The following is a 144179-nucleotide window of genomic DNA, read 5'->3' as shown; positions in this document are numbered from 1 at the left end:
GATTCTGCGAAGCACTGCTCTTGCTAGGGCCAGTGTTAGAAACACTTCCGGTTTGAGCTCACCTACACACGTTAGGGTGAAGCTGAAACAGCCTCTCAAGGCTATCAGCATAGGTAGGAAAAAAAGCGGGATATTGGAGTACATAGACATGAAGTTAAAAACTCAACTTCAGTTTCAGATTTCAAATAGATACCCAATGTTTTTCGTCGAAGAAATAGATAGAAAGGTGATATCTACACGTACGAACTTTATAATACGCTTAACCACAAATAAATGCTGGTATGATACTCAGAGACGCTTATTCTCCACCGTGGATCGCAAATATTGTGTATTCTGTGTGTATGAATTTTTTAAGGTATTTTATAACCTGGTAACTAAGAACTTTAGATCATGTCTTATTTTAATTTATATTCTTATTTTTATGAAAAATGATAATATGGAGTAAATTGAAATAAAATGAAGATGATTAATTTGAGAAATTAATCAACTAGGATGAAATGAGATGATATGGGATGAAATATAATCTCAGTAAAATGGTGGTTATTTACTGAGATTTTTTCAGTGGACTTTTTGGAGGATCCCGGGAAGCTACGTCCAGAGGCTTTCTTTCACAGATATTAATTATGAGAAATAGTTGTGTTTTGTTTTTGCAATGGAATCGAAAAAAGAAATAAATACTGTAATATTATGCAAAATTTTTGTCTAGCTCCAAATCTCTAGCTTGCTTCTCGGATTTGGTAGAAAAGATCTTGGTTTGAAATAAAGAGTGCTTTTGTAATTAGTTTATCTTTCATCGCTGTGTACATAAATTTAAATAGATCAATAAAGGTATCCTCGCACTTTTTTTTAACAAACATTAAAATATCCGTGAGTTTAGAGCTTAATTTACTAATTAGAGAGATTAATCTACTTATTTGAACTTGGTAATATAATTATAATATTATTATACCATGATATCTTGTCTAAAGGTTTCGCATTTTGATTTAAAGACAAGAATTCGCAAATCAAGAATACGATTAATAAAAAAACATATTTATAAATAGTAAGCGAAAATTCAATAAAAATATATACATAGCACGCTTTAGTAATTGAAGTGTAAGTAACATTATTTAAATTTAATCGGAACGGCGAAAACTTAAATACCAATGAAACTAATACAATGCTAAAACATACCTGTGCTAAGTATATTGTTTTTAAAATAAATTATTCTGCAAACTAGTGGTCCCGCAGTAGTCAAAATTCGACTATAATTAATTGAAATTATAAGTTCAAACATTATTACGGTTCTATTGCCAAAGACTATTATTATACTTCTATAATCACAGATTTCACCAAGACTATCCTTTAGACAGATATTAACACAGACAAACAATATTTAATCTATTCTCAATGTGACTATAGACTTTATGCAATAAGAAACGTTTGACAATAAACCAATAAACAAATAGTATGCATATGTGTGTGTGTGTGTTTGCGTCAAATACTTACATGGTAGTGTGTGTAATGTTTTCTTTATTGATTTAATGTATCTTTTAAGCATTATTTTAAAAAAATATTAGCATTCCTTCCTGCACTCCTTCTCTATATTCTCTATAAGTGTGGGAAAGTTCATACTCCTCTGTCTGCGCAATTTTCGTAAAAAGGGATACAAAGTTTTTGCTTCACGTATTAATATATAGATAAACGCGAATAATGAATTAAGCATTTGAAATGTTTTGTCTTCAAACTTGTCGTTAAATTCGCTGTCTAGAAAATATAAATGTTATAACGTGAATTACCTTAGTAATGTTGTGGGGTCGGCGGCTTGCTCGACATTGCTGTTGTCCATTAGCGACGGCAATCACTCTATTCAAACTTCGAAGAAAACGAAAAAGACGATGAATCAATATAAAGTTGACTTTTTTTTTAGTTGGTCGTAAAAGAGCATACAGTCCATCCGATGGTGTTGTTACCGTCGATCCCGAATGTCAAGAGCACCATGGGTACTAGGGTAAGCAAGCTGAAAACCGTTTTTGGACCTCGTTAAATATTTAAATCAACCAATCGTCGAGAAACAAGAACGCATGTTACGCGGTGAGCGGTTTTGTAGTTTTAAAAAAAACTTTATTTTAATATACACTGAATTTATTTATCCTTTACAAAAATCTGATGTTACACGGACAGAGTTACGATGTTATGAGCTTGAAGATTGATGACGAACTTTCTAAGTTTCAAGGAGAAAGAGAATTTATACATGAATAGTATTTACTAAACAATTAGTAAATGAGTCATTTAGACTATGAACCGTATTGGTAAACATATTTAGAATCCGTAAGGACACAATTAGTAAATGACGGAATTTTACCAATGTGAAAGGAATACAATATTAACTAATGTTCTAATTCCAAACGAATATCTGATGTAAAGTAAACAATATACATATGATTTAGTAACATGAGGAAATAAGTATGTTATATAGTAACAATGATTTAGAACTTAAGAACTAAGAGTTAGAGTACATTATGTGTTTATGAGAATTGATATATGACTTAGGTACTAGTGTGAGGGGCATAACATAACACCTCCCCCCTTAAAACAAAGGTTGAGCGTTGGTGCTCGAACTTTGAGAATTTTCTGGATTTTCTGGATTTTCGATGTCATCTTCGTCTTCGGAGATGCACGATGTAGGATGACCGATGTTGGTCATTGGAATTGAAATTTGTGTATTTCTTCTTCTTGAAGAATTATCAAAGCAATTGTTGAAAATCTGGATACATCCGCTATTTGACCTTCTTCGGGTCGCAAATGAACATGGAAAATTCTTGAAGACTTTGTATAAGATGTATGTAAGCATTGTGATTCCGATCGAGAAATAGATCCATGAAAAACTTGATTCATGTTTCTTCATGAAATTTTGTGTTTTGATTTTCTTAATTTCCTCTGAATATTTGTCAATATGGTGCTTGATTTGTTGTAATGAGTCCAACGGGATCTCATTGATTGGAATTGGAATTAGATGTGGTATTTCAACATTTTTTAATTCTTGGAAACGTTCGTCAGTTGTTATATCCGGTGTTACGATTGGATATGTGATGTTTTCATTTGATGATTTAAATGCTGTGAGCGTGCTGTAGCCAGTATGGAGCTTGCAAGATGCTGGCAGCGTTATGATTCCTGATCCATAGAGTTTGTGGTTCGACACTTCACCATTACATTGAAGTACACATTGAGTTTCTGTGCTTAATACGTAGAGCCATTTATCACTTTCTAACTGCTGAAACGTTGCTATTTCCGCAGGAAATGATGTGACAGTGCATGATTTAGGAATTGATTTTGATTTTGTTAGCAGGACTTCAAGTTCACATATTGGTCTTGAAGTAGATTCATAGACGACCATATTTTTGCATAACCGTTGTCTTGATGCGAAATTGTTGCAGTTTTCCAACGAACTTGTAGAAATATACTTTTCTTGATTTTGATTAGTGGCTAAGAATATATGCTCTGGTAGGATGGTGGAGTGATATGAGGAATTAGGATGTTGTACAGGGATTGAATAAATATGATATAATTTAAAATTATCGTTTGTAACTAAGGGAAATTCTAAGATGTATACGAGGCGATTTGAGTAAACATAAGCTGATAAGGTAGAAGAATCTAATAAGGTATGAATATTATCTAATGTTAGGGATGTGACTAAGCGTTTATTTGTTCTAACATGATTTGACAATAGAAGCTCTTCGTAGAGACGCTTGAGATAAATTATCGATGGGTGAACAGTATTTGATTTAGCAAAAAGAATACTAGTTAGACAATCGTTTATATCGTTTTCTAAGTTAGTTACTAATTCTAGAATTTGCAGGGAAATTGTGGAAATTTCTTCACTTATTTTAATATCGAATACAGTATCCTTTGTAGTGTTAATATACTCGTTTAGACGATTAATATTTTCATTGATAATTTGTTCGTCGTATGTGATTTTGAATATAGATTCATTAAAGTTTTTAATTGTAGAAGATGTGATTTGTAGTTGTTTTTGCATGAGATTCATTACATCTAATTCTCGTTTTTCTAGAGAATTAATGCATTCGTTATAATGTTCAGCATCCTGTGCGTCAGGTGTACCGATTAACCATTTCAGAACAGAGCTAAGGCCATCAAACAATTCTCGTTTGATTCGTGAATTTTTGCCTAAGTAAAGGTTTAATTCCGAAAGTCGGTTTTCGATTATAACGATTTTGTATAGAATGTTGAATAAATTTGTAAATTTTGTAAATGTGTAGGTATATAAACATTTTAGAAATCGAACAAATAATAAAACTAATATAAGGATTTGGTAAGGATTGTATAAGAGAATTTGTATTTTGGATGGCTGTAAATTGGCCTATCCTGTAAAGAAATATTTCTAACTTAAAAATACAATATGGAATATAGTAGATTATATTATAATTTTAATTATAAATTATGAATTTTGAAATATTAGAATTTAGGATGAATTATTGTTATTAGAATAAGGTCTAAGACGATTTGAGTGAACTAATTGGGTTTTTCCACCCTTTTTGATTAGGAAATTTTCATTGAAGCCAACACGAACTATTTCGTATGGGCCTTCCCATTTAGAATCTAGATTGTTAGGATTAGGAACTTTTAACATAACTTTATGACCTATTTTATAATCTGCAGAATTCTTAATTTGATTGTCATAGCGTTCTTTCGCTTTTTCTTTCATCATTTCTAGATTTTGTAAAGCAATTTCTCTAGAGACCTTTAAACGTTCGTTTAAGTCTTTTAAATAATCGCAAGCTGTGTAATCAGAGATTGGTTTTAGCGAGTAGAACGGACGAGGCTTAAAACCAAATAAAAGTTCATGAGGAGTATAACCCGTGGAAGAGTTAACTGAGGTATTATGACATAAAATAGCGAGAGGGATGATTTGATCCCAATTTTTATGACGACGATTGCAATACATGCGTATATGATCTCGAAGAGTCGCATGGAATCGTTCGAGAGCGCCATTTGTTTGAGGATGATATGCTGTATTGAATGTATGATGACATCCGAGAAATTTTGTTAATTGCTTAAGAACGTTATTGGTAAATTCGGTACCTTGGTCCGAATGAAAACGCTTTGGAACACCGAAGTGTTGGCAAAAATGTAAGATTTGTTTAGCAATAGTGACTGCTTCTTTGTCGGGAATAGGATATGCTTGAACAAATCTTGAGAGATCGTCTTGCAACGTTATGACATATTTATTATTATTATCACTAATTTCTGAGTATGAGACTAAATCCATTGATATACGCTCAAATGGTTCAGTAGATTGAGAGGTTATGACCATAGGTGCTTTAAAGGACTTACGTTGAATTTTATTTCGTTGGCAAACGACGCATGATTCTATGTATTCTTTAATGTCGTTTGTCATTCCTTTCCAGAAATATTCATCACGAATTTTTCTAGTTGTTTCTGAGACTCCACGATGTCCTGATAGAGGTTCATCGTGATAGGTTTTTAGAATATTAGGAATTTCTTCGGGCTTAGGATAACATATTTTATTTTCACAAATTATAATTTTACAATTGTATGATTCAGCGATGTATGAAGATATATAAAATTGTTCGTTGATTTCTAGTTTACACTTATTATCATTTTTATGATCTGGAACGTACAATGTATCGATTTCATGTTTTTGGAGACATGAGAGAAGAGATTTAAAATAACTTTCAGAATCCCAAGGATCGAAGTGTCTGGGTCTAGTGCATGTAAAGAATAAATTTTGATTATGATTTGAATTTAACAAATATACTTCGTATAGAGATTTTTGATTTTCTAAAAATGATTCAGTTTGTGAACATAAACTGATAGCTTCATGAAATAGATTATTTTGTGAAGGAGGTTCACATGACATAGGAATAAATATATTTTTGTGCTTAACATCTAACAATTGATCTGGAGACATTTTAGTAAAAGAAGTATTTATATTGCTACGATCTAAGGATTTGTAATATTCAAAATTTATTTGTAGATAATCGTCTTGATCATCTTCACTTAAGTCTATAACGTTAGAGTTCATAATAGCTGGACGAGACAGAGCGTCTGCATTAGTATTAATTTTTCCTGCTTTATAAACTATCTCGTACTCGTATTCTTCGAGCTTGAGACGCCATCTTACGAGACGACTGCCTGGATCTTTGATTGAAAATAACCACGTCAGAGGTTTGTGGTCTGTAACAATTTTGAATCTTCTTCCGAAGAGATAAGGTCTGAAATGTTTAACTGCCCATACTATGGCAAGCAACTCTCTTTCTATAGTTGAATAATTAGACTCGGCTTTATTTAAAGTACGTGAGGCATACGCGATTGGCAAATCTTTGCCAATATCTCCTTGTGAGAGGATAGCACCAACAGCATGTAACGATGCATCGGTAGTTAATACGAAATCTTTGTTGAAATCGGGGTATTGAAGAATTGGAGTCATTGTTAAAATTTCTTTGCATTTATCGAATGCCGACTGCTGATCTTTACTCCATATAAATGGAACATCTTTCTTGAGTAAGCTCGTTAAAGGTTTAGTGATTTTGCTAAAGTTAGGTATAAATCTACGATAGTATCCTGCGAGACCTAAGAATGATTTTATATCTTTACACGATTTAGGAATAGGAAAGTTTTTAACTGCTGAAACCTTTTCTGGATTTGGTTTCACGCCTTGATTTGTGATGATGTGACCTAGATAGGCAACTTCTTTGCGCATAAATTCACACTTGTCGGGTTGAATTTTGAGACCATATTTACGGAGTCGCTCTAAGACTTCAGTTAGTTTTTGTTCATGTTCCTGAAGACTAGAAGCAAAAACGACTATATCATCTAAGTACACGAAACAACGCTCTCCCTGCAATCCGTACAGAACGCTATCCATAGCGCGTTGGAAAGTAGCTGGAGCATTTTTGAGTCCAAAGGGCATTCTTAAAAATTCATAGTGACCATAAGGAGTACTGAATGCTGTCTTAGGAATATCCTTTTCATCAAGTTCAATTTGGTGAAAACCTGATGCTAAATCTAGGGTAGTAAAATAAATAGAATGACCTAACTTGTCTAGGATATCGGTGATGTTTGGCAAAGGGTAACTATCTCCAATAGTGATTTCGTTTAATTTCCTGTAGTCTATAACTACACGCCATTTCTGTTTACCAGAAGCGTCAGACTTTTTAGGGACAACCCAAATGGGGCTGCTCCATGGAGATGAACTAGGTTGAATAATTTTTTGGTCTAGCATTTTTTCAACTTGAGATTTTACTTCTTTTTGATGAATGAAAGGAAACCTATACGTTTTGGTATTGATCGGAATATCAGAAGTAGTAGGAATTGAATGTTTTGTATTGTTACTAAAAGACAGAGGCTCGTCTTCTAAATAAAAGATATCTGGAAATTTTGAAATAATTTTGTCTAGAGATTTTAGTTCTTCGTTATTTAGATGGTCAGTTCTCACGAGTTGACGAACTTTATCTCGTTTATCGTGGACGCCATTATTTAATGAGTTTGTAAAGTTTATTTGTGAATTAGCATTATTTGAGTTATTAATTAATGATAACGATTTAGTTTCTACTAATGGTAATGATGTAAGCGTCTTATCACGGTCGCTTGAGTTGACACAAGTTATGAGGAATCTTCCATTGGAAACTGAGATAAGTGCATTCGGTATGGTCAACTCTTTGTCTAGGGATTGTTTTTCGACGAACGCGTTACCATTACATATGTCTTTTGTAAAACAAGCGATCACCGTTTCAGATCGCTTTCCTAGAACTTGTTTACAATCCGACGGTGACTCATCTTTATCACCGAGAGTTGTTAACTTGTAATTTTTGTCTTTAAGACGCATGGTCTTAGATTGAACATAAATGGTAGCATTGAATTTGTTCATAAAATCGTTACCTAAAATACCATCTACACTGATATTTAAGTTAGCAACGTGAAATTTGAATTTTGATAGATTATCGAGGGACAGTTGTGCTGTACCAAAACTACGAATGGTAGAGTTAGTTCCAGATATTCCCACAATAGACACGATGTTCGATTCATCTAGAGGGGCTGTACCTATTTTGTTTCTATTAATAACAGAAATAGCAGCGCCTGTGTCGATAAGAAGGGTTACTGGTTGTCCTTCGATGTGAAACTTACAATAAAGTAGATTTTCTGGTGGTACATTGAATGATGATATTTTGTAAGTTTCTATGCTAGTTTGACTCTTTGAGCTAGGAGTCGGTTTTGAATGAGAATTTAAATTAACGATTTCGTTAGATTTAGGATTTGATTTAGAATTCGATTTAGTTTTTGATTTAGAGTTAGAGTTAGATTTAGATTTTGATTTAGAATTTGAATTTGATTTTGAGTTTCGTTTAGAACTCGATTTAGAATTTGATTTTGTGATTTTGTCAAGAGGTTCTGATGATTTTTGAGTTGAAAAAGCTTTAGGGTTTACAAAGGTCTCGAAGTCACTGTCTTCAGTTTGAGTCGCAACGTCACAAAGTTGTCTCCGATAGACTGCTGAACTATGTGAGTTACTGTTCTCGAACTGAGGGGTGAAAATAGCTGTTTGTTCCCGATGAACTGAATTAACAACATTATTTTCTGTGACCTGAATTTGATTTTTATAGTTTAAAGCTTTTTGCTTATTGTGTTTGTTAGATTGATTTAGAACGTCGTTAGATCTAATATTGGGCTTTAAATATTCGCGGTTTCCGAAGCATTGCCCGTGAGTTCGGCCGCCTGCGAGTTTAAATTATTAATTTTGATTGAGTTGTGATCATGTTTATTTCTTTGATTATATTGTCTCTTACGACATTCTTGAATTAAATGACCAGGCTTCTTGCAATAGTTACATGATTTTAAGGGAGTTGAAACATTATGGTTGCCAGAGTTTGGTTGTGGAGTTCGAATATGTCTGGATTGACCATAATTTTGATATCGAATAGTGCTAGGGTTTATATTAAAAAGTTTTTGTCTAGCACTGTTCATATTTCGAATTTTCTCTTCCTGTATAGCAAAATTTCCGGCGTCAGTTAGATTGTTGAAATCTCTGGTTCTAAGCATTACGCCTATGTCAGAGTTTAAGCCGTTAATAAAAACATTGAGAGCTGTTTCCTCAGCAGTAATTTTACGTCCTTCTAGGGTGTCATCGTTATATTCGATACACAGTTTTTCGATTATTTTACTTCGACAAAGATTCACGCGAAGAAAATATTCAGTAACAGTTTCTTTTGATTGTTGGAACATGGATTGTAGTTCTAACATAAGATGTCCTAACGTTTTAGTTTGAGAAAACTTTTGTATTAGGAAGCATTTTAAGTCAGACCATGTTGAAAACTGTTTGGCATGAACGTCTGATGAACTTGGCCCTGTGATTTTATTTAACGCGTATATTAAAAGTACCATCTGTTGTTGAACAGAAGCTAAACTAAACGCGGAGTCGCATGATCTGATAAATCGATACACTTGGCTAGGAGATGATGTATTGAATTCTGGTATTAATTGTAAGAGTGTAGCAATCGTAATTTCTAGAGCCATGTTTTTGTTTTCTGCGCTAAACATTTGAATGGCTTGATTTAAGAAAATATATGATTTAAGAAATAATGAAAAAAAAATCTACCAAAAGTCGCGAATTTGATTTGAGTTATGATAATTTAAGATTTAAGATGATTAAAGATTTAAGATTTGATTTAAGATTTTGTTCAATATATATGATTTAGGACAAAGATTTAGGATTGTGTAACAGATTAAGGATTAAGGATGAATTCAGAGCATATAAAAACCACTTACCACAGTACAATTAAAATTAGATTCTGCATGTGGGATCTCGTCTGTTCGGCGAAGTTATTTCAAAAGCCTTCAGCTACCGTGCTTGATTCACGTCGTCTTGCGGTCGCTGGCTGCTGCTGGGCGATGTGTGTCCCGTAGTTGCTGCTGCTGCTGTTGCTTGGCGATGTGAGTTCCGTCGCGATGCGGTGATGCACGTTAAAACTTCGTCTTGGCGATATTTCTATGCGGAATCCTACCGACTGCGCCAAATTTGTTACGCGGTGAGCGGTTTTGTAGTTTTAAAAAAAACTTTATTTTAATATACACTGAATTTATTTATCCTTTACAAAAATCTGATGTTACACGGACAGAGTTACGATGTTATGAGCTTGAAGATTGATGACGAACTTTCTAAGTTTCAAGGAGAAAGAGAATTTATACATGAATAGTATTTACTAAACAATTAGTAAATGAGTCATTTAGACTATGAACCGTATTGGTAAACATATTTAGAATCCGTAAGGACACAATTAGTAAATGACGGAATTTTACCAATGTGAAAGGAATACAATATTAACTAATGTTCTAATTCCAAACGAATATCTGATGTAAAGTAAACAATATACATATGATTTAGTAACATGAGGAAATAAGTATGTTATATAGTAACAATGATTTAGAACTTAAGAACTAAGAGTTAGAGTACATTATGTGTTTATGAGAATTGATATATGACTTAGGTACTAGTGTGAGGGGCATAACATAACACGCAGTTTGTAAATTAACAACCCGAATACTCACAAAAAACGGATTTGTTCTCTTTAAATATGAATTTCGGCGAGCCACATTTGTTTGCACAGTCCAAACTCGTGTAAGAAATTAGAATTATTCAATAACTTACTGTTTGGTTACCGTGTTGACACGACATTGTGTCGAAGTCTCAGAATCATTAAAATTTGTTACTCTGTTATTCTAATTATTTGCAAACATTACAAAACTACACGTGGAATAATTTTTTTGTGCGTAGTTTGCTCTGTGCACTAAGAAGCTACCATCATCATCCTGTCATCATCATCATAGTCGATTGCTCTTGGGAGAGCAGTCATGGTCATGTGGAATCCTTGCCTTAACAACTGTTCTCCATCATTGGCGAATTGAGGCTTGGCGCAAGTACTCGGTAAGTGGGGTTTTGGTAAGGATTTTTATTGGCTGTTAACAGCCAATATTTAAATATTGGTGAAGAATACTAGTCACTTGTGGTGGGACCTCTTGTGAGTCCGCACGGGTAGGTACCACCACCCCGCCTATTCCTGACGTGAAGCAGTAATGCGTTTCAGTTTCAAGGGTGGGGCAGCCGTTGTAACTAAACTGAGACCTTAGAACTTATATCTCAAGGTGATTGGCGCGTTTACGTTGTAGATGTCTATGGGCTCGAATAACCACTTAACATCAGGTGGGCTATGAGCTCGTCCACCCATCTATGAAATAAATTAAAAAAAACTGATTTCGATACAGTGGTTAAATGGATCCGATGAACATTTGATACACTATTTCATTGTGCCATTTGAAAACTAAACTATCCGATAATAAATCGTTAAGTATATAAAAGCTGGGAGATGTAGATTGTAGAGATACCAGAGCGGGGTCAGAGTAGCACGCGCTCAACGCGTCAGTGTAATTACAGCGGAGCGCTCCGTGCGTTAGCTACTCATTAAAACGACTAGTGATGCGCACGTGGTCGATAAAACATAACAACAGATATCAATATTTCATTGAAACGTTACGAATGAAACTATTTATAGTTATTTTTACGAATCAATCACATATTAGTGATCCGTAAAATTTTAAAATTCTGTCTTTTCAATTGAAGAATATTGACAATTGATATATGGAAATGGAGTAAAGATACCTTTTTAATACCCTACGTATTCGCTGGAAGCCTCAAAGGATATTCCAGTAACGCCAGGACGAGTAGGTGTGCTCCCGGGCTCAACCTGAGAGAATTTGCTAACACTAGCCCTAGCAAGAGCAGTGCTTCGCAGAATCTACCACCGGATCGGAATCGCGACCCACTGAGAATATCCGGCGAAAAACTCAGTAGGAAATATACCTATTATTCAAGTACAAAGGGAATGCATATTGTTATATTGTATATTTGGTAATTGAAGATGTACAATAGTGTAGCAAACGTGACTGATGGATAAGGAAAATATCAAATACCTACCGCTTCATCGCCTAACTTAGAATTAACATTGATGTTATTGGTGAATAAACTTTCATCGACATTTGATTTGAAACGATTTTACAGTAATCTTCAAATAGACAGTAGCGCGGTTGTGCGATTTTAAAATTTAAAACTAGTTACTAAAACGATGATCTATACTACAAACCTACTAATTACAGGACTAGTAATAGTTCAAAATGTAAACAAAATAATTGTTTTTGTATTTTCTTTGTGGTTAAGATTTTGAGTGGAAGATATGAAGACGAAAGTCCTAGTGAGTGTTTACAACGCTTAGCGTGGCATCAACATTCAGGTAAAGCGTTCCAGTTTGAAGAGATTTATTGTTACTTCGAACCTCATGTCTCAAAATAGGTCCACAAAACCTGTGTGCACGTCCACAAATAATAATAAAAACATCGACAATAACAACAAACAACATTAATCAACTGATTGAGCTTTGGCTAACAAGCCTACCTTTTTAACAAAGCGAGTAATTTTGACTTGTTAACGTTATTGTATGTGTTAACATGTTACATGCGTCTCTTGTGTGTTTCCTGTTACGATAATCATTTGTTAAGGTAACGCGTTGGTACAACTGTAAATCAAATTGAATTAACCTTTTTACACAGTCATTATCATCATACACTTGGAACCACCAGAGGTTTATAATTATTTACGTGACGAAGATGACTTATAAGTATTTGTAGTAGGACTTCTTCCTCCTACCCAAAACACGAACGCATCAGAACAAGGCCAAGCTCGTGCTTCTGCGGTACTCATGTTGGGTTTTTGTAACGTCAGCCTTAGCACCATCCATCCTTTTCGAGCTCTTATAACCTCCAGATATGTACACCATTTCTGGAGCAGTAACCGGGAATTTAAGGCTTGTACAAGAATGGGCTTGGGATTTTGGGCTCTTGCATTGGGCAAACTGGGATATTTAAATTATGAACATAATCCCCACTCTGGACACCAAGAACCGACGCTACGCTTTCAACATGACATAAGGTGGAAACAAAAAAGAAAGTTAGTATAGAACGCGGGGATAATGCATGGATTAGTTATGAAGTACGGTAGGAGTAGATCGAAGTAACATTTTTGTTTTCATTATAGTGAAAACTTCTTTAGGCCGCCATTATTGAAACGCGATGAAACGGAAATGCGACACTCAAAATAATTTAACATATTCATTTCTAGCGCGTGTGAATTGAACAATTACGGCCCACCTACGAATAAAGCCCACTGAGTTTCTCGCCGGATCTTCTCAGTGGGTCGCGTTTTCGATCCGGTGGTAGATTCTGCGAAGCACTGCTCTTGCTAGGGCCAGTGTTAGCAACACTCCGGTTTGAGCCCCGTGAGCTCACTTACACACGTTAGGGTGAAGCTGAAATAGCCTCTCAAGGCTATCAGCATAGGGAGGAAAAAAAAAAAAAAACGAATAAAGTCTTACGACTGGTACCAAAGCCTACGACCAAAACTTAAGTGGTGCTTCTTATTGACGTCTTAATTGCATAGTTCTAACAACTGGCATATTCGTCAAGCCGGGATGCATGACGATTTCGCAACTGAAATAGACAAATTGATGGTACCTACCCGTGTGTGCCTTATTAAACATACTACTAATACCCTAATCTCCTGGCTTTTAGTCCAGATTGTTAGCCAGAAGGTCTTTAAAGGATTCATTCACTAAGATCATCAACACTAAACATACTCGTTCATAAATTCAAACGTTATTTCTTGAAGTCCCCTAATGCAAACAAACAATTACAAAAATGGCGATCAGTAAACTAACTACAGGGTAATTCACCCTAATTACAGACAAGTTGTTGGTGAATAATTTAACAGGATCGCGTGGGAGTACACACATGACCAAACATTCGATTGTTTTCTATTGATTTGTTTCTCTTTCAATACCGTCGATGTAGATAATTCAGGTGGATGTTCTGGGTCACATGTATGAACACGAGCGATCCTAATTGCCTATCGTCATCGTCAACGAGCACTGGCTTGGTTTGGATCAGATTAAGTTTACTAAAAGTACTCCGGTGCCTCACACAGGCTAAACTTGTAAATCAGAAAAAATGAAACACGGCATAAAGAATAAGCTCATCGATGAGCTCAGTAGTGCGGGCGTCGGCTGCATGATCGATGGAGTTTCTTTTAACAATATTAGTTATGCAGACGATATGGTATTGCTGAGCCCATCTATGAGTGCACTCAGGAAACTCTTAAAAATTTGTGAGAACTATGCTGAGTCCCACGGGCTGAGGTACAATGCCAAGAAGAGTGAACTGCTAGTGTTCAAAGCGCAGAACAAAACTTACGAGAACGTACCTCCAATCTGGCTAGCGGGCGCAACGCTTACACAAGTCAAGCGCTTCAAGTACCTCGGTCACTGGGTAACAGAGGATGGTACGGATGATTGTGATATAGATAGGGAGCGTAGGGCGTTGATAGTAAGATGCAATATGCTGGCCCGCAGATTTACTGGTTGCGATAGCTATGTCAAACTTACAATTTTTAAAGCTTATTGCCAGAATTTTTACGCCAGTAGTCTGTGGACCACATACACGCGGAGAGCTTACAATGCCCTACGTGTCCAATATTATAATAATGCGTTTAAGATGATGTTGTCACTGAGGCGCTTTTGTAGTGCATCCACAATGTTTGCGACATCTCACACCGATGACTTCTTTGCAATAATGCGGAAGAGAAGTGCATCGTTATTGCGTCGAATTCGTGACAGTGGCAACAGTCTTTTGAGAATCATATCGAGCAAGATCGAGGGACTGCTGATCAATAGCCTTTGCAGTAGGCACTTGGAAGGAGAAAAAAAAAAAAAAATTGTATAAAATGTATATAATGATAGTTATGTGTTAGATTTTTTTAAGTTACTAACATAGATTATAAGTAATTATTACTAACAAAATGTTATGGTTTAAAAAAAAAAAAACTGAAATAAAGTGTTAATAATAATAATAATAATAATAAAGAGCATTTCTCGTAGTTTATATCTCATGCTTAGGTTTGTATTATATATCTATTGGTATATTAAATCACGAACATCATACTATCGTGTTTGTCATATGACAAAAAGTATCCTATGTGTGTCTTTGTGCGAAATTTCATTCGAAACGTATGCCAACAATATTCGTAGTTTATTAACATACATAACATATTTTTTTATATTTACAACATTAGTATAAATAGATGGTTGACTAGATTGACCCTAGACTGACCCTTCAAACCGAAAAGCGCTACTGTTTCACGTCAGAAATGGGCAGGCTGGTGATACTTACGCGAATGAGCTCACAAGGCGCCCTACCAGTATAAGGTACGTGCACCACTTAGAACGCCTGATGCAATTTAATTTTTTTCAATGATCTCTAAAGTCCAAAAAGTATTGTAAGAGGAGAACAATGGAAAAAGTTGCCATTATTTTACTATTTACCACTTGTGTCACTTGAATCTCCACAGATATTAACATACCTTCTGTATAGGTATGTAGCAAGTAAGGCTTTAGCGTTCGCGTTGCTATGTCCACGCGGGTCGCAGTATATTATCCACTACAACACACACGGACACACAAAAAAATACTTTTATTAATAAGTAAACACTTTTAAGGCTTAATTTAATTAAGATATTTATGTGTTGAATCAAATTAATGGGATCAAAAAAAAAAGAAATTTGGTGTTCTGTTGATCTGCTCAAAAGCTGTTCAGTATTGGAAGGTAGGTTTACCAGCGTGAATCTCTAACACCTTGGTTGCGTGTCGGTTCGCTTGTGCGAAACCTAACACCGGGTAACTCAACCCGTGCCTCCTACAATGCGCCTTTTAAATCGGCTTACATCGAGGACTACGATTGAGTGTTGGCTTACGTATGCGCGTCACGGTATCGGAGATCCGTTGCTCGTGAATGTTCGAGTTTTGCTGGAACCATTCAAGTTGTCTTCAGTATCGTGCAGTCCACACTACGCACTATTGCACTTTCTAGTTTTACTAGAAACTTTGAACGTTCTTAAGGTTTATTTTAGTTTAAATTATCATAGTTTAGCAATAGGTGCTCAACCCAAATAAACTGGCATTTATGTTATTGTTTTTTCAATTTCCAGCTGATACTGTTTAACTCTGTTAGAGCTGAGCTTATTTTCACAAATTTTGAAGAAATTACTAGAGGATGTTTTGGAAAAAAAAAGTACTTTATAAAAAAAAATGACTTTGAAAAAATACAAAAGTCAATGCTAAGTTCACAGTAAAATCATTTTATATGGTTATTTATAAATGTTATTAGCTTATTAAAAACAAAGACATGAGCGCCCCAGTACAAGTCCGTACAGGTCGATACCTAATATCTATAATCAAACTGCACAATAGTCGGTATTCCGACGCTCCACAATTTATGGGTATTAATAGAGAATCGATCTATCGACAATTAGCGCTCAAAGAGTTAAAGAATATTTTAGTGCGACGAACTCATTTTTATATATGTATATTCCAGTAAACTTTATCCATATTAAGTTGGTCGTTAATACATCTCTCGATATATAGGAGTCTTCAATTCTTCTACCGAGCTTGACGTAATACATCTGAATTGAAATGTGTGCCTCGCCTACAAATTTGTTTGATATGATCATGTTTCTCGGATGTTCTAAAACAGTACTAATATTTGTATACTCGAATTGAGATATAATTGAGTAATATAAAAAAAAAACTCATTTTATAGATACAACAAAGCATGCGCTGTGCTATTAATCCATTCAGAACATTAAGATAAAAGTCTTTTGTCCAGCTATTTCTTGCCGCCCCACGCGAGATTTCGCCTAATCATAATCGACAAGGATTTTGCGGATAAACTCCATTGTGCAGATAGATATCGCGTTTCTACGGTTCGTGTGTCAAAAAGACCGATTACTTTGTGAATTGCGCTCTCACGAGAACACAGGTGACGAACGGGTAAATTGAAAAATGGCTAATGTTGCATTGTCGGCTTGATGCGGGCGATATAGTGTTACTATTTGTCAGACTTTTTTAATTCTTTGTTAACCGGTTACATAAGGAGGTGGCTTAAAATACAATCGCTATTTTGTAGACATGAAAACGATTACTGCGCATGAGAACTCATGAGCACACTTCAATATGCACTCCTTAGAGATGTTTCATATTCAAGATAAACTTACATTTATGGTATACAAGTACCGAACTACAACATTTGGTTTACCTAGCAATATTCACCAGCTCGGAGGAAGATCTTCCCTTTATCGCTACCACCCAAACTACTATGAAAAAGCACGATAGATAAGCTCTCGCAAAAAGCTTTATCGTCCATTCACTGTAATCTAGTATACATGCCATTAATAAAAAAATATAGATTCCCATGCACTATGAATGATTTTATAAATATTAATTTGACAGCTAAATGCTCGACGTTTAATGTACCGTCTTTATTATTTTGAAATGCATTTGATGAGATTTTTTATTGTAATGTATCTTAACTAATAGCCCTTAAGACTCAAAATTCTGTGCTTTGTTGAAGTAAAAAGATGAAATATGTTTGTTATTTTTTATCGTTTTTGGCGGCTTGACTCAATTAGAGAGGCGGCTTGTATCTACGTCGTATATCGATCTGTCGAATCGAAACTCGATTTATTAATTAAATCGATAATACAAACATGGGGCCGTCATCATAACGATATCATATTTTAGAAATTGCCTTTGTTTTATTTTCCTTAAGTGGGTGTTGGCTTTTTTTTCATGTAAAAATATAATCCATGGTATTAAGCATTCAACGCGTCGCGTCGGTTGCAATTTTTTGAGTGCCTCCAAAACCCTTTGCTTTTTTTGTAATTCAAGTAAAAAATAGTAAAGAATCACTCATAGAAATACGATTACAGATAACGTTTACACAAATCCTTTACAAAGCTAATGCAGTGTTAACATAATATCCTTTTGCTTTTCACGAAAGACTAAAAAAGGCTTTGAGATTTAACATTCAATTTCTTTTAATCTTTTTCGAATGAAGTATGGAACTACTTGGAAATTTAAAAGTATTAGGTTTTTAATTGTTTTTTTTTTTATAATAAGGAAGCGAAGGGTTAGATTAAATAGTGCGTGAATATGGGAGAACGTGTGGTTTTCATCTCTTTTGATACATTTTAAATGTGAGACGTGTTGGAAGACGAGCATTCATGGACGCGTGAGTCAGCTTCGCAATTTTTGTGAGGTGACCATGAAAGTAGAAAGTTTTTCAGAGACATTCGAAGCCTCAAATGAAGTTTTATTTTAAATACAATTCCTTATATTCTACGTTTTATTTTAAATGTAACAGCTAATAAATCTATGTAAAAAGTTTTATTATTCATAGCGACACCAGCTGTCACTGATGATATTATTAAGTATATAATTTATTCAATATCGAAAACTCATTTTTATCAATTACTAGCTAACCCGGCAGACTTCCTAGTGCCTCAATCAATAAATAAAAGACTTAAGCTTTTGTATAAAATAAACTTAAAACAAACTAAAAGCATCCGTCCAACGGGGAGCATCCGTCTCATCAAAGGGAAAACGAAATTGCTATTTTTATTTAATTTAGAGCATTTTCATATTTATCTACCTTTTAAACCTTCCCTGGACTTCCACAAATAATTCAAGATCAAAATTTGCCAAATCGGTCCAGCCTTTCTCGAGTTTTAACGAGACTAACGAACAGCAATTCATTTTTATATATATAGATAGATATAAGATAAGATAAGATAGAAGATAGATTTAACATTTCCGAAAGTTGAACCTGCAAGTCCAGAGTCGCGCTGAATGTCTTGTTTATTTTTTATGGTCACCATAAGACACTCAACACGGATTTGTCCGCTTGGCTGCATCCTTTTGCACTTATTAAACATATCTCATATTAATAATAAATCAGATTAGCCGCCATCTTTATAACGAAGGGATGTATTTCAAAATGGCGTCTCAGATAGTTGCCATATACGCAACTTTATTAAAGGGTTACCAAAACTTTATTAAGTTTTTTTAAAATATATTTTGACGATAAGGCCGAAGGAGATTTATGATTTTACAGCTGCAAATAAATGGATCCTTCGTATTAACTAAAATCCATCCAGATCTACGAATAAATAATTATTTATTCGTAGATCCGGATAGTATATTTTTAAATAGAGTAGAGTACTTATGCTTTATTATACACCAATATAAAATAAACAGAAATGGAAAACATTAAATACAAAAGTACAGTGGACGGTCTTATCGCTAAGAGCGATCTCTTCTAAACAACCATCAGGTGAACAAGAAATCTCTAAAGAAATAATTCAACCGTGTTATACTTATAGTTTGTAATATGTATAATGCATAATTTATAAATATCAATAACATAATGATAATATTACTGTATACTATTTTAGACGTAACAATAAATAAACTTTTAAAATTAAGTATTTGTTTTCTTGTATTGCTCAATTTGAAAAATCAAATCGAATTTTTATACCGAGGTTCTCAAAAAGTGAAAATAATAAATCCGGCTGTTAGTTACGAGGGAGCCACCGCGGACACTATAAGCGACTGCTGCTCCCGCCGTGATATCACTTACTTATCTTCTTATATACATAGCCCTTTCATTTGAAAATTTGAAAATTTATTATACGTGCGTAAAAACATTGAAGAATTCCCCAGAGTCTGCGATTTGCACAATGTGAACACTAGGAACAAACATAGGCTTGCGTTGCCGGCGGCTCGAATTAAGAAAATAAGCAACTCTTTTAGGGGGCTGGGTGTACAACTTTTCAACAAGATCCCACTAAACGTTCAACTACTACCTGTTCATAGATTTAAGAAAACTGTTAAGGAAAGTTTGTGCAATAAGGCATATTATAAAGTTAAGGATTATTTACTAGATGGCACTACGTGGGAATGAGGCGCTCGCTCCTGGCCTTTTCATTTTTCATTATTATTATTATTTTTTTAATTGTATTTTTTTGACTTGTTTTTTCTTTTATTGTGAATATTTCTATTTATTTAAAAAAAAGAAAATATTTGAGAATAAACAAAAAAAAAAAGCCCGCTGAGTTTGTTTCGCCGGTTCTTCTCAGGACTGTGGCTTTTTTTGGAACCGGTGGTAGAGTTAACATTTTTATTTATATTTTGACATTCAACAAGTGTGTTATGCTGACATCTAAGTTGAAATAAATGATTTTGAATTTGAATTGAATTTGAATTCCTACCCCTATATAGTTCCTATCGTAAATACTCAAGGCAGGACAAGTGGCAAGGCTGTGCGTGTGAGTTTCACAACCCTGCCTATTCCTGTTATAAGGCACACATATTATGTATTAAAGATACGACTTCCGTTGTAAATATTTAAATTTTTATCTTAAAATAGGCAACGCATTTAAATTATAGTGCGTATTATAATCAGCTATCTTCATTGAAACTGTGGGCTTATATAAGCTACTGAAAATTATATTGTTAATATAATTAACTCCATAATATTACTGTGGCAGCCCTGCAAGATGCGCGAGCGCAGATGTGGTACATCTTTGTTGTATAATTTGCGTTTTCCGGCTTAGTGGGCGCGTCGAGGTGGATTACCTCGCGCCGACGACTCGACCGACTTCAGTTAAAGGGTTAAACATTGACTACGACGAAGTGTTGAACTACTGTAAATAATTGCAAACCGATTTGAACTGTACGTGCGTTAATAATAATTAATAATTAATAAAGTTCACTCATCTTGACAGTACGAAAAATAAATAAAAATCACACATTTTCCTAATTTGAATTTGGAATTTTATTCTTTAAAATTTAAATTTTTAATAATATTGTAGGAATATACGACAAAAGGAAGATCCTCCACCGAGTGGGTGATATTGTTCGGTAGACCGACGGTCCGAATGTTGTTCGGAACTTGTATATATGCAAGCCTATCTTGAAAATATCGTAAGCGAGATTCAGGCATCTGTCAAATATCTTGCGTTGTATGATGGCTACCCACCACAGTACCATAACCAGCCAGATACAAATAGTATAGCCAAAGAGATTTTATTACAAGTTCATACATACTATAATGCGAAAAGACTTTTTTCCCAACCTATTATGTAAGACATTCAGCTGTAGAGCTACGGAGGAAGTGGAATCTGTAACGTAAAACTTTAAAGAGCCCAAATATTTGAATATAAGAAAATACGGCGCGCTAAAACACCTTACCTGAAGCTGAAACAAGAATGAAGGATTGCGCGTGGTCGTAAAGCAACACTCATCGCCCAAGATAAGTGTATTCGAACCAGCAATGTAACGTGTAGATAGCTGATATTTTTGTATTACATTGAGTGCAAAAAAATATATTGAAGAAACCAAATTTTATTTGTCTTATTTGTGAGGTTGCTGAAATAGTCAGAGCTGTCTGACCTCTCTTTATTTTAGAGAATATTTTCAACAACAGCCTGTATTGTTTTTGTGCTCATACCGAAATCCACGTCCGTCATGAATATTGCCGTCCAGCCTGAGATATGCAGGCGAACCTCAGTTGCATTGGAATTACAGTTTTATATCCTTTATGGCGGAATGCATCAATATTTCTTGACAGCAATAAATTTGGTTTTGGTACCTACCCGCTAAGGCTTACAAAGCGTTCTACCGTCGAAAAATTAAGTAACTAATACTAGGACAGTAGTTTGTGGAATCCAAGCTGATCTTTTAACCATTAGCCTAATGGTTAGCGATAGGCAGCGCCTCACGAGTGTTCTTAGCATTGTACAGATGAAATACGGGCGTTAGGGCGTTTTGTGAACTGGCACGGGTAGGTACCACCACCCTGCCTATTTCTGCCGTGAAGCAGTAAAATATTTCGGTTTGAAGAGTGGGACAGTCAGTGTAATATAAAGTGGAGACTTAGAACACGTACCTCAAGGTGGGTGGTGGCATTTACGTTGTTGATGTCTATGGGCTCCTGTAACGACTTAACCAGGTGGTCCGTGAGCTCATCCACCCATCTTAACAATATAAAATAAAAAGAATGTATGTTGGAGACGTTACATCCATATTACCACAAGAAGACACTATTAAAATTAAATTAGTATAGGAATTATGTAATACAAAAGTAAATATACTTATTTACTGGTGGTATTGTGTGTTCGTGTATGTAGGTTTTTATTGCCGTTTTAGGCAGACTGGCATACGACACACCTGACGGTGAGTGGTTACTACCGCTCGTGGACATCAGAAATTCCAGGAGCACAGCTAAGCCGCTTCCCAACAACATGGTCGATCATTTTACCTATTTCTGCCGCGACGCAGTCATGGGCTTCAGATTCAAAGGTGGCCCAGCCGTTATACTAGTATATCAAAATTGATTTTTTAGAAATCCAGATTCCAGTAACCACTTCATGTCAGGTAGGCGTGCTCACGTCCATCCATACAGAGTAATAAAAAATAATTAAACTAAAAAAGAACGATTTGACGATAGACTAATTCATCAAGCAACAGAACCTTAACAGGGGTTAGACAGTTGTTATGTGGGGACGCGCATTGTTTTCAATCAATAAATCACACGGAACACCACAAAAACGCCTTCGAATACACATACAGACCAACAATGAAGCTCAGGATCCTGTGTGGGAGTGGATCCCGACCAAAGCCTTCCCGATAGAGTCATCCGACACGACATCAAACGCGCCGCCTTTCTATAGCTCTGCACATATCAACAACATCAATGCACTCTATCGAAACATTCACGAAAATCTCCCCCGTATAACTCGGTGCATAAAGGCCGTTTTTGTTTGAACGTAATCTTGATATTGTACATTTAACCCTTGCGTTATTGTTGTAGAGAATTTGTCAGTCGTTGTGACGTGTTCGAGACGTCTTTTCGTTGTTTTTTAGTACATTGTTGGCACATTAGTTCGATATGTACGTTAATGTAGACACGGAACTTTGACAAAAAGCTCTATTGTATAACTTTTCGATCTTTAAAGTTCATTGTTGTTTGGTGTTGTGATTGAAGGTAGATAGTAAAGTTCAAAGGTGAATAATCTGTTCCTTAATTTAAATAAGAATTCTTTATATCTCTTTATCTTTAAATATGCCTTTTTAGTATCATCGATGGGCGCCCAACGTGCCTGGTGTGACGTAGATGTTACTCCAGAAACACAACGTTGAGATAATATCCTGGGATGATAGAACTGAGTTATCTGTCTTCCACAAAAGCTAACATTTAAGGCTAAGAAACTGTTTTATAATCTAGTAGGCTGTACAATCAATTACCTTACTTAAATTTCTGGATGCCACATTGAATCCTTTGTACATCCGAATGGTAACTTATTTGCTAAAATGTCAACGAAACCTACGTCAGAACAGACAAACATACGCACATTTTACTGGTGGTAGGACCTCTTGTGAGTCCGCACGGGTAGGTACCACCACCCTGCCTATTTCTGCCGTGAAGCAGTAATGCGTTTCGGTTTGAAGGGTGGGGCAGCTGTTGTAACTATACAGAGAGCTTAGAACTCATATCCCAAGGTGGTGGCGGCGTTTACGTCCTAGATGTCTATGGGATCCAGTAAACACTTAACACACCAGGTGGGTTGTGAGCTCTTCCACCTATCCAAGCAATAAAAAATAAAAATACTCAGAAATATTCAAAATAGTCTTATAAATAAACTGACACAAACCTTACCGAGTCTGGTCAGTGGTCACCATCGTCACAACGATGTTCGCGCCTCGCTACACCTCGGTTTATTGATATGTCATTATTTAAATGTCATTTATAATGTATACGATCGATACATGTGCAATATGTTGTTTAGTTAAACAATAACAAAGTTGTTGCTCTGCATTTTTTTTTGTCTACTGAAAGATTTGCAAACACAGTTTACTTTTATTATTAGAATTACTATAGCTATTTACTTACTTGTAAAATGTAAAGAGAAACAACATTAAAGTAATTGAATCTGAAATATTTCTTCTTTAAAAATGCCAAATGCGGCCACCATAGATAATACTATTATGTCTACAGTACAAGTTAATGCGCGGGCAATTTAAATATCATGAAGGGCCAAGAGAGTTCATAACTGTCGGGCGCCGTGATAATCTTGGTGGTGGTAACAACAGTGGTGGTAACAATGGTGTTAGCTCTGTCGTCCTTTCAGCCACAAAGTAATTATTCGTTTCAATATGAAGCCTGGTCCGTGCTTGCAAACAAATACAGACTTTAAGACTTGGCGTCGAAGTTGTATTATACTATATCCGCTATCACACCCTTGACCCCGAAACGCATGACCTATTTGCTGAAGAACCAGACAGGATGGCAATACATATCTGGTGTCATATATTTTTTTTATTGCTTATATGGTTGGACGATCTCACAGCCCACCTGACGTTAAGTGGTTACCGGAGCCCATAGACATCTACAACGTAAATGCGCCACCCGCCTTGAGATATAAGTTCTAAGGTCTCAGTATAGTTACAACGACGGCCCCGCCCTTCAAGCCGAAACGCATTACTGCATCACGGCAGAAATAAGCAGGGTGGTGGTACCTACCCGTGCGGACTCATAAGAGGTCCTACCACTAGTAATTAAGCAAATTATAAATTTGCGGCTTTGATTTTTATTTCACGATGTTATTATAATATGTTTTGTATTTGTGAATTTGGGACGATGTCCTTCACGTTCACCGAATGTTTTAAATAAAATCGTTCACCCTGTTCAAGTTACGATACATTAATGAATTAGCTGATCTGAGCTGATGCGCGCGAGTGTTACACGGAAACTCTTTTAGCTCCATACACACTCAAAGGTACCGCCCGAAAACAAACCGACGTAATCCCTCTTTGATTCACCGTCCACACTCCACTGAGCCTAATGTCATTAGAAATTCTATTTATTTTCGGTCAACGCGTTGAGGATATGTCATTGGGAGATCTTAATTGTGTAGTTTGTGATACTAATGTGATCGTATGAGCTGATCTTAGATAGAATACTGAGATAGATGATGGGAAAGTATGCTCCTTTTTTTAACAACGGCTATTGAAAATAGTTGAAACCTGACTACACTACAGGGTATTAAATATTGTTACGGGAACAAAAACTACCTTAAAATAGGCACGTTATGATTTTAAGTCCAGTTATATAATGATATAAAGTCCTTTGAAATTGTTTAAGCGTATATTTGATTTTTATTGCTCTAGTGTGCTTATTAGAGCTGTTGGATTACTCTTACTTCGAACTCAACATTAGTGGGTAAATGAAGATGATACTCTGTAATTTCATTACCTACTTGTATCCCCAGTTGCCCAATGCACCACGTTAATATCTGCTGGGCAGTCGGGAGGAACGGGAAGCAAGGTCTCGCAAACGTCTCCTTAATCCAAGAGTTTCGCAGCAACCAGCGATTACCAACAGTGATACAAACTATATACTAAACTTGTTCAAACATGCTACGTTGAATTGCGTCATTGCAACTTATGTGAACTGTTGTTACATAGTCGAAATGAGCACTTTCTTCCTTTAAAACTGGATTGAATCTAATAATCTTATCTTATAACTTTAAACGAGCAATTCTTGTATAAGAAATCTGAATCTCGAAAACGATTTACATAAAATTTAGTATACAGGGGATTTCGGGGTCGATAAATCGATCTAGGTACGATAAATTTTCAGAAAATGTTTTATTCCTGTTTTCAATAATCAACTTTATCGATAATCAACTTTATGACTCTTCCCGACATCTATTGGCGAATAATAATACTATTTTTCTTAATTGAGGGCAACTAACTGCTTTAAAGACACAACAAGAGGGCGTCATCAAAAAAAAAACTGAGCAAAGGTCGGTCATAATTTAGTATAAATCTAAATTATTTAAAGAATATCTTTTACTTTTTAAATTAGTGGTTGGTAGTAAAAACAGCCTAAACAATCATAGATCACCCAACGTAGCAGCCAATTATAGATCTTTATCAAGGTTCTTACGTCTAAAAAGCATCAATTTATAGCTAAAAATAAAACCGGAGGAGACGCGGAACACCTTTGTATAAACTAAAAGCTTCCGAATGCTGCTACTACTATGACGTATGATATGGAAGTTGTATTAGCATTAGTAGATTGAGTAGCTCGGCGATCACTTATCCACCAAAGGGAAAATAAATAGTTAAGACTAGCTGACCCGGCAGACTTCGTAGTGCCTCAATCGATAAATAAAAGACCTAAGCTTTTGTATAAAATAAATATATTATTCCGTTTTTATATAATTCCGAGCATTTTCACATTTATTCATCTTTTTAACCTTCTCTGGACTTCCACGAATAATTCAAGACCAAAATTAGCCAAATCGGTCCAGCCGTTCTCGAGTTTTAGCGAGACTAACGAACAGCACTGGTGGTTTAACTGGTGGTAGGACCTCTTGTGAGTCCGCACGGGTAGGTACCACCACCCTGCCTATTTCTGCCGTGAAGCAGTAATGCGTTTCGGTTTGAAGGATGGGGCAGCCGTTGTAACTATAATTGGGACCTTAGAACTTATATCTCAAGGTGGGTGGCGCATTTACGTTGTAGATGTCTATGGGCTCCAGTAACCACTTAACACCAGGTGGGCTGTGAGCTCGTCCACTCATCTAAGCAATAAAAAAAAAAAAACAGCAATTCATATTTATATATATAGATACATTACTGCTGAAAACTTTGTTCGCTTCGTGGCCACAGTAATCAGAGCGGTTCCACTAATGAAAGTTTACTACAGTACTGCGTAACAATAAATTCATTAGCGGATAATGTCTTTGTAACGCTCGGTAGTGCGGCCTCATCTCCGCGATATCTGACTGCTGTTATACTAATAATACTTGATTGTATCTATCGTCTGACATAGAACTAAGAATAACATAGAATTACAAGAGAGTTTTTTATAGCTCTTTTTGTTTAGTCGTGCTTATTTAGTTTGCCTATTTCATAATATTAGCGTAAGAAATTTTTGATAAATGAGACAACACAATGAGATAAATAAGGAGACCTTTGTCCGTGATATCACAATCTCAACTGTATGTTAATAATGAGCATTCCACCGTCCAAAATATATACCTAGTCAGGTCATAAGTATTGTCACACAGTAAAAACTTTTCTTTTAGAATGCTGGCCACAAAAAAGTTTATTAAATTCGAATTTCGAATTGTTCATGAAAATAAAAATGTATACTTTTAGAATTATACTCATTTTTAAATATGGAGTGGACGCTTAAAGAAGACCGTGTTGCAGTTATTGCGTTGCATCGTTGCGGTTACGCGCCAATTCAAATTTTTAACATACTGAAAAATTTGAATATAACCAAAAGATTCGTTTATCGTACCATCAAACGATACGATGAAGACTCTAGTGTAGATGACAGGTCAAGAAGTGGTCGCCCTCGGTCTGTTAGGACTCCAGCAGTGATAAAAGCTGTGAAGGCGCGAATTCAAAGAAATCCCAAACGTAAGCAGAAACTGTTGGCCCTTCAGATGGGGTTAAGCAGAACCACGGTGAAAAGGGTGTTAAATGAAGACTTAGGGCTTCGGGCATATCGAAGAAAAACAGGACATCGTTTGAATGCTCGTCTAATAGACCTGAGACTGAAGAGATGCCGCGCTTTGTTGAAGCGGTGCGCGGGAAAAAAATATCGGGAATTTTTTTTTTCGGATGAAATATTTTTTACCGTAGAAGAGAGCTACAACAAACAAAATGATAAGGTGTACGCACACAGTAGTGAAGAAGCGAGCAACCGTATTCCGCGTGTCCAACGAGGTCATTTTCCATCCTTGCTCATGGTATGGTTGGGAGTTTCTTATTGGGGCTTAACAGAGGTACATTTTTGTGAGAAAGGTGTAAAAACGAATGCAGTTGTGTATCAAAATACAGTCCTGACGAACCTTGTGGAACCTGTTTCTCATACCATGTTCAATAACAGGCACTGGGTATTCCAACAAGATTCGGCGCCAGCTCATAGAGCGAAGAGCACACAAGACTGGCTGGCGGCGCGTGAAATCGACTTCATCCGGCACGAAGACTGGCCCTCCTCCAGTCCAGATTTGAATCCGTTAGATTACAAGATATGGCAACACTTGGAGGAAAAGGCGTGCTCAAAGCCTCATTCCAATTTGGAGTCACTCAAGACATCCTTGATTAAGGCAGCCGCCGATATTGACATGGACCTCGTTCGTGCTGCGATAGACGACTGGCCGCGCAGATTGAAGGCCTGTATTCAAAATCACGGAGGTCATTTTGAATAAACTTTAGTGTCATAAGAATCTATGTTTTGTTAAGTTCAGTTTGGTATATGAATGGTTACATAATGAATAAATTTGTTTCAATTATTTTACATTAAACATGTGACAGAATTTATGACCTGACTAGGTACATATACGGTTACAGAGTGCCTCTAGACAGTAATTACGCAAATAAACAAACAAATAATACGCAAAAATAAGCATACGTCTGTCACAATTACTGTTATAATGACTTCGTTATTTAACATTAGTTTTCCGCTCGAATCTTCGTTTGCGACGACGACACTTTACATAGCGTGGGTGACCCGTGCTTGCCAGTGAGATGAAATGCTTCTTCTTAGCTTATATTCTTTCTGAGTACTATTAATTTCAAACGACATCCATAGAGGATATCATTAAAATTGATTCAGTGGTTCGAGTCTGAAATCACAACGGACAGACAAAACTATTTTCAGAGTAAAATAATATTATTTACCGTGTAATTTTTATAAATGATGTTCTTCTATAAGTTAATTCCAAAAAACTTTAAATGACGATTAAACTCTAGATCATTCTTTTAATTTTGCCTATAACGTTGAAAATTGGTAGGAAATAATTTAAATGTAAAATGCATTCATTTCTCAAATCAAATCAAAAAGCTATTAAAGCTTTTAAAAAACGAAGTACACGTACACATTTTACTTACAAACAAACTTTCAAGGCAACAATAAATGCACTCTTTAAGTCGTTCCCTCTAATCTTACTTAGCTCTACGACAGGTAAGCATTTCATCGATAAACCAAATACAATAACTGACTATTATCTTTTACTTAATCGCCTCGTTTGATAATCTGCCTTATAGACTTTGTCTTTGAGCCTATAATTCCTTATCAAAAGAACATTAAAGGGTCGCACGGTCAACGAAATGTTTCCAATAATTAGTTATCATCCATCATCGAAACTTGGCCACATTAATAAAGATATTAAATGCCTTTGAATAAAAATAAAGGTGTGCCCTTCGACTGTAACTCAAGCAGATAGGGTCCGCTTTCGCTTGGCTTGTTTTCGGATGGGCGGTCAGATCAAAGACGGCGGCATCTCTGGGACATTACGGGCAAAACCAATCATGTGACAGGACACGATCGCACTCACGGAATAAACTTAAAAAATAAAACTATTTGTCTTTTTGTTGACCTTATTGAGAGACGTGACGTCGAAGAATAATATTGTTAATTAATCGGTTTTTTTACGTAGATCTCGTAGACGTGCTACGGCGCGGCGGCGTAGGCGAGATATCGGTTTGAATTTAGAACGACTCAGATTAAATTAAGTTTTCATGAATATTTTGAGGTTTCTTGTTAATTTACATATAATGCCTAATAGCTGAAATTATCAAAATTGGGTAGTTTCCCACGCGTGGCAGTGTGATGTTTGTTACAGATCTTAAATAGGTTCAATCAATGCTCTTTAATTACGCTTTACTTCATAGGGTTTGATGGGAAGGACGATCTCACCCCAACTGATGCTGTTTTTACCGGAGCTAGTAGAGTCCGTGATATCGACGCCCGCCTTAAAACATGAGATCAGTTAGGTTTGAACTGGTGTCGAAACACACAACCGCCATGCCGTAAAACAGGCAAGATGGAGGTACCTACCCGCAACCTTACAATCCATCCTATCACTTCTATAAGTTCTAAGGTCTCCGTTTTTACAGTACAACGGCTGCTCCACCCTTCAAACCGAAACGCATCGCTGCTTCACGGCAGAAATAGGCAGGGCGGTGGCACCCACCCGCGCGGACTCACAAGTCCTCTCACACATTCCTACCACCAGTAATTACCCAAATTATAATTTTAAAAATTGTAATAAATTATACGATGCTATTCTTTTACCGTGGAAGTCAATCGTGAACATTTGTTGATTACGTAATTCATTAGAAAAATTGGTACCCCCGCCTGAAATTCGAACACCGGTGCATCGTTCAACACGAATCCACTGGACGTCTTATCCCTTAGGCCACGACGACTTCACACTTGCTTCCAAACAATCGGTCGATTAGGAGCTACGGGGAAACAAATTAACAATCACACATACCAACAAAAGGATAGCGTTTTTTTGGTAGTAAAATGGCTATGTGGTTGCCGAATATCGCAGACTAACCTAACCCACACTCGTTGTTGTTGTGATAAGCGAGCCTGAAGGATTCAAGGGACAATGCTCCCCATAATTCCTGAGTGAGTAATTGTAATTGTATTGAAGATCGAGGGAAAGAGACCGCGCGGGCGCAGTCCGACAAGGTGGTTCGACCAAATCCGCACCACACTAGAGATCCCATTCCACGACGCCCTTCATGCGGCCAATGATCGGAGGCGCTGGCGGGACATTACAAGGAGCAAAATCCTGTCGACATATAATGGTCACGATCCTCAGCAGTGAGGAAACGACGCGAGGAGGAGGAATTGTACCAACAGATCGCAAACGTCAGACGACCTACCGCCACCCGTCCACTCGTCTAGTGCAATGAAAACAAGTCAAGACATGTCGTTCGGGAATTCAGAATTCAATTTGATCGATCGAGGACATAAATAAATTATTTCAAAACGATTAACATACGCGAACATACGTTTTTTTTTGTTTATTTTGTTGTGTACGCGACGTTACGAGATCGAATTGTTAACGATATTAGCCGACGACGGCCGTGATTGATTGTGTAATAGCGAACAGAGGTCGCTAAACTTTGGATAAAACTATAATTATCAATCATTAGAAAAAAGCCTTTACTCTCTTTTACGGATGAACCTCGATCGGGCTGATTCGAATAATAATAATAAAAAAATGTGGTGTCGTGAGACACCAGGTAACAATGAACTTAACTAACTTAAGTTAAATTAGAATCATTTCCCAATAAAATGTTCCTATGACTTTCAGATCAATAAATTTTAATTTTCTTCATGTTTCAGGTGAGGACAACGGACGATTATTAGCATCGTGAGCAGATGGCTTATGACCAACTTTATGGTAAAGGCTCACTGCTCAAAAACATCATCTAAGCCAGGGACACAGGCCTAGGGGACAAGTCGTCGTAGCTTAAAGGATAAGAAGTTTGGTGCATTCGTATCTAGCGACACACCGGTGTTCGAATCCCGCAGGCAAGTACCAACTTTTTTAATGAAATATGCTCTTAATAAATGTTCACGATTGACTTTCACGGTGAAGGAATACCATCGTGTAATAAAAATAAACCCGCAAAATTATAACTTGCGTAATTACTGGTGGTAGGATCTCTTGTGAATCCATACGGTTAGGTACCTCCATCCGGCTCATTTCAGCCTGGAAACAGTAATGCGTTTTGGTTTGAAGGGTGGAACAGCAATTGTAACTATACTGAGACCTTATAATAATAGTAAATAATAACAAAATAACTTTATTTGACTCCACAATCATTAGATAGAGCTTAATTAATTTAGTTTTTAATAATTATATTACTAAGTGACCAGAATAAATTTACTACTCATGCAATTTAATCTCCTTCTAATGTGGACCCCTTCAGGGTATAAGCCTTCTTCAAAGAATTCCATTTTCCTTATCTTTAGCAGTGGTTATCGAGTCTCTTCCTACTTTAAATACAAGCTCTTCCTGCCGCCGTACTTACCTTCTCATTAATAACAGATATAATTATATTGGGCCCTATCCTCACACAATAACACTTATCTCGACAATAGGCCGTAAATATCAAAAAATAATTCCAACCTCAAAAAAAAATAAACGAAAGCTTTCACACAGTAAATTTAAATACAGTCAAATCATACTATAATCTAACTTAATTAACTCGGTGCATTTGTGTTACAATAAAACTCTATTTCTATGTAAATGAACTAAGATTGTTCGCCCCTGACGCGGCCTGCTTCAAACGGATCCGATCAGTCACAATTTTGACATCTTTTGATATACACCGACATATCGCGTAGTTTCTAAACATTAGTTTTATTGTACTTTTAACTGCCAACAGAGGTAAATTTGCCTCCGTTAGTTTTAGCACAAGAAGACGTTCCCTCACGGTAATGTAAAATGCAATCGTAGCTATCTAACGTTAAGAACGCTATCTAAAGTTAACGCTGTCGTCGTCGTGGCCTAAAGGATAAGGCGTCCGGTGCATTCATGTTGAGCGATGCACCGGTGTTCGAATTCCAGGCGGGTACCAATTTTTATAATGAAATACGTACTCAACGAATGTGCACGATTGACTTTCACGGTAAAGGTGTAATAAATCGTGTAATAAAAATCAAACCCGCAAAATTATGATTTGCGTAATTACTGGTGGTAGGACCTATTGTGAGTCTGCGCAGATAGGTGGTGCCTATTTCTGCCGTGAAGAAGTAATGCGTTTCGGTTTAAAGGGTGGTGCAGCCGTTGTAACTATACTAAGATCTTAGAATCTCAATGTGGTGGCGGCATTTACGTTTTAGATGTCTATGGGCACCAGTAACCACTTAACACCAGCAGGGCTGTGAGCTCGATCGCCCATCTGAGCAATAAAAAAAAAGAACCGTTTTCAAACCATACTAAACACATTCAGGACGCAAACGCATTGAGAGGAGCTAATTCAATAGAATAATAACGCGAAGTTAAATTGGTCCTTAGATTTGCACTGTAATTGAGTACTGTACGTGCAGACCGGCGGCTACTGCACACCACAGCAGGATGTCGGGCAGGTAGGGAGCCGACGAGGTTATCAATCCGTCATACAGAGCAACATTCAGTGTGCTTAGTGCGAGTTATTTCATTCTCGATCGCACGAAAGCTAACTTAAATTTGTATGGAGTTAGAACAGCGTCCCTAGCGGCAAACGAAGGGAAATTAAAAAAGACAGAAGTTAAATAACTCGCACTAACCACACCGAATGCAATGTAGAGGAAGTTCCCGATAAAATTTGCTCAATAAATGCGACAAGTTGTGGAATAATATAATTGTAAATAGACATGCTTTAACAAAAATCGATTTAAAATAGAAAAAAAAAGATATTCCAAAACAAATTAATATACACTAAAAACAATAATCATTGAAATCGATTGGCGTGATATTGAGTTCTTCATCTATTTGTCGCGCACGTACTTATGTTATGTTTGTGTTTTATATCGAAATTTATATTAGAACTAAGTGTAATCCATTCACGTATAGAAGTTACGTAGAGTTCACAGCCCACCTGGTATTTGTCCGTCTTTTCATCAGAATACTACTGAGATACTAGTTGGTGGATGGAATACTAGTATGGTGGAGATACTAAAACCATACTTTTAGTCTCTACCATAGTTTTCTACCTTCTCTTCTTCTAAGCTAAGTATTTTCGTTTCCACATTATAAGCATATGAAAGCGAGAATCGATTTTTATATAAATTATTTAACATCATCTACTTAGACCCAAGCGGGTTATTTCAAAGCATGGTGCTACGGTTTGTAATAATTTTACAGCGGATGTGACAATTCATACGAAGACTCTCGGATCATGACACAAGATCTATTATTTTAATGGAGAAATATTTTAAAACAGCTTACACAATAACAATAAAGATAAAATTATAAAAATTAAGCCGTAAATACCAATATAAAATCTTCAACCACCTAAACATTTAAAGTCGATAAAATTCGAAAACAATAGAATTATGTACATATTTGTGTCCGTCTGTTGCGACATGTGAATGCTTATGATCGATTGCTGGGCGTCATATAGTATGCACATTTCTCTTCCACTATCATGTAGGGTGACTATGATAGAGCAGAAATCAATGTTTCATTTTTTCGAATGGATCATCGGACGCGCATAAATTGGTCTCTTACTCCTAGTACAAGATCAAGTAACTCGGTATATTTTTACAGTTTTATGACAGTATCAGTAGACATATTACTAAACACATAAGGCCACATGTTCTTAATTTCCCAATATGAGTGAACGAGGTCACATACCTGATGCTCTTGTAGCCCCCGGAGACCATAAGCCTTAGTATTTTATATGAAATACCTGAAACTGTGTGAAACTTAGTCTTATGTATGAGGAATAATGTTCAAATTCAGTGTGTAGGTGATTATCCTGCCAACCCCAAATACATTATTGATTCGTGGTTAAAATAATTGATGTATTTACGGGATTAATAGGCTATAAGCTGGACACAGATGAGGTTTACAGTATCAAATGAAATTTAAATGTAACACAAAACTAAATGTCATTACAATTATTTTGTGGTCACCTCATTAATAAAAGAATAATTTAATATAGACATACCATTAGAAAACTGATGGGGTGGTTCGATAAAACCCACCCTTAATATGAATGATAACTGCAGCTTATCTTTATTAGATCATTTTTGAAGCGGACCATCAAATTAATGATTGCTTAATTACATTTACACCTTCTGAACTTATTATATTCTATGACCGTTAATTTTATTGCTGCTTATAGTTTTTTTTTAACGTACAGATGGTCTGTGATTCGCTTGGTATTTCATCAAAACCATTAATAGTTAGTTATTCTTACTCTGATCCAATGAAATGGGATCAGTACTATTGTACTGTATTTCCATATCAGACTTTGATATTATATTATATGTGTATTTCCATATCAGACTTTGATTTGACTCCATTTTTCGGACGATCAAATACCCCCGGACATTAACTTGTCTTGGAACTGATAGACCTTTGAGGTCAGGAGAGGTCATAGGAGGTCAGGAAACAGTGCAAGAGCTACATCTATTGGGAGATATGAGATTGACATCCCGCTAGCTAACTCTCATCATCATCATCATCATAATCGGTTGCTCTTGGCAGAGCAGTCGCGGTCATGTGGAAATCTTGCTTATTAAAACCTTGACAGATGTTTTCCATAGTTTGCGAACCGAGCTAACTTTAAGAACAGCAAATAAAATCATTGGTTGAATTAAGTAATCACTCATCCTTGATTCACTTGCGTCACCCGCACATCCCACATCCAACTTAATAAATATCAATATCAATGAGCAAAAAGTTTCTGCGATGGGCCCAGCAAATAAACTCTGCCTTGCATACGACGCGTGCCTCGTGACCTCTGACAGACAGAGGTAGACAACCATACACACACATTTATTTAATCAAGAAAATTCTAGACCTCATCCAGAAAATGGATGTTACTTTGGCGTCCATCGATCTGCCGTCATATACCGTTGTACTGTTATCAATGGAATGCTTTAGTCAAATGTTTAAATTTTACTAATTAGGAAATACCATAGGCAGGAATATAGGTGTGAGGAAGGAGAAATGAGAAATCTCTTTTCTCACTTGGTCCAGTAAGGTTAGTCTTATCTACATTAATAAAAGACATCGGAACGTGTGCGAGATAGGTGTATGCTAATCATAAAAATAGTTTTGGTAGTTACTCAAAGAAACTCAATTGAGTTGATTAGGGAGTCGAATATAGATAATTCCTTGAAACGCATACCTCGCGTGATGCAGTTAATAAAAATTTCCTACGGCTAGAATGAACTTAATTTTTCGGTTTCCTGAACGCTTGTCTTTCAACTAGTAAAGACAGTATTTTATGTCTATACGTGACGGGGCTATTGTATGCATGTTTTAATCCAGAATATTTTGAACCTTAAAGATACCGTGTTTTTTTTAATTCCTCACTTTTAATGTTTCAAGATTATTTTTCAAATGTAACTAAAGGCTCATGATAGAACCAAATGTTGGTAGCCCCACGAGGGTCTGGGCGCCAATTGCAAGTAGATTATCCAATAAAGAGCTTTCTCCGCAGCTGATGACCTCGTGAACCGCATGTACTCTGGACCACAGCTGGAAGACATAATTGTTATGATTGATCCAATGATATAATTTCCCTCAGTCCGTTCCAAGGTGAACCTTGTGAGTAATTTTTAAGCGAAAAAAAACGTCCAACATTTTACGTTTTCAGCTGTTGTTATTAATTAAAATATGACATTAGAATAGCAAAACTTCAAACGTTCAGTATGAAGCTTGCAGTAAAACTATTTATTTATTGTCCAGACAAAAGGATAACAAGTCAACGATAATATTTTAATAATTCTCTAGCAGTGTTCAAAATCTTTTAACTTTTGCAATGTTAATTTTATTAATCTCATTTACGTTTACGAGATTTCGGATGAAAACTATCAATGTAAAGTTCTATGTCCCTTTCAGAGGTCAGAACTCTTCTTGGTAACTTGATCGAGGGTAGTCGGAGTGGTCTGGCTGATTTTAACATTCCATTTTTCACAATATCTGGAGATGCTACTAAGCATTTAATATCTTCCGAGTCAAAATCCGTATTTATGCGACTCTTTGATGTATTTTTACAAGTTTCGTGATATTTCGACTGAAATTTATGCGAGAACGGTATACCTTTTGATACAATAGAACATTTTGGATTATATTTTTTGACTGGCATCCTATTTTGGTCAGGATTAACACAAATTGGCGAAGGTAGTCTTTGCGGGGCGATAGGAAATTGATTTGCAATTTGATCACTAATACCTTCATTATATAAGGTTCTTCTTTGGTCTAATACTTCCTCTGATGGAAACTTTTCTTGCAAGTCTTGTTGTGAATCGATTTTATGTTCTTTATCATCTATTGTATCTCGTTCAGCTATTTGATCGTCAATAAAAGTTCTACATATTCTACCAGCACATTTATAGCTCATGTCATTCTTAAGTATCGTTCTTGGGCATCTGCGTTCTAGACATTTGAGATTATCTATTTTACTACCGGTATTTGATGTAGGATTCGTCACATCTGGACGATTACACATTTTACCAAAATTACAGCAGCAGTCGGCGTCTTTTACTACCGATGTCATCGTACTTTTATCACTGAATTGCATAATGTTATCTTTTTTTTGTAATCTAGCCGATTTCGATGGACATTTATCGCGTCTGCAATTTTCACATTTACAGTTGTAATGTTTGGCTTCATGTAAATTAGTTTGAACGTTCTCTGAGAATAAAATGTGAGGTTTACTATCTATATGGAATGGTGGAGGTTCGTCAGGCTTCGTTTCGAACGATACACGCTGCGATGTGACTGAGTATTTGGGTTCAGCATAGTTCTGAGAGCCGAGAAAATAACACGAGAAATCATTGTAACACGGCTCCTCCGGTGCATGGAATATTTCATTGATTATTCTGGCTCTGGCATTTGTATTATTCATATTTGTTATGAGACTATTATCGAATTTTATCTGTCTTTAATCAAAATTTTACTTTATAGATTTACTTCACCATGATGTTGATATTTGACAGATGAATTTGCAAACAGAGTTTTTAATTTCACAGGATATATAATTAGGCTACGGATACTATTTCATTGTTTCTTATTCTTAGTAAATAAGCTTCGTATTTTATTCCCATTTTAACAAAATATATTCTAAGAATAATTGTTAAAAAAGAGTTGAAAAACTCACAAATAATTTCCACATATTAACGTTTCGCAAAAAGTCAACATATTTTCTTCTCAGAGAATGTCAATGTAGCATAATTATAAAGTAATTCCAGGTCTATATTTCTGATTGGAAATTTAAAACCTGTTATTTTTATTTCTTCTCTTAAGCTTAAAACATTTGTTCCCTGACGCTAAGTATAACTTTCTGCAACTTAGCATGTAAGGGAAAATCGAAGGCAAGAGGACCTCTGATAGACGTTGCATTGCATCTCTCTGCACTGGAGTATCCAAAGTGGCAATAGCTTTATTGACTACCAATATCCGATAGAGGACGACTCCTTAAGAATAATAATTATTTATCCCTTTCATCAGTCAGATAAACCTTCCGAATTCTAATTCATAAGAATTGTGTCCATAGATAAGCCGAATTTTATTAATATCGTTACATTATACACAATCATATGTGAAGATGAAAGAAAAATGATCTCAAGAACGGCTTAAAGTGTTTTCAAACAATACTCGTATTGAATGCAGTTGTGGTAAACAGCTGAGGCGGAAACACCTAGTTTATCTTCCACAGCAATTTATGATTGAGTAACACATCTTACAAATTTAAATATGCGTCTCCGAAATACCGTTTCCAATGAAACCTAGAAGGAATTAGACTACAAACGGCCGCAAATACAAAGTTCGAGGCACAAGCGCAGTAACGAATTCTTTACCAAGTTACATTTGCTTTGTTTATGGAACACTCTGGGCCTTATTGTTCAGAAGATAATGACTAATAAATCGTGCTTCTGCTTGGTGCGGATATCAACCAGTTCAATGTATACAACGTCTCCCTGCCTCCCCCCGTTGGAGAGACCTAAAGGGGCCTTATTGATTCATTAGAAGGATTTTGTCGTCTGAAGTCGGCAGATGCGGTCAATTGAGAGGAGCCAAAGATCAGAGGAAGCAGCATGCGCGCGTGCCAATCCAGCTGCGTCGCATTGAGACGTTGTTAATTAAACGGTATTTGTAATTTGTCATCGAGTGTGATTGGTACACCTGTCTGTTGTGGAATTTAGAGATTATTAGCGTTTTGACTATGGCTTGTATCCTATAATATAAAACACATTTAATAGAAGCGTAAATAATACATTTAATGCCGTTGTAATTATACTTGAGACCTTAGAACTTATATCTCAAGGTGGGTGGCGCATTTACGTCGTAGATGTCTATGGGCTCCAAGAACCACTTAGCACCAGATGGGCTGTGAGCTCGTCCACCCATCTAAGCAATACAAAAATTAAAAAAATTGTTAATTATGTACTCTCAGAAATTGTTCGAGATAGTTCCAACGACGTCTTTTACCACCGCATACCTACCTATATACTACTACATACTACTTTTATATAATATACCACTGCTATACCTACCGTCAGGACAGAGCTTATGACCAGTACCTGGAACTGGGAAGATCGGAGTCAAATATTTGTTTTTATTGAAAACTTTAGCAGCATTGTGACTTGAAACTCGATGAAAGGAAAAAAGGCATTAATAGGAAACAAACACAAATTAAACATGTATCTATAGGATTTAGTCTGCGCGAGAAAGAGATAGAAGACTTTGGAAGGCTATCCCACTCCTACCCTTCTAAGCCGTTGAGAGCAGAAGAACAATCGACATATAGACGACATATTATGCCACTACCGTCGACCATAGTCGTTGCCAATGCCAGGTTGTAAGCTAAGCATTTTCCAACTGCATCTTTATCATCGTGTTTTAAAGTACCAATATTTCTTTTTCTTTTTTTTTTATATTTGCTGTTGCTTATTTTTACGTAAAGATTCCGAACAAGACATTCTTGGAGATCAAATCCACTTTTGATTTACAAATTAAAAATAAATAAATATAGCATCACACATCACATAAGTTATTATTGAACTTATCGACTAGACTTATTACGAAACACATTATTATCCAACATTTTTACGTTCACACAAAACATTCTTCATTTCACAATCGTAAAAGAGACATTACCTGCGACAGAAAAAAAAAACAACACAACAAAACAAACCGGTAGTAAAATAAACACGCGGCAGACCTCAATTAAAATTACTATAAAAATATCGAAATAAAATATTTTATCGTCAATAAAACAAGAACGTGTCCATTATAGGCTAGTGTATCAATTACGTCGTTAAATATTATGGGTACTTCTCTATCTTCATATCGCGGAGTCGTTAAAGGAAAGACAGTGGATGTCTACTCGGGAGCGTGACAGAGAAACTCAGTATACACCCTTCGTAAGTGGTTCACCACAATCCTGCCTATTTGTGGCGCGAAGCAATCACGCGGCCGGTCTTGTTATTTAATTTTATATTTATTTATTATTTTAATAAATCAATAATACTCATAGAATACAGAATGAATATGTTAGAGAAAGTCTGAAAGTGGCACCTGTGACAGAAAAGTTTTTTTTTTTAGGATTGAAGGATTACTGGTGGCCCAGAGGTGGACCGGACAGGTGGGCGAGCAAAGGCTCAGCCAGGAGGGGTGGGATTTGCTAACAGCTGCTCGAGCGCCTCCGAAGGAGACCTAACAACTCAAGAGCAGCTGCTTCACGAATGAATCTACTACCGGGTTCGAAACGCGGCCCGTCAAGAAGATCCGGCGAGAAACTCAGCGAGCTGATGCATGGGGGCAGAGAAGTTGAGAAGTGCGCGCTTGAGATGGTATAGACATGTGATGAGACTAAATGACAATGAGGCTGTTAAGAGCGTTTTAAATGTGAATTTGGAAGGCTTTAGAGGAAGAAGTAAACCTAAGAAAAAATGGATGGATTCCGTGAAAGATGATATGTGAAAGAGGGGAGTGAGCGAAGAAAAGTCGTCGTGGCCTAAAGGATAAGACGTCCGGTGCATTCGTTGTTGCGATGCACCGGTGTTCGAATCCCGCAGGCGGGTACCAATTTTTCGAATGAAATACGTACTTAACAAATGTTCACGATTGACTTCCACGGTGAAGGAATAACATCGTGTAATAAAAATCAAACCCGCAAAATTATAATTTGCGTAATCACTGGTGGTAGGACCTATTGTGAGTCCGCACGGGTAGGTACCACCGCCCTGCCTATTTCTACCGTGAAGCAGTAATGCGTTTCGGTTTGAAGGGTGGGGTAGCCGTTGTAACTATACTGAGACCTTAGAACTTATATCTCAAGGTGGGTGGCGCATTTACGTTGTAGATGTCTATGGGCTCCAGTAACCACTTAACACCAGGTGGGCTGTGAGCTCGTCCAACCATCTAAGCAATAAAAAAAAATAAAAAAAGAAGTTTTTTATATACATAGAGGAGTATGGAAGGAGAAAACATGTTATGCCGACCTCAGGTGACCGGGAGAAGAGCAGGATGATCAATAATACCAAAAACGAATATTGCACAGACAGATGGCTCGTTCAGTAGTTTTCACATAAAATAATGTTATGTATTTATAGGAGACGTCTTGAAATCTCTTAAACAAATATTTATAGACAATTTACTAAAACCCTAATATATATTTACATTTAATTTACAGCCACAAGATTATCAACAAAGATTAAAAATTTGACTTTATTACACAAAAAGATACGACATAAAAACGGAAATTGTCGTTAAGCGATAAATAAAATTATGGTAACGTTGAAGATGTTCGTAAAATCATGTCATTTAGTGTTGTCACCGTATTTGACATTAATTGATAGCATTATGCAGCTTTTTATCTTATGTCCGAGGTACAAGGTTCATTTTGATCATTGATTGTTTTAGAATTTAGACGATCGTTGTTTAATTTTGTTATAGGTGACTATGAGCGAAGTTCTCAAGTAATATTAAACTAACATTATTTATTATTCGAACATCCCTCATACGTCCTAGGCAATAGGCATCGTAGCTCAAGGCTGATGTGATTATTATTCGGTGGTAGGCGATTAGCTACGAGTCACAATGAAGGGGCAACGTCATTTTTTTTTATTATACTGGACATACTATCGGAGATCCATTTTCGGGCCAAAAGTCATCGTAGATCGCGTACGGCCGCCTAAGAGAAAGAAGGAAACGTTACTAAGAGTTTTTACTCTGTTTACGCAAATATGTTTTTACATATTTGCGTAAACAGTAGTATGAACTTATCTTGTAAACGTCCTTAGCTGGATTTAGATATTGGTCAAATAGTTTCTGTTCTTTGTTAGCTACCGCTACTATCTATAACTTAATCTCACTTGATTCATTTCGGGGGTAGTGTCTTCGTAACTACCTTTTTTAACATTTTAAGCTTTATCGCTCCTAATTTATTGATAAGTTACAATAGTAACCGGACACGGAAAGGTACTAGCGAGTGACTGGTTCTAGGTGCGAAATACCGATTGACATAGAAAGAGAATAACCGTTCCAATTTATGTGTCTAGTTTATTGGCTCTGAACCACTTAATACCAAAAAAAAGCCTCAGCTTTCATCAGCAGTTGGACAAGTTCACCGACCTGCCTCAAGGAATAAAAACCGTACAAAAGTTCTCTACAGAAGCCCTCTAATAAAGCAAAGACAAAAAGTAATTAAACGTTATCTGTATCAGGTAAGAAGGGCCGTAAAATTTTATTATTTCCTATAATTTACACGTTATAGTCGTGATAAAAACATACGCCATGGGAAACGAAATCAAAACACTTATATTTATTGGCGTAGATAAACAGCTGACCTAAGACTGGTGGTAAGGGGCCACCTCGACGTGAGAACCACCTTTCAGCTTAAGACAGACTTTTTTTTTTCTAGATGAGACACGAGCTCACAGTTAATCATGTTTTAAGAGCATGAACATCACCAGGTCACTGTCGCAACTCAGCGAGCGACACGAGGTAAATATGACAATAACTGCTCCGTAGGAGCTAATCATGATGAATAGCACCAAGCTGACGCAGGAGCTTTCTTCCCGTAAGTCTCGTATAAGGCTACAAAGGATTTCAACCCTTAGTAGCCTTATACAAAGCCTAAGAATATGCCTTATACCTTAGCCAAAGAACGCTTCCGGTCATTCTTTGGTTCACCAATGTATAATACCAACGTACTGTTCTCTCTGAGCCCGCACGGTACCACAATCTTGTCTATTTCTAACTCGAAGCATGCGAATCGTTATTCTATACAGCTGAGGCTTCCAGCTCATGTCTCAAGGTAAGTAGCGGCATTCGCGTCTCCTTTCTATAGGCTTCGGTAATCGACCCCAGATGGGTTCGTTTTTCCATCCTCATTCACCCATCTACGCCATAAATACGCCCAACTACCACTAAATAACGCGTATTCATTCCAGAGATTTTTAAAAAAAACAGTTACTAGCAGTGTGTTCCGATGTGAAGAACTTCAGGCTCGGGTGCTCATTATACGGTCCTACTCATTGCTTAAGATGCTAATTGCGGTAGGCAGCGGCTTGGCTCTGCCCCTGGCATTGCTGAAGTCCATGGGCGACGGTAACCACTCAACATCAGGTGGGCCGTATGCTCGTCTGCCTACAAGGGCAATAAAAAAAAAATTATAATAAAATTCTATTCTATTCTAATAAATAAGCATACTGGTCAACTACGACCATCAAGCTTAAGAGACCTTTCATCCTTTTTTGACACTCGCGTGAGAGAGAGGGAGAGATAGAGTTAGAACAACAAAGCCCTTGGGATTTATGCCTTTAGGACATGAAAAATTGTGAAAACTCGCACAAAAAAGCAAAAAAATATTAAAACAAATATTAAAACCAATTTTAATTTACATCACGACGTACACTCAATTTGTGCATTTAACCCTCACTAACTGCGGACCAGTGTTGACCCGATTACCATCAAAACACTAACAAACATGTTACTTTCGAGCGATGTATTCAAAGTAAACTTTAAATATTCAGGCAAATAAGAACCTTAAACGTGGTAAAATAAAATCTCAAACTGCCTATTAAGTTTTTATGTAAAAATTCGTTCTAAAAAACTTAACATTCATGCTATAAACGACTGTAAGCACACGAAAATAGAACGGAATTTTCTGTGTCATTTGTACATTTAATGCTCTTCTTTAGACTACCCGCTGTGAGAGATGCAAGTCTTTTGTGTTGTTTAATACTGTTCCCGGTCACCCCTTGTATTCGAGTTGCATTTTTACTCATTAAATGGTATGCTTGTTAGTCTTGAACTTATTAAGTCCACAACCGGTGCCTATAGATAGCAGAACGAAAACTTCGCTACACAACTTCGGGACACAAGATCGTATTCAAAATGGTCATGTAATGAGACGGCCTCACTCTCCTGAACGGCAGAAATAGGCGGGTTAATAGTCCCCCCGTATGCACGATAAATAGCTAACTATTTGTATAAGAAATCATTGAGTATAGTGCAATAGAACATTACAGATAAACGAATACACTATGAACATTAATGTTCTTTAACTCCGTTTTTTTTGGCATATAGTTTTAGATTCTACAATTATTGATTTGGTTTATCTTATTATGTATTCATTCAGTAAAAACCGCAAAATTTGTAACAAGAGCCCTATTCAGCTTAAAATCTAAATCCTACACAAAAATTCTTATGAAATGAGTTGTCAATCAATCCTTGTCGTTTTTTAAGATGAATGACGTCGTTCTACTAGCTTCTTCTTCTTCTTCTTGCCTTCTTTCTTGCGCTTAAAAGGAGACTCCAATCGTTGTATTATTTTAACTCGCTTTTGTAAATAAAGTTTATTGTATTTTTTCTCCCAAGCTATATGGCAGCGCCGTGGCGCACCGTGGGCAGAACACCAGCCAGATGGTCAGATCTAGCAAGAGAAGCACTAGGTGGTAGTCTGTACTATACGGTCCGTGCTACCCATGTTCGAACACAGTGGAACGTCACATGTGGTCGCGATCCTCAGTAGTGAGGGAACGATACAGAAGATGATATGGCATCGGCGAAGCATATCATCTTATCATGCTGCACAGTCAATTGGCATGAATTTCACGATCGGCCGCCTGTCTCCTTGGATTATATCTCCACTCATTGCACTGAATCATAGGGAGGGTCTTTTTGTGTATCTAAAGAAGTATCTTTTGATGTAACTTTTACTTCATCCGTTTTTTGTTTTATTGTTCAATCAAATCATGAACATTAGAATTTTATTGTAAAATTTTAATGGTAACATCTAAGTTCTAACTAAGTTGCTAATTTTAAGATTTGCTTTAATTTTAGGCAGCGGCTTGGCTCTGCCCCTAGCATTACTGAAGTCCATGGGCGACGGTAACCACTCACCATCATGTGGGCCGTATGCTCGTCTGCCTACAAGGGCAATAAAAAAAATAAAAAACCCTCTCTTCCGTTCCAGCCTTTTAGCCTCGTGCATACATGGCAAGTTGCAATTAAATTGTAATATGCATATATGTATTAAGAAAAATAAGTACAATAAAATACGCAAAGCAATATCTAGCTTATTGGCTAGCAAATTTTGATGGACTACGCGTTAATTTTATTAGTCCGCTATTAACAGAAGTGATGGAGTCGTGAAACAGGCATGCTGAGTTCGATTCCCGCGGCGATACGTTTGTTTACAATAACAATTTCAGTAACAATGTACGTCAATATTTAATTTAGTGACCGTTTTAGGATGGCTTGAAATGTACTGTTGGCACACGCAATGCAAAGCATAACCGCGTTTCATAATGCTATCCATAAAACGGTCACAGACTCGACATTGGTTACATATGCCAGTGTTTTTTTTCCGTCTGTTAGCATTTTAAAATGGTAACTTGGTTTGAGAAATCATAGACTCGATAGGCGATAAATTTATAATTTTATTCGCTACCACCACTATCCTATTTATTTCAGCAGCGAAGAGTTTGAAGGGTGCGACAAACGATAAACATACAAATCAAAATATAAATACACTTCATCCGCACGCACATCTGTAGCCGGATGTAGGCATCCTCGGTATGATGTCTAAGAGTTTCAATTACCATTGAAAACTAAGTGGACCTTTTTTTCCCTACCTATACACTAGAAGTATACTACATAAGGGCTATTCCGGCTAGACACGGATGGGTAGGTGACTCGGCGGGAACCAACTTTTTTGGGCCCAACCTCAGGAGAATTTGCTAACTAGCCCAAGCAAGCGGCACAGCCAAGCCACTGCCTCCCCTACTTGCTGCTTCATAGTATCCACTTTCTATCTACTGTATTCGGTCTTTCTCTTACCGTTCATATTCAACTGAATCTCATTTACCCAATTCTGCTACCAGGCAATCAAGCATTTGAAGGGTTGAAATTTTAATCTCATTTCTCAAGGTTGGCAACGTGGTTGTCGAGCTAATCAAACCATCTTTGCTGGTAAAAAAGTCTTCTTCGATCTCACTTTCCTATCATGCTTGTATTAATGAATTCCCTTCTAATTATCTTTGTCGAAAACTTCTCGACTTTATTACATTTAAATGTTAGAAAACATATTAAGATCATTATGAGCCGCAGTCATAAAGGTTTTTTCTGCTGTGAAGGCAGGTGTAAGATGTTGTATTAATATGTTTTTGTATTAATGTTTTATTTTGGCAAGCTAAGACACTGGTTCGTGGTATGTGGGAGTTGATATGTGGTACAAACTTTGAGAGGTAAGCGACTTATATTTAATTTTTTTATTTAAATAATTTTCCTTAAATGACAATACAAAGCGCGTGATTAAACCATAAAAGTAGTTTATTTAAATTAAATATTTCTTAAGCGTACAACAAACTGTATCGATACTATGGTGTTTGTTTACATAAATGAAACTAAAATAACAGCTTTTTAAATTGTCGACTTTTCTAGTATCCCGGTAAATATTCCGTTAGCTATCGCCCAAATCATCAAAAAGTATAAACGTTTACATATCTCTTCTTTCTCTATATTTTCTGTTATTTTTAAAAATTCTTAGTCAAAGGGAATCGATTTTTGATTGAAAAATTTTCCGAGCAAAAACACACAAGAGAGCGGACTCACGAAAACGCTGCCTCTCATATCTTGTCCCGCATTTGGACCGTGACCCTCCACTGCCGGCGGGGGTCCATCAGGCCGTGCTCATCAATTACAAGGTGCTCACTGCCTCCCCGGCACCGCCTGCCAGCGTGTCAACAGGTGCCCGATCAAGATATAATTATAATAATCCTTAACAAAAACCACAATACAATCGCAAATATTAAAACGAATGACATTTTGAAGCATTTTAATTAGCCGTGACTGTTATCGAATTGTTATAATAAATGTTTACGGTTGTAAATGATTAGGGTGCGGCTAGTCAAAGAACCTCAGGCTCCAGCTGAATGATTCAGGATGATTCGACTGGTATTCGTTAAGAATTCAATGGTCGACGCTCGAATATTACGAGACCCCGGTCTTGCTGGCAAATTGGGGTCGTTAGGAAATTGGGTCTGCTGTATTTCCCATGGAAAACGCTTTAAGGAAGTATTTAAAATGGCACCGTTTATTCTTTCATCATGGCACCCGTTGTCACCGTCATAACACTCGTCCGTCCGTTTTGTTTCCGGAACTCATTCCACCTCCGTATTGCTGATATGATTGAAGAATGGGTTCGATGACCTTGTAACAGTATTTAGGTATCCTCTAAAATTGCGGTCACAATTGTTCTATTCCACTTTTGTAAGAGACAACGCTTATAATATTATAATACCTTACAAATGTTTTGGTTTATACTGTTAATTTGTAAGTAGACTAATTAAATAAATAAATAAATAAATAAATAAATAAATAAATAAACGCTCCATCTGACGGGGGCATATATCTTGTAGACGATATGATTTGGCAAATAATGTTGATGACAACAAATTTTGTATTTCCCTACATGATATCAATACTTTCACAAGATCGACCCACGTATCCTGTAGGTACAACCGAAATTTCTTACTCACTAGCAAGCATCCAAACGACAGAATCCCACAAATAAACAGTTTCATCTTACAACATAGCGTAACCGATATAATGTATTATAATGTAAAATTCATTACGGATTCGTTTCGATGGTGATTTATCGGAGCGGTCCAGCCGAAAGCAGTGCTGTACGTCAGTGCGTCCTCAGGGATGTCACGTCCAGGATTTCTCAATTAATAAAATCCTACGTTACAATTCTATTCTATCCTATTCTATTTTATAAGCCCACAGACGTCCACTGCTGGACGGCCTCCCCCTAGCCCCGCCACAAATATCGGTCCTACGCTACCTGCATCCAGTGGATCCCCGCGGACCTCAACAGATCGTCGGTCCATCTTGTGGTAGGCCTACCCACGCTACGTCTTCCGGTACGTGGTCGCCACTCAACGTCACAATAACATAGGCTATTTATATGTAAATAACTCATACTTCACTGATCATGAAGGATAATTGACATAGGTACCACCATCTTGCGTATTTCTGCTGTGAGGCAGTATTGAGTTTCGGCTTGAAGGGTGCAGCAATTGTTGTACTATAAAACTGAGGCTTAGAAGTGATGTATTAAGGTGGTGGAATTTATGTTGTTGATGTTTATGAGTACTGGTAACCAAATAAATTATGATATATTAATTTTAAAGAGTTTTACTTGATCTATTTCAATATTAAAAAAAAATAAAAAAAAAATCTATTGTTTTTCTTTTACATAAAAGCATTTATTGGGTAAAATTTATTCCATTTTAACGCACTACAGCTAGAGGCTAATAATACGAGTATGTATTTTATTAAAATATGACATATTTTTTAAAATGCATTAATTATTATTTACATAATATGTTAATTATATTCATTTTAGATTGTCTTGTTTTGAAAACTGTGTAACGCTTAAGACATCGAAAATCACACTGCCTTCCACTACTACACTTTAGAAAATAAATTATTAAAAACGAAATTAAAAAAACAGCAACGTTACTATCCGGCGCTGGCAGCCCTGCGAGTGATTAGGCTCCGGGTCGCTGTGACCAACAAATTGAGTTGTTCGTAATCATTTACCTCGGCGTCATTAGCGGGTTATAGCGTTTAATGTTATATTACAAAAATAACATAGAATCTATACCGTTACACATTCATTTTTAAATCCGACACACGTAGATTTTAATGATTTATTACCATATTATGAATTTTCGAAGTTAAATATCGTCTTGAAGGCACGAACGTTTATTTTACTTACACACAATTAAGCTTGGTATCAACCACAGTGGGCGATCATCGTGAAATGCAATTGTGGAATAGCACAGGTAGATTCTAACATTTTGCATGTTTATAGGTGGTAAGGTTTTTTTTGGGATGAATAGATTACTGGTGGTCCAGTTTCATGGTCCATGAGTTTGGGCTCGGCCAAGGAGTTTTCTGAAAACTACAAGAGCGCCTGTTAAGACGTGTAGGAAGCTGAAATACTACATAACTGGAATCACGACTCGCGACTTCGAAGTCTTTGAACAGTACGATGACCAGTGCTATGATTGCTGCTATTGTTAGAACGGGTGGCATCCAACCAGAGTGGATCAGATCCATCAGGACGTATCTGAAGACGTTGAAGGCAGCGCATGAGTCGGTTCACGATACGAGGGTAATTCTATCAGTAAAAACACTATTATTGCTTCTGTTAATTTGCTTTAACCATCAGTTGGGACCTCTACCCTTAGGCCTTTTCCCTCTATTCCCAGGTCCCAAACGATGGTCGGTCCAAGTAGCGGAGAAACTGGGGGTACCTGTCAGCGATGCACTCCACCAAGCTACAAAACGGGATCGACGGAGACAGCTGATTGACGGAATCGGATGGAGTCACGATCCTCAGCAGTGAGGGACAGATTGAAGAGTGAGAGAGAGAGAGAGAGAGAGAGAGAATTTTCTTTGATCAAACATATAATAATATTTATTTTCATGACATGAAATAGCACCCAAATATCTGAAAATTTTTGAGTCAACATTACATCATACACATAGACCCCACCAAATATAGAGATATAAACTCCAGAAAATCGTAGAATTGACCAAGGGGGTCTTTGACCTTGACCTTACCTTAAAATAATAATAAAAAACGCTTCATACAAGACATATCCGTTTTGAAGAAAACAATTTATTCAATGAAACAAATAATCCGATTGCATCAAAAACTCAAACTAAAAAGCAAAAAATAAGCCACGTTAGTATAGTGAAGGTACTGGGAGCGGGGACAAGCTAACGAAAAAAAACATGTCTGTGTTTAATTTAAGCGTCTCCATAAAAAAAAATTAAAAATACTTAACTCGAAAAGCATTAGGTTTTTTCGGCAATCCAGTATAAATATTTAATTCACTACGCCCAAGAAGCAACAACTATAGACGCTAATTAATTCACGTCTCTTGTGAGCTAAAATAAAACTTGACCAAAAGGTCTTAGTTACCAGGTCATAAAATCCCTTTAAAAAACTTGTGAGCTTGACAAATGTGCGATACCCGTATTCACTAATTGTAAGATAAATAATATGAAAACCCGAAAGGTTGATTCCCTCTGATTCGTTTCTTCGTTGGACGACCTCGAACGGTGAGACTTGCAGAAGGGTAAATGTCATTCAAATTAAGAAGATCTTTGTCAACAGATCCAATGTTCCTCAACATACTTTTTAAAACTATCGTAAAATATTTAATTTTGTAAACTTTTGGTATCGTAAACTTTATGACGTCCGTTCAATGGCGACCGTAAACAAAGCTTTAAGCTCACAATGCGAACTTTAATTTGTTTTGGTTTGTCATCTAGCGTGTCAGATTGATTTACAGCTATTCCTTTGTAGCATTGGAGGTGCTTGTTGAAACAATCTATGGGCTAAATGTTGGTTATAGTTAGTTTTGCAGCGGGCTGGAGTCATGGTCCAGACGGCTGGTTGATCCTTCGGCCGGTCGTAGGACCGTCGAGGCGATTCGCCCGGTCCTTGTGGATTGGGTGAATCGTGACAGAGGACGCCTCACTTTCCGGCTCACGCATGTTCTCACTGGGCATGGTTGCTTCGGTGAGTTCCTGCACCGGATCGGAGCCGAGCCGACGGCAGAGTGCCACCATTGTGGTTGCGACTTGGACACGGCGGAGCACACGCTCGTTGCCTGCCCCGCATGGGAGGGGTGGCGCCGTGTCCTCGTCGCAAAAATAGGAAACGACTTGTCGTTGCCGAGTGTTGTGGCATCGATGCTCGGCGACGACGAATCGTGGAAGGCGATGCTCGACTTCTGCGAGTGCACCATCTCGCAGAAGGAGGCGGCGGGGCGCGTGAGAGATGCACAATCCCGCCGCCGTCGAGCGGGGGCCAGGGAGGCGGATCTCGCCCAAGCCCTGGCCCTCTAAGTGTTTCGGGTCCCCCTCACATGTCGGTCTGGGGACCGGCGAGGGGGGTCTAAGAAGACGACGTGCAAGCTGCTCTGCACGCGTTTTACGCAAGAGCATCCGGGTGATGGAAGGCCGGCTATCCTCGACTCACGCTGGTTCTGGTCCAGCGGGGTATTCCGTAGGATAGCTCACTCTAACCGGCGCCATCTAGGCGGGCTTCGGATAGCCTGCCGACCGAGAGGGCTGGTGGTCGTGGCGCCGACGACCGCCGGTCCGGTGTCCCGAGGGGGAGGGTGAGACCAAAAAAAAAAAGTTTTGCAGCGGAATGAGGCTTATATGTATTCTGGGCGCACATTGTACCAGTGCAGGAATAGCAAGATTCCCTACCCCCTCCAAACAACCAATCTAAGACAGTAGAATTAAATGAACAAAGAGGATCAATGATTTGTCAAAGGTCCGGCATCTAGCTGCTAAAAATTTTATAAGGCATTAAGGGTTTTCTTTAGGATTAGCAACTGAAGAAAACTTTTTAATTAACGAGGCAACGGATACTTCGTTTTTAAGCCTCATGTGCCATGGATGACAATAGAAGATATTGGCTCTATGGTCCCTAGGTCCTGCTGCAGCTAAATCAAGCGGGCCATGAGACAAAGAAGTTTATCTTGCATCAGCTAATAACATCCCAAACATATTTTCTAGTAGGTATAATTTCTTAAACTTCACATAACTTGACACACAATCGTAAAATTAGGGAAATAAAAAACGAAAGATAAATTGTTTTATCTGTATTTTTAATGTGATTTTTACGAGTTCTTTAAATCAAATACGGAGGTGCATTGTTGATTTTTTGAACAAATAAAAACTCAATCGTAAATTATCTGAAAGTTTTACGTGTTCATGTTTCGATTCATTATCTTTTTATTGATTTTCTTGACTTAAAATAAAGTCTAATATTTTTTGTTCTTCTCATTGCTGCTGTGGATTGGCCTACTGAGCTCACGGCCCACCACTTAATAAGTGGTCTACGAAATCGATGGACTTGACGTGAATGTGGCCGCTGACTGTGACATATGAGATTGAAGTTCCAATTTTTTTTTATGATTGATGGCTTACTGGTGGCCCTTAGTCCTTTCCAGTTTCACAAGGACAGGTGCGAGCAAGGGCTCAGCCAGAGGGGGTGGGATTTACTAACAGACCCGAGCGCATCCAAGGAAGACCTAACAACTCAAGAGTAGCTGCTTCGCGAATGAATCAACTACCGGATCGGAATCGCGACCCGCTGAGAAGATCCGGCGAGAAACTCAACGGGCTGATACTTAGGTTAGCTTGCACGTCGAACTCTTTGCCGAGTTCGACGGGTACGGTTACCGGGGTCTCTACTCCTAGTGTTTGAGCTGAAGGCGTTTAATGCAAGGGTTATTGGATCTGATGGATCCGTAAGGACGTGTCTAGGGCGACGACGGTGGCTGGCTCCTGTGTGATCAGGATTCGGGGAGTAGTCAGCGGTGGCAACGATAAGGCGATTATCATGACGTTTCAATTGTATTGCGTAACGATGTCACGCTTTACAAAAAGTGCCGCTTAATTGTTTGTGCCATAACCTTTGTACTCACTCGTGTCGGCTGATAAACGCACTACCATCTTCATCCATCACAATCTTCAAGAATTACTTAGGTGTTTCAAAATCGTTTTAAGCTGTGTAGCGGTGTCATTGCCAAATTGAATCTACACCTCTGATGCGAAATTTTTTGTTTAGTTTTCATCTCACATCTTTAAAGTTCTTTTTTTTTCTTACCTATGCTGATAGCTTTGAGAGGTCATTTGAGCTTCTCCTTGACTCGAACAGGGTGTGCTGCTAACACTGACCCCCTAGCAAGAGCAGTACTTCGCTGAATCTACCACCGGATCGGAAACGCGACTCACTGAGAAGATCCGGCGTGAAACTTAGTGGGCCGAAATTTAAGTTAAACTCTAGACGTTAAATATTCGTAAAATCTGAGTCATAAATTAGGAAGAAAAAAAACGAACGGTGCCCAAGACAAACATCTTTGAATTCGATGTCCGATTTCAAAATTTAAAACTTTCTCGTTCTTAGAACGAGGCAAAAGCAGCAGGACCGTACAGCCGCATGATGTCTCCCACTGTCCACATTTTATGTTTCATTTAAACAATGATAAACACGCATTAGGCCGCAGTGGGTAGCCATTGTCAGCCACTGTGCGGACAATGTCAACCCCGAAGGTAATGGTAGTAATGTAACAACGTTTACACGCTTTGTGCTCTACAGAAACTGTATTAAGTATTTTTTTCGTTAACATTTGAAAATAAATAGATTTAAAGTTAAGTTTCTATTTACTACAGACTGTGTCTGTCCCAAGATTTATAACAAGTCAAATATAATAAACAAACAGATTTTTAGATTTTAATGCTAAACAAGGGACACACGCATTTTTTGTATTGCATATATTGGTTGGCAAGAATACGGGCCACTTTGTGTTAAGTGGTTACCGGAGTCCGCAAAAATTACTAGGTATCGTCACCTAAATTGAGTCACGATATCTAAGTCTCAACTGTCTAGGCCTATCCCACTCTTGAAACTGGAATCGTGATAAATATAGGCAAGTTAGCAGTAATACCTATCATTAGCAATTAGGTTAGGAAATTAATAGGTTTTAGTAAACCAAGAGCCTTGAGGAATTCAAATTCTTTCCTAGTTCACATAAACTAATTATTAATTAATAACTATTATAACGTATTTTATAATGGGAAATTTGAAGCATAAAGAAAAAAAACTTATGTGAACACGTGACAAGACGAGTGTAAACATCCGGTATAAGCCATCAAACATAAATCAATTATACAAAATTAAATGCAAATAAATATTGTTTACATTAATATTTATGAATAAATATTTCAATAAATAACCTTAAGAAGTCAATTATGTCCATTATGAATAGATTAAGAATTAAAAAATTTCTAATTCAAATTCCGCATTATAGAAGCCGCCAGCCGGACTCTTGGCTTGGCACGCCTCTCACAACATAAGTCTGATAAGTCAACATAAGTTGCCACGTACCATCCGGCTATGGAATGAACTCGCCTCCACGGTGTTTCCGGAGCGCTATGACATGTCCTTCTTCAAACGAGGCTTGTGGAGAGTATTAAGCGGTAGGCAGCGGCTTGGCTCTGCCCCTGGCATTGCTGAAGTCCATGGGCGACGGTAACCACTCACCATCAGGTGGGCCGTATGCTCGTCTGCCTACAAGGGTAATAAAAAAAAACAACACTTGGGTACGATATATCTTCTACACGTTCTAACCTTACTTAAATATAATTAAGTTTTTGAATAAAATGTCTCAAATTTGATGTCCATGGAATCTGGTTACCGCCTGTTATCAGTTAAGCCATGTCTGCTAAGGGAATAAAATTGTTAATGCACACACAACAGAACATTTTACCATAAATCAATATAAAACCATTTTTAAACTGCAAAAAAGAAAAATTTGTCGATTTGAACGTTTCCTGTTTTTTAATTAGCTTCATTTTCAAAACGCAAAACGTCCATAAAATGAAAATAATTAAAGTAATTTTCATTTAAGAGATCGTAAGGTAATTGCGTAAATTATCTGCAGATTAAATACATAAATCATTCAAAATAAGAACCAAGAGTAGGTAGGTACCTACTATTAACAACATTAAATGCACTGAAAAAAGAATGAAAATTTTATTGGAATCTGTTAGAGTTGTGAATAAGGTAAATGCTAAAAAACACAACTGTACTATGAGTATAGCCTAAACTTAAAAAACATCGTATCAATGATGTGACTTTAATAAAAATAAAACACTTTTTTCAAGACATCCGATGACAAACAACTTAATTAATAATTTGAATGAAGAAAAAAAATGATCTTAACGTTTTTTTTTTACTAATCGTAAGCCGTTGCGTAGGCCGTGAGCTATTTTGTACATAATGCCAAATTTTAACAACAATAATAATTCTGTGAATTTAATGTTTTGTATTGTGACAGGATGCGTGGTGTGTCATTGTCTTTGCGTCCTGCTGTTTTCGTTTTTATTTTAGAATTTCTAAGAGTTTGAATGATCGGGATGCTGCAGTGATCCATCACTGTGGGAGCTACTGAGCGGTTTCGTCCTTCACGTTCCGTCGCGTTGTAAGCAGTTTTTCAAGACATCATTGTTTCTTTTAAAATATGTATGTATTTGTATACAAATGTTACTATTTGTTTTGATTTTTTTTCTCGGCAGAAAAATTTGTAAGTAAAGTGCTTCATAAAAATGAAAAATATTATATAAAAAGGATTATTGTACATCAAAGGCATCGTAATAAAGAGATTGCCAGTTTGCTTTTTTTGTATTTTATCAGGAACACGAGGTGCCATGACATGTGTTTATTTAGTGTTTCTTCAAGCTAAACGTTATTATTATAATAATGGTTGCTGCTCCTAAAATAAACAATAATGGGTTTAGAATCTGTAAAAGTGCACCGGTGTGGAATAATGAAACAAAGTCGTTGAATGTGACTTCTGGATTTGCTAAATGATAGCTGCTTGCAACGGCAATTAAAAAAAACTCAGATAAATCAATTAGTTTCATTTTATTCTGCTTCGCTCCATTTTTATATATCAAAGTATATTTATACTCGTAATGTCTGAAATACATGTAAATAAACTCGATGCTGACAATATTGAGATAGCAAGAGGCCATACTAAAAATAAAACAAAAAAGTTTTCTTTTTGTTGATTTAGGTTGTGTAATTATTCTAAGGGTACAGGCAAGTAATATGCCTTCCAGTTATTCTGAACCTTAGACAGACTTAGACTTATTGTCTCAAGGTGAGCAGCAGTGTTTAGTCTGTGATGTCTACATGTTATTATGTGTAGATCATTAATCTGCTTACGCAATAGAAAAATGTCTGGGATTCAGTCCAATAGTAATATGACCTCCCTTAAACACAAAAGACAACACAAAATGTTAATCTTGCTTCTTTCCTATTCAACTCGTCTTAGACGGACGATAGCCAGTGATTTAAAAAAAAAGTTATAACTAAAATTTAGATACTGCAACTGAAGCGATGAGTGAAAGATTATTAACAGTTGAATTCCAGTTAGATCTTTCCAGATAGTTTATTTTCGCTTGAGATCCTCTGATCTCCAAAATACAGATCATAACTTAGTAAAGACTTTTTAGTTGTTTCCAAAACCAATACGTAAAACGTAACGAAAAACCAGTATTGATATCGTTCAATTAAATCAACTGTTGATTTCAACAGAAGTTTTAGTGTAAATTGGCGCGCTTTTGTGATCCGCCATATTGGAAGCATCAAGATTTCTCCCAGACAATAGTTCGTCATTCGTTCACACTGTGCTGACTCGGAACGCAAGTGGGTGGTTTATTGTTTTATGGGCCATTACACGGTCCTCTTGGCTTTGTCAATGACAATAACAAAAGCAAGGCTCTATGGAATTCCGTTGTCAGATCGTTTGATAGAGTGTGACAATCTTTCTTTCTGTCATTCGTTAGTTCATCCGTTGCCCGCGCGACCTGTTGGCGCGAGTTTGACGTACATATTATTGTTAATTGTTGTTTATTGATTTTGTCTCAATATTTACTAGAGGTAGATTGCATGCAGCAGAGATGCGCATATTGCGATGGATGTGTGGAGTAACGAGAATGGATAGAATACGGAATAAATATGTTAGAGGAAGTCTGAGGATAATGGTGATATTTACTAGAGGTATTAAGCATGCATGATCTTTATCGCATTAAATCAAATGTCAGCTCTCGATATTATACACGGCATTCATATCATTAACTGAGTCCACAATTTTTATTGGTATATCTAGCTGCGAAGTAACCCCCGGCCACGACACAAGCAATGTTCCATTGATATATTGCTAGCAGCCGAAGAACCAATAAGAAATTGCAAAAACAATTAGTGCTATGTATATTCAAATTCAGGGCTATTAGAATAGCTAAAATCACAATTAACGCAAACAAGTTATCCAATTAGCAACATACTAAACGCTCGTGGCTAATAATAATAATAATAATAATAATGTTTTTATTTCAAGTAACCATGACTCATATAAATTGTTAATAAGACTTAGACCTATGTTAGTTAAGCGTCGACTTTTTTGTGTTTTTCAATGAACTTGACACGTGACACACCTTTGTTACTTAACTAATTTCATAATAAAAAATTATACAATTTTTCGTTACGAAAAAAATAAATAACAATTGTATGTTAATCTACGTTTTTAAAATAACAAACAATCGAAATTAGTTTTTTCGCGGCATTCGTTAATATCTAATGAGCATGCAATGTAGCAAAGGTCAACGGTGACTCTAAGCAAATATTGAAAATAACGTATCACATAGAATAGACGCTTAGTATTTAATTGTTGTAGTCGCGGCGGGCCAGATATGACGCCGGTCGCACTCATATCAACAATCATGCTAGGGTTCGAATCCCGATGGCAGGTACCAATTTGACCAACGCAATACGTGATCACGACCGACTTTTACAATTTTTATCAGCCTATAATGCTATGTACCAACACCCTACATATTTATGTCGCGAAGCAGCCATTCGTTTGAGTTGGAAGGGCCCGACAGCCGATACACAATACCATTCAGACTTCAACGTCTCAAGATCGGTAGCGACATTTCTGTACTGACGTCCATTGCCCCTGGTAAGCATTCAACATCAGATAGGCCTCAATCACCCATATAAGGACTTTAATCAATACGATCCGATTCGATAGAAGGGTAGGTATTCATTATATCAATACGATTGAGTCTGACCGTGACCTTTTTTTTTTAACCGGGCGAGTAGATGAGCTCACGGTGCTCAAACCGGGAGTGTTGCTAACACTGGTCCTAGCAAGAGCAGTGCTTCGCAGAATCTACCACCGGACCAGAAACGCGACCCACTGAGAAGATCCAGCCAAAAACTCAGTGGGCTGTGTCTATTCGTTCACTCGTCGAGCCCTTCGTCGCAAGCGACGGATTCGGCGAGGACGATGACCGGGGACCTTGACCAAAACAGGGCAGAGGCATTGACATTAACATTAATGAATGGCGAACCATAAGGTCACGTGAATATCACATATCGTTACACATCACAGCAGTAGAACCTCGACGCGGTCGCCTCATTCGATACGAGCACACGGGGTAAGTCCAACTTTGAGAGAGAGGTCAGTAGGCGGATCCAACTCGGCTGGGCAGCGTTCGGTAAATTCAATCGGTTCAGCAGTGGACAGCAGACAGGCTGAGATGATGACGATGATGACACGGGCCATCGAGTGCCCTTCAAGTAAATCCAAATAAGAATGAAAATAAGAACACAAAATAAGAACATTTTTCCGAAATTGTTCACCAAAAAAACCATCTTTAACACGTCTGCGTTGCTCCTATGGCACTCCTTTCATCTTCCGGAGGTCTCATATTACAGTTCCCTAAAGGGTTGGTTTACTCATTGTGGCTCATTCATTCGCTAAATAGACGGTAATCTAAAGGTTGGCTGGCCTTTCCAAGCTTTTTGTTTATGTGTCGGTGCCCTTTGTCAGACGGCTGCAGTTGTAATAATCAACCACATACCACGAGACGATTTCGGGATCGGAGTTTTACGGTGATTTTGGGGGCTGTACGTTTTGTTTGTGCTTCAGGTGGTGACGTGGGCAAATCGCTATCAATAGCTTCGAACTCTTAGCAGCTCTTGTGAGCACGCACGGGTAGATACCACCACTTTGTCATGAAGCAGTCATGCGTTACGCCGTAAAATTGAGGCAAGGACCTCATTTCTCAAGGTCATTGGTTAATGGCATTCATGCCTAAGGTCCCTAGTAACCAATTAACATCAGGGGGCCATGGGATCTTTAACCCGTCTGCGCAATCAAATAAATAGCTCGTAAGAATATGTAACAATCATAATACATATATCAGTAAACACATAGGTAAATGAGATTTATTCATCCGATCCACGGTAGATGTGGTTCCAATCGGCTATGAATTCCAAAAATGCCAGGGTCTTAGCTTCCGCTACCGCTACCGCTAAGTATCCTTCAAACCTGCTTAAAGAGGGATGTCTATGTCATAGCATTTGGGTATCATGAAGCATAATAGTGGTGGAAAATTAAAAGTATGGGAAAACTTTGGAACAATTGTCAATACCTACATTTGTTAACATTTGTTTTTATTCTACATACCTATATGTATTTCGAAATTTTAAACATGAAACAATCTTCTAAGTGCTTTACACATATATATTATTGTTTTATAGATACCTAATTATTACCAGTAATGAGTTAGTTGTTTAATCCGCCTTCATTTAGCAGCGGACATCTTGCGACCAAAATTCGTACTTTATAAGCTTCGTAATCTGGTCTTATGCGGGTACTTTACGAATTTCTTTAAATATGTACTTAAGAACTAACATATACTCATTGTGTTCACGATTAAATAGCAGCGTCATATTTCGATTCACTTTTACGGTTTGGTTTTAATCTACAGTTTTCGTAGTTCACGGACGATAAATGTGTTATTTGTCGACATTTGAATGTTATACTAACTAGTGTATACCTAATTGTAATAATAAATATTTAATGAGATTCATGTTTCTTTGTAAAAAAAACACTGAAATGATAATAGTAATCTCGAGATTAAAACCGTAAAGCTAATTTGAAGCATGTCAGCAAGTAGGTATGTCTCGCGAAAACTAAAGAAACGACTAGTCGTTTTATGAACCTAAAACTTTATATCAACCTATTTGGTAAATAAATAATATATTAAAAAACTAAGAAAATACGCTTTTATATAAAATCCAACCAAAAAAATAGAAAATAAATTTAAATAAATTTGAATTAAAAATTGTGTAAGAAAAAATGATTTTATTGTAAAAAAGCGTGGGGTGCTTTTCAGGATATTATCAAAATAACCCTTCTACTCATATCTCTTCATAAAATATTTATAACTACTGATACCATGCACCCCACGCTTTTTTTTTCAAATTTATTAAAATTTATTTTCTATTCTTTATTTGGATTTACTATTAAAGCGTATTTTGTTAGTTTTTCTAAACTATTATTTATTTTTCATTTTCTAGTTGAATTTCAATTTTTTTTTTTTTTAAATATTGAATTGTCATCGGTCCTTAATAAGTATACCAAATTTCGAGTTAATCCGACGTTTTGAAGGAGGTCAAAATCATGTTCAAAGATTCCGTTACAAACATACATACGTCTGAAGCTAATAAAAACGTATTAAAAACAGTGGCTGCTTTGTCTGCTTGTGACGAGCCGTGGCGCGATACCACGTGTCACGGAACCTTTGACCGCTCGTGGTGCCATCTCCATTAATTTTAAATAGACATGCTTTAACAAAAACCGACTTCAAATAGAAAAAAAAGATTCCAAAACAAATTAATATACATTAAAAACAATAATCATCGATATCGGTTGGCGTGATATTGAGTTATTGAGTTATTCATCTATTTGTCGCGCACGTACTTTTTTTTTTTTTTAATGCAAATTTAAGACATATGGTTTTCTCATGGATACAATTATCAGAACTGGACTAAATTGAAATGGGACCATACGGGAAGCGTCAGCTTTCTAATAAAAAAGAAGAATCATCAAAATCGATTCACCCAGTCAAAAGTTATAAAGTAACAAACATAAAAAACATATAGTCGAATTGAAAACCTCCTCCTTTTTTGAAGTCGGTTAAAAGTTCGTCATTTTTTCTCTTTTCGTAACAGACGCGTAACCGATACGCAATATGTAACATGTTTGAGCGTGTTATCATAGTAACACGTCTACTGTAACGGAAACAAGACAAAACACAGTTTTCTAAACAAGCTCCTCTTTACCGGGATTGTGTTACAAGTCTTGACGTCAATCATTCGTTCTAACTAATTAAAATGTAATTTAAGATGTTTTATTTGTGTAATTTTTTTGTTTTATGATTGCGTTCAATGCTTATTCAACATTTTTTTAGCTGCATTTAGTGCACGTTTTTAAAATATAAAATACCTCGCAATTAAATTTTTTTTATTATGAAAACTTAAATGAAAGTATTAATGTGACTACTATTGCCATCTAGGGGCGAGTAGACTCCTTGGTGCCATTCCTTGCTATATGGTCGTATAACGACATCTGCTATCGAATAGACTAAGCTAAAACTATCTGTTTATATAATATTAATTAGTGTTTATTAATAAAAATTGTGAATGACTTTACATATTAACCATAGATTATACACTTAATATTCTTATTAACATTATAATATTGTCGTTTTGGGGTGGAATAAATAATTACAAAAGGCGTCATTTATATTAATTTGTTAAAGTAACATCCCTTTTATAAGTTAAATTATTTATTTTAGTTAAATCATCCTTTTTCTCGTGGTTTCAGCGTTAGAGAATCATCGTTAGCTTGAGGAGAGACAGTGACTGTCCCCTGGTATGACCGATGACCAAGAGCGACGGTAACCATTTGCCATCAGTTGGTCGTATGCTCGTCTGCCTAAAATGGTAATAAAAAAATAAGAATAATTTACTTTGTTGCTCATTGTTACATACTTAAACAAGACAGCATTGCAGCAAGACAGATATTGAACCATTCGTGAAAGACATAAAGACATGAATACTAAATGAAAAATGCATCAAAACGATTAGCCATAAGAGAAAATGTGAGTTTCACTAGAACAAATACTTTACGCCATATTTGGATCTATGCTATATCCCTATGCTTTGGTTTTTCTCACAATTTAACCTTAAGGGTTTTAATGAGTAAATGAAAAACCCCGGCAAAACATAAAACATATAAATATATGTACTTTAGACAATAAGTTTGTAGTATTATTTTTAAAAAAAAGTCATCCATTTTTGGAGGAATGAACAACGGCCCACGCATTGTAAATATGTAATCTTAATTTCGTAATATTACGTTAATGTAAAATAGAAATAGTAACGAATAAAAACCTAACTACGGCGTATCCATTTTGAGAATCGATGTAAATTAAGCATTTTACGATCTTTTAAGCCATCTAGATATATTCGTAAATCAAACTTCAATCAAATTGCCTACCGAGCCGGCCGAACCTTTTCTCTGTTGGACCCTCTGTCGAAATTCCTCTAAACGTCAAGATTGACAGCTCATTTCAACATTTCGCAAAAATCAGTGATCCATAGATTATACACTTAACAGTGATCCGTCGCGAATCCAACACCTTCAATGCATTTGTATGTATAATGATGTATTAGAATGTAACAATAAAAAAATATTCCTAATCAATCTACGTTCCCACGTCAAAGAATGGAAACCAAATCGTTGGAGCGAAATAATCGGACTTCTGACTCTTTTTTTGTTGAACTTTCCATTTAATTTGAAGATCGACTTTTGAGGGACTGAAAGAGTTTATATTGTATTCTTTTGGAATGTCAAACTTGTTAATATTGTAATCTTTTTCGATTCTCATTTTATATTGTTTATATCAACATAATCATAAACACATTTACACTCGCACGATTTAAAAATTTTTATATAACAGAGTTATGATTTGGAACAGATACTTGTGCTTGAAGTGAAAAACCCTTTACGGCAGGTGACCGATCGGGTAAAATTAATAGATTGGGGAAAAAGTATTTTCGCTTTATAGTATGTATTAACTTGTAATAAAATCTCTATGGCTATACTATTTGCATCTTACCTGCACCATTTCGAACAATATGGTACCTACATACTTTAGTTAAATGTAAATAAACTATATTAAAAAAATTGTGAATTTTCGTAAAAAATGTGAAGAAACTTTTTCCTCAACCTATTGTATTATTTAGTTAAAGGGAAAGCAGTCGAGACGAGCTGACACGTTCAAGAAAAGGTCTTGTTTGCTATGGTGCTACGTCCAGAATACATTCGCGAGCTTCTGCGTATTGTGGTTTCATTCTAGTTCATATTTGAAGCGGTTTTTAGTTTCTGAGTTATTTAGTAAAACAAACTTTTAAAACATTTTGAAGCCTTAACATAACGAATCTGTTGTTACATACTTCACACCGATGTGCTTAGTGCGAGCTTTTTAACGTTCTCGTTAGCTTTTTTTTCTTACCTATGCTGATAGCCTTGAGAGGCTATTTCAGTTTCACCCTAACGTTTGTAGGTGAGCTCACGGGGCTCAACCGGAGAGTTGCTAACACTGACCCTAGCAAGAGCAGTGCTTCGCAAAATCTACCACCGGATTGGAAACGCGACCAACTGAGAAGATCCGGCGAGAAACTCAGTGGGCTGTGTCTATGAGTTAGTTCGCTCGTCGAGCCCTTCGTCGCAAGCGACGGGTTCGACGAGGACGGTGACCGGTGCTTGTGGTGCCTAAAAGCACCGTTAATGGATCAGGGGGATCCGTAATGACGTGCTTTGGGCGACGTCGACGGTTTACCATTCGGTCTCGTTAGCTTTAAAGGTAACTCAAATTTGTATGGACTTGGAATATTTGCCTACGTTTGGCGCTAGGGGCGCTATTATGATCAACTGTTTGCGATGATCAGATCATCTTTTTTCATTTCTGGTACAGCTGTACGTAATGTGTTTCATAGATTTACAGGTGAACTCACAGCGCTTGTGTCAGGGGAGCCCGCAGAGTTCAAGCAGGTAACATTACCACGTACCCCAAGACAGTTCGAAGTTTGGTCCATTCGACTATCCGACCCGACAAAAACAGGTATGTATGTACTTATAGGCGGTGGTGTGAGAGCGCACAATTTGCTCATCACAGTAGGTACGTAAATTTATAAGGTTTATGGATTTCATTTTTGATTCAGAATATTTGTTATTCACCATGTAAGTCTCGTCACTTTCAACAATTACATTACATCTCGCCTTTAGTACAAAGCACTCTTGAGATAATTAATTCAAGGTACACTTAGAGAAATTGTGTACGTCTTATCTTTCTTCAATTTTACTCATCAGGAAGGAAGAGTTGATTTTTGTACAATAAGCGCCATCTATGTGTGAGTAGTTAAACATTAAAACAAATTATTTACCGTTCCATTCAGTGTAAACCAAATCTTTCATTGAGAAAAAAAAACCACAAATTTATACAATAAAAAATACTAGAATTGTAATGAATATAATGCGTGCCTTTATCGGTTACAATAAGAAAAATTTATTATTTGTATCTCATATTACTGTATTGTCTTCCGATATTTTCAAAGTTGAAAACAATATTATGATTACATTCGTACATACATACTTATAAACCGAATTAATTCATAGAATAAGAGTTAAAATAGTTAAAATAAAAATTAAATCGAATGTTTTTTGTTGTTCCTTAGAATAAATAATAAATAGTTCCTCAGAAAAAATAATAAATAGCACGACTTCATCCCGAGGCAGAAAGCATTCTCAGAGTATTATACCAGAATTGCTGGCTGCTAGGTTTAATGACTTCACCTCCTGTGTCCAGATGGCGTATTTCCATTTCCGTGTTCACTATGAGGCAGTACCAGGGGGGTGCAACTCCCATACAAAGGAAAATAACATACAACTAGCGTCATCTTTAGGAACCGGCGAGGTCATTTTTGAAACGTTTTGGCCTTAATGAACTAATAAACTCACTAGATGGCAGATACGAGTTCTGACTCAATAAAAAAGGTTAGCGTACTTTGAAGCAGTGCTTCCATTTTTAGGGAATTCTCCCTTTTTTAGGGAAAAATAGCTGATATTTTGGATGATAAAGACAATTTAAAAAATATAAAAAGCAAAGCCTATACTAGTAACTGTTGTGAATTTTAAAATAAACGGTTTTTAAAGTAAAACAATGAACATTTTATTTTATGGAGAGAGAATGACATTAAGTCGAGTTGACAAATAAAAGAATAAAACAGAGTTGTGTATAAAAACTATTAAGAAGGTTTGATTCAACAGTAACCCTCTAGTAAAGTAAATCATAGATTAAGCCACTGCTTTTTTCTTAGGGATTCCCCAGAATCCCAATAAGTATAATCCGCCAAACTTTTATTTACCTATTTTCGTTGATGTCACCAGAACTTACTTGTATTGTAATATACAGGTACTTCATGTACCATGAAAGATTATCATGGTAATTTCATTTACGAAAACCTTGTAATTGTCATTTCACTTTTGCTAGCAGTTCCTTCTTCAAAGACTGAGGTGGAAAGATTATTCAGTGTTCTCAAATGTAAAAACTGACAAAAGAAACAGGCTTTCTAATGAAACCCTGAACGGCTTGCTTCATAGAAAGTTCCCAACTTTGCCAGCAAACAATTGCTCAGTTTTAGAACCGAACAGTGTTAGGTTGCGTGCAGCAAAAGAATATAAAAGAAATGCGTCGACTTCCTTGAAAATTCTAATCCTATAGATCTATGATCTTCTGGGGGCGTTTATATTATATATACCTACATTAAATAATATGCTGTGGTTTATTTTCTGTATTTTATTTATGCTTTCTATATAAAGGATTTATGAAAGTTGTCTAGGAAATTTTAGGGATAAATTCAAAAGAAACTAGGGTAAAATGTGTTAAAAAAAACTTAAGTGGAAACACTGCTTTGAAGTTTTCAAAATTCCAGGGCCGTAAAACAATGTCAAAAAAAAAAAAAAAAAGTTTTCAAAATGTCGTAACGATTTAATTTTTTAAATCGTTTTTTTTTGGTCTTGGTGTGAGTTATTTTACGTTGTAGTATTAATTTAGAGCATCTTTTAGCTTTATGAGAATATTAGACGATTAGACATTGAGAAACTCTGTTTTGAATTCTCTTTAGACATAACTTGGTTCCAATACTTTTTTCTTCGTTAGCGTTTCGTAAGCCTGTGTAACTATTTTCGTTTCTTACAGAAAGTTTATTATTAAAAATCAGCATGCCTCGAAGATCGAAAATGAAATGCTATTTCGGATGCCTTGATAACGGTGAGTTTACACTATTTTCCCGGTATATTATTTGCTAACAGAATTATTATTCATAATATAATTAAATGAATTAGCACCAACTAATGGTCCTTCCTATTTCTGCTGCCTAGCTATCATATATGTTAAGTTTGATTAAAACAGTCGGTGTTAAGTCTCGTACTATCACACACACAACTCAGATAATAAAATTGTCTCGAGTGGGTGGAAGTATTTATGTTTTGCAACTCAGCGTATTATATGCTTATTGTCAAGTGGGCCCGAACTAGTTTTTTGGAATGATCAATCAGTCATGCTTTCCTGTTTAAATAAAATACAGCACAATTGATCTCACATCCAAAGTTAGATGATGGCATTCACATTTTGTTTCCTGGTGTTTGATAACCAAGTTACACCAAGTGGCCTGTGACCACGTTCATCCTTCTACCCAATATAAAATAATGTTTTTATTTTTGTAGACAAAGGTTTGATAATGACAAAATTTTATGGAAAAATTATAAGGAGCACTAAAATGTCTGAAACATGAAAAGATTGATGCACTATATTTGAACCAGAACGTGTTATGTAATATATTAATTTGTAAGTATGATTACATTAACACTAAATTTTTCATGGTCGTATTTTTTCAATATTTGTTACATACTTAAGATACTTTGTTTCTCCGTTTCAGAAGAGAAACTGATTCAGCAAGGAATGTGAACTCACAAGGGATCTTAATTTTTTTTAAATATGTTTATAATTTATAAATTAATAGATGAAATAGTTCATAAGAACTAAATTGATGCCAATTTTGTTTTAAAATAGGTTGTTTAGTTCTTATAGTTATACTATTACGTTTGAATAGTTGTAATTAGTAAGTTAGTAATATATGAAAATACTGATATAAATTTTTGTAAATGAGCTTTTGTAAATTCTACGAGAAGATGATTTTAATTAATGATCAAAAGTCAACGATCTTCAAAAGCATTATTTGCAATTATTTAGATTAACTGTGGAATATATTTGCTAACTTGTGTTTTCTGTATGAGCAGATATAAATGAAAATGCCCAAACACGATTATGTTTCTTACATTTTCATTATGTGAAATCAATATGCTTGTGACTGAGTATATTAATAATTTATTAAAACTTAAGTGATAGACAGCAACCCCTATGACACTGCTGAAGTTTATAAGCACTGGTGACCACTTATCATGAGCCGGGTTGTGTGCTCGTCTGCTGTTGAGTGCAATAAAAATTTTCGAGACCCTTTCTATTATTTAGATGTAATATTAATGTACATTTAATTTGGATTAAAAGATAAATTTACATTTTATGTTTGCATGTGTATGTTTATAATTCATTTGCATGTAACGAACATCAGTTTCTTTTGTAACAAAATGCAAACTAATGGTTTGTAATGAATGTAATTAACTTTAAGATGATTTTCTTTCAATATGCTGTTTGTTTCATCTAGTATTACCAAAGCTAAAGCATCAGAAACGTCAGAATAGAAATAATTTAGTTAAAGAATAAAAGTATAACTATTGTAATCATGTCTAAGATTACTATAAGTGTCATTAAGTACAAACTATCAATATTTAAGAGTACTTTAAATCATCATTACATTTTTTAAACATTTTTTGTTTTTTTTTTGTTTTTCAAATCATGTAACAAAACGTTTGTGCAGAACAAAATGTCACATGTTATGAACATGATTGTGGGTTGATCGTTTCTTAAATTTCTAAATGTTTATAAGAATGCTAAGAATAATTTAGTATTCACTTTAGTGTGTGTATTATCTCTACAATGCTAGTTTAAATGACAATTATTGTATGACGAAGCATAGGTAGTATTTATAGATGTAATATTTTCATACAAGGTCATGATCTGTCACGATCAACTTTAAGCAAGAACTGCTATCATTAAGAAACAAATTTATTAAATTTAATTCAAATTGTCTACTATGTTTATAATGGAAAGCTGACATGTTTATATTTCGCACAAATGACTTAATTGACATTGAATGATTTGATTATCTAGACTTAATTAACTTTTAGATAACTTTCGATTTAATGTTAATAAGTACGCTAGTAGGATTAATCTAGAGGAGTTATTGTTATTCGAAGTTTTATACAATTGTACGTTCATACAATCTTTTAACCGAAAATTGTTTGTAATATAGGGAAATTAAATAGCTTACAGAGAATTACAGCTTTTTATTTTAAAAAACTGTTTTCTCTCTGTATGAAAAGATCTTATCGATTAGAATGCTGAACACAATCAAACATTCCTTAATATCTCATAAGTACTACCGGGAATTCCAGCGATTCTAAACGATAAGATTTTTTCATAAAGAGAGTTATTAAAAATATTAAAATTACTAAAAAAGCCACCTGGTGGGGGGTAGGGAGACTAATAATCGACCGTAGCGACGCCTGCTGGACCGGGCTTTAACTAAAGCAAAAATAAAAACGAGAGTTGCGCATCTATCTCTAATATATTAAGTGTATAATCTATGGGCAGTACTGCCATGAAACACGCACGGGTTTGTCGCGCTGTCTTTTTTTATTATTATTGCTTACATTTGTGGACGAGCTCACAGCCCACCTGGTTTTAAGTAATTACTGGAGCCCATAGACATCTACAACGTAAATGTGCCACCCACCTAAGGTCTCAGTATAGTTACAACGGCTACCCCACCCTTCGAACCGAAACGCATTACTGCTTCACGGCGGAAATAGGCGGGGTGGTGGTACCTACCCGTGCGGACTCACAAGAGGTCCTACCACCAGTGATTACGCAAATAATAATTTTGCGGGTTTGGTTTTTATTACACGATGTTATTCCTTCACCGTGGAAGTCGATCGTGAACATTTGTTGAGTACGTATTTCATTAGAAAAATTGGTATCCGCCTGCGGGATTCGAACACCGGTGCATCGCTACACACGAATGCACCGGACGTCTTATCCTTTAGGCTACGACGACTTAAATGTAAATGCTTTTATTAGAGGGCTTTTTTTCCTACCTATGATGATAGCCTTGAAAGGCTTTAACAGGGTTAGCGTGTAGGTGAGCTCTCGGGCCACAAACCGGAGGTGTTGCTAATATTGGCCGAAGCAAGAGCACTAAGAGCCGTGCTTCGCAGAAACTACCACCGGGTCGGAAACGCGACTCACTGAGAAGATCCGGCGAGAAACTCAGGGTCTGTGTCTATGGGTTAAAATTGGGGTCAGTGTTAGCAGTACTCTCAGATTGAGTCCGTGAGCTTACCTACCGGTGCGACAGTGATTGGAGCATTTCTTAGATTACCGATGATTAGGTAGGAAAACAATAGTAGATGAGATGTTTTAATAAATAAAAAAAATCCTTAAATTTAACACTGACCGATACTTACAAATAGTTATGTATTGCATTAGGCCTATTGGTATACACAAATAAAACAAATCTCAAATTCACAAGTTTATTACATATAATATGATACTGTATAATTTTCTTTATTGGATACACGCTTGTATATGCTAAAATATACACAATATACAAACAAGGCCAAACTTCTATGCGATTAGATTTCGGGGTAGACTGGAACATGCGGTTAAACAATTAGAATTATTGCACTCGCGTTTTTACAATATAAACCTTTCTATTTTTATTATTTTATCGAAATTTTTATTCATCAAACTTTTAATCGTTAGTTGAAGATTGGTCCACAATCTCAGAAAATCATGCTAATAAGGAAAGGGGCCTTGAAAAAAATCTGTACAAGAGAAATTAATTTGTAATAGCTTTTGTCTTTCGATTTGAATTAAGTAAATCAATTTTCAAACAATTTAAATACCAACTGGGTGTACTTAATGAAAACGTCCCTGAAGAGAGAACGGCTTCTCATGTGATGATAGCATTAGACAAGTTGTGATCGAAAATTTCATTTACTAAATTCTTTCTTCTACAAAAGCACGCAATGTAACAAAAGTAAAGAGGTGGGGTTAACGACCTCGGGGCACACGTCACACATCCGCGGCTGCGTTCGCTCTACCGGAGAAAGTATATAGCTCAGCAATAATTAAAAAAAAACGTCCGATTTTCTACATTACATGAAATCTTCATAGAAATTAAAAAAAAAAAAAGAGTCCCCACATTCACACTTGTGTATAGTTTACAAGAAGCAACGTCAGTAACAGGTAGCTTATTTTTTAATGAATGTCAACATAAGCTAAGCCTAATGATATTTAAAATATGAAAGGCCTAACAATGCTGTTTAACATTGATTATACAATATCAATAATCACATTTTTCAATGGCACAAGAATTATTTATCAATGAGAATGTTTACAAGACTACACTAATATTTAATCAGACAAAAATGGTTACCAACAATTTAGTTAAGAATATCTTTTGAGGCTTTTTGAGCTTATATTTTATCTAGACTAATCTTTTGTAAAGTACAAGCAAAAGCTTCATCATACTCATCTAAATAACAATTCATATTTTACAAAGGACAAGGTGTAACATAAATTGAGAACTTATTTTTAAAATCTATATTAACAATACTAAACAAATGTGTAAAAATTACGTGTATTGTATTTTTATTTGAAAACACCTTATATTAGCAACTATGTCTATAGGAATATTCTTGTTTAACAATAAAATGTCAAGTTGTCTTGTTTCTTATAAGGGAAGTGTCATGTAAAAAATTGTAAATGATTTTCTAAAAGGCTTTTTTTTATTGCTATGATTCATAATTATTTTTTATGTGCTAACGTTTATACAGATTGGTGTCTTACGTTTACTATATAAAATATGGTATATATTGAAATTTATGGAAAGAACAACATTAGATAGAATTAAATTACATAGACAACATTTTGTTTTATTTTTATATTGCCACTGAACATAAAGAACAGTACAAAGTTAAATAAGTATTTTTTATTATTAAAATAAGTTACTACTACCAAGAAAGGTTCACTATAGAAACATACCATGAAAGTGGTAAATAAATAATTTTGCAAGTATGTACTAATGTGAAAATTAATATCAAACAATTCAAAAGATATTATAACCGGTCTATTTGAATAAAAGCTTTCCTTTAAATTGACTACATTTTTACATACAGATTTCTTACGTTAAAGCATTTTGATACTGGATTATATTATTATGTAGTTGCTAGATGTAAGCTACGTGCTGTAGGTACACCTAGTCTGAAGTACACCAAGTCATGTGCAGTCTTTGATCACAGTCCTCTAACTTAGCTTATGAACAAAAGAACTTCTTCTGCAAAGGTTCACTATCATTATCACTGTCAGAAAAACATGCTTTGAAGCCACTCTTGTCTCTTAAGGAGTCTTTTTTAACTCTTTCACTTTTACGCGTAGCCACTGTCCGGTTCGGTGCTGTCTTTTTAGGTGTTCTCTTCTTTTTAAGGGTTTGCTTTTCTTGACTAGCTGCATTCATACTGGTCAAAGAACTAATTTTCTCTGTAGAGTTACTATTGACTAATGCTGAATGTTCTTGTCCTGTAGCTTTAGAGCTACGAGTGTTGTATATTACTTCTCTTGAATTGTCAGAATTCCTGTTTCTTTTTGGATATCTTGATGTACTTTGGAAAGAAATATTCAAATCTACTTTCTTTTGGCTCTTGTTTACAGATTTAGAAGCATCCATTACCTTTACATTAATATTGTTTTTGCTCGTTTTAGTTTTATCATTTTTTACATTTACTGCATTCATAATATTTGAAGATTCTGTACTACAATTCAGTGGCAGGTGGTTTGGTGGTCCTATCATTGGCTTGTCAACATTCACACTATCATCATCTCTTTGATTTGATTGTTTCACTAAGCTCCTACAATTTTTCACTCTTAATTTACGAGGAGTTTTCCTCGACTGTTGCTTGGTTGACCTGATGTAGTTAGCCGTGAGACCCGATACATCACTGAAGTCTTCAAACTGTCCGTTCAACCCATCCTTTTTAGAAACATTCTTAGTTGTCATATTTCTTCGGTCTACAATTGGACTTGTTCCATCAGTGTGATGGTGAGTATTATGTTCTCCTAAATTATTCTTTAAATGCCTACCATTAACTACACTAGAGTTATTTAAAAAGGAACTATTTAAATGGCTACTATTGAAAGTTTGTTTTGTATTTCTCAGGCTTCGTCTCAGAGACGTTATTTTCGGTGTAGATGTTATAATGTTATTTTGCTTCTTGTGTGGAGTAGGTTGACTACCTTGTAGTTTAGACCTTTTCTGTTTTTTATTACATGGTGAATTTTTAATATTAAAATCAACATCTGAACCAACAGAGTCTGATTTGCTAATTATCACAGTATTTTTATTGTGTTTCTGAGACACATCAAAGTACAAATTCTGTTGTTTTTCCACTGAGGCAGAATCGTCATCTAATATAGACAATTTTCTTTTCTTCGTGGTCTTTGGTGAAGGTACCTCTTGAATTGCACTGCTAACACTTTTTGATGCAGCTTTTGAACACTGAGCCTCAACATGTTGCTTTTTTATTAAGTTGTCATAGTTCATGAGGCATGGAGCCCGCTTAGTATAAATCCAATAGGATATTTCATCCATGTTGCTCATCAAGGGCAGCACAGAAGTCTCATGTTGGTCATCATTTTGTTCAGGTTTGCGCGCACTATACTGAGGGCGACGGTGGTTGGCATCAGGAATCGTGCAGGTAAAATCCAAATGCAGATCAGTGGCTCGAACACGCTTAGCTTTCCGCGTATATTCTGTCGAAATCCTACTTTCTTGCCCCGATTTGACGCAGCCCCGTCCATATTCCTTGTGTACTTCACATTCCATACACCTAAAAAATTACTTAGCAATACATTCTAAAGTAATGCTTCGTTTTAAGATAAAAAGGTAGCGGTCTACTGACCTGTGTTTTCAATTCCCAAAAGGTAATTTCGTATTTTTTAAAATCTATAATTTTACGTACATAAACACGTAATCTTTAACCGACAAACAAGATTGTTAAAGACGAAAACTGTGCAATTTCTCCAGCCTGAACATTCAATTTTATGCGAATGTTATATATAACTAGTAACTATTAATAATGGTAAATAATTTACAAATTCAACCAATCTTAAAATAATCGTTAACAATATATTTTAAGAAATCAACAAAAAGCAAACGCGTTACTACGGCGGAATTTGTCAGTTGCCATAAACAATTAGCTTCGTTTTTTTTTTCGAAATTCATCATTCAGAGATCATGGATTTAGGCAGGTAGAAGTCTCAATGTTGTGTTTCAATATTTGGTTATACTGTTTCTTTTTCATCACACACGACAAATTATGACCGTCTAATTTTCGGCTGCAATACTTGAGTATAACCCTGACTTCGATGCTGTTCACATTTTCTGGGAGATAGTTATCAGCAGATGGCGCTCTCAAGGCTTGTGAAATAATCAGACGTGAGCTTTCTAGAGGTGAATGAAGTTAGCCCCTCAAAAAATTTTTTCTTTCCTATTTTCTACTTATTTTCTATTAATTCGTTTGTTCATCATTTGTTCTTGATTGTTGACTGTTAATAATTGTTTGTTCTGCATTTATTTATTTTAAAAAAATTATTAAAAATATATGTACAAGTTAGCCCCTCGATTGCAATTTTTTATATTTTTTCGTCCTTAATGACTCGTAAATATTCATTTTCGATTGTTCTTATATAAAACACGTTTGTTCTCTTTCGAAATTACTCGTTTTTTGTTTAATTTACTATTTGTATTAGTTGATTAAATGTATGCAAAATATGTGTACTGCGCATGCGTCAACTATAATGCCTAAACTTTCTACACGGTTTTAATCGTGAAAAAAAAAAACAAATATAAATCCTGAAGGAGCAATTAATTGGTATACAGTTTAATTAAAAAATAAATAAATGAAATAATGTACATTGCCGTAAATTTAGACCAAATACATTTTTTCCATCCTCCTACCTATCGTTATGAAGGTATAAAAAAGATAGGGAGTCCACATAGTAATATAAACAAATAAGTAAATAATATGTTCATTATTTATTTTTCAAGAGATAATGTAGGTATACATTATAATAACTTTTTTACACAGTCGAAATTATATTCCTAACATTAGTAAAATAACATTTTAATAATTTTTTTATAGGTTATGTATTGAAAGTGTTGGAAAATTATTTCATGTTTTAGCTGGAAAACGACATTGAGAATTATATGCAATACAAGATAATGGGTTCCATCAAATGAATTCGAATGAAACCAAATTGTTTACCATCCAAATTCGATTGTCGGGCAGATAGAAAACGAAAATTCACTCAAAGTGAACCTCGGCCTACATTTGTGAAACGGCAAAGACTCACTATTGTCAAAGTGATTGAAGAGACGACTAAAAATGAGATGTGTTATATTATTATACCTTTGCCATCTTGTAGTCAAGGTAGGTGTAACTGTCAATAATTAGTAACACTCACAGATCTCATAATCAAATAACAATATCAGAAAAAAGGAGAATAGTTAGTTAGTTAGTGGAAGTAGTCAAAATGGGCAAGTGGACCTCAGTTCCTATTACATAAGGTACTAGAAAGTTTGTGATAATGAAAATTTATCACAGTGTAATATCACTTACTTACTTTAACAGTGAAGGAAAACATTGTGATGAAACCTGCACACCTAAATGTCCTTAGGATTTTCTAAGTGTGTAATCCATGAACCAGCACTAGGCCAGCGTGGTGGACTAAGGCCTAAAAACCCTCTCAATGGTAGTGGAGGCCAGTGTCCAGCAAGGGGATATATTATATGGGCTGATGATGATGACTAGGAAGTTACATACTACTACTACTACTACTACTACTACAGTACACATATAATCCTATATATTTACAAACTATAAGTTTGTTGGGTACCTAGAAATTGCTAACATTATTTCATATTTCCAGATGTCCATCCACTTGAAAATAGGTGTAGTAATGACAAAGCTATCCAAGTAGCTCCAGCAGAGGAACACAAAGGCAAGGCAAGTGTGTATTGCCACATCACCTTTAAATTAATATTAATGAACATTAATTTTAATTATCGTGCAAATTTTGTGGTCAAAACATATATGTGTATTTTATAAATAAATATTCATTCTCAGTATTAATGTTGTTTTAATCTTCGATTGAAAAATTGGTTCATATTTTCGAATAACATAAACACGTGACTTTAAGCATAAACATATTTTTTAGGTAAATACTTTATTTAGCTTTGCTGGATTTATCCAAGATTTCGACATACCAAAATTTCACACAGGAAAGACAGAGATAGATAGCTATCTGATTGAATACCCTTGTAGAATTGAGCTTCGAAGAAAGCTCTTTTCTTCTTCTCTTCAAAGTTTATTCTTATTCTTTATTAGAATTTATTCTAGTTTGCACAGCTTCTCTAACCGGCACTGCATGGAATAAATAATCATTACAATTATAAAATATATTTCTGTTTCCATACCAAAAAATTTCATTTCAAAAATTCCAAAAATTTCAGTAAATGACCACCATTTTACTGAGATTATATTTTATACCATATCATCTCATCTCATCTCATTTCATTTCATATCACAGTATCACTTCGTAATAACATTTTTCATAAAAATAAGAATATAAATTAAAATAAGACTTGACCTAAAGGTCTTAGCTACCAGGTCATAAAATCCCTTAAAAACTAATAATATTTTCGCGCCTCTTTTATTAAATGTCAGATTTGTTGTGTATAACGTGTTTTGTTCAAGAAGTTTGTCGAAGAATCCAGAGTTTTAAACTTTTTAATGTTTAACTACCATTAATTTATAATGAAATCATGAATAATATACAAAATTTGATCGATCGTGAACTCGGTCTCCGTAAGTACTTGTGAATTAGTATGTAAGAGGAAAGGGCAATTGTTGTAAAGATTTGAAAAATCAATTGGAACTGTCTTTACAGATTGCCGGTTTAATTACGATACGGTACTGAAGCGGCTAGTAGTGAACAGCGAGGAATCGTTTTACGGGCTCCAATCCTCAAATGTTATAGCAAATTTTGAACAGGATCCTCCGATATTCGCTTGTAGATTTGCTGAAACATCTGGCTATGAACACATACTGGCTCTTGCTAACGAAGATGGAAAGGTTGCTATTCAGGTAACATACATATCTTTGTCCTTCAGATATAGGCAGTTCACAACCAGAAATATGAACAAAGCACTGTATGGTGAATGAAATAATATCATTTAGAGAAAAAGTAATCTTTTGACTTTTGTAACATTGGTCACTTGTATTAGGGGGCTCTATTGCATTGTACTGGATTTGATATTTCAAAGAAAATTTAGAAAGGGTTTATGTTATAGCACAAAAGTTTTTTAGAACCATAATGATAATGGATATTGCGAAGGTTCTTTGCCTCATTTTTGTTTTTGAATACATTACTAAAATTTTTTTTTGTTGACTAATGCAACTTAATGTTTATTTAAACCATAACTGAAAGTTAATATGAATTTTATTGGCTTTGTATTGCAATAGGTGGGTATATGTTGTTTTTTTAAATAATATAATAATAAAATTGTTACTTTTATACCATAATTAGCCAAGTCTCATAAGATTAGGTAGCTTATTGTGGGTCATCACAGGTTCAAATAACCAAGAAGTACTTCTAATGTATGCAGTACTTTTACTCTATTTATTAGTTTGTGAAAATTTAATATGTAATATTTAAGATTTTCTTAGAATTTGTTGATGGGAAACTAGAAGCAACAAAGACTCCCTTTAGTGGTATCTTGATTACGTAAAACAGGAACTAAGTGATTCACGTGCTCACAACTAGATCTCATCAATACATTTTTTTATTACCCTTGTAGGCAGACGACATATGGCCCAATACTTGTAAGGTGAATGGTTACTGTCGCCCATGGACATCAGCAATACCAGGGGCAGAACTAAGCTGCTGTCTACTATTAATTGAATGTATTATATATAGTATAAATAGTACTTGTAGTCAAGAAAATAGTGGGTATTATGTAGCAGTTTAAGGCAATTTAGTTCAGGCTCGATTGGAATAATATAAAAGGTAATTTTCATTTGTTTTGCTTGTGGTCAGAGAAGAGGCTAATTGGTTTAAAATGGAATTTGGTTATGATATCATAATTATAATATATTTTATTTTATTTATACTTTCTACAATTTTCCAGGACACATCCACGCAAAAGACAGCAAGTAGATTGGAAGCATTCCAATGTCACAATAATGCTGTATTTGACCTCGCTTGGATGCCCAAAAACATGAATTTTATAACTGTTTCAGGTAAATTAAACATAATTAAAATTTCATGTGTTATTTTGTACTTGTGAATTATGATACTTAAAGCCAGGCAGCTGCAATGGACTTCAGCAATGCCAGGGACAGAGCCAAGCTGCTGCATTGATTTTATTGAATTATTATTATTCCACCCAGTGTCTTGCAATCCACACAGATATAACCATTATTACAAATAAGAAAAAAACAAGAATTTAAACCATATTTTGAAGATTCAAAATGTTCAGAGCAAAGGGACTTCTAATTCAAATCAGGGTGACCTCTCCGAATACACATATTATGTCACATAACTATTAAAATAAACTTTGGAAGGCTATTTAACATCTTAACCCACATGTGGAAATACAGTAGAGTTGTTTGACAGGGGACTAATCGATAATCAATATCATTAGCTGGTCTGTTCTGGTTTATCTACACCTAATTTTAGTGTATTGAAAGCTTTTGAAACATTAATTATAAAATAAACATTCCAGGAGACCACACAGCTTGTCTGTGGGATGCAGCAGAAGGTTCACCTAAAAGAGTTCTTGTGTTCTCGAGCCACACGAAGTCTGTTAAAATTGCCGTATTTCGGCCTATGGAGCCGTCGGTGTTCGCCACCGGCGCGAGGGACGGCCACATACTCATTTGGGACATCCGAGCTTGCAACCAACCCACGCTGGTTTTAAAGCCAGACAACTGCCTCATGAACTGCCACTCTAACTTCGCGCCGAAGACTCCCTCCTCGCACGGCAAGCGACCCCGCATCGACGGCCACCGCGCCGTCAGCATCACCGGGCTCGTGTTCCAGGACGACGACACGCTGCTGTCCTGCGGCGAGTGCGACGGGAACATCAAGGCGTGGGACCTGCGCAAGAACTACAACGTGTACAAGCGGGAGCCGCTCCCCAAGCACTCCATCCCCTACTGCGGCAGCTCCGCCAGGAACGGCTACAGCAACCTCGTCATAGACCACTCCGGCGTGCGCCTCTACGCCAGCTGCATGGACGACGTCATCTACTGCTTCAACCTCGCGGCCTACAACCCGCTGCCCGAGCGCCGCTACGTCGGCCACCACAACGGGACCTTCTACGTCAAGAGCGGGCTCAGCGCCGACGGGGCCTACCTCGTCAGCGGCAGCAGCGACAAGTACGCCTACCTCTGGAACGTCAAGTGGAGCGAGCCCCTGCTGCGCCTCAGCGGACACCGCGCCGAGGTCACCTGCGCCGCGCTGTGCCGCCGCGCGCGCGGGCCCCTGCTCGTCACCGCCGGCGACGACGCGCGGCACCTGCTGTGGAGGCTGCACGCCGCGCCCCGCCCCGCCCCGCCGCCCGCCGCGCGCGCCGAGCCCGTGCCGCGCCGCGCCCCGCCCGCGCCGCTCGACGCCACGCCGCGCGCCGCCAAGCGCCGCCACCACCCGCCCGCGCGCTCCAAGCGCTGCCTCGCCGACCTCATGCCCGCCGACTCCGAGCCGACTGCGAAGCGACCCAGGACTGACGTGCAGCCCGCCGGGGCCAAGCGCACACACAACGGCGAACCTGAACCCCCGATTCCAAGCAAGTATCCACGGATTGAAGAGACGACGTCAACGTGGGGAGAAGCCGCCGAGAGCAGGGGACTGACGACACCCACCAAGAATTACGAGAAAAGAAGTTACAAAACCCGATCCCCCAAGAGTCCCAAGCCCATCTCTCCATCATCAGTCTGCCGGTCCCCAGTTAAAGCGTCCCCAACGAAGATCAAAATACTAACGTTCACAACGCCGACAAAGAACCTGCCAAATTTCGTACTCAACGGTGAAGCCCCGCATCTCAGGCTGATGTCGCCCGCCAAGAAGAAACCGGGAACTACAGATTGGCTGACGAAGCTTCGAGAACAAAAAGAGAAAGTGGAACCGGCGGAGGGAGCGCCGGTGCCACTGAGCCCGAGGGAGCCGCCGCCGCGGAGGAACTCCGGCGCGGAGAGGACGCCCAAATCTGCTAAACGAAGCAGAACAATCCTGACATATTTCACGAGCGTCGCAAAAAATAAATAATTTATGTTATTATAGTGCCAAATGGATGTTAGACCTGGTGAAACTGGAAAGGCCTCCGGGCCACCAGTAATCGCTCAAACATAGACTCCATCCGTAACAACATAACCAAGTTTGTTTGACCGAAATTTTGAAATTACTAATTACAATATAAAACTGTCTCTCGCTACTCGGGTAACACTATGAGTATTCATTAGTAGTGGCTATCATTTTTTAGTTTATAAGTATTTTAAATAGTTTGGCTGTTTTGTGAGATTTGTTTTGCACTCATAAAGGCAAATGAGAACTTTATTTCTGATAAAAATAAAGGAAATATCGACTGATAAGTTAAGTATTTAATTTAAAAATGTTTGCTTGCATTTTAATATTGCATGTTAAAACTATAGAATTGCACAAAAAATGTGCAGGAATGAGTCCTGGGTAGTCAGCTGTCGCCGACAGAATCAGTGATGATCTTTTAATTGGGAATAAAATTATTTGTTGATTCTGATTGGACATGTCTCACGAAGATATAACATCTAATAATCAATTTTTACTATTTCATGCATGTGAACAATGGGCTTTTCAGAAACACATATGTTGAAAAAAATCTTGTTTTTTCATATTTAAAAAGTATTGTCACCAACATTACAATTTTTTTTTCAATTTCTTTCCTTTTCAATTTAGCAAGTGGTAACCGTAAAAGTAATTTTATTCTTCGTATAAGTTATCTTAATATTCTTAATTTTAATACACAGTGAGAATGTCCAGTCACGCACGTTCAGCAATGTACTACAATTAGCCATAAGTTAGTGTAAGACGTATTGTGATGACAGTAAAGTGCTATTTCGAAGAAACCGATGGATTTAATTTCCCAGAACTACCTACTCCTTTGTGCGCGCGCCGCCCGCCGCCGGCGCCGCCCTGTCGCGCTCGCTCGGCGCTGTGTGACTCAGAGCTGGTGTCGCAGAGTTATTACCGCTTTAATAGTTTGGTGATCTAGATTCTAGTCCGTCATCAAATGTTTTTTTCTTTTTTTTATTGCTTAGATGATTAGACGAGCTCACAGCCCACCTGGTGTTAAGTGGTTACTGGAGCCCATACACATCTACAACGTAAATGCGCCACCCACCTTGAGATATAAGTTCTAAGGTCTCAGTATAGTTACAACGGTTACCTCACCCTTCAAACCGAAACGCAATACAGCTTCACGACAGAAATAGGCGGGATGGTGGTACCTGCCCGTGCGGACTCACAAGAGGCCCTACCAAAAGTAAAAACTTTAAATGTTTAGATCGAAATGAAATGATTCACTTGAAATAAAATGGAGCTAGTAGAATCAATTTGGTGGGAATTCAGACTTCAGTGGACCTTTTGGTAGAACCTGAGAAAAGTCGTTTTTTGTTTTCTATTTATTCCATAGTTGGGTGACTGGCTACGGCCTCCCCGCCATGGTCGGAGCCCGTGAATAGGTCGCTCGCTCACCAGCCCGGGATAAATACAACCGAATCTTATGGGATCTTAGATGCCTGACAAAGACAATAATTGAATAATAAAACACTGGTTTCAAGATGTGCCACTGCTCACTCTTTATTACGCTTGTTAGTCAATATAATATTAAAAATATATATATTATATGTATGTAATCACCATTGACTTTCATTTGGTTCATCGCAGGCTTTTAGTACAACACTGTTGACTTTAATAATTATGAAGTCAGTAGCTATTTCTTTAATTCTATTTAACACAAAACAGCTGATGCCAAACTATTTATAATATTCTTCATATTTCGTTTTTTTATTTATTTCAGCTGATTTATTCATAACATGATTACAATGTTAGCACAGAAAATTATAAACTGGAATGTGCCACAGAATTTTCGAATATTATTCAGTAACGTTTAGATCAAAAATATTGAGTGAATCATAAATAAAAGGCTGCGATGAATCTGTTCAAGGGCGTAATGTCAACAAAGAAATATTGAGTAACGAAAATTGAACAATTTTCTAAACGAATTAAAACAATTATAAAATGAAAATGAACAAAAGCGTGACGCAGAGCGTCGCGGCGTCGCTCCGTACACTTTGTTACACCGCTACGACTCGACTGCACTTATACACTACGTAACTTAACGCTATTTACATACAATCAATTTTATCAAGCGATTTTTAAGTCTTAGTATTTTCTCAATTATCAATTTGAAAAATTTGTTAATTGTCTCTATATAGTAAAATCCACTGTATTTCACTCTCACTGCCAATTTCAAAAAGTTTTCTTTTTCGTTTACTACACAATACAAAGTAACAATGTCTTAGCCCCGCTAAAACGACTAACACAGGTATGCAACATACACACGAGTAGATCCAACCACCGCGCCGGGTGCGGACGTCGAGCGAGTTCACTGAATCTGGCCACTCGGCCAAAAGGTTATGAAATCTGACATTCAGTCCCACTTGGCGTCATTGTGTTGATTCCTTTGGGATGTGTTTTAATCTTCTAAGCTTCTTACAAATTGCTGAATGATATCACACAAATCAAACACTTTCAAAAGAAAACGAAATGTCAAAATCACTAGGATTTTCAATGATCCATTTCCGATAAAACTTGTTTAAAACAATAGAAAGCTCTATGTATCAGTACGCCGTAACTTTAAAATCCATTCAACAATTTAATATAATACAATTACAAATATTGCACATCCTTCTCGCATTCTCATGCTCGACGTCGCAACACAAAGGCGTTGGTAAAAAAAGACTGGTAAAATATAAAACTATGAAGCATCACGTTTTTGGGCACGAATATTTGTCGTGAAACGGATCGCTGGCGGGCACAACTAACAAATTTAAAAACGTTTTCCCACGCCGTGGACCACAGAGCCGACACGGACTTGAGGGTGATCTACTACATTTATTGCCAATTTATTTTTAAATTTACTGGCAAAATTGTATAAGTAAGTTAATTTTAGTTGAGTCTGAGTGAGTTAATTTTAATTAATTAGATTCGGTACAAGCAATGCTAGTTGTTTGCCGTGAAGCTGATCAGTTTCACACAGTCATCGAGCAATTCAGTCGCAATTCGAGATCAAACCGCCCGAGGCTATTAACGCCTCATGCTAGGGTTGCCAACTACTCTCAGATAAATACACTATAATTAGATAAAACTAGACTTAATATTGCCAGATGTAGTCGAAACGGGACAACCAGATTACGCAAATATCAAAACGTAGCGCTAGAAAAACCAAATTACTGACAAAATTCTAGCGCCACGCAGACGGTGACTTGTCGCGGGTTTAGTAGCGTATGAAGGATTTCTAAATCTTATTTGTAATGACTTTGTCATCACTAAGAAATTATAAAAATTTGAGTACACACAATTACTTACTGGCTCTTTACATTACTTGTTAAATTGTAATTGTTACCTAAATATAAAAGAGTAATGTATAGAAGATGAAATAAATATATATATATATATAACATAGGTTTTAAGATTCACGATGAATTTAATTTTAGAGAAAATTTAGTAACTCATAATATTTCAGTTGTCCACATATAAAATTTCGACTCTTACACAATTGTGTTAGAAACATATTAATCACATTAAGATAATATATTTAACGGTGCGATTGGCAACCCTACTTCGAACTCTACCGATAATAATACACATATAAATTTATACCTCCTTCAAAATGTATCAATAACCATTCAGACAAACGTCAGTGTTGTACTAAGGCAAACATTCATCCTCAGAGTAACCCACATATGTCAGTGTGAGCGTGAATCGTAGGTACGCGTCGCCTGCGCCGGCCGCCGGCCACAGAATCAGGCCTGACAAGAGCGACCGGCACAGTAGGGACACATTGAAGTCTAGGCTTCATATTATATACAAATGTGGCTCCGAATAAGAATGACCACCAATTATTTGTTTTATCACCAAAGCGATGCACTTTTAATGTGTGCCACATGAGAAATTTAATTCTGTTGTTATTTTAGCCTGTCACATACAAAACTATTTCGAAGTTTTGTTTACAAAATCAGACTTCTTCTTCTGAACGAGAATTCATTAATTATGTATCGGAGCTTAGCTTGTATTCATTACGTCTACAAAACTGCAATGCATTAGTTATTTTTTATAAAAAATTTCAGAGTAATAAATTTCAAATGTGATTTTTAAAAAACTTAGAAAATAATGATCCTATAAGTCGACCTTGGAAAACGTAAACGTACGATGTAAATATGATTAAACTACGATGTAAATACGAGCGGCTGCTGCGTCCTTGGCGTCGCCAATGTCAATAACAGAACCTAGGCCAGAGCCGGACTATCCGAGCGGTTTGGCAGTAAGCTGCAATGTCCCTGCGGCTGCGCGCGGGAGGCGACAGCTGACGTTAATGTCACCTGACGTCACTTCACACAGAATACAGATTACTAACAAGTTTCACAGCTAGTTCACGAATTTGCCATTATACAATATTCATTGATTACTTTATTAATTGTTTAACACACTAACATTATCATTATTATTATTTATTTACATATAAAATTTTACACACACAGTTATTAATAAAGTGGCGCTAATCAAATTGAAACGTTTTATTTCTCTGACATATTTTATGCTTTTAATTCACCAATATCTACTTTATTTATTGTAATATCTACAATTCAATTTCCGAAATTTTGACTTTTAAAATAAATAAATAAATGTGGGTGGGTTCTCTCAGAGACCTTCCGGTTCTAGCCAATAAAACTTACATATTTACAAAATTATATTCGTAAATATATCGAATATGAACTTCGAAGTTGTATTTGGGAGTCATCAGCGATTACATTGAAGTAATTTAACGCAACGTTTACGTTTTCCACGTCCGACGAACACTTCGTATCCTCTCTTAATGTACGAGACGGTACGGCAAATACACGTTTTGTACTTATTGTGTATACGCTTAGAGTGCATTATACAAAAACCAGCAAAGTATTACGAACGAGTCACGTCGATTTATTATTTTAGGTTATTATACAATATTGTTTGCCTACAAAAAGCTTTACAACATTGGTTTTATGTACACACGACATCGCAGCACGGGGCGGAGGGGGCGGCGCGGGGTTGGGGGAGGGGGCACTAGTGTCTACTGTGAGGTGTACATACATTATCTACACAAAAAGTCGACAGTATTTAGTTCGATTCCAAGGTTGTGTCACTGGTGTAGCGCTTTAGCCGTGGACAACAATTTGTGTTACGTTCAATATACAAAATTTTCCAAAAAATTTCATTTTATTATTTACAAAAGACTTAGTTGTCCCGGGACAGCGGCGCGCCCTCCGCCGCTCGGCTCGTGCGAGACAAAAATGTAGCCGTGACATGATATTTATTTAAATATTTTTTTTACAAACAGTAAAAAATCTTTTTCACCACAATGTGTTTTAGACCTCAACATTACAGAAAAAAAATACCACAAAAATTTCTAAGTCTTACTCGATACTAAATATTGAGGTACAAAACGAGTCGACACCGCGCGCCGCGGACATGCCCGCGACGATTCATATTGCACTATTTGCTGTGGATATGATATTTTGTATGTAGAAAAATACAAAAAAGTTCTAGGACGACCCTCCAATACAAACACACGTTCAATAAGTCAACTAACATATCCGGCTAGCGAGTCAGCCGTGTTTACTTGTAGTATCCGAACGAGTGACCACCGCACGCGCGGCGCGGTGTGGTCCCCGGGCGCCCTCACACGCCCGCACTCACCACACACTCTGAGACGCTGGCGGTGCTCCGCTTGCTGTCTGCACGGACAAGGATGCTCGTTACAAACTTACAGAATTAGATAATACAATTAAGATTATGAAAATACAAAGAAAATCTATTTAATAATACGTGAAGCACAAATTAGTACCCCTTTTAGTACACTTATAGAGAATATAGAGAAGGAGTGCAGAATGTTACTATTTTTTTAAATAATGCATAAAAAATTCCTACATTAAATCAACTTTTCTAAAGCTTATAGTCTGTGGTCAAATTGAGAATAGATTAAACATTGTTTGTCTTTAATATTATTTGTCTATAGTGTACCTAGTCTTGGCGATTATAGAGGTATAATAAATACCTAGTCTTTGTCAACAGAACCATAATAATGATCAAACATATAATTTCAATTAATTATAGTCAAATTTGGACTACTGGGGGACCACTAATCAAAATACAATAGCAGATACAATCAGAACTGGAAGCGTCAGGTTTGCGATCCACTTGTTTAGCACCAGGAACTGACTATTTGAAGCACAAATCTGCACGGAGCTACGAAAAGCTTTTATCACATTTCGTTAGCTTCTGGAATAAACTGCTCTGCAGAGTTGGATCCGCGTAGCATCCTATGCACCACGAGTTCCAAGCGCCGGCGGAGGACATACATCCGCACAGACGGGAGTGGGATCCTCGTAACACGTAATGAGCACATGTATGTTACTAGTATGGTTGTCATTACCGATGTTCCGTCACCAGCAGAACACGGAGAGCTCGCCTGCGTGCGCGCCGCCCACCGCGCGCCACGACCGCACGCCCCCCACGCGCCCCACCGACCCCATGCGCCCCACGGACCCCACGCCTGACACGCCTGCGCCGCCCATCTTCAGCTGCGAACAACAACGCATTACCATACTGAAATTTCATACAATTATTTTGGATCTTACCCTAAATATATTTATTTGTCACGAGAAGCAATTACAATTTGAAAGGCTAAACTTAAAAATAATTGGTATTACGACGTTATTGAAGACGAGGGTTTTTTCAAAGGCTCAAAACCAGCGCGAAATGGTTCTTTAGACACGTCCACGACCGGCGTGACCTCGTGAGGCTATTTATTTATTTATTCATTCAACATGTTATCGAAATGATCGTAGGCGCGATTTAAGCACTGCAAGCTCCGACAAATTCTCTGGGTCCCTCACTCAATATTTTTTTTTTTTTCAATCACGCCACGTTAACTGGTCCCGTGATAAGTTCGTAAAGAACTTGTGTTACAGGTACCAGATAGCGGATATAAATGTAAGATTTTTATTATACACATACATATATTTAATAGACATCCATAACCCTGGAAAAGACATTTATATTTATCATACAAATATCTTCCCTTGGCGGGATTCGAACCCGCGACCCCCTTGTGTAGTGACCATGTCACTTACCACTACACCAGACGGCCGTTAATACCGTTAATATACTACTACCTTCGTCCGCATTAGTATATATCTAATGATCTATCTTATCTATCGCGTAATGAAAGCTCTGTATGAATTGCACAGTTGAGTAAACTTAGAGACATTTTATTTTAGAAACAGCGTGGAGGGCATTCACGTCCAGCGATAATTTATTTCGATAGTTTCTTATTATGTTTTATTAGGCTCAAAAGTAACAACAGCAATGTGTACGTCGAAACATGTTCTATGCGGCTGATGTCCTCGGGCAGCGAGAGGCGCTCACCACTCTAATGGCACATTCCCTGTCCCGGTTGACCAAGCGATGCAATTCAATTCCAATAAATCCAGTAACAATAAATTTATAGCGTGGTAAAGCTTTTTACTGACGCTAGAACGTATTGTAATCTGCGAACCAGCACCGCAGCCCGGTCTATTGCTGCCCCGAAGCAGTCGTGCACTTCAGTTTTTTCCCTACCTAAGCTGATATCCTTGAAAGGCTATGTCAGCGTAACCTAATAAGTTGGTGAGCTCACGGGGCTCAAACCTGACGACGTTACTAACACTCACCCAAGCTTCACAGAATCTCCCACCGGATCGGAAACACGACCCACTAAGATCCGGCGAGAAACTCAGTGGCCTTTGGTCTGTGGCTTAATTTAGTCGCCGAGCCCTTCGTCGCAAAAGACGGTTTCGACGATATAGTCATGATAAAACCAATTTTACTATTACAAAATGTATAAAATGAGTACGAATTTCAATCACAAAACTGTTCAATTGATCAACAGAAAACGAACTGGCATTGAATTGTATTTATAAAATGGTTGTGGTGGCAAATCATCATCATCATCATCATCATTTGCGGCAGTCCACATAGGCCACACATGCTGGACATAGGCCTCCCCCAAAGCTCGCCACTGAACTTCGTCCTGAGAGCGTCCTACACTACGTCTGCCGGTTCGCGGTCTCTTCTCCAGAACACGTCTACCCCAACGGTTATCAGTTCTGCGACATGTGTGACCAGCCCACTGCAACTTCAGCTTATAAATACATTTCCCTTATTTGTTTATTAAAGAAACTTCTACTCGTAGAATGACTTGCTTGTGAGACAGACAATAACTGGTTTCTATAAGCTAAATTACTTCATTGACTTTTGTCTTGTTACTATTTCTGCGAGATGATGAGCGAACGATCCGTATAAAGAGTTGGAACGCTTATTGGCGTCTCAGAACAGGTTGAGCTCTCAGCTGAACTCATGTCAACGTATATTAAAGACCGCGTCCATATAAATGAACATTGAAAAACGAATCTTAAGTGCATTGGAATAAAGACTTCCTCTAGGCTTTAAATTCAAAGTAGCCATCACAAAAACAATTTTGTTTTAAAAAGTTTTATCAAACTTAAACAAATGTACGAGAGGTCACACTAACAACGCCACGATTGTGTTCATGCATCCACGTGCAAGGTCAACGAACTCTACAACATGCGATAAGCTGATATCAAGTCCAATCGCAAGATAAACGTGACAAAACGATAAGATTTTGAAAGTCGCATTTTTTATAGCTACTAAACTAAATTATCGAAGTGAAAATACGACCGGAGCATCTTTCATACTTCTTCGCGTGGCTGCGACGTGAGCTTGTTCATGTCCGTCTCGACTTCAGGAGTTTCGGTATTACTACACTATTGCATATCCAGATTGAACCTTTTTCTTATTGCTTAATTGGGTGAATGAGCTCACAGCTCACCTGGTGTTAAGTGGTTACTGGAGCCCATAGACGTCTACGGCGTAAATGCGCCACCTACCTTGAGATATCAGTTCTAAGGTCTCAGTATAGTTACAACAGCTGCCCCGCCCTTCAAACCGAAACGCATTATTGCTTCACGGCAGAAATAGGCAGGGTGATGGTACCTACCCGCGCGGACTCACAAGAGGTCCTGAATTGTTTCTATAGTTCTAGTTTTCTAGTTTCCTGATGGATATCACATTGTGAATGTGGCAGCATACACTACGGCACGAGGAGAAACCCGGTACTGTATTGTCAGCCCACGACCGCCACCAAACGGGCTCCTCATACGCCCAATCAGTAAAACCTACGTTTATATTATTATAATACAAAAAACCAGTTCCACGAATATTCCGCCGCATCGATCCTGCTCTATCATTAGGCCGGTGTGCCGATACGCAACGCAGTTGATATAATGTACACATTTACTAAGAGCCAGACTGTGCGGTCCGTGGGAACCGACGGCCCCACGTGTGCTCGGTGCGCGACGTCATGTGCAGACCAAATAAAACACAAATAAAAATAGACGCGCACACAATATCAAGGACTCAGAACACAACTGCGCCCGGTACTTCTTCGAGAGCTGTATACTCGTGTGTCCGGTGCATTAAGTAACTTATTAACATTTCCATTATCTTATTGACGAGGCGCTAAACTAATTGGCCTTGTTATCACAAGACCGCATTGAGTTGCATTAATAAACAGATTGCCGTTAAGTTTGTTATTGAGTAATGAAATCATCAACATTCTTTTTCGTCCAATGGCTGTAGAATTGTAATTTGGGGTTATTCCTCATTATCTATATATATAAAAATAAATTGCTGTTCGTTAGTCTCGCTAAAACTCGAGAACGGCTGGACCGATTTGGCTAATTTTGGTCTTGAATTATTTGTCGAAGTCTAGGGAAGGTTTAAAAGGTAGATAAATAAGAAAATTCTTGGAATTAAATAAAGTGTAGGTCTTTTATTTATCGATTGAGGCACTACGAAGTCTGGCGGGTCAGCTAGTATTATATATTTCTTGTAAATCGATATAGTTCGGAATGAAGTGATCAGAAACAGTACTGATTAGAGAATGTACACCGTTACATTCATAAGTTGGCAGCTTGCGCCGACTCCACAGATCCGTGGCCACACATTGTTACCACGAATCCGTTCAAGGACATAGAATAGACAGATATTGTTGTCTGTGAGACATCTTCTCTGTTTAAGTTCTAGTTGGGCGATGTTTTAAAGTATAATGGAATGAAACTTCAGGAGTACTGTTGAACTAGATGAAGCGTTTAATTTTTGTTGAGAAAGGAAAAATTAGGATATTGCTCATTAAAATACCTATAAAATTCCGATCCACGTAGTTGGTTATTATCTGAAAAAATAGGTTAATTGTGGTATCATTGCGACGCGAGTAATGACGAAGAAACAGACTAAAAGATTCACAATCCAAGAAAGGTTTCTTAAAGAAAGACTTTATTTCATTTATTTGATGCATAGTGTGCGTGTTCTCTGAAATCGTAACCCTACATTCCTGATGCCATATCAGGCTATAGTTTTACGTAATTCGCGAAGAGGTCACACAAAATATATTTTTCGAGACTTAACCTAACCCAGCAACTTCGTACCGAATGACAAGAATACATATAAATTATGTGTTTATGTGTTCTTGAAAACAGTTATACTAAAGTAACAAGACAATAATGTTTCAAAAATATTTCTTGGGCCGTACCTGTTGCATTTTATCAAAGTCGAGTGCGGGTCTGTGTCGGCGACGGCGCGGTGAGTGCGGGGAGTGCGGGGAGGGCGGCGGGTGCGGCGAGGGCGGCTCCCAGGCGCGGTCGGGCGCGCACGCACAGCCCGCGGCCGCCCGACGCGGCTTCAGTGCCTCCAGCGGGGGAGACGTGCGGAACCGCACCGGCGTCTCCACCTGGAACCCACCACCGCACTTCGGATTACCATCTTACTGTCTATATATTTTTTATCCTACCTAAGCTGATAGCCTTGAGAGGCTATTTCAGCGTAACCTTAGCTAGTAGACGAGCTCACGTGGCTCAAGCCGTAGTGATGCTAACACTGACCCTAGCAAGAGTAGTGCTTCGCAGAATCTACCACCGGATCGGAAACGCGACCCACCGAGAAGATCCGGCCAGAAACTCAGTGGGCTGTGTCTGTGGGATTTGTCTTATTACTAGAACAAAAACTGTATATTTAAAATAATCCAAGTGTTAGAACAGGTTTAATGAACTGAGGTCTACAAATGGAAGATGCGGTATTAGTTCACCTTGGTGTCGTCGTCGTCGGAGGAGGGCGCCCTGGCCGTTAGCTCGTCGGAGTCGATGTAGGGGTGCGCTGACCACTTGCGTTTCTCCGGGGCGGTGGGCGGCGGGGATGACGCCCCTCGTCTCCTGGACTCCGCGGTGGCGCCGGGGCAGACCGGCGCGGAGCTGGGCACCCCGTTGATCACCTGCCAGTCATTCAGCTGTCAGCACCTAGCCGGTAGTGATGACGGTGCGTCTACTGTGAGGCATGCATTCGATTGACCACAGACCACAGGATTAAGTGCTATTTTATTCTAAATTCGTACTGTTTCAAATAATACAATATTATTATATAACTATTTCATTAATACATAATAGTTTTTTTTTTCAGTCTTCAATCAGTCCGTAAAGTCTCGTAGCAAAATCACACAAAAGTTATAGAAGAGATATGTACATTGACGTTCATTAATTTAAAACAATATAATTCGACTAACTCTGTTTCGTTACTAAATATGTACTACTAATACGTACTACCAATCACATAACAGAATACTGGCGCATTCACTTTCTTTTGCAAAACGCCAAATAGCTTGTCAAGCTGGTTCATAAGCCAAGATATAATTTTAAACATAATGGGAGCCATTTCATTGGTTACCGCGGTCAAATCTTATGACAAAGATGCGGTAGCAAGAGAAAACCCTGGAAGCGCTATAGCTCCTGATTATTTGGATGTAGCTGCAGACGCTGACACCGCCTTGGCATCACACGGATCGAGCAACGGACAGTAGTAGTAGTAGTAGAGGTAGAGGAAATACGAGTTGAATCTGACCGCTCGTTTATTATGGACGAATCCAAGGAAATGTACCTCTCGTCTCGTTAGAGCCGTGCCCTGTGTTGCGGGCGCTACTGAATACATCGGAGCTCGCGGCTCATAACCAACCGAACGGTAATAGTTGATGTCGCCCCAAACACGTCATTTCGGATCCTCCCGATCCATTAACGGTGGTTTTAGATACCTCAAGCACCGTTCACCGTTTTCGTCGAACAAGTCGCTCGCGACGAAGAGTTCAACAAATTAATCCACGGACACAGCCCACTGAGTTTCTTGCCGGATCTTCTCAGTGGGTCGCGTTTTCGATCCGGTAGTTAATTCTGCGAAGCTTCTTGCTAGGTCTAGTATTAGCAACGTCCTCTGGTTGGAACCCCGTGAGCTCCCCTACTCGTTCGGAGTATCTAATATAGCCCCTCGAGGTCACTAGAATAGATAGAAAAAAAAGGGGCTCGCGGATGAGCGGAGAGCATCAAGTTTGTCAAACTAGTTTACTTAAATTGTTACTTTATATTTTCGGTTTTCTAACTATATGAACAGCTTAATAAGTCTATCGACCTATGTGCTTGAACCCGCTTTGGGCATTAGTGTGTGCGTTTAGTTAGAGGTCTAATGTAATTTTCATCTATTTCTAATTATTGTGCACTATACAACGTTTTTTTATAGGTCTCTAGCCAAATGTTTTTAGTATTCTATCTTCTTTTTCTGTCAACAATCAATTACTGGTGGTAGGACCTCTTGTGAGTCCGCACGGGTAGGTAACACCGCCCCGCCTATTTCTGCCGTGAAGCAGTAATGCGTATCGGTTTGAAGGGTGGGGCAGCCGTTGTAACTATACTGACACCTTAGAACTTATATCTCAAGGTGAGTGGCGCATTTGCGTTGTAGATGTCTATGGGCTCCAGTAACCACTTAACACCAGGTGGGCTGTGAACCCGTCCATCCATCTAAGCAATAAATAAAAAAAGGCAATCCACAGATTTCCAAAACGAGAAATATCCGATACGATGACGTGAATATTAGGTCACCAAGATTGGCGTAAAAGAATCGCAAAGGTCTACCCTAATTAGGGACCAAGCCAATGGCATCATATTTTAACAATTATAGATAATTACTCAGTTCGATGTAAAACGTTACCTTTATTATTGTATCAAAATAAAATAAAAATGCCTGTGCTAATTACAATGAACTCCGATCACGGATACGATCACTTTTGTGACAATTTGTTTCCACTGTGAACATACAAATTGCCCACTTAGTAACATCGTATAGCCGTCTTTTAGCAGGAACATTTATATGAATATCAAAGGTAGTTAAGCTACAAAGAACACAGCTTTTTTTTATTTAATTAAGGGAGACTGGCGACTGCCGCTGCCGGTCGTTGTTACGCCTCGTCGCACCTCAAAGGGACGGTCAACTTAATGTTACAACGATAAACGTTGCGAACATTAACGCTTATAAGCACTGAAATGTAGTCTGTAACGTTAGGCATTAGATATACGCACATTACATCATTTTTAAATTATACATTTTTTTATTGCTTAGATGCGTGGACGATCTCACAGCCCACCTGGTGTTAAGTGGTTACTGGAGCCCATAGACATCTACGACGTAAATGCGCCACCCACCTTGAGATAAAGTTCTAAGGTCTCAAGTATAATTACAACGGCTGCCCCACCCTTCAAACCGAAACGCATTACTGCTTCACGACAGAAATAGGCAGGGCGGCGGTACCTACCCGCGCGGACTCACAAGAGGTCCTACCACCAGTAAAAAACATTTACAGCCAGATTTCCCTGATTACGTGGTATAATAATCCGCAGTGACCAAAGGACCAGAAGTTCTAGATTGACTTTTGGATTTCCCTAAAAAATGGGATAGAAGTGATTTGATGTTAGATATAAAACATAAACCAAACACACTTGTGTTTCAGTCTCCCTCGACATTTTTCCGCGAAATCCGTTAAGGTTTTCTTTCTGCAGATAAAAAGCAACGGAGACAAAGGAATTTCTAATTTGAATCCAAGTGCAAGGATGCAGACTCTCACCCGGCAGACGTAAAAAAAACGAATAAAAACAACGCATTGTTTAGTGTTGTCTGAAAAAATTCTTGGACGGATCACGAATTTCTAACAGCAGTAGATCTGTTTAACTACTTGCACGCTTAAAATATTACCAGAATGGTTTTTCCTTGTTGTGTGTGTGTGTGTGATTTTTTAATACGTCAATGTGTGTCTTCAGTAAAGTGTGGTTCATAGAGTATGGATGCCAGAAATCATATTTACATTCATAATTAAAAGTGTCTGCGTGTTTTAAAATTGACATTTTCAATTTTGTTAATTTGTCACATGATAAATTAATTAAAATTATTTACTTCAGAAACCAGTTCATATATATGTGTATCAACATAGAATCGTTGACATAATATTAAAATTATCATCTAAATATCATAAGTTTAAACAAATAAAAACTATAAATGATTAAAAATAACTATAAACAAACGCAAACAATAATTACTAATAAAAATAAATTCTGGTTACTATTGTAGCCTAAACTTCGGTTTGGATCCGGAGTGCTCAACATGCAGTCCAGTCCAGTGATGCATTATAATCGGCAGTTCAGATCCATCCTTTTATTGAAATATTCTGAAATCCAAACCGCAAAGATTGTCGCATTGAAAACTCTACCGAGTAGAGTCGGTAGAGTCAATGGTCGGTAACTCTACTAATCTCAACGGTACTCTAAATAAACCATATAATATGTAAATCGAAATAAAAGATTGTCCTGTTTTTATATTGGAAACAGTTTTATTAAAATCTATTTATCAAAATTTGTACGTTACAAGTGAATTTACATCCGGCTTCATTCCATCAATCAAATTCTCTGATGTGTCGAGATTTGATTATCGGGAACAAAGAAAAACAATTTGCAAAACATCAACTGCCCAAGCTATTTGCATCGGTATTCCACAATCGTTCGATAAATATTTAAGTTGAATGAATGCCTGGGTTCCCGAGGGCAATTTTTTTTGTGAACTCTTGTATCTAACTCAGTTATAAAATTTTAAAAATACTTATCTGTGTGACTGTTATGGATCTAAATTTGGTTAAACTTAAAGTGCTATTAGCAAGAAATTTCAGCTCATATCAATATTATTGAAAACTAGCGACCGACCCTCGCTTCGCTTCGGAAACTGTGATTTGTTATTCATCTTGTTGAATTTTCTTTTAAAAGCATCTGGTTCTGACAGTAACAAACACAATGAAAAATAACGTAATAATAACAACAAATCTAATCTTTCCTCTTCTTATATTCATGGTTCGCTATTTTGGGGATAATCGCTTACACGTAAAAGATGCTGTCGCTGACTTTTTTGTAGGACTATTTAAAATAAACATTTCCATTTTACGTTATATAATATTTATGTATAACTCCAATGGTTTTTGCAGCGCACGCCGGAATAGCTCACATATGGCAGATTTTTCCCAATTACTTGACACTTGTCGTTATATTTTGAGTAACAAGCACAATATTTTTATAAATTATAGCCTATGTGTATCATATATCATTGTAAAGTTTCATTAAAATCCATTCGGTACTTTTTGCGTTAAAAACTAACAAACGTAGGATATAAACAGTTACAATAACAATGTTCACACAAAAGTGTTTCTATAATTTGAATTATTATAAAAAAACATATTTATCTACGTAGTACGTTTTGGTGTGATATGAAAAAAAATATGTTACTAAATATTCTTAACATGAAAGTCTCCTAGGAAGGACAAAGTCTTCAAACAGCGACATCGTGACCTTCAAACATTGTGAGCCCGCATCTTAGAAGCAATGTCTCGCCTATGCTAATATGTACGTCGTTATATAAGTGATTTCAATACTGTTCACAAAAATATACTTTAAATGGAATTTGCTTATAATGAACGAAATTTAAAATAGAGATCACCGTTGTGTTATTCTGTAGCTACCGTCTTTATCTTCTACTGTGATATTGCATGCTTGCGTAGAAGCGTCACCGGTTAAAATCAGTAAACACTTCTTTGAAAAACGCGAAACGATAACCCTTTTATCGTGGCCGCCTCTAACTAAATTATTCAACCCAGATGACGAGGCAGCACATAACTGTCATCATCCTAAATATGCCTTTTTGGATCATCCTGATTCACTCTTGGTGCTTTTAGGCACTCCAAACACTGTCCAATGTTCTCGTCGAATGCTCGACGTGCAGCGTTACGGGTCGCGATTCTAATCCGGTGGTAGATTCAGCATTGCTCATGCTAGAGCTAGTGTTAGCAAGTTCAGGTTGAGCCCCGTGAGCTCATCAACCCATCCGCACATAATTGGAATAGCCCCTTAGGCCACCAACGAATAGGTAGAAATATGTAATGTGCTACTTAGCTAGGCAGTCGGCACGTTTCTAAAGAGAAAATGGTAGAATTTGCAGCATCCAGTTTAAAAGATTTGTGGTTGCGATTTCTAATCAACATAGAAGTAAGATACTGTTTTTATTGTATTTACTTAGGTAAGTGGTGTAGCAATAAATAGTCGTGCCTACTTCTGTGACAATGTATGCTTTACAGCTTCGTTCTATTAGAATTAATAAGTTAACCCGAATAGCAGATCTAGCCTCGTATCAAATTATCCACCTGACCCTAAAATTATGTGAAGTGTGTTCAGAACGGCACTTTACGGAAAAATAATTTATTAATTCTACTCTTTGGAACTGGTCCCACTGGGAGGGATTTGCACACGTTTCTATTTTACGTATAGTAACACGATCGATTCTTTTCTATTCTTGGCAAATAGCAGGAATCGGGTTGATACAATTAGATAGCTCTTTTTTGAAGATTTCACTATAAAAACCTGGTGGGGAGTTGACTATGAGAAAATAGCAGCTAATATTTCTAAGGACACGGTTTGTGAATAGCACTTTTTAGAGAAAGGTAATTAATTAGTGTTCAATGGTTCATTATCAGAAACCTGTCTACACCACCAGATTTTGACATCATAAATAAATACAAGGACTACAAGGAGGGTAAAAAGATTCCGTTATATTCTTTACATAGATTTTTTGAAGGGAAGTGGTTCATTTGTCCAAGCACATATTATAGACAGATACTCATATATTATGTACACGTGCGATATATAGAACAATTCAATGATAGAATCCTATCGTAACTGAAACAATGGTCTCTATTTTTTTAAACGAACTTGAGCATCTGCGTCTGCCTACGTTCAATCAATCTTTTGTACGCAAGAAAAAAGTCAACCGCCTTCCTCAATTAATTCAAATCGTCTTTTAATTAGGGCTCAGCCTTAAGGCCTTGGAAACGTCTGGAAAATTTTAAATTAAGAATAATACCGAGATGCTTAATCGTTGTTAGTGGTTATTCGTGCGACCCAGATAAGCGCTTTTATTTTTAATTAAATATAATGGTTGTGTTTAACGTCATCAATTTAAATAAAAGAAAGAGATAATAATGTATTCAGGGATTTGGGTGTGTTTACAAGTTATTTCTTTAGTTCCATGTTAGAGTTAAGAACTAACATGTGCTCACACACATGGTCCCCGATGAAGTTGTATTGTCGTGTAATATAATCAATCCCGTAATAAATATATACATAAGGTACACATCTCGCCACGAAGCAGCAATGTATTCCGCTTAGTAAGTAGTATACTTGTTCTCAAAAAAGCATTTAAGTATTTGATATATTTGTTTTGCTTACACAAACCTTGTCACGAGCAGTGCAGAATCTATCACCGGATCGGAATCGCGACCCACTGAGAAGATCCGGCGAGAAAATCAGTGGGCTGTGTCTATAGGTTAGTGCGCTCATGGAACTCTTTATAAATAATCGATACATAAATATTCGATAGACATCTCAATACAATTATGTGTACATATGGACTTATTTGTTTATATTGTTTTCAACGATAACGTATCTTAACATAACGTATTTCCTTGCAGATTTCATATCAACATAATGAAGGTAATATTTATTATCTTTTATCGATATTCAAGATTATATATTTGAACAAATAAACTGTTAGCATTACGGGTAATTATTGTGATAGGTGATTTGGCAAACGTTCTTGACGGGTGTTTAATAGCGTTTCGAATACATTTTTACTTCACCGACCTAAAGTCTAAAAAGCCGTATATGAAATTTATTAGTTTTTAAAGGTAAAAGTTTACCATTATCTTTTTCAAGAACATACGTTCGAGAATCTATTTGTTTACAGTTTTGTCATGTCGCCGTCTGGATCTACTAAGATGTTATATTTTTTGATAAGACTGTAAGTTAAGGCAGAAACCCAAATGCCTCTAGTCTACATTTACAAATGTTTTTTATTAATAACTATCATCTAAGCGCGGTCACGCTCCGCCGGCGTCGCGCCTTGCTTCGTTAAATGCATGAAACAGATTCATTTGCTAAAACAATTCCCGCCCTCCTTAATGTCCGATAATTATATTATATGTACTAGGTTTCACGCTATTGTCAACAATTACTGGAAAAATCTCCAACTGATTACCACGCGCCAACGCATATTAGAATCTAGCGCGTTGGGAAAACTCTTTAAAATATGTATAAATAAAACAACATCCCGAGACATGGTTTTGACTCAAGTTGATTACAATCGAGTTTTTTTTTTCAACATTTAAAATTTATACACGCAGGTTTTTTTATGATTCGTTTTAAAAGAAAACATGGATGTCGATGAAGAATTAGAAGAATGTGTTTATGAAAATCGTATTGCTGTACCACACCCGAATAAAATACAAAGATTGCAGCTAGATTGTAAATATATAAGTTAAGTGATTTAAATTACTTTTATGGTTTAAACCATTAAGAGGAGATTAATGTCGCGATTCTTATTTTCATTTTACAAATCTTGACTTCGAGTTTCGAATTTTTTGGCTAGGCTGTAAAGTTATTACATAAAAAAAAAACGAAAGTTTTTAATAGTTAAACTGAGATTAAACCGTAAAAGTATTTTTATTGGTGCGTATAAAGCCGCGAAAACCGCAAAAAATACAATAATCGCAAGTTTTGTAATTTTAAATTCCTATATTTATGAAAATTAATTCTATCAAAAAAGTTTGCTTGTATTCAATGCAATTACCTCGAGCTCCTCTTCAGACGAATGGTGGTCGTAGAGATGATCGGGCTCTGGTTCAGGCAAAAGTCTGGCAGGAGTCGGCCCGCATGCACACGCCTCCCCAGTCATACCTGTAGTAGACAGATAACATGATTTTATCGCATCATTCGTTATGAACATTGGCAATACTAGGCGCGTCGTGGTCTAGTCATTACCAACTGCTATAAACCTCTTTTGTAGAACACGGAACACAATTTTACAACTTCACATAACTGATAATAAAAAAATAATACATAGCTGGGAATAAATCACGCACGGTAATCCGGCCCCAATATAGAATATGTGTTATAAAGACCCAGACAAAATCAAACGAGTCTGTTCATCAGACGATTGTTTGCCCGATGTAGGAATCGAACCCACTACCCTCAGCGCAACAGAGGCGCTACCACCTACTGTACCATCAAGTCAGTCAGAGATCCGCATATCGCAACAACTATTGCCTATTGTCCGGCCGTCGGAAGAATACGCTCAAACCAATATCACATTTAGCACCAAATTACAAAAATTCACTCCCAAGTTGACACAACGATTTATTTCTTAATCACACATATTTTTTGTCGCCCTCCTCAACCCAATGATAAAAGCAATAAAACCTCTCCTCAAAACTACATCGTGCGATCGTCATCCGCTAGAAAGACCTTCTTCCAGCGGCCGGATAATGAAATAAAAAATCCGTTTGGCGACCTCTGTATAAAAAAAAACGATCTAAAAGCACCGCTTGCGTTTAATGCCTAATGTCCACTGGAATTTTATTGTATACTTTAGTAGCGAGTAAAAATACACGGACAGACGAACGTGAAGAACTTTAGATTGCGGCATTTAGCTACGCTGCCATACAACGTTTCAATGTTTTTTGTGCGTTGTCCGTCTGTCAGTCAATAGCGATACTGACTTACAAACTTTATCCTGCCGGACACAGTGTGTCATGTTGGGATATCGACGTAACTGATGCCACGTACCATTCAACATGTGCCATTTGCATACCGTGTCGCATGTCGTTACCATAGTTTTTTTTTTTAATTAATTCAAAAATTCTAGTTTATATATTTATTTACTGAAACCTATTTAAAGCTGCGAATTTAAATAATAATTATTAATTATCTATTTACATATTTTATAACCATAATGATTTTAATTTTTGATGATTTACATTAAGAAATAATGAAGTATATAATGTTTTCTTACTATAATATGCAATTCATTCGATAAATATTAAGCTTATCGTGATCTTTCATAATATATGTACATATTGTACACACATTTCATCATTGTTATTTTTGAAGAGATACGAGTATGAGTATCAGGCGATTATAATATGAACTTATCAGTTTTACTTCAGACTGCTATTTATAGATAAATAAAACCTTTCAAGGATCCGGGTTTAGAGTTTGTCTTTGAAGTTTCAAACGCAATCTGTCTTTTTGAGACCGGTTGGCGCAGATAATAAATAATGATGCAGCATTTGCTAATTAGATAAACCATAACGATACCTATTCAAAATACTACCTAATATTACACACATAAACACGAAGCTCGTGGTTACAGCAGGACATTTTGACGTTTCGTGACTCGCTCGCGTCAACGGCACATTGAATCTTGATCTTCGTTTTCCCACGATAACTTTACCACTATTTCGACTGTAGTGCTTTACGAATTTAGTTCTTATATCTTAGCCGGTAACGCTTCAGTAAGATTGACGGATGTAAATGACATTTGAAGTTGGAGATAACATCGGAGCAGAACAACTCGTCGGTGTCTTTCAATTATTCACAAGCGGAATAGTGTGGAGCATGTATATTAAGTACAACTGTTGTATAACTTGAACACATTGATTTTTATCGTCGATAAGCAAATACAGTACATTTGGCAGTCTGTGATAATATCAATTTAACTAGTTTTACATGTGTGAGTGACATGACATGCTGTGAGCTCGTAAGATTACTTATTTTGGCTATTTATATACCGCGCGTTCCACTTTGAAGCTTAGGGTAGACGTTATTCCAATGAAATGTAATTTTTTTGTTAAATTTAACTACATAGTTACTAGTGGTAGGACCTCTTGTGAGTCCGCACGGATAGGTACCAAAACCCTGCCTATTTCTGCCGTGAAGCAGTAATACGTTTCGGTTTGAAGCGTAAGGCAACCGTTGTAACTATACTTGTTTTTTTTAATTTTTTTTATTGCTTAGATGTGTGGACGAGCTCACAGCCTACCTGGTGTTAAGTGGTTACTGGAGCCCATAGACATCTACAACAACAAAAAAGGGGGGGGGGGTAGCCGTTGTAACTATACTGAGACCCTAGAACTTATATCTCAAGGTGGGTGGCGCATTTACGTTGTAGATGTCTATGGGCTCCAGTAACTACTTAACACCAGGTGGGCTGTGAGTTCGTCCACCCATCTAAGCAATAAAAAAAATATAACCAATGGACAATGGACAATTTTTGTTAATTTCAATTATGTATTAATTTTGTTAATAGAAGTAAAAATACCAATGGACATACCAAATTAGATAATTTCACGTCGCCTTATACTAGTAAGGCCGGGTAGCATGGGTATCAGTGTTGTTCTATGGTATAGCAATGAGTAGAGACTTAGATACCGTCTCTACATATTCTAAGTCGTTTCCACATACATACATCAAGCGTCTTCTTAAACAATGTACGGCTAATAAGCTGGAAGCATGAGGTCGGCGTGATTTACAATATATTAATAGAAGTTGAGTATTATTTTATGGGCGGGCAGGTGGCATTTGCGGTAAACGACTGAAGCCAAAAGGTCATCGAGGTCCGTGAACCAAATAATTTCAATACATTCGTTCGAAGCGTCGGACGTGGCCTTAACCGCTATCCTGGTATGAACGCAAACGCCCGTCTCTGTAGGGGTTCTTTAGGTTAAATATAACTCTCATTAGGGTATACTATTATTATTTCTCTGTTGATATGTGTGTTGGACTGGAACAAATATTAGATTAAAAAATTAGATGACCGGCCTTTCTCTATGATATATTATTTGTATTACTATAAATATAACTCCCATTTGTGTATATTATTATTATTATTTCTCTGTTGATATGTGTGTTGGACTGGAACAAATATTCGATTAAAAAATTAGATGACCGGCCTTTCTCTATGATATATTATTTGTATTACTATAAATATAACTCCCATTTGTGTATATTATTATTATTATTATTTCTCTGTTGATCTGTGTGTTGGACTGGAACAAATCTTCGATTGAATTATTAAATGACATGCCTTGCTCTATAATGTGTTATTTTTATTACTATCTATTTCTATGCATAATAGAAAAACAGTATGGTTTTAGGCTCAAAACTGGCCCGTGCAAATTGTAAGATCTGTCTGAAAAGTTAATTAATTTCTTTGTAACGCTCCCACTGGAAGTACTAGTCTAGTACAGGATATATGCGCTTAGTGTACAGGCGCGGGTTAATGGACGGTTTCGATTATATATTTTTAACAAACAAATATAGATTCTTTTACAAGGAATGCAAAAGGAGCTATCAATACGATGTTACCGTGAGTCACCGTGAACATTTTGTATAACTCATGACATCTGAAAAGAATATCCAATTTGAGCCTCGGCTGATGCGAACTATAACATCTGCTGATATTCGTAATTCGTTGTTTGTTATTCTTGAATCCGTTCTATGGATATGGTAATGATCTCGACAAGATTCTAAACTGGTTTGAGAGTACTCGCCGCACATACAAACGAGAATGACGTGCTCGTGTTACCAGTATCTTTGATGATAATAATATTATGTGTTACAGATCATATCTTTTATTCGGTAAAGTTAATTCTTGTGGCGTAACGGAAACATCGTTCTGGATCGCCTAATTGATTCTTGGATGCACATACAAATTTTGAAACCCTCAAATATGTATTTTTTTTATTGCTTAGATGTGTGGACGAGCTCTCGGCCCACCTGGTGTTGAGTGGTTACTGGAGACATAGACATCTACAACGTAAATGCGCCACCCATCTTGAGATAAAGTTCTAAGGTCTCAAGTCGTCGTCGTGGTCTAACGGATAAGACGTCCGGTGCATTCGCGTTGAGCGCGATGCACCAGTGTTCGAATCCCGCAGGCGGGTACCAATTTTTCTAATGAAATACGTACTCAACAAATGTTCACGATTGACTTCCACGGTGAAGGAATAACATCGTGTAATAAAAGTGAAACCCGCAAAATTATAATTTGCGTAATTACTGGTGGTAGGACCTGTTGTGAGTCCGCGCGGGTAGGTACCACCGCCCTGTCTGTTTCTGCCGTGAAGCAGTAATGCGTTTCGGTTTGAAGGGTGGGGCAGCCGTTGTAACTATACTGAGACCTTACAACTTATATCTCAAGGTGGGTGGCGCATTTACGTTGTAGATGTCTATGGGCTCCAGTAACCACTTAACACCAGGTAGGCTGTGAGCTCGTCCACACATCTAAGCAATAAAAAAAAATAAAAAAAACAAGTATAGTTACAACGGTTGCCTTACGCTTCAAACCGAAACGCATTACTGCTTCACGGCAGAAATAGGTGGGGTGGTGGTACCTACCCGTGCGGACTCACAAGAGGTCCTACCACCAGTAAAATGTATATTTTGGTATTTAGACAAAAAATGGTTTCTGCCATCTGTCCATCAGTCATGGTTAGCTACAAAATTAATTATTTGTTGTGAATCAAACCCTGAAGTAAGCCCTACGCTACGTCATTAAATGTCATTTTGACATTCTGAAAGAAAAACAAAAATCGGCTAGTTGTAGTATGTTTATGTGGCGAGCTGTCGAAATGATTCATGCCCACTTTAGGGGTTTAATCTTGTACTGTTTTCTGTCGCGACTCTATTATGTCAAGTCGGCACTTTACTTTGATTTAGCTAATTCCATGTGTCGACTATGTAATCCTCAACTTTTTTGGTAACCGAAGATATATGCGTAAGTATATAAATATAATATACTGATAAAGAATATATAATAATAAAATTACCTATTACCAAGTCACGGTAACACCCGATACTTGTTATAACCGAAAACAGTATTAGGTAGTATTGCTGTTACACACTATTGGCTAACCTTTGATTAAAATTCTATAGAGCAACGGTTCAATAATGTTTTGATTGTTTAAGCATACACAGTGAAGGCTGGATCGAAGCCAATCCGACTCGCTTCACACTAGCGACAGCCAACAAAGCAATAGTGATGCGTTTGATTTTTCGTGCGTCTAGTCTATTTTACAGTCAAATATTACAGTCGTGGTCCTTTAAAAAATATAATCAATGTATTTTATATCGTCTCTCCTTTGCTACTATCGATTTGAATCCCACAGACTAAAAACTTTTGGAACTACTTTTAATGTTTGATGTAGCGTTTGTTTATTGTCATTGTTATAATATTATGTTAATTGCGACGTTTCGCATACTTTACAGAGTTCGTGGTCACGGACGATTGTCAGTTTGATCTGATCATCTGTTCGCGTGTGATTTTTCGTGATTTTTATTAATTATTTAATCATTATATAAGCGCGGTTTGTTTATGATAAGCACTTCATCTCATTTTATCAAGTCGATGATAAGAAAAAGTGGATGTTGTTTTGCTCTAATTTTTCAATTATGCAGGTTTCTTTAAAGGTTTTCGCTAATATATTTTTATCTAAATGATTTAGTCGAAAATAAACCAAAATACCGGTTCTCACGACAACACGATCTGATAAAGAAACACAGTAACGTTGTATCGAATGGAAACCTGTTTCTTTAGCACGTTGGATATTGGAAAGGTGTCAATAACAATGTCTGTTTACCGTCTGTGTTATCGTAGAGTCGTCAATAGCATCAGTAATACACGATGGTATCATACTACTGAACACATTATTATTTCTACACCTATGTGCCGGACGCAGTTATGTTCCTCAAAATAATTATTTCGTCTCAATGTTGAGTCTACTAATACGACGTATTGTAATCAGTACGGGTTGTACTACCGGTCTGCTTTGCCGCAGAGCAATAATGCTAAAGGATTTGAATGGCAAGCTTTATTCTAATGTCGGGTCTCCGATATCGTATTGCAGGTAGCAGCATAGGTGCTGTTAATACCTACATAGATTCCGCATTGTGTGTACTACCAATACTGGATAATAAAATACTGGAAACGTTAAAGTTGATAGGTGCATTCATAGCTATTATAGAAAAAACATGACATAGAAGTGGTCGTGGTCTAAAGGATAAGACGTCCGGTGCATTCGTATATAGCGATGGACCAATTTTTCTAATAAAATGTAATACGTACTTAACAAATGTTCACGATTGACTTTCACGGTGAAGGAATAACATCGTGTAATAAAAATCAAACCCGCAAAATTTTAATTTGCGTAATTACTGGTGGTAGGACCTCTTGTGAGTCCGCACGGATAGGCACCACCACCCTAAAGCAGTAATGCGTTTCGGTTTGTAGGGTGTGGCAGCCGTTGTAACTATACTGAGACCTTAGAACTCATATCTCAAGGTAGCAGCACTTACGTTGTAGATGACTATGAGCTCCGGTAACCACTTAACACCAGGTGGGCCGTGAGCTCGTCCACAAACCTAAGCAATAAAAAAAAGCTTCTCAAGACTCGATTGAGTCTAACCAGTCTTATTACAGACAGCGAGTGACGGCCGAGCCGTGGGCGTATGTATAATTACGGTGTGTAATGTAAAATTGAGCGCTTCACCTTGGACGTGGCTCGAGCAAGGCCAAGGCCGGCCGCGCCTCCCACCGCGCCCCCCCGCTACGTACACGCCAAACACTCACCGAGCACTAGTGGTGTTCAAATAAAATTAATACCGACAGCGCGACGAATACAAAAATAGCGCGCTAATTTATAATAACGTCACATTCGGTTATTCGTTAGTCGAACCGCGTGCGGGAACTGTGTTATAGCTCCAACTATCATTTAAGTGAAGTTCCTCAAGGATACTCGTCGTACGATAAGCCTAATTAAGTCTAAGCGTTGATGAGATTCAGAGAGATGTGGCATAGCACGCGTTATTCGTTGTACATTTATAGCGTGTTGTTTATTCGCGTCTGATATCCACATCCCATGCTACTAGTGTACGCGGTACACGCCATTTTTTGCACGATACGGTGATGTAATTCGCAATTCGGCGCAGAAGCAGCATGGCCGCCTTCACGCTCCGATCGCCCAACTAGACTTTTTAATCTTTTTGATAAAAAAATAAATAAGCGTTAGTCAATCACGGTCCAAGAGCGGGAACAAAACAAATTAGAATTTTACGACAGCGCTATAACAATATTTGTGTTGGGGTTTTAATTGGTCGAACGATAATTTTATTTATGTCGTATGTAACATTACACAACTTGGACCCGTTCTGGTGAATCTTAAAGACGCTGGAAGTACATACTGTTAATGTCTTTAAAAAAAATCAGCTTGAATAGGTTTAATCGCATTCTAAAGAGCACATCCATTTGAGGTTTGTGACTCTAGTAGATAAGGAACAGTATCTACTGTGAATCAGACAAATGGGGATCCTAAGTCAAGATTCTTCGTTTGTTTTACTGGTGGTAGGGCCTCTTGTGAGTCCGCACGGGTAGGCACCACCACCCCGCCTATTTCTGCCGTGAAGCAGTAGTGCGTTTCGCTTTGAAGGGTGGGGTAGCCGTTGTAACTATACTGAGACCTTAGAACTTATATCTCAAGGTGGGTGGCGCATTTACGTTGTAGATGTCTATGGGCTCAACAAAGATTCTCGTCAATCTCTAATCGAGTGACCGAATTATGTAAAATACCTAGTTTATTGACATTGCTTATCATTGGTATGGTTTTGAAAGCACGGAGACAGTTCATGCGAGTGGTATTCTCACCGCAGTAGCCGGCAAACGACCGCAGTCGCTCCGGTGTGCTCGGAGAAACAATTAGCTTGTAACGCGACACTACCAGGTATCACGTATACATTCGATTCACATTTCCTTCGATTGTTATCGGTAGGAGTTCACACGAACGCGGCCCGTGAATGAGACATTGCACACGGTTTCCAATTAAACGGGACTTGTTTCCCGCTACCTCGCCTCGTCTATACGATGACGGATTAATGTATAACAACTTAACACTTGACATATTTGAGCAGGTTAAGCTCGATTTAATTCAGAACGATTTGTTTAAACGAGCCATCTTGGAACGTCTGGGACTCACAGAGAGTCAGGGTCATTTGCTATAGGATGTGAGTTGTTTATTGTCCGTAAACTTCGCCATTGCCTAATTAAAATTCACATATTTGTCCTTTTTATTATTACAAGAATATTCATTGCAATAATTTTAATCGTAATCTATACATATAAATAAAATTGGTGTGTCTGTTTGTAATATTTAAACAGCCGCTTTTTACTACATGCGTATGATAATATATATACGGTACACATACACCTAAATACAATTTTTTACAATTTTTGTCTTTCTGTCTGTCTGTCTGTCTGTCTGTCTGTCCGTTTGTTCCAGCTAATCTCTAGAACGGCTGGACCGATTTTGACGGGACTTTCACTGATATGTAGCTGATGATATAAGCTTCGCCTCGCGGTGTCATCCGCGGTACAACAATAGCCGCGGGCTACATCGCGGGACTCAGCTAATAATAAAATTTTATGTTTCCGTAGCGAAGCGAGGGCGGGTCGCTAGTTCTAAATAATAAATAAATATCTCATTAATACTCCAGTCGTATAAAACCGCTTCGGAATTCCGTTGAAATGTTGTAGAGATGATCGAAAATAAGAATTTAACCGTCGGTCTGATTTTAAAACGCGTTTATTTTCGTTTAACAACATCCGGCGCTACGAGCAGGTACATACTTAGTGTGTTCACAAGGAGATGAGCAGTGGGTAGGCGGGAAGCTTAAATACTTTTTTCTTTTTTTTTTTGTCAGGAGGAAATCGCCGGACCAAGGAGATGAGCAGTGGGTAGGCGGGAAGCTTAAATACTTTTTTTTTTTTTTTTGTCAGGAGGAAATCGCCGGACTTCCGCCCTCCACTGGGGACGGCGGGCGGAGAATGTCGGAGTCGAACCGACTAAAACCTCTTGTCGCTCAACAACCAACGTCCAAACCTCACATGAGACAGAACTCATGAAAAGGCAAAGGGGGGAAAGTGAAGTGTTTAGTGCGGAGCACATCTCTCCCATCACCCTCCCCCTCGGGACGCCAGACTGGCGGTCGTCGGCGCCACGACCACCAGCCCTCTCGGTCGGCAGGCTATCCGGAGCCCGTCTAGATGGCGCCGGTTAGACTGAGCTATCCTACGGAATACCCCGCTGGGTCAGAGCCAGCGTGGGTCGAGGATAGCCGGCCTTCCATCACCCGGATGCTCTTGCGTAAAACGCGTGCAGAACAGCTTGCACGACGTCTTCTTAGGTCCCCCTCGCCGGTCCCCAGACCGACATATGAGGGGGACCCGAAACACTTAGAGGGCCAGGGCTTGGGCGACATCCGCCTCCCTGGCCCCCGCTCGACGGCGGCGGGCTTACGCGTCTCTAACGCGCCCCGCCGCCTCCTTCTGCGAGATGGTGCACTCGCAGAAGTCGAGCATCGCCTTCCACGACTCGTCGTCGCCGAGCATCGATGCCACAACACTCGGCAACGACAAGTCGTTTCCTATTTTTGCGACGAGGACACGGCGCCACCCCTCCCATGCGGGGCAGGCGACGAGCGTATGCTCTGCGTGTCCAAGTCGCAATCACAATGGTGGCACTCTGCCGTCGGCTCGGCTCTGATCCGGTGCAGGAACTCACCGAAGCAACCATGCCCAGTGAGAACCTGCGTGAGCCGGAAAGTGAGGCGTCCTCTGTCACGATTCACCCAATCCACAAGGACTGGGCGAATCGCCTCGACGGTCCTACGACCAGCCGAAGGATCGGCCAGCCGCCTGAACCATGATTCCAGCACGGAAGCTTAAATACGCTCAGAGTGAAGGTAGTTGCGAATACGCACAGGTGTGGTTGTTTTTTCCGAAGAAATTATGAAAACATTATTCAATTGTTACAACATTTATGATAGCGTAAATGTAAATGCTTTTAGTTTTAATACTTAATCTTCTCCTGCATTACTCTGCGTAGCGACCAACTATACCGGTCACCGTTCTCGTCGAACCTGTCGCTCGCGACGAAGGACTCGGCGAGTAAATTAACACACAGACACAGCTCACTGAGTTTCTCGCCGGATCTTCTCAGTGGGTCGCGTTTCCGATCCGGTGGTACATTCTGCGAAGCACTGCTCTTGCTAGGGTTTGTGTTAGCATCAGGTTAGAGTCCCGTGAGCTCACCTACTCGTTCTGCGAATCTAGTATAACCCATCGAGGTTATTAGAATAGATAGGAAAAAATACACGAACTACCGAAATGTGTCTTTTTTTTTTTTTTTTATTGCCTTTGTAGGCAGACGGGCATACGGCCCACCTGATGGTGAGTGGTTACCGTCGCCCATGGACTTCAGCAATGCCAGGGGCAGAGCCAAGCCGCTGCCTACCGCTTAATACTCTCCATAAGCCTCGTTTGAAGAAGGACATGTCATAGCGCTCGGGAAACACCGTGGAGGGGAGCTCATTCCATAGCCGGATGGTACGTGGCAAAAAAGATCTCTGGAAACGCACTGTGGATGACCGCAGTTGCTCCAGGTAGTATGGATGAACCCTACTCCGGTGGCGGGCGGTGCGATGGTAAAAACGAGATGCTGGTATCATCTCGAACAATTCCTCAGAGCACTCCCCATGGAACATACGGTACAAAATACAGAGGGAACCGAAGTCCCTCCGCAGACCCAGAGGCTCCAAATCTAATTTATTATCTATTAATATCTGGTAAAACCTAATAGAACGTTACAAAACTAATGTCGAATCGGATGTTGAGGTAATTTATTAGTGAAGTTAGAAATCGCGTAATGTTTCAGTGTGACCGTGACCGTACAAGACCCCTCGTACACATTCTGCAGAGATCTGCAACTTTATCTGACTTGTCATGTCGTAAGTATTTAATACGAAGTGCATAGAATATTTAGAGTTTGCCATTTTAGCTAGTTATTGAGATTGTTAGCGGAAGATGACTATTTAAACAAGTTCTTATAATGTGCGCGTAATCGACTTATTTTTCCTATTAGGTTATCTGTAATTAGTTATAAAATTAAATATCCTGACTGATTGGTTCAATAGCACTCAGACATAATCGTTGGGTCTACATTACTGAAATTACGATATTCTTATAGAGACTTAAATATACAACTAGAGTTATTTAGCTCCGTGGCCAAATGGCAAGAGAAACCCCTTCTAATTTCGACTTGTTGGTACACAATAATTGTACCGGGTCTCTAGTAGTGAATTTTTATTTAAAAAGACATATTACAAATTAGTTATCCTGCCTCTTGAAAAAGCTTGAACTAGAAAGAAAATTTAATTTTATGCTATGGCTAAAACTAGCAAAAAATGATAGAACCGGAGAGATAAATTACTAGAAATGCCAATTCTTTCGCCTGAATTGCAACAGTCGACGACTTGACCAATGTGTTTATGTATTTACGTTACTAATGGCATAGGCACTAAGTTTTCACCACTATATACAGTTCCCAGAAACGTTGCCAAATTATTCCGGGCCGATGCAAGTCGGTAAACTTGTTAAATGTTTGTGTAAAATTCAGTTTTACCGCTCGTCCCGTGCCCCGCTCGCGTGCCAGAGCCGTAACGCATACGTTCAACAATATATGGAGTTTCATTTAATTTTGTAAGCTCTATTACAGAGTTGCGAAATATTTGGGAGCTTAACAAAAATATGTACTCAAATCATGGATCTTAAATGAACAAATAATAATTATTACTCTCTATCGATTCATCTCTGTAACTTTTAAGCACTTTTAGCAGCTAGAAAGGCCGGTCAACAAAGCTCTCCACCAGGTAAAATATAGGAATATCTGGAGAGAAACAGTGACTTCATGAGAAGAAGAAGAAGAAGTAACTTTCAAATGCCTGAATAGATTTTCATGTATGAGGTGGGGTATCTTTTGACAATGGCTGTATTATTTTGACAGAGCAGCGCGTCTTTTTTTGTTATATTGTATTGTTGGGTGTCGTTGATGGGACGTCGTCGTAAGTGGTCACTGACGTTCGAATACACTATCTCGTAAATGCCATCTGTCTTGTAACGTAAAGCATTTATGCGTATAGAAACTTGAATTACTTAAGGATTCTCGCAAGCCTCAAATAGCATCCTAGCGTCATTTGAGTTGAGGGTCATTACAGTAGTATATGTATATATTCTCTATAGCTCTCTGTAGATTACACGAATAGTGACGACTTACATGGGTCAATAATATGCCCGGCACGAGGCAGCGTCCGCGTTAAACAATCAAACACTGATTACTTTGATCGCGCGCCGCGGTCTTGTGAGATTATACATATAAACTGATTTATGCGGAACTTATCTATGAGACGGCCGCACAGTCGCCCACGCGGCGTATGATACTCGCTACAGCCGTAGTTAAGCTCGTATACAAAGATATTTCAATAATACTCCGCTTAAAGACGCAAAGGACGTTCACCTGTGTAAGAACGATCTACAATCACACAGGTTCACGAAAGACGACGAATACTTTACTAGTAAGAGGACCTCTTATGAGTCCGCGCGGGTAGATACCACCACCCTGCCTGTTTCTTCCGTGAAGCAGTAATGCGTTTCGGTTTGAAGGGCGGGGCAGCCGTTGTAACTATACTGAGACCCTAGAACTTATATCTCAAGGTGGGTGGAGCATTTACGTTGTAGATGTCTATGGGCTCTAGTAACCTCTTAACACCAGGTGGGCTGTGAGCTCGTCCATCCATCTATGCAATAAAAAAAATAAAAAATAAAAATATATTAAGATACGAATGCACACGTGTGAGATCTCTATTTTATAATATCATTTTCTCTAAGTCTCTAACCTACAAAAAAGAACACACGATTGCATTCGCAACAGAAGATAATAGAGATTACCCGATATTCGCTGTCTACTGAACAATTGAAATCGTCATTCGACAGAGAAAAAAACACTAATTTATTACTCTAATAAACTTGGTATTGCAGAAGGCGTGTGGGAACGAACAATAGTGCTTTAGAGTTCAACCTGGGTTTGTGTCAGAGGTCGTGCTAACTGGTGCGGGAAACAATTACTTATTTCAGTCTCTCAAATCGAGCCCATGATTTTATAAGTTAGGTGAGCTCACTCGCGGGCCGTCTGGTATTAAGCTTTTTTTTACCTAAGCTGAGAGCTTGAGAGGCTATTTCAACGTAACCTTAACTAGTAGGTGAGCTCACGGGGCTCAAACCTGACGACGTTGCTAACACGAAACCTAGCAAGAGCCGTGCTTCGCAGAATCTACTACCAGATCGGAAATGCGACCCACTGAGACGATCCAGCTAAAAACTCAGTGGGCAGCGTCTGTGGGTTAATTTACTCGTCGAGCCCTTCGTCGTAAGCGAGGGGTTCGATGAGAACGATGACCGGTGCTTTAAGGTACCTAAAAGCACCGTTAGTGGATCGGGAGGAAGATGTTAAGTGGTTGTTGGAACTGGACACACTAGGTGGACCGTCGTAACCTAAAGTACTTTCAAACGACGGCTTCACGTTTGGCTCGCGGAAGAAGTACATGGTAAGTTTTAATTCACCTTCGGGGCGATTATTAAAAGATCGTACGCGCATCTAGATCGTTCCACGATTAATATTCATGTGTCGGAACGCGAATAGCTCGCCAACCTCATGTCATGCCAACATAACTCGCTTATAAATACAACAAGTGCAATTCCAATTATTTTTACACAACATCCGCGTATCGTTTGTCCGACTAATAATAGTGTGTCATCAATTGTCTGGCTGCGATTACAACGCTTGTGCTCCGGCGCAGGGGGATCGCGCGTGGGTCGCGGGTTCGATGCTATCAGGGTCGTGTTCAAATTTGGGCCCTAAAGCGTGTCATTTGATTTAATTCTTATAACTTTAATGTTACCGTAATTATAAGTACAGTAAATTTGTTGTCATGACAACAAGCACGTGCATATATTCGTAAACACTGGAGTAAACACTTAAATTAGGAGTTATACATTAAAAACTACCCCAAATCTAATTCGTATCACTGGTTCGAAATTCAAATTCTAACTTGTTTGTTATTTTTCCAGTAATGGGTGTTGAAATTCGCCAATTTTATATACATACATACATAATACAATAATAAAGGAAAAGTAACTGGATATTAGAACATTATTAAAAACAAAAGAAGTACGATTTCCAAGCTTTTTAAAAAAAAACCTATTTAGATTGTCATCCGTGTTGGCGTTATCAAATGCGTAGAATGAAAAATATAAATGATTATAATATAATATTATCAATAAATGAGTTATTGACTTGATTGTGATGAAGCATTTTTTATTCTGAACGTGCCTGAATACAAAAAAAAAAAATTAGAGAAAGTTTAAATTCATCGTTACCGAAATCGCAAAATTGAAAACTACCTATCAACGCTTTCAGTGGTTAAAAAGCCTCTAAAGTGGACTCTAAAGTTTTTGTAACTCTAAATGGGCGAACAAGCTCTCGTTCCACCAGGTGTTAAGTCGTCGCCCAAGCCCGTATTTTAAAGCACCATCGCCAAGCAAATCACGCCTCCATCTTTGAAAATGATGTCGAAAACTGGACTCGTTTTGTATAACGACTATCGTACTCGGCCCAACGTAACGCATAACCGGGCAAAAACAGCGTTCCGGTGTCATTCTACTTAACATCAGATAAGCTGTGAGTCAGTATGCTCGTTTTAGCGTAAAAAAATAAAGCAATGGTACTTCTTAGTACCTATATATATAAATGAGAAATTAAAAAAGTCTGAGTGCTCATACTGAGATTCTCACCTTAATAATATAGAAGTTTCTATTTGAAACATAAAATTTCCATATTTATATTTATAATAATTTACTTGTAATTATAATTATTGCTTACAAGCGACCCGCCCCGGCTCCGCTCGGGTCTTTAACAAAAATTTCAACGATATTTGACGTTGTTTTATTTTTTTTAATAAAAGAAAACTTATTACGGCATAACTATAATAGTCAGACATGTTATGCTGTCGCGAAATTTTTTGTAAATAGTAATGTGTTCTACAAAGTCGTAGTACATTATTTTATTCTATGATCAATAGTTTTCATTAATATAGTCAACTAGCGACCCGCCCTCGCTTCGCTTCGGAAACATTAAAACACACATGAAACAAAAAAAAAAAAAAAAAATTAAAAGAAGTAGCCTATGTTCATCAGGGACAATGTCGGCTTCTAATGGAAAAATAACTTTTCAAATCGGTCCAGTAGTTTCGGAGCCTATTCGAAACAAACAAACAAACAAATCTTTCCTCTTTATAATATTAGTATAGATTAGTTTTTACATCTTGGGTTACATTATTGGAGTTTTAGTAAGGTACCCTAATTTTTTTCAAAAAATATTATAGCCTATATAAAGGGGAATAGTGTAACTTCCAAACAGTGAAAGAATTTTTCAAATCGGTTCAGTAGTTTCGGAGCCTATTCAATACAAACAAACAAACAAATCTTTCCTCTTTATAATATTAGCATAGAAGTATAGATAATTTACTTGTAATTATAATTATAATTAATTAGAGTTTACTCTAAGTACGGGGCCCTCCATCGTGCGTTCTTCGCCGCGCTGAGCGTGTCTTTCTTTACACGGGTTTTCAATTAAGAGACAGGTGTAAAATATTATTTCCTGCGTGTCCAAAGCGAGTGGAAGCATTCGTTCGTATAACGGTAAAAGCAAGTTGGCTGGCAGCCGGTACTCACTGATGTCGGTGCCGTCATTCCACTTCATTATGACGTCCGTGTTGAGATCACCTGCAACATTGCGACAATCAATTATTATGGAATTGCTAAGATTTTCTTGTCATCTATTCTATTTTTATATAATACTAGTGGTCGCCTGGTGGCCGAAGTTGTAACTTAGTTAATTTAAATTATAAGGTTGAACATTATTATATTTCTATTGTCAAAGACTATGCTTCTATAATCACAGATTTCGCCAAGGCTACAATATTGAAAAATAAATATTAAAGACAAACAATATTAATCTATTCTAAACAAAAGAGTATATAGCTGTGTGTGTCAAACATATGGTAGTGTGTGTAATGTTTTTTTTAATTGATTTAATGTATTTTTATGCATAATAAAAAAAAAAGCATTCTGCACTCCTACTCTATAGAAACTATAAGTATGGGAAATTTCATACTCCTCCGTCTGCACAATTTTCGTAAAAAGAAGTACAAAGTTTTTGCGTCACGTATTAAATAATATATAGATAAAATAATGTCATTCCTAAATGACTTGACCGGATTTATTTATTTTTTGTGTTTGTTTGTATCCCTGGATATTTTGCAACAGCCAGACCGACTCATTATTAATAAAACTGGATGTTTAAAAATCACATTAGATGTAATCCCGGACTCGCAGTACTCCGTAGTAATGTTGTTGCGCATGAAGGATACAGCTTATTCATTATATACACAATTGAATTTAGTTATTATCGCAGTTGTGGGTCGCGCGTGTTCGTAAGTAATAATTGAGTCCGCGCGACTTGCGTGCTCCTAGTACTATACGAAGGTATGTACAGTCTCTGAATAGTTTACTACCTAGGTACTTATCTAGAATAATTGAATAAACTTTGGTACTGTAGTTCGACTTCATGTCTCAAGGTATTCACGTTGTGATGTCCATCAGCTTCGATAGTCATTTAACAGCTGGCGAGTTCGTTTGAGTATAAAGCAAACAATATTTTATTGTAAAAAAAACCGGGCTATGTAATCTTACTAATATTACAAAGGCGAAAGTTTGCAAGGTATGGATGTATATTTATTCCTCTTTCACGCAAAAAGTACTGAATTGATTTTTATGATACTTTACAGTAATATACCTTACAAATCATAATAACACAGAAGCTATAATTTATAAAGATATAGTGTGAATTACCCAAAATATAACGATAGGTGTCAAGTAAGTAGGAAAAAATCGGCCATCTGCGAGCGAGCTATTCTGGCGTGCGCCGCAAAAATCATTGGAGCTATACATAAATATATAATGTAAAATGGAAATGTTTATCTCAAATAGTTCTACAAAAAAACCCGCGACAACATATATCTATCTTTTATGTGTAAGCAATTATCCCCAAAATAGTGAACCATGAATATATAATTAAGAAAAGGAAAGATTAGATTTTTTGTTTGTTACTTTCTTTTTTATTGTGTTTGTGACTATCAGAACCAAATTTGTACAAAAGAAAATTCAATAAGATCTATAATAAATTACAGTTCCCGAGGCAAAGCGAGGGCGGGTCGCTAGTGTGATAATATATTCCATTAAGACGTGATAATTATGACATCTTATTTGTATTAATTTGCTTTGTGCTTCACAAGTTTCAAACACATTAACCAATCTTATCTTGTACATAAATAAAATGTAATATTTGTACGTATGTTTCTCTTTTACCTATATGTGGTCCCAGTATAAAATTAAATGTTAGTCCCTATAGATAGTATGCTTAGTGCGAGTTTTTTAACGTTTTCGACGCTCTCGTAAAAGTTAACTCAAATTTGTATGGAGTTGAAACGTTTGCCTACGTTTGCCGCTAGGGGCGCTGTTCCAACTGCATACAAATTTGAGTTAACTTTTACGCTATCGAGAACGTTAAAAAACTCGTACTAAGCACATTGGTCGATCGATCGAACTCAATGGACAGTGCGTGCCTTATTATGACGATAAAACGTGAACTGCCCCATACCCACTGAGTTTCTCGCCGGATCTTCTCAGTGAGTCGTGTTTCCGATCTGGTGGTAGATTCTGCGAAGCACTGCTCTTGTTAATGTCAGTTTTAGCAACACTCCGGTTTGAGCTCCTACACACGTTAGGGTGAAGCTGAAATAGCCTCTCAAGGCTATCAGCATATGCAGGAAAAAAAGTGAACAGCCTCAATAAATTTTATTATTCACAAATTTTATTCGCCCAGTGTCTGACTCGCACAATGCAAACTCCCGGAACGACCTTGGGGTGAGGTTGCCAGCGAAGCGAATTCATAAAATAAGTAGTTTCGTACAGAGCACTACAGCAAGGTCCCCATTAGTGTTCAGGTACCGCCCGCCGCAGCTCTAAGGAAGCCCGTCAGGAGACGTCCATGCGGCATGTACTCCTCAAAGTTCAATATTATTTAAAGGTCCACGCAAAAGCATCATTCACTGGTGGTAGGACCTCTTGTGAGTCCGCACGGATAGGTACCACCGCCTTGCCTATTTCTGCCGTGAAGCAGTAATGCGTTTCGGTTTGAAGGGCGGGGTAGCCGTTGTAACTGAGACCTTAGAACTTATATCTCAAGATGAGTGGCGCATTTACGTTGTAGATGTCTATGGGCTCCAGTAACCACTTAACACCAGGTGGGCTGTGAGCTCGTCCACCCATCTAAGCAATAAAAAAAAAATAAAAAAATGTGGGAGTGTTCGCCCCAAGACAATTCAATTCATCATTGCTATTACCATTTTTATTTTGAATTGTGAATGTAAGTAGGTAAATAACGAACAATAATTAAGTGAGTTTTACCAGTTGTTCTCAAGACTGCTTTTTTTTTGTTTGGCACCGGTCGTAAAGTTAATAATTCGTTAATAACTAATCAGCATTTTGACATCCACCACGTGCCTTTTGATAACATGTAAGTTGAAACGAATAGTCGTCACTTTGAGCATCGCTTGAAAATTTTATTAGTATAATGTTTGAAGCAAGGCGTAGGCTGTTTTCACGAGAAGAGATCATTATGTCAAGTCAATGACCCGAGACTAGATCGATCTTAGCGCTAATTCTGTTGCTATGCTCCCGAACAACGCTGCACAAAAACGTTCTTATATGCCATTGTCTGATGTTCGAACACGATCATTGGTACACGTGTGATGAATGGTACAACTTATAGGAGTCATGTTCTGAAACTCAAATTTGTTTTAGACATTTTATTACTTCCAATGTTTCCAATAATTTTCAGTTTAGAAGTTGGTACATTGGACGATTTAAAAGAAATATACCGGAGTGTTTTGTGTAGCCTTCAGACCAGTAGTGGTATGTGGATACCGGAGCCAACAGACGATGCCCCTACCATCAGTATTTACTGCTAATGTCATGTTAAGTATGCAGTAGAGTAATTATGATAGTGTAAGATGTATTACTATTCCACTAGGTGCTTTTCTAAAGAGAAACGTGATCAATGTGCTTAGTGCGAGTTATTTAACGTTCTCGCTAGCGTAAAAGTTAACTCAAAATTTGTATGGAGTCAGAACTATTGCCGCTTGGGCGCTGTTCCAACTGCACACAAATATGAGTTAACTTTTACGCTGTCGAGAACGTTAAAATACTTGCATAAGCACAGAGGATTGGCCACCTCTGAGTAATGTGTGACCGTAGTTGATGCCATAGTTGCGACTTAACCGCCGCTAAATCATCATCATACAATAGTCTGATTTATTTAGAAAAACTAAATGCGCAAATAATATATACAGTTGAAAAGTTTTCCACCAGTTTTATAACTAAGTGTTTACTAATGTTAAATGATTTTTGCAAGATCACGTTTACAAATTAAAATACAATTATTCTAAGAGATAAGCAAATTGCAGGTTTTAATTGTGCTGATTTTTTCCCTTCAGCGTATCGTGCCGCTGTGCAACGTTCTGCCACAGAGTAACGTTGTAACAGAATTGTAAATGTGTTTTTTAAGCACACGCAATTATTACCACATCATATTTATTGATGTGTCTGTGCCCTGTGTACCATTACATACCCATCGAATACAAGACTCTTGTTGTTCTTATATTGTTTCAGGGGTTGATCCTGGACACTTTTTTTTAAATTTTAATCGTGGCAGTACAACTGTTATCGTGTTGGAACAGTAAAATTCGCATGTTATTTTTCTTGTTAAGCTAACGTATGACTGTATAATTGGTACCATTTGAAAAAAAATTGCAATACGGCTGACATCGCACAGAGATTCTCTCCACTGTCTATACTACTTCGAATCGACACTCTTAACCGGAGATAGATCTAGGAATAGACCTAGATCGCGCGCCAACCTAGCCAGAATTGATATCCGTCTGACTAAGAAGCATCTCCACGGAAATAAATAAGTTTGTGCAGTGGATTTTATATAAGCGAAGTGGCTTGACAGGCAATCTGTCCTTAACGCAAGAAAAAGAAAGTAATTCACAACTAAAGTTACTTTTGACTAATTTAGCGTTCGTTATTTGTCACTATATTTTTGTAATATAGTAATTATTTTTTCCTGTAATTTATAATGCCGTCTAAATGAAAATTAGTATTTCATTGCCTTTATATATGAAATATTTCAAAGGATATCAAATTTTCATTATTACGATCACTATGATTTTCAAACTCTTACGGCTAATTGAAAACTTCAGGTCAACGAACTCCATACAAATAAACAAATGTTGATTAAATTATTAATCTTCTAATTGTTTACTTCAAACTTAGTTTACATCATAATATTTGGAAATGGACAATACCGTGTTTTTTAATCATAAAAAAAATACTTGTTTACAATATTCGATAATAGTATGGAACGACTACTACTGTTGGTTCACTGTACTGTGGTTCGACGGATTTAGGGTTGATAACATTTTTATTAGCAAGTTTTGTAACTCGTTTTTTTTTTAAGTTACTTTAATTTGGCTAATGAAGGTATTTTACACATAATGGAAACGCCCCAGTCCTAATAAACAAGACTTTCAATGTGTGACATAGTAGTTTTTGGTTATTGTATTTTGGCTCTGGGCGGAGAATTTCTTTCTAAATAATCAAGCACCTTAATGTCTATTCATGAACTACTATATAAACTAAACCGAAACCGCAAAAGGAGTAAATTTGCATAATTATTTTGGCAAGTTGTGAGTCTGTCTCACTTGGTTCCTCTGGTTTAAGCGATGGAACTGTCACTGAAGTTCATAGACATCACAACGTAAATATCACCTCCCAAATTGATACATGACGTAGGAGTCTCTATTGTACGGAACAACACCTGCCCCGCCCTTCGAATTGGAAGGATTGAAGCGGCGGTAGCTTGGGAGGATGTTGGTACGTACTACTCTGGTTATCTCAACACATCCTACATTTAGTAAGCAGTTACACAGCTATAGAAATATTTTATATTATTTTTATTACAATATGTTATTATTTTATTGTGACAATTACTCGGGATGACGCTATCTAGATGGGTATTTTCTTAGAAAAAAATTCGCATCGCTCGATACGAGTAAACCGATCTTTTTATCCTTTAAGGAAAGACGACTTCAATTTCTACGGCGTTGAAGTAACATCGAAATGTCCTGATCTAAACCAGACGAGCCGGACTAGTCTGTCAAGCTACTTTAATACTACAGGTTTACAGCGCATATTTATTTGACTATCTAGTGTTGCTGATGAGTGCATTCCGATTTCAGTGCCAGGATATGCCCTGGTCAATGCGGGCGTAGTTTGACGACGCATTGTCGTGCATGCATGTCTGCGTTCGGCTTTGAAAGTAGCTGTTTCGAACGTAGCTGATATTCTAATTGATACTTTACTTAACAAAACTGTCAAGGAACGTTTGTGCAACAAGGCATATTATAAAGTTAAGGATTATTTACTAGATGGCACTACGTGGGAATGAGGCGTTCGCTCCTGGCCTTTTCATTTTTCATAATATTATTTATTTTTTTAATTGTATTTTTTGACTTGTTTTTTCCTTTATTGTAAATATTTTTATTTATAAAAAAAAAAAAGTAAATACATATTTGAGAAAAAACAAAAAAAAAGCCCGCTGGGTTTGTTTCGCCGGTTCTTCTCAGGACTGTGGCTTTTTTTGGAACCGGTGGTAGAGTTAACATTGTTATTTATATTTTGACATTCAACAAGTGTATTATACTGACATCTAAGTTGAAATAAATGATTTTGAATTTGAATTACTGTTATTCATAGGGTCTATAGCTTTAAGAAGTTTTGCTTTATAATTTTTTTTTACTATTCGAATTTATACCGTAATTCACGAGTTAGTCAGCCCTAGACGCGAGGCGGTAACCTACTCGACCCGGTTTCGGTTCAGAGGTGAACGAACCTCGGATACCTACTGCCTGCACTCGTTCTAGCCGATATATTTGCTGCTTTGACTACGATTCGCGGCACCGCGTTGCATTTACTAATAAAAAACATCTTAGTAAATTGATCACGTGGGTTCTCTCTAACATTGTAAACCTGTACTTAGAGTATCTTGAATTTTTATAGTTTTTTATTTATGATTAGTAGAAAATATTTTAAGAAGCACCTAATAGCAATAAGACTTTAGTAAAGATACAATAACTAATTTATAGACGATCTTACAGTAAAATATCGTGCTCATTTTATGCATTTCTTTATCTAACACATGTGCCGGCAATTAAACTGTATTAGTAATCATCTGCATCACCCGTCCGTGGTCTAATAAGTAAGACTTGTCGTGGTCACACGTGAGAGTCGTACGAGCTTAGAGGTCTTAAAAATAAGAAATGGAAGAAAGTTTTAAATATTCCCTAGATTTTATATTAAAACTATTTTAACGGGCCGATATTGTATTAATAGAATCTAAACTCGAACACTATATGTCAAAATGTGTTTTTTTATTAGTATAAAAAAAACTGAATGGCAAAGGAAAGGCTACGTTCAATGTTGCCTTTCCTTTGCCAGGAAAGTATGTAGTAAGTATTTTATTAGAAATAGGTCACTGAACCTCCTAGGAACTAACAAGTCAACTGCAAATATGATCCTTCGTCTAATCTATCGAGTGTCGTTTGAATTTATTTTGCGTGTGGCCTTGGAACATTAAATACATAACACTATAGGGAATACCATAGTCCATACCCTATAGGAATTATTTCGTTTTATATATGTAAATCATTTTTAGATAAATTGGACAGTAAGCGATACTGATATTAATAAATTCTCGTTGAATTCTGTTATCGTATCGTGACACACATAGAGGGGTATAGATTTAAGAACATTATCGTTCAAATATGAACCTTGAGGCCGATAAGATTGTTATGTATTAATAAAAACATCAAGCCCGGAGTTATTATTACTGTTAAATGTCTCAATAGTTTCGAGTTCTAGAAATTTGTCTGCGAATGTATTATTTGAATGGATTTTTTTAAAATAATTTATGTGTTCAATTAATAATTCCTAAATAAAAAATATTTATAGTTTAGAAATTTATAATTTAATAACTGAAATAAAACAAACGCTTTTTCGTGTGATACAGTGGCGATGGATCCGCGTGTATGAGACACATAGGCGCTGATAGTGGCTGATACCTGCTAATCTTATACCTTTAAACGAGCAATTCTTGTATATATATATAATCTGAATCACGGAAACGGCTCCAACGATTTTTATAAAATTTAGTATACAGGGGATTTCGGGGGCGATAAATCGATCTAGCTACGAATTATTTCCAGAAAATGTTGTTTTATTAGTGTTTTCAATAATCAACTCTTCCCGACATCTATTGGCGAATAATAATACTATTTTTCTTAATTGAGGGCAACTAACCGCTTTAAAGACACAACAAGATGGCTTTACCAAAAAAACCGAGCAAAGCTCGGTCATCATCTAGTGTCTGCATAAAGTCATGTCTTTATATTTGAAGGGTATTAAAGCCGTCATTCTATTATAATTATCGCCCAAACGTCACTTCTTGAGGAACGGTAACGCTAACTTAATGATAGGCAGCGGTTTGGTTTCGTCCCTGGAATTGGTGAAGTCCATGGGCGACGGTAACCACTCACCATCAGGTGGGCCGTATACTCGTCTGCCTACAAGGGCAATAAAAAAAATATAATGTCTATGGCGACGGTTAATCGACTTACCTACACTTATTAAACTGACCCACTTGTTGTTAGATTCAACAATAGGCACAGCTGTTTATTTTGAAAATCACATGTACGCAATGTGAAGTGTGTTCATGTGTGCTCACTGCGGACAGCAATACAGACAGTTTTATAGATTGACGGGAACATTGTGATTGCTACGTTTGAAGTGCTTACTGGCCTGTCGGCGCGAACCAAAATCAACTATCAATTTACCAAATAGGCCTATACAGATGTCGTTCAAGATAAAAATATGAAGAAAAGCCCTGCTTATTTCCGCCGTGAAGCAGTAACGCGTTTCGGTTTGAAGGGTGGGGCAGCCGTTGTAACTACACTTGTGACCTGAGAACTTAAATCTCAAAGTGGGTGACGCATTTACATTGTAGATGTCTATGGGCTCCAGTAACCACTTAACACCAGGTGGGCTGTGAGCTCGTCCACCCATCCTTTTTTTATTGTCCTTGTAGGCAAACGAGCATACGGCCTACCTGATGGTGAGTGGTTACCGTCGCCCATGGACTTCAGCAATGCCATGGGCAGAGCCAAGCCGCTGCCTACCGCTTAATACTCTCCACAAGCCTCTTTTAAAGAAGGACATGTCATAGCGCTCGGGAAACACCGTGGAGGGGAGCTCATTCCATATTATAGCCATCCATCCATCTAAGCAATAAAAAAAATATATGAAGATATAATAAAAAATCCATCGTTTTAATTCCCGTTAAATTATGATCGTATTTAGTTCGGCTCATTTTAGATCTATTAGTCTCTGCATTGTTGTTGAACCGGTTCGACTTGTACACGGCTCGTCAATAATACCGGCGTGAACGAACGAAGTTGCCGGTCTTAAAATACGTTCTAGTAAATATAACTGGCACGGCCATACACCGCTGGCGCTCTGGCCCGCACGTCCTGCTCCCGCCCTACCTATTTCTGCCACGAAGCGATCCTGCGTTCCGGTCCGCGACGGTCCACTTGTAAAACTCTTAGTTTCATATCTGACCAGACGTCAATTTGGGGACCGGTAACCGTTTTCTAGCATAATTATGATCTGGATTCGTTGTCCATTATCTAAGCGTAAAAATAAGGACTGAATTGATAATTAGAGTTGCGAGCTCATGAGTGAGTTCATATAAGCATTTTATTATTATTATTATTGCATATATACGTGGACGAGCTCACAGCACACCTGGTGTTAAATGGTTACTGGAGCTCATAGACATCTAGAACGTAATTGTGCCACCCACCTTGAGATTTCAGTTTTAAGGTCTCAATTATAGTTACAACGGCTGCCCCATCCTTCAAACCGAAACGCATTACTGCTTCACGACAGAAATAGATGGGTGGTGGTACCTGCCCGTGCGGACTTACAAGACGTCCTACCACCATATATCTGTATATTTAACAAAATTTTAAGATACCCATAACGGTTAATTGGAAAACCTGTTGTTTTTAGGAATCAAATTTGTTTAACTAATCTAATTAGAATTCACTAACAAATCTATAATAAAATTTGTTAATTATCATATTGTTTGTAGGACATTTTGTGGGCCCGCACGTTGTTATCACGTTCACTAGTCTTTCTGCTGCAGTAATGCGTCTCGGTTTCAATAGTAGAACAATCAAACAATAAACGTGAGCACAACAATTGAAGTAAGATTTCGACTTAATATGGAATTGGGGTTTTCATCATGTTAGAATCATTCCCACGATAGAATTCTTGTTTGCGATGTCGATGAGCTATCCGTGGGTCTTCCGTGGGCATTCAACCCCATATATGACTTGAGCTCGTCTGCTCGTGGAAAGAAAAACAAATCAGCAGCTCAGCAAATACTCATTCAACTTAGAACCTGTATATACGTCACTATCTTATGTAGACGAGGTATTATGATGAACGAGTGGTCCGAATTCATGATAAATTAATGATGACTAGTGGTCCCGCAATAGTCGAAATTCGACTATAATTAATTGGAATTGTAAGTTTGTACACTATTATGATTGTATTTTATACTTCTATAATCACAAATTTCGCCAAGACTTACACTATAAAAAATATTAACAAAGACAAACAATATTTAATCTATTCTCAATTTGACAACAGACGTCAAGAACAAAAGTTTGACTATAAATAGTATGCATGCGTGTGTGCGTCAAATACATGGTATGTAGTGTGTGTAATGTTTTCTTTATTGATTTAATGTATCTTTTATGCATTATTTTAAAAAAATATTAGCATTGTGCACTTCTTCTCTATATTCTCTATAAGTGTGGAAAATTTCATACTCCTCCGTCCGTGCAATTTTCGTAACAAGGGATACAAAGTTTTTGCTTCACATATATAGATAAACATCTTTCTGGAATGAATGACAGTTAACTTATTTAGAGAACAGTTCTCATAAATATAAAGACATAATACAAACTTTTTTTTTTTGCTCCTTAAAAAGTCTCATGAGATTATTCGAATTATTCAAATGACATAATTAATATGCAATGATGTATTGAAACTGAAGTAGTCAAACCTGCTGGCTTGTCGGCTGTACATAATATTATCCGTATTAAGGATAAAACTATGTGTAACGTTGCCTGGTGGATGTCTAAATGTGAACTCCCCAAAAGCCCGCAAGTGTAGTGTTGCTCATTACCGGCATCTCGGCGAACGGGGTCTCGTAAAAAACGATAGCCGAGCGAAAACCGGCTCCGAGGACCGGTCCGGGCGGCGCGGCGGCGGGGTGACATAAGTACTAATAACGAGCCGACGCCGACGGAGAAATGTTGCCGGAAACCACATATGAACACGTCGACTTGTTTTTTTTACGGACGGTTGGAGGATTGGTGAAGAAGTAATGTGAATAGATTTTTTTTTTATTGCATAGATGGGTGGACGACCTCACAGCCCACCTGGTATTAAGTGGTTACTGGAGCCCATAGACATCTACAACGTAAATGCGCCACCCACCTTGAGATATAAGTTCTAAGGTCTCAGTATATGTAGTTACAACGGCTGCCCCACCCTTCAAACCGAAACGCATTACTGCTTCACGGCTGAAATAGGCAGGGTGGTGGTACCTACCCGTACGGACTCACAAGAGGTCCTACCACCAGTAATTACGCAAATTATAATTTTGCGGGTTTGATTTTTATTACACGATGTTATTCCTTCACCGTGGAAGTCAATCGTGAACATTTGTTAAGTACATATTTCATTAGGAAAATTAGTACCCGCCTGCGGGATTCGAACACCGGTGCATCGCTAGATACGAATGCACCGGACGTCTTATCCTTTAGGCCACGACGACTGCGTACTGTTCATGAATTCACATCTTCGTTTATTGGCACACACCGGGAGACGAGCTCCGTTTGAGAGGAGACGAGGGCAGTAAAAGAGTAGTAAGCTTCTAAAAGTTGCATTTTTAATTTCTCCCGGGACGGGCGCGCCCAGCGCGGAAATTGCCTCGGGCTGAGAGTACTAAATGCGACGTTTCGCATTATCCTGTTAGCTCCCTCAGCATTAGGACGAAACTAATTAATTTTTTGGCATACCAAAAATATTATCAAGTGCCTTAATTGAGGAAATCACCAAGAATTTATAGTAACTGTCATCTACATAAAAATTTAGTTTCTATTTTAATTGTCTTCGATGCGTTCCAAAACCAATCATCCGATTGTATAGCTTGATACAGTTGTTGTGTTAGTTTGTTTCCTCCAGGGAGGTTTCTGTCGCAGTACCTACGGCCAACGTCCGACAGTGGCGCTCAAGTAGTGTTAAGAAATTCGTTTTTCATATAATAAGTCATAGTTAAGTTGCACTAGTTTATTATAAAATAAATCAAGTCAGTAGTGATAGCTATATTGTGCAGATCGTGTGTTATATTTGCACATATAGTGCCTTTTTTTCCCTACCTAAGCTTATAGCCTTGAGAGGCTATTTTAGCGTAATCTTAACTAGTAGGTGAGCTCACGGGGCTCAAACCGGAATGTTGCTAATACTGGCCCTAGCAAGAGCAGTGCTTCGCAGAATTACCACCGGATCGGAAACGCGACCCACTGAGAAGATCCGACGATAAACTCAGTGGGCTGTGTCTATGGGATTATGCAAAGGAAACAAGGGAATATATTTGTATGAACATTTGTAACAATGAACATTTGTAAAAGCTAAGATAGAGCAAAACAAGAGGTAATACAGCGCAAAGTGACATCCTGGCCAACGAGCAGTTAAATATCAAACTTTGTCCATACTCAAGACCTGTATAAGTACTGCAGATGGAAATAGTGTTTTGCATTTACAATAAAACTGTGCCGTGCCGTTCTTCATAGTGAGGCCTATGGGAATAATTTTATAGGGCCTTCGCCACCAGTGCATCGCGCCTTCGACTTAGATCTATAAGTAACAAACTCACTGTTACGTATTTTTTATGATATAAAATCACTATGTTTAATACCAGATAATTCATTGCTTTTTCTTTAACCTTACAAGGTTCAATGTTTAATACGGTTCAATCCTAACATCAAAAATACTAGATAGGAACTACGTTATTTCCGAACCAGGAACAAAAGCGGTATCAGCTGATCGACCGTTCATTAATTCCTCAACATTTAAAGCTCGTTAAGAGCATCTCAAAAAGCAATTTCGTTTGCCAATTAAATGACTAGAAGAATCGCGAGTCCCCTACGTGCTGGTCATCAATAACAATTATCCCTCACGGCACATAGAATACGGCTCCATCACGACACTCGGTCATACTGCGAGTACACCAGATATCAATCTTCATTTCCGGCTGAACTGATCCCGACCGAACGTCAATCTACAGTAATGATGTTTCTTAGCTAAGGACTTTATATGGTCATTTGCTTGATGCCCAGATACTGTTTCTATTACAAACGGACAAGGGATATAGATGGATTCGTTTCCCGTGTGGTGATATACAGTTATCATTGGCTATCAGTAGATCAGTTATCTCTTTTTCTTTGAGAAGCTTACATTTTACTATATTCATGGTAAAACCGGAGACACGAGCGGGCTTGACAATATTTAAAGTTAATGTAAATTCTAATGAAGTCAATTAAACTTGGGTCAAGGATTGATCTACTACACAAGTATTACTAATGAAATTCTATCAACGAATAAACGTAATTATCGCTATTTATCGGCACGGAAAACCAGTTCTTGGTCATATTTTAGACGATTAACGATAACAATAGACGAAGAGAAAATCTCGACCTACGATAAGTTAATAAATAAAAAATTGAGCTCACCCGATCGTCGCCACATGAATTTAGTGCAAAGCTGTTATCGTGCGTGTTGGTTTGATTATGTGCTGATCGGGAGCCCAGCTGATTTGGCAGGGGTCTGCGTCGGGGGGAAGGGGGTCACGGCAATCGGATTGGTGGAGCAGTTTATAATCTTGAACGAATAGCAATGCGTACGCGACTACGCGACTCTTTCGTATTCGGTCCTTGAAAATTGGCAACAGCTGGACGAACGTAGAGTTCATTGTGCAGATTTATGATTGTAGTTTGTTTAAAATTTTAAATCATGCCGAAATCACTATACTGAGACCTTAGAACTTATCTCAAGGTATTGGTGGCGCATTTACGTTATAGATGTCTATGGGCTCCAGTAACCATTTAACACCAGGTGGGCTGCGAGCTCGTCCACTCATCTAAGCAATAAAAAAAAGGAATCAGTCAAAAATAACCTCTCGACACCATCAAGGAACTTGAATGTTGGTAAAAAGTGACTCAGTATGCACTGACACACTATCTATCTCTGAGATGTGGCCAAAAGTTATATCCCCTTATGAAAAACCTACGGCCGTGGTTCAATAATACCTCGATTTTAGCTATGAGTCTCTATTCCAACTTTTCTTTGATACGAAAATCGACTTTAATAGAATATAATATTGTATATCGTATACATAGCCCAAATAATATCATTAAACACGTGCATTATAATTCAAACAATACATTATACCTACATTGCTATTGATGAGTAGCATCATTTCATTAGTTATCCAATTTTTATCGCTATTGGACGTGTGCCCTTCTGAGCGGCATACCTACTTTAATACAAGCTAATAATACAAAATGAAATGATTTGTATTATTATACTAGCCTTTGCCCGCGACTCCGTCCGCGTGGAATAGTTACTTTGGCATAATACTAAATTTGACCCCCCACTTCATTTACGTTGAAAGTGAAAATATTTTTGAATTATACAATGTTAAGGAGCTATTTGAACCCCTATTTTGAAAAATTCTTTATTGATGCTCCACTTGTATTAGTCTTGCCGTGATGTTATAATATATAGTCTATAGCCTTCCTCAATAAATGGACTATCTAACACTGAAAGAATTTTAGTGCGTTCAAAACAAACAAACAAACTCTTCAGCTTTATAATATTAGTATAGATTCCTCGAGAGGCGTTATTTGTTTTTTTTTTACGGTTTCTGGCGTAATTTCAAATAAAAACGCCATTCCCAAGTCTTGAAACTAAACTCAATAACTCTATTAATATTCATGAACAGTTGATAAAACCTCAAAAGATGTCGTCCTCTAGTGTCATGGAAAATTGCAGACATAATGATGATGAGACTTTGTCTCTGTTTATGACCAGATCACAATCTCGTTAAGGAAAATTTTATCACTTCAATATAAAGTGTACTTTAAAGATAAAGAGCTTTTGTATTTACATTTATTCTACAGTTAAGATTTTGGACCTCAAGCCTCAAGGTGGGGGGCGGCTTTCTCGCTGGTTTCTATTCGAAGAATGCGTGTTTTTATTTTAAGAAACAACCCAGAGTTGATGGAATCCAATGAATAATATAGAATTTCTATGTCAAAATAATAATCATTGAATATTATTTACATCTTACCTATTAGGCCACGGGTCGACTCATTGTCACATGACTACAATAAACGACTCACAATAGACTTTAGGGTAACAATTGCGTCACGAACGCACGACGGTCTTATGTCTTAAATTGGTAGCCGGTGCTGATAACGGTAATAGGGATTGGTTATTAAATATTGAAGATAGCATGGTCTCAATTTGGTTCACACACGGTCATTTTATACGACAGTAATATTTGACTTTCAGACGGTATTGATTAAGCTTTGTGTATAATGCATTAGAACAACAAATCTCTGTGTACAAACATTAGGTGAGTTCACAATGGTTGGGCGTCAGCTGCAGGGTGGGTCATTAGTATTGTTTGGTAAACGGTTGACTCGTGCAATCGGTGCTCTCTGAATCTGTATACTAACGTTATATTTAGACGACGTATTGCTTGTTGAAGTCACTGTTGATGCTTGAAGTCTTCGTGGCCGAATGGTGTAGACGCTCGATGGATTCGTATCGAGCGAAGCAACCATGACGGTGTTCGAATACCGCGGACAGATACCAATTAATGCATGTTCACGTATGACTACCTCGAAGGAATAATATCGTGTAATAAAAATCTAAGCCCCAAAATTTGCGTAATTACTGTCCTGCAGATCGCAATTATCATGGATTCTGATAACCACTTTAAACATCCGTATATGGTATAAAAATATACTTCAACCGTATTTTCTAGTAGGTTCATATGGCTATGAGATTAATGTCGATTCGGATTCAATAGCTTTGTAAAAAATGTAATTAAACTGTATGCTATTTGTATATGTAAAACACGAGCACTTTACTACAGAGTAAATTATTACTTATCCTTGTTTAGCTTTGCTTATTTAATGATGATAGAACAATCCATATCACACAAAACGTGTCTCCAAATACACGTTAATCGTCGTAAGAGATTAAAATCGTGAAAACAAAATGTCCATAATATAAAAGAAAACATACAACAGCTAAGTCTGTGAAACTCATTCAGAAAGCCGCCTTAATATACCAACTTGGAATGCAAGAACACGTACCGAGTAAAAAGTATAAGAATATTTATCAAAGATAAGGATTCCATTGAACACCAGGAAGGGGACTGGATGCCAACTGAACGGTGAGTTGTATTTACACTAGACGATTCGCTACCGATATTTTCGGAAGACTATTAGTTACTGATAGTGTTTTATCAATTTTTTACATAATATTAGTTTTTTTTTCCTACCTATGCTGATAACCTTGAGAGGCTATATCAGCTTCGCCCTAACGTGTAGGTGAGCTCACGGGGCTCAAACCGGAGTGTTGACAACACTGGCCTTAGCAAGAGCAGTGCTTCACAGAATTACCTCCGGATTGGAAACGCGACCCACTGAGAAGATCTTCGAGAAAGTCAGTGTGCCTGTGGTTTAATAATATTAGGTATTTACACAGCCTTTTTTTATTGCCCTTGTAGGCAGACGAGCATACGGCCCACCTGATGGTGAGTGGTTACCGTCGCCCATGGACTTCAGCAATACCAGGGGCAGAGCCAAGCCGCTGCCTACCGCTGCTACCTACCTACGTTATGAGTCGAGCAGTTGAATTCAACATGAACGTTTTGTTATTAATTTCATTAGTTTTAACTATTAGAAATTGCATATTGATGCTCGAAGCAGCAATAACGAAAGTTTATATTTTCAACGTGTCAAACTTAAAAAGACAATTACTTCTACAGTTTAATCTCAAATTTGTTTTCCTTGTTACATCCGACTTTTTGCATACTTTACAGTTTTCGTGACTGACGACAAAGCGTTATTTCATCGACATTTGAATATATACCAACTAAGAGTATTTATTATTCACATTCTGCCTAAAATATATGAAAATCGGCACGTGATATCGGTTACGAATCGTATCGCCAAGTACAAAGTGCTCTATTGTTTTTTGCAAGAGCATTCACGGGGAGCGCACACCATCACGCCATGTAGGGTAACGACAGGATTTCATTCACAACGCGAATCGTCAATCGATGGCTGGAATTATTATGTGGGGCTTGCACGTAATTGTGTTTAATTTGTACTTATGATTGTTTATTGCCTGCTATTAGCAAATGGAGCAACTTTTTTGGCAAAGACTGCACAAACTTAAGTTAACTGTAGCTTAACTCAACGTAAGCTTATATGAGTAGGTACTAGGTACCACCATCCTAACTATTCTTACCACAGACTGTTCATACCTTCTGGATTTCAGTATGAGAATGCTTATAACCCAATCGACACCATGTTTTTTTTTTATTGCCTTTGTAGGCAGACGAGCATACGGCCCGTCTGATGGTGAGTGGTTACCGTCGCCCATGGACTTTAGCAATGTCAGGAGCAGAGCCAAGCCGCTGCCTACCGCTTAAGGTGGATGGCGCCATGGACATTGAGATGTCTATGGGCTCTGGTATATGGGTGATTATGAGTCTATTGAGTGATTATTTTTAGACAAGTTGCTTTTGCAGCAATAAAATTAAGTTAAGGCCAGAGGAAAAACTTGAAGCAATGAGGCTTAAATAGCCTGTGTAATAAGCGGCTATTCAGTCCGTTTCCAGCTGAGCTCGAAGACATGTCGTTCGTCTCAACCGTCGCGCCTTCTTTGAGGTTCTTGGTTGTTTTATTTTTCTCACAGCACGTAGGCCGATGATCCGGCCTATTGAAACTTTCGTCCTAGAACAACTTCTAATAAAGCCTCGACAACTCAACGCAGACCCATCCGAATACATAAATACTATTACGTATATAAATGTCCAGGAAAGTAATTGACTGTAAAAGATACGTAATGGTTACGTAAAGGCTTGGATCTTCCCCTGGCATTGCTGACATCTATGAGCGACGGTAACCACTCACCATCAGGTGGGCCATATGCTCGTCTGCCTACAAGGGCAATAAAAAAAACTTATTGAAAATCACAACATACCATTTTTTGTGTTGCAGCCACGACGCATGTGAAACGATCACCTAAGTAAACAGAGTGTTTGAAAGTCGCATCGAAAGACAGTCATCAAGGACGATGTTTTCTTACATATTATATCACACTAGCGATCCGCCCTCGCTTCGCTTCGGAAACTGTAACTTATTATTGATTTCTCCACTATTTAATGGATGTTATTATACATATAAACCTTCCTCTTCAATAACGCTACCTATTAAAAAAACCGCATCAAAATCCGTTACGTAATTTTAAAGAACTAGTGGTCCCGCAATAGTCGAAATTCGACTACAATTAATTTGGAATTGTAAGTTTGTACACTATTATGATTGTATTTTATACTTCTATTATCACAAATTTCGCCAAGACTACACTATAAAAAAATATTAATAAAGAACAACAATATTATACTATTCTCAATTTGACCACAGATGTCAAGAACAAAAGTTTGACAATATAAATAGTAGGCATGCGTGTGTGCGTCAAATACCTACCTGGTATGTAGTGTGTGTAATGTTTTCTTTATTGATTTGATGTATCTTTCAAGCGTTATTTTTAAAAAAATATTAGCATTGTGCACTTCTTCTCTATATTCTCTATAAGTGTGGAAAATTTCATACTCTCCTCCGTCCGCGCAATTTTCGTAAAAAGGGATGGATACAAAGTTTTTGCTTCACGTATTAATATATAGATTTAAGCAAACAGGGACAGAGAAAGCGACTTTGTTTTATACTATGTAGTGATTAATTTATGAAATCCTTTAAACGTTTACTGTTGAATTGATATAACATTAATCGAATTAAAGTTATTTTATTTGTATGTTGTTACATAGTCTTACTTTGATTTCGGTACTACAGAATTTTACATTGATTTTCTTCATTTATACATTTTCGAATTATCTTTTATATTTATTATATTATATTATTTTTAATTATCTTTCGTGATAACAGGTGACTTGTAGCCCTGTCTCAGGTATATTACGACGTTGTATTAACGTCTACCACTTGCGATAACAGCAGAAAATACTTATACAGCATGTACACGACTTAACATATTATATTGGTTATTTTGCTAAGCTATTGTTAGCGGTTCCCGATTTTTTTAAGAGTTTAGTAGATTTAGAGTGCTCAGCGTGCTTAGTGAGAGTTTTTTAACGATCTCGATAACGTAAAGTTAACTCAAATTCGTATGGAGTAAAATGGAGTTGGAAGGTTTGCCTTCGTTTGCCGCTAGGGGTGCTGTTCCAACTGCATACAAATTTTGTTTTTCTACTTTTACACCTGCGATCAGTCGCCAAGACTACAATCAGGTGAGTTGCGAGAGGTTATGATTTGGAGAGCCATTGTTCCGTCTCGCCTTAGTGGGTAGCGCGTCGGCTCTCTTGAGTCTTCTAAGCATCATACAAATTTGAGTTAACTTTTACGCTGTCGAGAACGTTAAAAAACTCGCACTAAGCATACAGTACATTGTTAAAATATATTTTAAGGCACCGCTGAACGAAACCTACAATAGTAATAAGCGGTTGTTTAAATTTTTTTTTTTTTTGTTCTCCTACCTTAGCTGATAGCCCTAGCGGCTATGTCAGCGTAACCCTAACTTTAGTAGGTGAGATCACGGGGCTCAAACCTGACGATGTTGCTAACACGAACCCTAGCAATAGCCGTGCTTCGCAGAATCTACCACCGGATCGGAAACGCGACCCACTGAGAAGATCCGGCGAGAAACTCAGTGGGCTGTGTCTGAGAGTTAATTTACTCGTCGAGCCCTTCGTCGCAAGCGACGGGTTCGACGAGAACGGTGACCGGTGCTTGAAGTACCTAAAAGCACCGTTAGTGGATCGGGAGGATCCGAGATGACGTGTTTTGGGCGACGTCGACTGCTTTCCATTCTGTCCGCAGGATCGGGAATGTAGTTACCGGCGGCCACGATGAGAGGGTTCTCGTGTCGTGCCGCTTTATCGAAGTGGAAAGTCACCCCGTCTGACACACCTCGCTTAACAGCTAAAACTTGTCATAAGTAATGTTCCCATCTGGACATTTCGTATACAAATCAGCAATTACCATTGGTATTTACTGAATACATTGTATATTATACAAATTATATATTATAAATTGTCGTCAAATAAACATAATAAAACGCTAACACTAAATATTATTATGAACCCTTTTCACTATAGAATATGGTTAATTGTTTTTATTATATGTCTATGCGAGCTCCCCTGTCATCCCAGGTTGGGACTATTCTCGTGTTTTTGTAAAAAGCGTTATCGTGTGAGACGTTCACCGCTCGCTACGTGACATACGTGGTGTCAGACCAGGTTATCGAGACCGCGCTGTCATTACGATAACAAATCTGTCTAAACAAACGTCTTTTGATAAATACGTATACACACATGTATACGGAACATTTTGGACACTCTTCCAGTTCGGCAAGTTGCACTCTTTTATTTTGTAAAAATATGTCATTCTAGCGACTAGTTTATGTAAATTTCACCCCCTACGGAACGTGAGGCCGGTGGTACTCTTGGCCAGCTCTGGCGTGCCCCAAACTCGTATCTCCGGAGTACCTGTATACTGTAAGAGTAAACTGATAAGTCTCCAATTAAAGCTCTTGTTTTGAGCATTTCGTACGGTGGAGCTTTCATGCAAATAACTGCATGTTCTATAATTTATTTATTTTTTATAACTGTCTAGAGCAAGGTTAATTAGCAGACGTCATTTAAAAAAAAAAAAGATCTTGTTTACATACAATGTGGTCACAACACTATGTAACCTCAAACTCTTTTACGACTGATAATAATATCACGGGTCGTTAAGACATCAAGGGGTCGAATTTAGATTTTAGAAGAATTTAATTTTGCTACAACGAATTTATGTAATTTGAATTTTAAGCAATTAATCTGTGAATTTAAAATAGAATAGATGAATTTTAAGCGGGTTTTAAAGGCGTAGGTAAGGAGCACGAGGACAACGAGGACTTTAACTACGGCCACTTAAGACTTGAAGACGAAACTGTTACCCTCAGACACAGCCCACTGAGTTTCTCGCTGGATCTTCTCAGTGGGTTGCGTTTCCGATCCGGTGGTAGATTCAGCGAAGCAGCACTGATCTTTCTAGGACCAGTGTTATCAAATTCACCAGGTTAGAGCTTCGTGAGCTCACCGACTCGTTCACCGAATCTAGTATAACCCCTACAAGTTAGTAGAATAGGTAGGAAAAAAAGAAACGAAATTAATAACAATCTGTATTGCTGGTTCATAAAAAAGCGTGTTTTAAGATACTGTAGGTATGATAAAAATGTTACACATTTTTTACGATTTAGAATATATCTACTAGCTTACTTACTTTTATCTTGAGTGGAAAATTTCAATAAGTAGTTTGCGTTTAAATTGCGATATAAACCTTTTAGCTGTACTTACCTACATAATAAACAATAATTCTGAATGTCAAGACTTTGGATGGGTCGCGGTCTATTTCGATATTACGTTGAACAAGTAATGTAAAAATAAAATATATTGAAATAGATTCAATATATTTTATTTGAAACTCAAACATGTACGGTTCATCTTGTTTTTTTTTGTGTGTTTGATAATTAATTGCAAACAACTTTCTGATTTTAGTAATCGCAGTCACGGAAGACTAAAACCTTCGCAACACACAGTACACATTCCAAATGAACTGTGTGAAAGAGGATATGTATACGGAGAAAGGAGTGAGTGCAGAGATGACCTGTGATAGGCCTAAATGGAAAAAAAGCACAATATACATAGTGAGAAAAGGTGTAGAAGGTTCTGTATAAGGGTTTAGGAATAATCGAATCATAAACGTTAAAGCTTTTACTGTGCTTTTCAGTATGACTTTTATTTAATTCATTTTGCACAGCGCAATATCAATCAAGTGCGAAGTTAAACTAATATTTTTTTTATATATTTTAGAGACCTTTACGGTTTTATTACGATAACTACTTGCTTAAATTGCCCCACTATATTTATGTGATTTAACGTATCTGCTTATAACGTAGTGTCATATAATTTATGTAAATAGTGAATAACATCAGCTAATGAGAATTAGAGTGGTCTGGATTAGTTATTCAATTGGAAGTAGTATTAGCTCTAAGTTTAGCACTGAGAATGTATTGTATTCTTGCAGTAGGAACATTTGTTGTTTAGCAAAATCCAAACACGCGTTTTTCCATACTTGTCCAGAGCTTTTCTCTCAAACTGGTAACCCACTGCTGGAGAAGCCTTTGTTACGTACCGAAAACTACATAGGCTACCTGGAAATACTAGATGTATCGCGTGAAGCTTGAAAACTGTAGAAGGGGAACTATTTGTGGAGCCCCGGCTACATACAAACTAAGATTACTGAAACAAACAATAGCAATATTTCAATTTTTTTAATCGACGTAAAATTATTATAAATAAATATATACTAACAATCACGCCACGTTAAAGCCTTGTTCGGACTAGGCGAGTATTTTAGTCGAGTACCGAGTAATTGAGTGGCTAAACTAGTCGCTACTCGCCCGAAAAAATAGAACAAAATGGATTGACTTGACTAAATTATTTACTAACCTACTCGACTAAATTTTTGGTGTTCAGACACATTTAGCTACTGAATTACTCGGTACTCGACTAAAATACTCGCCTAGTCCGAACAAGGCTTAACTGGTATCGTACTAAGTTCGTAAAGAACTTGTGTTACAGGTAACCAGATAACGGAAATAAATGTAATATTTTTATTATACACATACATATATTTAATATACACCCATAACCCTGGAAAAGACATTTTATATTTATCATACAAATATCTTCCCTTGGCGGGTTTCGAACCCGCGACCCCCTTGTGTAGTGTCCATGTCACTTACCACCACACCAGACGTCCGTTAGTGATGATATGATTTGTTCGTGAGGCACAACAATAGCTTGTTGTAGCTTGTGCATGCTCAGATCAACTTACTCACTAACAACTTTATTGCACTCGTAATTACATTACCGACTTCGGACTTGTCTCAATGACAACGACTTCAAACTACAGTAATTTAATTAAGGACACTTATTTTTACATACTTTTAAAACACTTCGTTTAAATTTTTTTGTTTGTTATAAGTTTACTACTGGTGGTAGTACGACTTTGAGCGCGTACGAGTAGGTACCACCGCCCTACATCTTCCTGCCGTGAAGCAGCAATGCGTTTCGGTTTGGAGGGTAGAGCAGCCGTTGTACTGTAAAACGAGACTTAGAACTCATGTTTCAAGGCATTTACGTTGTAGATGTCTATGGGCTCGGGTAAGCACTTAACACCAGATGGGGTTTTAAGCAAGTCCACCCATCTAAGCAATATAAAACACTGTTTATCTCAAATTTTAGCTGTAGTTAATCGTAGTTAATAGGCTACATTCTTTTTTGAAAAAAAATAGGAATCCTCACTAAAACTCCAATAATATAAACCAAGGTGTAAAAAAATTACCTAACATATTCTATACATCGCGTGCCCTGCGAAAACTATTGATGATAGAATAAAATAATGTACTACGACTTTGTAGAACACATTATTATATACAAAAAATGTCGCGACAGCATGTCTAACAGTTATGCAGCAATAAGTGTTCTTTTATTTAAAAAAATAAAACAACGTCAAACATCGGTGAAGTGTTAAAGACCCGAGCGGAGCCGGAGCGGGCCGCTAGTATGATATTAGAACAAAGAAACGGAATGGACTTGCACCTGAAGATTGGACTTTGTCAAGCTATATTTAGTTATCTTTGATATCGCATATGTATGAATGAATTAGCTTCACGATACTTAAGATAATTCTGATTAATCACCCACTCCAGATATGATAGCATTGTAAAATACGCTCACCTTCTTTAAATAGAATGATAAGAGCGTGGAAAATTACTTCACCGATAATTTTGGGACAAAAACAAGCACCTACTTCAGCCAGCTGTGTTTTATTTGCCTAAATTTACACATTATATTAAGTCGGCTCTGACATTAGTTACCGGAGATTGTCTATGATCATGGAGTTCGGCGTCCATAGTGAAACAAGAAGCTAAGGTACTAGATGCACAGGACAACGGTTTTCACAGCCAATAAACTGTCAGGACCTTGATGTTAAGTGAACTATCGGTGAGTCTCGTCAAAATGGGCCCAGCCGTTCTAGAGATTAGCCGGAATAGGCAGACAGACAGACAAAATTAAAAATAAAAATATTTCGGTATCTGTACTGTGGTATACATACTTAGGCATTTAGAAAAAGTCGTTATTTTATTATTACAAACAGACGCTCCAATTTTATTTATTTGTATAGAATCATTAAAGTTTGGATTTCGTTTGCAGTTTTCCGTTTTAGATTTTTGTTTAGGTAGGTACGAGCAGTAGTAGGTAGAGTAGAGCAGGTACAAGCATTGTGATACTGCCCCAAACTAACAAAAAGTGTACATACCGCAGAAAACTTATCGTGCAGTGTTCATGGATGACTATTACTGTGTGCTTAGTGCGAGTTTTTTAACGTTCTCGATAGCGTAAAAGTTAACTCAAATTTGTATGCAGTTGGAACAGCGCCCCTAGCGGCAAAAGTAGGCAAACGTTCCGACTCCATACAAATTTGAGTTAACTTTTACCGTATCGAGAACGTTAAAAAACTCGCACTGAGCACACTACGACTCGTTGTAGTTGTGCGGTGCAGTTGTAGACAGCATGACGGCTCACGATAACTACACACTGTGATGCGTGTGCACTGAACACGTGCATTGCGTGTTGAATTACCGCGGAATTGCAGCTTTACTTGTGTTTCAGGTTCGCATTGTAATTATGGATCATCAACTGCTTTTAGGTTAATGTGCAATGGGCCTAATCTATTTAATAATACGTGAAGCACAAACTTTTTTTGACGAAAATTGCGCGGACGGAGGATTATGATATTTCCCACACTTATCTATACTAATATTATAAAGAGGAAAGGTTTGTTTGTTTGTTTGTATTGAATAGGCTCCGAAACGAATGAACCGATTTGAAAATTTCTTTAAGAAAGCTACGCTATCCCCGGGTGACATAGGCTATATCTATTATATTTTCAAAAAAATAAGGGATCCTTACTGAAATTCCAATAATGTAAGACAACGTGTAAAAAAATTACATATTTTTTTTTACATCGCGTGCGCTACTACCCAAGCGAAGCCAGGGCGGGCCGCTAGTAGAGAATATAGAGAAGGCGATGCAGAATGCAATTTTTTTTAATTATGCATAAAAATACATTAATTAAATTATTAAAATAAAAACATTAGCATACATTTCACAAACGCGAATATATTGATAATTTTTGTTTATTGTGAAAGCTTTGTTATTGTGTAGTCTGTGGTCAAATTGGGAAAAGATTAATATTGTTTGTCTTTAATATTATTTGTCTATAGTATAAGCCTTGGCGAAATCTGTGATTATAGAAATATAGTCTTCGACAATAGAACCATAGTAATGTTCAAAGTTATGGTCGAATTTCGACTATTGGGCGACCATTAGTTAAAGAAAAGTGTTATGTATTTGTTCTTTTTGTTTAGACGGGTAGATGAGCTCACCTCTTTTATGTTAGCTGCTTGCCGGTGTCATAGATTTTACGATATTAATTCCTTCACCCACTTTGAGACGTGAGGTCGAGGTCTCAATGTAATTCCATGAAGATCCATCTAAACGTATTGCGGGTTGTCGGTTGGATATGATGTGCTCGTAACCCGCCCAGGCAGACAAATTTTAGGGTTTCATTTTATTATATTCAGTTAGGCAATAGTTCATTTATCCCGCACCTTCTCACATATTAGGCCACGTGACTCTTATCGCCAACAAAAAATATTATTTATACTTATGTACATTATGCATCTACATAATATTATAATTCACGTGTAACAAATACAATAAATCGAGCTTTCGAATGATTTAAATCTGTCATAATGATTAAGTTGCGGCTTATAAATGTTTATGTCCATTATCAGTTACAACACAGATAATGACGCGAACTATCTTATTGTTAGAGGCAATTCACCTAATTATATTAGATAAACGAAATAAGATGATAAAAGTATACGATTATTATCACACAATTAAGTCCAAACTCAAAACATAGAAACCCGGAACAACGCGTTTGAACTTAGCTTCAATAAAATTAGTCTCTAGCTGAAGCTTAGAATCGAACTCAGAACTCTGGTGGCTCAACCACAACACTGTTTCGAACTAAGCCACATTCTCATATAAAATAATCTGAACGTCATAATAACATTATAATGTTTGCAACTATATCAGTAAGCCGATAGTGATAAGATTGCGCTCCGGTATTACATTACAGTCGGAACCCATGGGCGGCGCGACTGATCTTCACTGGCATGGAAAATAAAAACACGTTGAGGAGGCTTGCTTTTCTCTTTGTGCTTGGTTCGTATTGCAATAAATGCCGACACACCCTCACCCCCTCTCTACCCCGCATACATTCTGCAGTAGCTCCGTCAACTGCCCGAAACTTGACCGGACATTAATCTCTAAGGCTCCCGTTACATAGAACCTAGACGTCCTAAGTATATAGCATACGCCCGATCTAACGCCGCCAGTTCGTCTGTCAGCGTACGTAGTAATACGAGTAAATAATAATTTATATTAGTTTATTATCAAAAATATACTGATAAAATGAACCTAATCATGCAACGTGGGATACGTTGCATGATTTGCGATAATATTACTTCATTATCTGCTGTGTACATGTTTCATACGATTATTTTGTTTAATGATGTACTGTTTACGCTACTCATTATATAGGTATTCAAGTTTGATCGATTTGATTAACAGAAACGCGCTAGCTACAGTTGCCTTCACCAACCTCTAAGCATCTATATCCTATAAGCTAAATTATCTAATGTGTGATTCGTCTCAACAGAGACATCAATATGACAAGAACAACTGCATCCGGCCTCCAAAAACCAAATATCATCAAATTGACACAGACTCCGACCGCAAATCGATTCCACAGATAAGCGCAAAGAAATCACGAAATCAAATCAAAAACAATGATATTTATTGTACGAATGATAATACGCCCGACTTGCAAAAGCCGAATAAAATACCGGTAGACACACTTGTTACAAAATGTTCCTTCGAGAAAATGGTACATATTAGTATTTAATTAAAATGGTTGACGCTTCTCTCTATTTTTTATCGTATCAACTTCGTTAGTTGGTTAGCTTTAGTTAGGGAATTATAACAATTTCCGAGGAATAATGTTTCTCCCACTCAAATATGGATAAACGTTTATTTAATTAGTTCGTAGCAGGTTCTCAGAAAATAATTATGGATATTTTTTTCTAAACGAGAATTACTTCATAAAAAGTATAAGATTACAAATTATTACTGTAACCGGAGCACTCGCAATTATAGTCTGTAATTACTGCTGTTTTTGCTATCTACCTATTGATACATCGTTACAATCGCCAAGTGTCACGTAACACCGATAATAAGTTGAAGGTCACGGCTCAAGGTCGAGCGTTGCTCTAACAAAGAAAAGGGCCCACAAACAACACAAACGCACCGCAGCGCCGGGCCACAGCATACCTATCAGCCCTTGTCCGTTCGATAACCGAATACCGTGGTTAAGTATCCACGAAATAACCGAATATCGTTCACAGCACAGCTGTCAGCTGGGTCGGTCACTGTGTTAATAAGATTCTAATAACACGACGTAACGATTACCATAAAAGCGACTTCGTTGTTTTGCTTTTGTCGATCGGAGCGGCAAGTTAAGAAGTACACCAACGGGCTGGTGCAGGGTGCAAGCCCTATATTGAGCTAATGTATTCGCAGGCCGATTTCGAGATCCTCAGAGTGTAGTGTCGGTTGTTAAATATAGGCTAGGTACGCCGGCCGGCCAGCGCGCGTAGTGCGTGCAGTAGTTGCGACTCGGAAGTGCTCACTTCATATTCCAGAAACGGTTCAAAAAAGTAAACGTATGAATGAGGAGCAGAGGACTCACCGGAGTCGGCTCGGTCCGCCTCGTCGTCCGATTCCGTGCCGGAGTCGTGCTCCTCCACCTGCAACACAAATATCCGCTCAAACACACAATCAATCGGCCCAGTCGGTCATCACGGTGAAAGAGTTATGAGCCTTAGCGAGTGGTTTCTCTGTTCACAAGCGACAAGGTAACGAAGATCATGAGAGTGCGGAGAGCGAACGTTGCCGGTTGTTCGCCGGCAATCGTTCCGCTCCTTTGTTCTCGCGCGAGGCGGCCATTTTCTGGTGGCCGTGTGACCTTCACATCGCGACGTCGGCCACGGAGGCAACACCCACCTTCTCGGATACGTTCTCCTCATTCAATGAATGCGTACGAAGCTTGTGGGTCAGGAATTTGAGCATTATTGAGCCTCGGCTCTCGGGATCGTCCACCGACATTCACTCGCGCGGCCCACGGTCGCGTTTGCACGGCACAGATATCGAGTATTATTGAATAAGATCAGACGGTTCGTTATTGACACTCTCGCACCTATGGGAAACGTTCCAAGACCATTTTAAACCTTCAGTAACACATCCGCATACAAGTTGACGAGCGGCCGTCCGTCCGCCTCGCTCTAACGCCGGCTTACTACTAGTTTGGCTGGAGTAGCCTTGCGTACGACGCAGTCAGCTGAAGTGGTACTCGGTCGCCGGTATCAAAAGGCCGTAACAACTACAACTCTAAATACAGCTTTCACGATACTAAAATCACACGTTGGAGGTAGAGGAATTCGTAGATATTCAATTTAGATTTCAATGTTGACTTATATGTAAGTACATTTGTGTAAAAACGAATTAAAATAGCACTCGAAATGGACTCGCCCAAAGACCCATTGATGACAAAGGACCGGAAAACTCAGAGATCGGCTGCGATTGGACAAAACATTGTAGAATTAGATCGAAATTTAATGCAACACTCTACCTCTCTTTCCCGCACGCTCACTCATCAACCAAGTTTTGGTTCACTTGTCTTCACGTGAAACAGAGACAGCGATATCGACAATGGTTCACGTTATATAATAGTGGGCTGATAATAACATTGCTGATAAAAAGTTGCGCATGTTGCATTAGTATGGATAGCACCGGCTCAACATTTTCTGTCGACGGTTCAACGTTTTGTGCATGCCTTTGGAAATTATTATATGCTGGTTATATAGCAAAGAAATTTTTGTTCATAAAATTGCAATGAATTTGCTCGAAGCACTACCCTGCGTATAAAAAATGCTTAATTATCAATTGAATCTCTCAATAAATAGAACTTATACGAAAAGTTTTACTGAGTGGAAAGCACTTAAACCTGTAATGAATTTATGTGTACGATATTATGTAACTTAATGGCATCGGCAGCAAATTAGTTTTTATATTTGTATTGTAGTCGTGGAAAGCTGTTCAAATGGTTCAAGTTAACCGCTATCTATATAAGATACGATTTAATTGCGAAACTGAAACACAGTCACCGTTTTCGGAGGTCGCGATTCCCATTCCGTGGTAGATTCAGCATATTGATCTTGCTAGGGCCAGTGTTGGCACTCTCTCTCAGGTTGAGCCCGTGAGCTTGCCTACCCGTCCGGGCGTAGCTACAACAGTCCCTTAGGCTACCAACGATTAGGTCGAGAGAAAAAAAACGGACAGTTTATTAAAGATGATTTACTTGCTTCTAGATTTTTTCTTAATTTACACGATCATGCATCATACATCGTAAATATATTTTGATAATTTAAAACACGCTTAATAATATTTACAAAAAGTAAATAAATAATCTATAATAGTACTAACCCAGTCTTACACTGGTTGCCATAATGAAACGCGCGACGCCATGTCTGTTATTACCTTCCACGTGCGAAGAGTGCAAACTACAGCTATCTCATGATGTCTGACATTAATAAAAGGCGCGCATTTCAAAAAAAGGGTTTTTGTCTGTCTAAATCTATGTATATTTTTGCAAGATTTTTTTGGTTTTTACAGTTTCAAGGTTTCTAACAGGAA

General features: G+C 37.4%; 6 protein-coding genes and 2 long non-coding RNA genes across 13 annotated transcripts; 3 read left to right on the top strand and 5 right to left on the bottom strand.

Annotated features, from left to right (window-relative positions):
• Positions 1-2102: 2102 nt before the first annotated feature.
• LOC149501715 (uncharacterized) lies at positions 2103-4291 on the bottom strand. The gene has a single exon (XM_089731670.1). It carries the CDS (start codon positions 4025-4027, stop codon positions 2570-2572), a length of 1458 nt encoding a protein of 485 aa, XP_089587796.1. The 5' UTR covers positions 4028-4291; the 3' UTR covers positions 2103-2569.
• Positions 4292-8298: 4007 nt separating this feature from the next.
• On the bottom strand, positions 8299-9558 carry LOC149501714 (uncharacterized). Its single transcript, XM_089731671.1, has one exon. The coding sequence runs from the start codon at positions 9556-9558 to the stop codon at positions 8692-8694; it is 867 nt and encodes a 288-aa protein (XP_089587797.1). The 3' UTR covers positions 8299-8691.
• Positions 9559-36338: 26780 nt separating this feature from the next.
• On the bottom strand, positions 36339-37409 carry LOC114251754 (uncharacterized). The gene has a single exon (XM_089731796.1). It carries the CDS (start codon positions 37407-37409, stop codon positions 36339-36341), a length of 1071 nt encoding a protein of 356 aa, XP_089587922.1.
• Positions 37410-38544: 1135 nt separating this feature from the next.
• Positions 38545-42517, top strand: LOC149501713 (uncharacterized). Its single transcript, XR_016323974.1, has 3 exons — positions 38545-38650; positions 40109-40356; positions 42429-42517. It is a non-coding gene; the product is annotated as an uncharacterized LOC149501713 (long non-coding RNA).
• A 23028-nt stretch (positions 42518-65545) lies between these two features.
• On the top strand, positions 65546-68057 carry LOC149501712 (uncharacterized). 2 transcript variants are annotated; one of them, XR_016323964.1, is made up of 4 exons: positions 65546-65624; positions 65801-65872; positions 66328-66448; positions 66540-68057. It is a non-coding gene; the product is annotated as an uncharacterized LOC149501712 (long non-coding RNA). The 2 variants fall into 2 exon arrangements; XR_016323963.1 differs by lacking the exon at positions 65546-65624 and having other exon boundaries at positions 65732-65872.
• Positions 68058-69298: 1241 nt separating this feature from the next.
• Positions 69299-73037, bottom strand: LOC114251755 (uncharacterized). 2 transcript variants are annotated; one of them, XM_028186137.2, is made up of 2 exons: positions 72742-73037; positions 69299-72669 (listed from the first exon to the last, which is right to left on the bottom strand). In XM_028186137.2, exon 2 carries the CDS (start codon positions 72663-72665, stop codon positions 71100-71102), a length of 1566 nt encoding a protein of 521 aa, XP_028041938.2. In that variant the 5' UTR covers positions 72666-72669; positions 72742-73037; the 3' UTR covers positions 69299-71099. The 2 variants fall into 2 exon arrangements, with proteins under 2 accessions (XP_028041938.2, XP_028041939.2); XM_028186138.2 differs by having other exon boundaries at positions 69299-73031.
• Positions 73038-75547: 2510 nt separating this feature from the next.
• l(2)dtl (WD40 domain-containing protein denticleless) lies at positions 75548-79251 on the top strand. The gene is made up of 4 exons (XM_028186144.2): positions 75548-75708; positions 75791-75987; positions 77031-77142; positions 77628-79251. The coding sequence occupies exons 1-4, from the start codon at positions 75666-75668 to the stop codon at positions 79166-79168; spliced, it is 1893 nt and encodes a 630-aa protein (XP_028041945.2). The 5' UTR covers positions 75548-75665; the 3' UTR covers positions 79169-79251.
• Positions 79252-80708: 1457 nt separating this feature from the next.
• On the bottom strand, positions 80709-142907 carry Reph (Regulator of eph expression). Of its 4 annotated transcripts, XM_089731714.1 has the most exons (8): positions 142491-142865; positions 142177-142234; positions 114224-114274; positions 98342-98448; positions 90399-90581; positions 89847-90044; positions 85629-85776; positions 80709-84930 (listed from the first exon to the last, which is right to left on the bottom strand). In XM_089731714.1, the coding sequence occupies exons 1-7, from the start codon at positions 142590-142592 to the stop codon at positions 85639-85641; spliced, it is 837 nt and encodes a 278-aa protein (XP_089587840.1). In that variant the 5' UTR covers positions 142593-142865; the 3' UTR covers positions 80709-84930; positions 85629-85638. The 4 variants fall into 4 exon arrangements, with proteins under 4 accessions (XP_089587840.1, XP_089587843.1, XP_089587841.1 ...); XM_089731717.1 differs by lacking the exon at positions 90399-90581 and having other exon boundaries at positions 142491-142907; XM_089731715.1 differs by lacking the exon at positions 114224-114274 and having other exon boundaries at positions 142491-142879.
• Between the last annotated feature and the right edge of the window lie 1272 nt (positions 142908-144179).

Source organism: Bombyx mandarina, chromosome 12 (assembly GCF_030267445.1).
Source record: "Bombyx mandarina strain Sakado chromosome 12, ASM3026744v2".
Lineage (NCBI taxonomy): Eukaryota > Metazoa > Arthropoda > Insecta > Lepidoptera > Bombycidae > Bombyx > Bombyx mandarina.
Note: the sequence above shows the minus strand (reverse complement) of the source record. Positions and strands in the feature narration are given on the sequence as shown.

Coding starts and splice junctions, on each gene's coding strand:
- LOC149501714 (XM_089731671.1), bottom strand. CDS start 9,558: ATGTTTAGCGCAGAAAACAAAAACATGGCTCTAGAAATTACGATTGCT.
- LOC114251754 (XM_089731796.1), bottom strand. CDS start 37,409: ATGAATAATACAAATGCCAGAGCCAGAATAATCAATGAAATATTCCAT.
- LOC149501715 (XM_089731670.1), bottom strand. CDS start 4,027: ATGAATCTCATGCAAAAACAACTACAAATCACATCTTCTACAATTAAA.
- LOC114251755 (XM_028186137.2), bottom strand. CDS start 72,665: ATGGAATGTGAAGTACACAAGGAATATGGACGGGGCTGCGTCAAATCG.
- Reph (XM_089731714.1), bottom strand. CDS start 142,592: ATGTCGGTGGACGATCCCGAGAGCCGAGGCTCAATAATGCTCAAATTC. Junction 142,235..142,490: donor AGGAGAACGTATCCGAGAAG/GTGGGTGTTGCC, acceptor TTTGTGTTGCAG/GTGGAGGAGCACGACTCCGG. Junction 90,582..98,341: donor CGTCTGAAGAGGAGCTCGAG/GTAATTGCATTG, acceptor AATGACTGGCAG/GTGATCAACGGGGTGCCCAG.